Genomic DNA, 144,179 nt, shown 5'->3' with positions numbered 1-144,179 from the left:
GGGTGAGCTCCGATTTTCCCTCCGGCCCAGGATCTACTTGTTCACACCTGCTCCCTGATGCCCCGCATTGACAAAGCCAGCATCCGTGCAGAAGTGCGTCCTCTGGTCACTTGCAGAGGGAAGCTGGGGGAGCAGCTAGATTCCTGTGGGAGGAAGAGGAAGGCCAGGAACTCTTGCTGGTCCTTGCAGAGCTGCCTGAGCCCAGAATCTCCCAGGGGCCCCCTGGAGCCAGCTGTAGGTACCTGCTTCCGCCCTTTCCTGAAGGAAGTTCATGCCCGGGTGAACTTCAGGGCTGGGAAATCTCTTCAAATTGAGTGGCAACTGTTGTGCGTATCTGCCTTTTCAGCTCGGAGAGAGGCCTGGAGAGCTTTCTGCTGATTTTCCTAGAAATCTTTAACCCTCCCCGGAAGATGAACAATCTCATTTCAAGCCTGCCCCAATGATGTGGTGTGCCTTTGGGGAGGAGGGTGGAGGTGGTGAGTTGGAGTGAGGCACAAGGGCAGCCTCTGTCCCTGGCAGGCTCTAGCTCATGCTTACGTGGGTGTCAGCTTTGTGAGAATTTGAGCTGTCTCTTTAGGTCCTGCATATTTGTCCTCTAAGTGCACGAGAAAAATTTTGGAGTGTGGTAAAACGGACGTGGCAAAATGTTAACGATTTGTGAAATCTACACGAAGGGATATAGATGTTCATTATACTGCTCTTACCTGTGAGTAGGCTTGAAATTTTTCCCCATTAAAAGTTGGGTAGAATCACAAAGAAACAAACACATACTACACTGAAACTAAAACCGAAAAGCTTTCCCAAAGAAACAGGCAGGAGTCAGACCACCTTCTATACCCTTGTGTGTGTCTGTCTGTCTCGTTTCAGGGTTCTTTCACAAAACTTCCATCCTTCCCTTTCAGGAGATCATTAAGTCTGCCCCCTTCCCCAATCATCACCACCTGCAATCCCCCAAAAGTCTTCCCAACCCTGCCTGGGCTTGGAGCTTCAATATTTTCTAAGGCGGAAAACGCCAATCTTAGACTCGGATCTCAGCCCAAGCCTCAGCTCTGCCACTTTCTAAGTGTATTCGTTATCAATTGCTGTGTAAACAAATTATCCCCAAATGTAGTGGCTTAAATAAGAAGGAATTGTCTCACTGTTTGTAGGAGTGGCATGGCTGATTGCACCTGCCTGAGGGGTCCCAAGCCAGCACCACCCCACGGACCCCTTCCCGCATTCCTGACCCATAGAAGTTGGGAGAGACAATAACGTGGTTGTTTCAAGCTGCTTGATGTTGGGGTAATTTGTTCTGCAGCAGTAGTAACTGGGGCACTAACCCAGGACACCTTAAAACAGGAAGGAGCGTATCCTAGGACACAGCATATGTTGTGAGAGGGCTCAGCCAGGTCTCAGAAGAGAAAGGAAGCAGAAGTGGACAGCCTCACAGCCTCATGCAAGCCCCACACTACCTCACCTCTATGTGTCTCTGTCCATCTTTCTTCTCCTCTCCTGCAGCTCTGCTTCCCCTGCCTCTCAGTGCCCAGCATGGAGAAAGGAGGCTGCCTCCCGCTCCCGTTTTCACGTCCTTCCTTTAAGAGGCTGAGCCAGAATCTCTTGGTCTTGGTCCCAGATTCCCTGGGAAAGAGACTCTTGTCAGCCAGCGCTAGTCTGGTGTCCAGACTGGGATTCTGAAGTTGCACGAGATGTGCTCGCCCCTGCCCCAGGGTACGCTGGTATCTGGCCACCCCCCTCCCCTCCCACCAGGCTGGGCATCTGGTCCAAGGCTGGAGGTAGGGGCACCGGGTGAGTTCAGGGTCCCCAGAAGCAGCTCCTGTGACCAGGATTCAAGGATGTGTGGTTGGGTTGGTTGCACGATCCCAGGAAGCACCCATAAGGGGTGGGGAAGTGGGAGGAGAAGGAGGCAACCCTGGGGTTATTGATGAAGAGGTTACTGCCGGGGACCTCTGGGGATCACTGTACAACATCCCCTCAGCGTTCCCCTCCTCGGGGACAGGGCAGTTGTTGTGGACCAAATCTTGTCCCCTGCCCCTGAAATTCATAGGTTGAAGTCCTTAACCCCCATGTGACTGTGTTTGGAGATGGGGCCTCTTTAAAGGTTCTTCTTTCCCCCTTTGTAATGAATAACTAACTAGTGGGGAGATACTTTGAGACTATGCAAATATCATGTTCCTTATCTTACATTTACTTTGTGAATGAATTAATTTATATAAATCAGTATTTATATGTCAGTATGGACACGTGGCTTCCTATTTATTCATTGCATTATAATGTTATTGTGTATCGTGGGTTGAGTTGTGTCCCTCTCAAAATTCAAAATCTATTGAAGTCCTAACTCCCTAGGGCCTCAGAATGTGACGTTATTTGGAAATAGTGTCATCGCAGATGTAATTATTTAAGATGAGGTCATACTGAAGTAGGGTGGGTCCCTACTCCAAAAGGATTGGTGTCCTTATAAAGAGGGGAGATTTAGTCACAGATTCATGGGGAGACTGCCATGTGAAAATGAAAGTGGAGATCGGGGTGATGCTTCTACAAGCCAAGGAAAGCAAAGTTTGCTTGCAAACCATCAGAAGCTGAGAGAGAGGCAGGGGGACAGACGATGCACCCTCACAGACCTCGGAAGGAACCAACCCTGCCGACACCTTGATCTTGGACTCCAGGACTGTGAGACAATCAATTTCTGTTGTTTGAGCCACTCTGTGGCACTTGGTTACCTCAGCCATAGAAAACAAACACGTTTTCATTTTTTATTTTGATGCCCAAATTATCCCTTTTTTGGCCATCAGATGTCAGGTGGCTTCTGCATCCTGTCAACATGGCCCCATCCTTCCTTGTGCATGTCTTTACTTTCTGGCACAACAAGATGTGCCAGGCTCACCTTGAACTTTTGCTGCCCTGTCCTCAGAATGAGCCCTATCTTCAAAGAGCCCTGGTTCCTGTTAGTGGTTTATGGTACTTAGAAGCCAAAATCTGCGTGCTCGGTACCATTTAGTGCACACACACATTTATGTCTACCTGTATCTCTGACTACCTGGGGAAAACCTCAAGTACACACTGATGCCTTCAATTCCAACCCACTGCCACAGTGCCATGCTAGCTTTCTCCCTTCCTGTTTTTGGGCCTCCCCCCTCTGACACTGAGATACCCAGCTACTGTTGTGAATTCATTTGCTTACTTGATGGACCCTCTTAGTGTTATGTGTAACCTTCTCCCATGCCCGCTCCCTGCCCCCATGTGTAGACGTCTGCTTCACACTGGGCAGGCTCTGACTCCCTGCTCTGGGCCAGACAGCTCGCCCTCAACCCCTGCCTACTGGATGCCCCACCTAATGGTTTTTGCCCCAGAGTCTTCAGGAGGGGCAGGGAATCACCATGGTGGAATCACCATGTCTCCCAAGTGGAGGTATCAGGATTCCAGGGGCACAAGCCGACCTCATATCTGTTTCTTTCCTTCCCCGTCCGTGTAGATTGCTATGAGGGCCAATTCTCCCATGCCCTTTGGACACAACATCAGGCAGGACGCATATGTATCAGATCCTCTTCAGTTATAAGAGATCCTGAAGCCGCTTTTTGTCCCAAGAGCTGTCTCGGTTCAGTAATAAAAGTGTGCAGCACCATTTCATCATGAGAACTCAGAACGTTACAGAGATTCTTGCTTCCTCCAGTGAAGGCGGCTTCAGGCTGGGAAGCTGAGGGCAGAACAAAGAGGGTGGGAAATTCTGCTCTATTTTCTCTGCTTCGGATTCTGACCCCCTCCCTCCTCACCCTCTCCCTCTTTTGGGCTGAGCCGTGGAGGCTCCTGGAAAGCTCTCCATGGGTGGGCCCAGGTGGGGCAGACCCTGGCACTGCTGTTCTCCCCTCAGCGGTGGCTTTTGTGGGTTGGAGCTGAACCCTGGCATCCAGCACCGGAATCCGTGTGACTTCCTCTGCATGATAATCACAATGATGAGCCGTGTGCCAGGTACTCTTCCGAGCGCTTTACAAGTGTGTCTCAGGCTGGGTTCTCTGGAAAGCAGACACCGAGACTGAGTTAGTGGTGCAAGAGGTTTGCTAGAAAGGCACACCTGTGACAGGAGGGGAGATGGGGACACAGACCATGTGCCGACCTGACAAAGTCCCAGCCACCCAGTGGGGAGCTCTGGAGCCATGATGGCCCCTTGGAGAGGTCCTGCACGGGGCAGAAATGTCTAGGCTCCAGTGGCCCCACCAAGTTCAATCACTGAGGGGGCCATTCCTCAAATAGCATAAATGCAGTTCAAAGCTGAGATGGAGCCTCCACACGAAGACTTGGGCATGAATGTCCAGAGCACTATCTGTATGTTCATCATTATTCATAACAGCCCCAGCTGGAAATAATCCAAATGTCCATCACGAGAAGAACAGAGGAACAAATTGTGGACCATCCATACAGTGGAAGACCACTTGGCAATAAAACAGAATGAGCTCTTTTTTTTTTAATTTTATTTTATTGAAGTATAGTTGATTTACAATGTTGTGTTAATTTCTGCTGTACAGCAAAGTGATTCAGTTATATATATATATATATATATATACACATTCTTTTTCATATTCTTTTCCGTTATGGTTTATTATAGGATATTGAATATAGTTCCCTGTGCTATACAGTAGGACCTTGTTGTTTATCCATCCTATGTATAATAGTTTGCATCCGCTAACCCCAAACTCCCAATTCTTCCCTCCCCCACCCTGCTCCCCCTTGGAAACCACATGTCTGTTCTCTATGTCTGTGAGTCTGTTTCTGTTTCATAAATAAGTTCATTTGTGTCATATTTTACATTCCACATATAAGTGATATCATATGGTATTTATCTTTGTCTGGCTTACTTCACTTGATAATCTCTAGATCCAGCCATGTTGCTGCAAATGGCATTATTTCATTCTTTTTTATGGCTGAGTAATATTCCATTGTATATATGTACCACATCTTCTTTATCCATTCATCTGTCAATGGACATTTAGTTTGCTTCCACATCTTGGCTATTGTGAATAGTGCTGCTATGAACATACGGCTGCATGTATCTTTTCGAATTATAGTTTTGTCTGGATATATGCCCAGGAGTGGGATTGCTGGATCATATGGCAACTGTATTTTTAGTGTTTTGAGGAACTTCCGTACTGTTTTCCATAGTGGCTGCACCAATTTACATAAAACGGAATGACCTCTTGATCCACACAACTTGGATACGTCTCAGATGCGTGATGCTGAGCAAAAGAGGTTGGACACGAAAAACCACATGACATCTGATTCCATTTCCACGAACTGTCTAGAAAAGAGGCCTCAGAATGTCCGAGACTGGCACCAGCAGGCTTCAGGGAGCAGTGGTGTCTGGGACTTAAAACCCGGGTGTCATGCGCCCCCTGGTGGCTGACTTTCAGAGACAAAGTCGGGGTCGGCTGCAGCCATTTTCTCCCCTTGGTGGAGAGAGCTTGTCAGTGAGAGGATTTTTTTTTTTTTAATTATTTATTTTTTGTTGGCTGCGTTGGGTCTTCATTGCTGCACGCGGGCTTTCTCTAGTTGAGGCGAGCGGGGGCTAGTCTTCGTTGCGGTGCGCGGGCTTCTCATTGCGGTGGCTTCTCTTGTTGCGGAGCACGGGCTCTAGGTGCACGGGCTTCAGTAGTTGTGGCTCGCAGGCTCAGTAGTTGTGGCTTGTGGGCTCTAGAGCGCAGGCTCAGTAGTTGTGGCACACGGGCTTAGTTGCTTCGCGGCATGTGGGGTCTTCCCGGACCAAGGCTCAAACCCATGTCCCCTGCATTGGCAGGCGGATTCTTAACCACTGCGCCACCAGGGAAGTCCCCGAGAGGATAATTAATATTAAGAATAATAATGCACATTATATGTAACGTATATAATTATATGTTATAGTCACACATAATATATACACATATATGATAACAAACCCAAAGCCACGCTGTGGGCCAGGCAGTGTTCCCACAGGAAGGAAAGTTAATATTTTCCCTCTTGTGTGTGAGAACAAGATGAGGACACTGAGGGTCAGAGGGGTCACGCAACTGGAGATCACACAGCTTGTGGGGCATGAAGTGGGATTTGAACCTGGTCCGTCTGAGTTCAGGGAAATGGAGAGAAGCTGCTCTGAGGGTGCGGGGGCCCTGGATGCTCAGGTCCATGAGACCCAGCCCCATCCTGTCTTTGATTTGGAGGCAGCCTTTGATCTCTTGATAAAAAACCTCTTCACACTTGAATGATTTCACATTGGGATTTCCTGCCCTTTGAGGCCAGCAGTGTGTTGGCAGTGCATGGGCCTCCTCAGGGGCCCCAAACCCTGACTTGCTTTGAGTGCCCTTCTCGGGGGTGGTTTGCTTCATTGAATATGGTGTCCATCTAGTGGGGCAGTTTCCTGCTGAGCCTCTTGGGAGTGGTTTGCCTTCCTCTTGTGTGGCCTCCTTTGTCCACTGCCCGTTGATACCTAGTTCATGTCTCATGACCAAGGGGATGAGGTGGGGGTGACCCACAACACAAAAGCTCACAGCTTTCTTTGGGGGTCCCTTCCCTCAGAAGGCTCAAGGAGCCTCGGCAGGCACTAAGAGCTGGAGGGCTGTGCCTTTAGCAACCCCAGCTGGATGTGACCATTCTCTTCCACAGCCTCAGGATTGTCACTGAACCAAATTTGGGTCTGCTCACCAGCTTGCCGTAAAGCCAATCTCCTGACACTGGGTTGTGGTGAAGGAAAGTGCAGTGTTTATTGCAGGGCACCAAGCAAGGAGTATGGGCATCTAATGCTCAAAAGACCCAAACTCTCCAGTGGCTTTCAGGGAAAGGTCTGTAAAGACAGGGTGAGGGAGAGTGTTGCGGGGTGCGTGATCAGCTTGTGGACATTCTTCTGCTTGGTCGGTGGTGAGGTAATTGGGAGTCAACATCATCAGCCTTCTGGTTCCAACTAGTTTGGAATCTCTGTGCTTGTGGTCAGCATACAGTTAGCTTCTTCAAGGATATGGCTCAGGATATTATCTATAGTCGTTGAGGAGGAACTAACGGTCCTTGACTTTGTTTGATGGCTAAGCTATTGTTGTTTTGTCTTGTTTGACTGTTTTCCTTTGTTTCTGCATTTTTCTCACTTCTCTGATTAAATTGCTCTTTGAAACTTGGGGAAGGCCTAGGAGGCTAAAGCTTTTCGCTAAACAAGAGGCAGGCAGAGGACTTGGGGGGGGGTTGTCTGTCCCAGGAAGGCCCCATGGGGTCCTGCTTGGTGAAAACCCCCCTTTCTCTGATACTCCTCAATCTTGATGGGGAGCAGGTTCAGGACAAGAAAGGGAATAAAGTTGTGGATAGACAGGTTAACTATAAACTGGGCAGAGGGACTTGGTTTCAGGATCAATTCACACGGCTTGCATGAATTCTTTTTTTTTTTTTTAAAGGTCAAGTTGTTTTTGTTTTTTTGTTTTTTTTAAATTTATTTATTTATGGCTGTGTTGGGTCTTCGTTTCTGTGCGAGGGCTTTCTCTAGTTGTGGCAAGCAGGGACCACTCTTTTTTTTTTTTTTAATTTTATTTATTTATGTATTTTTTGGCTGTGTTGGGTCTTCATTGCTGCATGCGGGCTTTCTCCAGTTGCTGCGAGCGTGCGGGCTTCTCATTGCGGTGGCTTCTCTTGTTGCGGAGCACAGGCTCTAGGTGCGCGGGCTGCAGTAGTTGTGGCTCGTGGGCTCTAGAGCGCAGGCTCAGTAGTTGTGGCGCACGGGCTTAGTTGCTCCGTGGCATGTGGGATCTTCCCGGACTAGGGCTTGAACCCGTGTCCCCTGCATTGGCAGGCGGACTCTTAACCACTGCGGGGGGCCACTCTTCATTGCGGTGCGTGGGCCTCTCTTGTTGCGGAACACAGGCTCCAGACACGCAGGCTCAGTAATTGTGGCTCACGGGCCCAGTTGCTCTGCGGCGTGTGGGATCTTCCCGGACCAGGGCTCGAACCCGTGTCCCCTGCATTGGCAGGCAGATTCTCAACCACTGCGCCACCAGGGAAGCCCTTGCATGAATTCTTATCCCATTTAGCTGGGTATAATATTAAAAACGATGGGGGTTTAACATGTGTTTATCACTTAATTAAATGTAAAATTTAAGATGTAAGATATACCTAATATATCTCCATACAGCTTTCAGTAGTGTAAATTGAACACTCAAATAACACAGGCTAATGATATGAATTTAAAAAGCAAGGGAAGGCTTAGCTCATAAGGAAAATGACATTGCAAATGTGAGCTATTCTTTTAAAATTCTTTTACAATACTATTTTTAAAGAGGATTTAAAGTTGATTTATATGTATCTTTGATGGGAAGCATTCTCTAACAATTCAGCTAATTCTTAGGGTGAAATGTGATCTAACCACCCACAATCTTATACACATGTATATGCTGTAATGTTTTACTCTGAGACTCATGGAATCATATTTTACATAATTTTAAATATGCTGCCATCCTTTGAGTAAAAATGCAAACTACAAACTTTGATATAGGAAATTTTGAAGATCATAGTGTATTTAACAAGGTATAGTTTGAATATAATTTCAAGGTTTTCCTTTATATACTTATGCTCATAAAAGCTACTTATCTCAAAATGTGGTATATTATTAAAAATACAACATTAAAAAAAAACAACAACAGTTGCAGCAGGTGCTCTCAGAGCCTTGCCCACATCCCTCATATGTTCCGTGGCACTCTAGTGGACTTCCAGTGTGCATCTTGGTACCTGTGAGCTATTTTCTGGAACCACAGAAGGCCACTCTGCCGGCATGGGCCAGACCGGGAGTGCCAGGAAATTAACACCCTGGGGGAGCAGCCCTCAGGTGACAACTGAGGGAAACAGGAGCAAAAGCAGTGCCCTCGCCCCTCAGGTGTGCACTCTGTCCCACTTCCCAGACTCTCCCTGTTGGCTTGATCTCTGGTTACCCGAAGTGGCAGCTGACTTAGTGGCCACCCTTTATTATTTAATTTCCCTTCCCTGTATCACCTCCCACCACTGTTCACTGCACTTCCCAGACTAACTAGGAAGTTTCAGGGTCATCTTCTGGGAGGTTCTAAACTAAGACAATAGCTAATACTTTTGAGCCCTTTTTGGTGCCAGGTCTGGTTCCAAGCACTTATGATTTCATTTAATCTTCACCACAACCTCAGAGGTGGGTACTGTTGTTACCCCCATTTTAAGGATGAGGAAACTGAGGCACAGAGAGGAGACATCTATCCAACTGTGGTCGGCTGAGTAATGGTCCCCTGAAGATGTCCACGTCTTAGTCTCTTGAACCTGTGAATATGTTACTTCACATGGCAAAAGGGACTTTGCAGATGTAATTAGGCTAATGATCTTGAGATGGAGAGATCATCCTGGCTTATGTAGATGGACCCAGTATAATCACAAGAGTCCTTATAAGAGGGAAGCAGAGGATCTGAGTCAGAGAAGGAGGCATGATGGTGGAAGCAGAGGTCGGAGTGATGCCGGGAAGGAGCCATGAGCTAATCCAAGGAGTGCAGATGGCCTCTAGAATAGGGGAAAGGCAAGGAAATGGATTCCGCCCTAGCACCCAAAGGAATGCAGCACTGCCAAGCCATCGTAAATTTCTGACTTCCAGAATGGTGAAATAATACACTGATGTTTTCTTAAGCCACTATGCTTGTGGAAGCTTGTTATAGCAGCCACAGGAAGCTAATATACCAAGAGAACTAGATGGAAGCTCCATGGCCTTTTATGACCTCACCAGGAAAGTCATGCAGCATCACTTCTGTCTTACACTATTGGTTGAAACAGTCCCAAGCTGGCCTAGATTCCAGGGGAGGGGTTGTGGTCCCCACCTCTTCATGGGAGGAGTGACAAAGAATTTGCAGCCATTTTAATATCTTAACAACCTCATGATAAATGTATATCGGGACTTCCCTGGTGGCGCAGTGGTTAAGAATCCGCCTGCCAATGCAGGGGACACTGGTCCGAGCCCTGGTCCGGGAAGATCCCACATGCCGTGAAGCAACTAAGCCCGTGCGCCACAACTACTGAGCCTACGCTCTAGAGCCTGCGAGCCACAACTACTGAAGCCCGCGTGCCTAGAGCCCGTGCTCTGCAACAAAGAGAAGCCACCGCAGTGAGAAACCCGCGCACCGCAACGAAGAGTAGCCCCCGCTCACCGCAACTAGAGAAAGACCTGATGCAGCCAAAAAAAAAAAAAAAAGTATATAGTAACCTCTATTTATCAGATGAGGAAATGGAGGCTCAGAGAGGTCTACTAATTTGCCCAAGATCACTCAGCTGGAAAGCAGTGAGTCAGAATTCAAACCCAGAGCCCATACTTGGAAGCATTTCCAATTTGCTTTCTAAATCAATGTGTTCAGAGCCCTTTGCTTCCGGAAGCCAGGATGTTGACACCTCTCACTTCCTTTTTTTAAAATTTATTTTATTGAAGTGTAGTTGATTTACAATGTTGTATTAATTTCTGCTGTAGAGCAAAGTGATTCAGTTATACACACACATATATATATTCTTTTTCATGTTCTTTTCCATTATGGTTTGTCACAGGGTATTGAATATAGTTCCTTGTGCTGTACAGTAGGACCTTGTTGTTTATCCATTCTATGTATAATAGTTTGCATCTGATAACCCCAAACTCCCAATCTGTTCCTCTCCTCTCTTGCTTCCTTTATTCCTTCCCTCCTACGTGGATCTGGCCAGGTGCTGATCACACATGGTTCTGATGTCAGTTCAGACAGATGAACCTCAATTCCACGTGTATTTTAGGAAAACTAACACTTAAGACTTAAGAGAGCTAACGGCATATAATAAAGAGAAGATGAATCACTATTCCAGACAGCAAAATAACTGGAGCAGACAGAACAAGAAGTGAAAATAAGCTTGATATCCTCTGGTAGATGAAAGAGTATTGGAAGTGGGAAGCCAGAGGAGCACATTATAAAGACGACCCAACCAGAGGCATTCGTTGTGAAAAGTATAACAGCTGAAATGAAAAGCTCAGTACGTGGGCATCATAGAATGCAGGCAGCTAAAGATGAATAAGTGAGCTGAAATGTCAGGTCAGAGAACCTTCCATGAGGACTTCTGTGGTCTGGAAGCAGCAGTGAGGAGCAAAAGGGCCACCCACCTGCCTCTAATCTCGTTGGCAAAGAGCTGTGGGAGAGAAGAAAATAACCACCCCTAGAGAAGGCTACGGGGAAGAGATGTTCCCTGGGGGAGAGCAGGTTTCCCTTGGAGCAAAGAGAAGGCAGAAGAGGTTGCCTTCTGTGATCTGGTTGGTACAGAACCTGACTTTCTGGGAGCTCAGTGGAAAGGTTTCAGGAGTTGTGGTGAGAGGTGGGAAAGTTGGGGATGGAAAGTAGAACTTGCTGAGTCATAAGGGGATTAAAGTGTAGAAGATGAAGGGTGATCTAGGCTTCTGGAACCCCTTGTGGTGACTACCAGAAATTGGGATGAAGGTCAGAGTTAGTTCTGGTGGATGCAAAGTTGTGGAGAGAGGCGGCTGCCAAGGCTGTGGGTGCTGGAGACAGGGAGGGGCGAGAGTCTGTAGCTTAAGGCCTGACAGTTGGGTTTTCTCTTTCTTGTAATGCAAGTGCCTGATTTCAGCTTTGACTGCTGAGGCATCCACTTCAAAGTTGGCTATCTGGACTAAAAATGTTACCAGCCACATAACTATCGGGTTGGCCAGAATGTTTTGGCCAACCCAATAGATAAAGAGCCAGACTACTTCCACACCCTACCACTCTCACCCCACCTCCTGCCCCAGGCTCCTTTGTCTTAGAGATCTTGGTTGGTTTCCATAACTGACCATTCGGGCCACTTGTTTTTTCTCTTCCCATGCTTTAAATTCCCACTCTTATGCTCTAAGTTCACCAATAAAGAGTGAACCCACGAAACCTTAGGCCTCCACCCTTGGCCCCAATGAAAACAGAACCCCAGGCCTGTGCTGGTTCCCTCTCTCTCTCTCTCTCTCTCTCTCTCTCTCTCTCTCTCTCTCTCTCTCTACCCATGACCTCACTGTGTGACCCCAGGTGTGCTGTGTAATTTCCAGGACCTGTAATAAAAATTTTCCCCCTAAGTTTCCTGAAGGACATTGCTGAAGGGTGTCTTGCAATCATAATAAGAAGCACAAGGGCCAGTCCGGCCACAGCATTGTTTGTCGATAGGCAAGACCAGCACACAACAGAGTCTGAGGTGTTTAGGACACACCTGTCTGGCCATCCCCGAGGCCTCCAGTTTGCTGGGGTCACCTTGCCCTCTAAGTTTTAACTGTAACTACAATACATTCACCAGTTGACTCAGTTTCTGGGCATTTATTCCACAGATACTCTTGCACAGGTATGAGCTTGGGAACCACTCAAATGTCCCTACACAGGGGCCTGGCTGTATAAGCTATGATATAGTCTTATAGTGGAAAACTATGCAGCATTAAAAAGTTAGGGAAACCATGCACGATGTAAAAAAAAATTGGTGTAGAGTAAGGGGAAAAGAGTAAGCTCCAGGACTGTGCTTATTAAACGTAGAACCTCGACGTGACTTCTGAGCCCTCTCGGCTCAGTCGAGTGTAATCATGTGTCTCCCAATGGTTCCCTCCCTCGTTCCTACCCTGAGCCCACAAGATGGGGGGGCCTGGGCAACCTCCTGCCTTTCATACTCACCTTTGGGGTGATCAAAACCATCCCTCCACCAGACTCATCTCCCCCAAACTGGACCCCACTATTATTTTGTGACAAAGGCAACCCGGTTCGGGGCCCCCTACGATCTTCAACTGGAAGCCCACCTTGGAGCCAGTTCCCCCAAACTTTCCAGTTGTCAATAAGCTGCTCAAAACCCAGAATAAATCCAACCCTGCTTGGACTCACTAGAGTGGACTCTGTTGTCTGCAACCGAGAACTCTGCCTGCTGCAGTAATCAAGGGGGTCGGCATTCAAGAGCACAGCCCCGGGGCACCCTCAGCACAGGCATCCACAGCTTATGTCCCAGGGCTGGAACCAGCGTGCTACCTGTGTCTCTGCTCCCCATGTGAAGAATTAATTGTCCTGCTTAAAAAAAGTTTTTTTTTCTTTTGGCCACACCTCGCGGCTTGTGGGATCTCAGTTCCCCAACCAGGGACTGAACCTGGGCCACGGCAGTGAAAGTGCCAAATCCTAACCACTAGACCACCAGGGAACCCCCTTGTCCTGCTTCTTTATGTCACTAGCTCTCAATTCAAAGTCCAAGGAGGGCAGGTCAGGTTGCCTGACTCCTGGTCATGTGTCTGTTTCCTATCTCAAGGGAGGCTGGGAAAACAAACATCTGAACTTTGAGGCTTCAGTTGGGAAGGATGCGCTCAGCCTATTCCCAAGACCCACATGGTCGGCATTTTTTCAAACACAGGAAGGGGTGCCAGACAGCTAAAAATTCCAACAGATATACACCATATCGCTTATTAGTTTGGTGTAGATCTTTCTAGAGCTCTCAAAAAATGTTTACATAATCCTGTGGTGGTTGTTTTTTTTGTTATTTGTAGGTTTCTTTCCAATTAATAGTATTTTGGGGGGGATCTTTCCATATCAGTAGACTTACCTCATTATTTGTAATGACTTTCTAATATCTCATAGTAGAAATTTACTAGCATTTATTTAATCACTCTGTTATCAATCAACATTCAGCTTGTTTCTAATCTTTTGCAATTAAGAACAAAGCCTCAGTGAACAACCTGGTACCTATACCTTTGTCCACATGTGTGATTATTTCTGTAGGATAGACTCTCAGAAGTGGAATTTCTGGATGAAAAGGGTACACGTATTATGCATTTTAATAGACACTGACATCCCAAAGATTTTATCAATTTACTTTCTCTAACAGTGTTTGGAAGGGTCTCTTTTCCCAGTCCTGGATATAATTAATAGTTCACATTTTATTGCCCATCTTTGTGTGAACATTCATTCCTCAATATTGTTTTAAATTGCATTTCTTTCACTAGTGAAGCTGCATCTCTTTTCCGAAGCGCGTTGGTCTTTTGAAGATGATAGGCTTTGTGAATTGCCTAGCTGCATATTTTACCCATTTAAAAAATTGTGCTGTTTTTCTTTTTCCTATTGCTATTTAGGAGCTTTTTGTATATCAGGGATTTTAAGCATTTGCCTTTTCTAAGTGTTACCCTTGTCAACATTCACGTCCTGGGACACTAATGGGGCAGGGCCCGTGAATGGCCACCAGGGGTCGGAGCTTCCCTCAGCCAGGTATGAAAGACTGCCTTTTGGCATTGGGAGGGATATTCAAGGGATTTCCTTGCAGAAGGGCTTGCTCTGACTCCTTATATCCTTTGCTTCTTACCTTTGAGAGATTTCTGGTTAACTAAGGGGATATCAAGGGGGACAGCCACTGGCATTTTCTCTGGGCCTCGGCAGTGCCACCCCCATGTCTAGGGGCAGTATAGAATGGTAGTTAAGAATATGGGCTTTGGGTGGTCGGGGGAGGGAAGGATTGGGAGTTTGGGGTTAGCAGATGCAAGCTATTATATATAGGATGGATAAACAACAAGGTCCTACTGTATAGCACAGGGAACTATATTCAATATCCTGTGATAAACCATAATGAAAAAGTATGAAAAAGAATATATGTTCTTTTATATATATGTATATATATATTATATATATATAACTGAATCACTTTGCTGTACAGCAGAAATTAAACACAACATTGTAAATCAACTATAATAAAATTAAAAAAAAAAAGAATGTGGGCTTTGGCATCAGACAGATGTGGATCCTACTCCCAACTCTTCCCCTTTTGAGCTTCATGTGACTGGAAAGTGACCTGGCCTCTGAGCTTCCATTCCTGTCTGTGTGCCATGGGAATGAAAACCCTCACTTAATTTGGATTAAATAAACTGCTGGGTGGCAGGATCTCACACATTCAGTCATGAAATATGTATTGAGCACCTATTATATGCCAGGCACTGTCCTAACTTTGGGTGGATGACAAAACAGACAGAAATTCTGGCCTCATGGAGCTGATTTAGGGGGAGGCAGATAATCCACAAAAAAACACAAGGCAGAGAGAGGGTGTCACACAGTGATGAGTGCTTCGGAGTGAAATCAACCAGAGAGGCGGGACACAGAGAGAGCTGGGGTGTGCAGAGAGTGGTCAGGGTGTAACGGGACGAGACTTGTACCAAACCCAAGTTCGGCAGCTCCCTGCTTGAAAGGCCAATACTCAAGAGACAAGTGTTGGTGGAAAAGGAAAAGTTGCTTTATTCAGGAGGCTAGCAACCTGGGAAAATGATGGACTAATGTCCTAAGACCATCTCCAAGTTGCCGGTTAGGAGACAAAGGTTTTTTGGGTTTTTTTTTCTTTTTTTGGCTTCATTGGGTCTTCGTTGCTGCGCGCGGGCTTTCTCTAGTTGTAGCGAGAGGGGGCTACTCTTCTTTGTGGTGTGCAGTCTTCTCATTGTGGAGGCTTCTCTTGTTGCGGAGCATGGGCTCTAGGCATGTGGGCTTCAGTAGTTGAGGCTCGCGGGCTCTAGAGCGCAGGCTCAGTAGTTGTGGTGCACGGGCTTAGTTGCTCCGCGGCATGTGGGATCTTCCCCAACCAGGGCTCGAACCCGTGTCCCCTGCATTGGCAGGCTTATTCTTAACCACTGTGCCACCAGGGAAGTCCCAGAGACATTGGTTTTAAAGGCCGAGTTAGGGAGGGCGTGGCAGGGTTTATGATCAGCTTGTGTACAATTCTTGGATTGTTTGGCATCAAGATACAGTTTTGAGCATCACCTATCTCGTTTCAACCAGTCTGGGGTCTACGTGCTTGCAGCCGGCAGTTTTCATCTGGTGGGGTCTGCTTCCTGTAACAACAACATAGGAATGTGTGTCAGGCCTTTATCTGTAGCTTTCAGGGAACTGGGAGCTTGGTGACTCCGCTATGTGGCTGATTTAGAGTCATATTGTTACCGGTTTCCCCGCCCAACTGCGATTCTTTGTTTCTACATCCTCACATTTTCTAACTCTTGAGCCAGCCTTTTGAGACCGAGGGGAGGCCTGGAAGACTAAAGCATTTCTACAGGCAAGAGGATGCAGGGGTGGGGGTCTGTCCTGGGAAGGCCCCATAGGGTCCTGCTTGGCTACAAGGGAAGGTCTCTCTGAAGAGGTGACATCTGAACAAGACCCTGAATGAGGTGAGGGAGGAAGCCTGTGGCTATCTAGGGAAGAGTGTTTGGGGCAGAAAGAAAAACAAGTGCAAAGGCCCTGAGGCAGGACTGTGCTCTGTGTGTTTACAAAACAGTGGAGAGACAGAGTGGCTGGAGTGGCGGGAGTGATGGGGAGAAGCAGGATGTGAGAACAGTGATGGGTCCACATCTCGTGCGGCCTTGTGGGCCACTCTAGGGACTTTAGCGTTTTTGCTGGGTGAGATGGGAGGAAGCTTTTGACCAGGGAAGGGACAATACCAACTTAGGTGCTCATAGGATCTCTCCCGCTGGCTGTCGTGTGGGAACAGATGGTGGAAGGTGAGGGCAAGAGCAGGGAGCCCAGTGGGCAGGCAACCGCAGTGGTCCAGGCAGGAGATGTTGATAGTGCTGGTGGAGCTGGTAAGAAGTAGTCAGGTTCTGGAGAGATGTGAAAGCTGAACCACAGACTTTGCTGTTGCATTGGCAAAGCTGGTTTCCCAGTATATATGAGTTTCCTTTTCTTTTTGACCAGCCCACCTAAGGCTCCTGAAGAAGGTTTTCATCTTCCCATTTCCACATGGGACCTCAGACTGGCCCGGACACGTGGGAACCCAGCCAGGGCCAGACTTCAGAGTCCCTGGGCCATCCAGGGAAGTTGCTTGCTCTCTCTGGGCCTCTGTTTCCCCAGTTTTACAGCAGGACAGGGAACTTCCAGCAGGCCCTGCCTACGTTTGCCCACCAGGAGAGCAACCAGGGCGAGCAAAGGGCATGAGTTCCGGGCCGGGGACCTGGTCAAAGATGAGGAGATAATGGGACGTTGAACAGTAGTAAACTGAGGAGGGCTCTGCCAGCCTCTCCCTGGGCTGGCTGCCAGAGCACTTGCACACGGCCCTTGTCGGGGGCATGGAAGTCCAAGCCATCTCCCCTCAGAGCTGAGGTTCTGGGCTGGATCCACCACCTGGCTGCCTCTAGAGGCCCTGGCGATTTCACGGGATGTTCTCTGCAGACCAAGGTCCCTTCAGGAGGAAGCACTCCGGGGGACTTTGAGGGCCCATGGCTCAGCATCTGGATGTTCCCCATGGCCGGGGCGAGCCCTGGGTGGGGAGCCTGCTCATAGGTGACGAGTGACTGAGGGCTGCGGTGGGGGAGGGTGTTTCTCAGGGGTCTGGCCAGCCTTCAAGGCCTGGCTGGTCCCGCTTTTGACTCCCCATAGCCCATGTACTTGACATATATTCATCGTGCTAGATCCAGGGATGGAGTTTCTCTCTGTTCAGTGATCATGTCTAAAAGGGAGGCTGTGGGGCAGGGTGGCTTTGTGTGGGACCAGCCAAGTTAATGTCTTGCTTTAGCTCTGTCACCTCTGTGACCTGAGGTAAGTCACTCAACCTCTCTGATCCGCTCAATTTCCTTATTTGGGAAATGGGCAATGATTGGACCCCCCCCTTAGGGCTGCTGTGAAGACCAAATGAACACTGTTTTGAGTGCCTGGAAGGTAGTAGGCAGGGGGCTTTAGGCCGTGATTAATGAGAATGATGAAAAGATAAAAGGCAGGGACTAGGATTACAGTCCGGTAAGTGATGATACTCTCCGATCGGGCTTCCCTGGTGGCGCAGTGGTTGAGAGTCTGCCTGCCAATGCAGGGGACACGGGTTCGAGCCCTGGTCTGGGAGGATCCCACATGCCGCGGAGCAACTGGGCCCGTGAGCCACAACTGCTGAGCCTGCGCGTCTGGAGCCTGTGCTCCGCAACAAGAGAGGCCGCGATAGTGAGAGGCCCGCGCACCGCGATGAGGAGTGGCCCCCGCTTGCCGCAACTGGAGAAAGCCCTCGCACAGAAACGAAGACCCAACACAGCCATAAATAAATAAATAAATAAATAAATAAACAAATAAACCCAAAAGTTTAAAACAAACAAAAAAATACTCTCTGATCCTCACCAGGTACTGAAGATGGGCCAGACACTACTGCTCCAGGTGCGTTCATAAGCAGCTCATCTGGCCCTCACAGTCCCTCCATGAGGGAGCACTGTTACTATTAGCCCCATTTTCCAGATGAAGAGACTGAGGCCCAGAAGCAGCACAGCACAGTTGCTGACGTCATGGATTCAGACCCAGCTCTGCAAGATACACTGTGTGAGCTTCAACAAGCCATTTAAGCTTTCAGGGCCTCGGTCTCCTCACCTGGAAAATGGGTAGTAATAATCCCTGCCTCATAAGGTTGCTGTGAGATTCAGTGGGTTGCTACTTGTAAAGTATACAGAAAATCCCTGGTACACAGCACATCCTTAATAAATGTTTGAAAGAAAACTGCCAGAGGTGTGGGTAACTTGCCCAGAGTCATACAGCCATGTGAAGTGGGTGCTAGAATCAGAGACTGGCTCTAGCATCTTCCCTGTTCATCACTTGTAGTTGCTTTTCAAGCCCTAAGGGAGGTACTTGGAGACCATGAGGAGGCACCCAGCATGCTCCCAGGAGGTCAGGAAACTGGTGGAGGTGATGTCTAAATTCATCCTTGAAGGATGAGCAGGAGTTCACCAGGCAAGGGGAGGATAGTATCTCCCCAGTCCAACCCTCATCGCCCTCAAGAACAGAAAAAAAAAAAAAAAGAAAAGAGAAAGAAAGAAGCCCAGTGGAAGGAAAAAAGAAAAAGCACACACATTCCCATGATGTGGGTTTAATCTGGCTGGTATATGAAGCTCAAGTGAGTGATCAGCAAAAGATGAAGAGATGGAGCTAGGGAGGGGGACAAGAGATATGTCATGAAGAGCTGCATGTATAAGTCTATTTTGCATGTCACAGATTATTTTCTTAGGCTGAATTCCTGAAAGTAGAATAGTTGGGTCACATTTTAATCCTTGATACATGACGTAAAATTGCCCTTCAAAATAACTATGTCAATGTAGCCTGCCACAAAGTGTGTATGAGAGTGCCCGTTTCTGAACATCTTTGCCCACACTGGGTATTATTGCTTTAAGAAGTTTTGGTGATTTTATGCCATTAAAAGTTTCCAAGGGGAGAATATTTCCATTGAAGTCCTGGGGACAGTGGTGTTTGAGGATGAGGGACCTGGAGGGATTTGTAGGATGGATGCCAGGTGGGAAGGATGGAAGGTAGGAGGGAGGGAGATCAGTTCATGGGTTTGACACCTGGACAGAGGTTCAAGTACATGACACCAAGTGGCTTTTAGTTTTGAGATGCTTCTGATGGGGGGGAAATCCCAGTTGGAAAACAAGACCTCCTGAGGAGGTCCCCATCCTTTTCCCCTTCAGTGACAGGGAAATCACTACCTTGCTTACTGAACAGCCTGTTACGTTATCTGGTTCCTCTGACACTTTTCTGTTACTATCTGTATTAGTTTCCTAGGGCTGTCATAACAAATTACTACAAACTTGGTGGCTTAAAACAACAGAATTTTATCTCTCACAATTCTGGAGGGCAGAAGTTGAAATCAAGGTATTGGCAGGGCTGCACTCCCTCTAAAGGTTCCAGGGGAGGAGACTTCCTTGCCTCTTCCAACTTTTGGTAACTCCAGGTGTTCCTTGGCCTGTGGCTGCATCACTCTTATCTCTGTCTCCATCTTCACATGGCCTCCTCCTTTGTGTGTCTATGTCTTCTCCTCTTTTGTCTCTTATAAGGACACTTGTCACTGGATTTAGGGCCCACCCAGATAATCCAGGATGATCTCCTCTTGAGAGCTTTAATTTAATTACATCTGCAAAGACCCTTTTCCAAATAAGATCACATCCATAGTTTACGGGTGGACAGATCTTTTGGGGGACCATCATTCAAACCACCGCACCATCATTCTTATCATTGGAAATCATCTTCTAAACACAATTGCATTCCTCACTATTCACTGGCCATGCAGGCTTCTTTTATTTCCTCAGACAGTCTATGCTCCTTCCCTCCTCTGGGTCTTTGCACGTACTGTTCCCTCTGCCTGGATATCCTTTCCCCCATCTCACAATTTTTTTTTTTTTCTCAATCCGGATGACTCCTTCTTCAGATCTCAGTCTAAACTTTACACCTTCATGTTGCCATTGCACCCTGGACCTCTTCATTAATACTGCGGTATGTAAATTTACATTTATTTGGATGGATGGATGGATTGTTAATGTCCATTTTTTCCATTGGACCAGCCACAGGCTCCACGAGGGTAGGGTTTTGATTTTACAGTTCATTATCTTATCCCATTGCCCAGCTGTGGTCCTGGCACATGGTAGGTGCTCATCAAATGTTTGTGGAATGACTGTTGATTGAATAACAGTTGAAAGCTCCCATTTATTTAACTGCTGTGCTTCTGACTCTGTCCTGGGCATTTTACATGTCTATCCTCATGAACCCTCAAGGCAGTGTTGCTTCTATTTTAAGAAAACAGAGGCTCAGAGGCTCAGTGAAGCCACCTGTCCAAAGTCATTGTCACAGATTGGGTTTTTCAGAAGCAGACTCTGAAATGGAGTTGGGGGAGGTGTTATGAGTCGAATAGTGTCCTTCCCCCCAAAAAAGATATGTTGAAGTTCTAGCCCCTAGAACCTCAGAATATGACTTTATTTGGAAATAAAATTGTTGCAGATGTAATTAATTAAGATGAGGTCATACTGCACAGACGTAGAGAACAGAGGTATGGATACCAAAGGGAAAGGGGTGGGGTGGGAGGAATTGGGAGACCCTGATTGACACATACATATTATTGATACTATGTATAAAATAGACAACTGATGGGAACATACTGTATAGCACAGGGAACTCTACCTAATGCACTGTGGTAACCTAAATGGGAGGGAAGTCCAGAAGGGACGGGATATCCGTATGTATATGGCTGATTCATTTTGTTGTGCAGTGGAGGCTAACACAACATTGTAAAGCAACCATACTCCAGTAAAAATTAATTAAAAAACGATGAGGTCATACTGGAATAGAGTGGGCCCCTTGCTCCAACATGCTTGGTGTCCTTATAAGAAGACAGCCATATGAAGACAGAGGATTGGAATGACACTCCGACAAGGCAAGGAACGCCAGAGATTGCCAGCAGAGCACGAGAAGCTGGAAGAGGCAAGAAACAATTCCCCTACAGGTTTCTGAGCGAGCACGGCTCTGCCCATACCTTGATTTTGGACTTCTGGCCCCCAGAACTGTGAGACAATAAATTTCTGTTGTTTTAAGCCACCCGGTTTGTGGTACTATGCCCTAGTTAACTGACACAAGTGCAGGATGTTTATTAGAAATCAATACCTGTGGAAGGGAGGAGGGGGAGGCAAGACTGGGCAGAGAGAGAGAAATTGATCAGTGATGCAGGCCTGACAAAACTTCAGCTGACTTAGCCGGGAGCTCAGGAGAGAGTCTTGCCCCCTCAGGGTTGTTCCGTATCAGGGTGAAATGGCCAAGCCTTGCTCAGTCTCCAGATATAGGCCACCCTGGGAAGGACATGACCTTGGAGGAGATGACAGCTGGAGGCCATCTGCTGATTCATGGGGCAAGTCCCTCCTGGAAGTGGTCCTGTCCAGCCCGTTTCTGTGTCCGTCACAGTCACACAGCTAGAAGCACAGGTTCGGGGACTGAAAGCCGGGACTGTTCCCGGGATCCTGCTCTCTCCTTCCTGGTGTTTCTGATGTCTTTCTCTCCCCACACCCTCAGCCTCTCTCCTGGGCTTCTGTGTGATGCCAGAGGCTGCCCAACTGACCATCACACTTGTCCCATCTCAACCGCTGGAAGGGGACAGTGTCACTCTGGCTGTTCAGGGCTTGGCCAAAGACAGGCTCCTGTGCTTCAACTGGTTTCGGGGAGGGGGCACAGAGATGGCCCAGCAGATCTTAACTTTCTGTGTGATCTCCGGGGGCCTGACCCTCGGCCCTGCCTACGCAGGCCGGGAGACGGTAGTCCACATGGATCTTCCCACATCACTGCACTCAGCCTTAAGGATAGGGGCCCCTACACCCTACAGAAGTTTGTGGTGGATGTGAGCCACCCCACGTGGAATGTCTACTTGCCTGTGTTTGGTGAGTGCAAACACCCCCTCCCCAACAACCAGAGGGTTCTTCCCAGCCTCTGATCTGACCCTGTCCCTTCCCCACGCAAAACTCTTCCATGGCTCCCCAGTGCCCTAAGGACAATATGTGTATTTCCTGGGGATATTTGGCTGCTGTGACAAGGGTTCAAACAAACAGGGTCTTAAAAAATACGTTTCCCTCTCTCTCTCCCCCTAGTCCAGATACAATAATTTTGGAGTGGATATAACTGCATTATATTGTCAGAGGCCTAGCTCCTTCTAAATCCTCCACCACCCTTGGAGAGTAGCCCTTGTCTGCGTGGACCAAGATGGCTGATATGGACATAGGGATGTCCCCATTCCAACATGGGAAAGGGAAAGAAGGAAGGGAAGGGTGTGTCCCCTTCCTTTAAGAACCTGAGTCGACGATTATACCCATCACTTCTGCTCACACCTCATTGGCCAGAATTTAGTCACATGGCCACACATAGCTGCAAGGGAGGCTGGGAAATGTAGTCCTTATGCTGGCGGCCATGTGCCTGGCTAAAAATTGGGGTACTATTATTACAGAAGAAGAAGGATATTAGAGGACACCTAGCCATCTCTCAGAGTGGGGATGGAAAATAGAAACCTCTCCTTGATTAAGAAATAAAGTAGGCTGAAAGTGATGGCTCTCTTTTGTCCTAGCCTTGATTTTTATATACAAAAACAACAAAAGCACAGAATCTTGTATACAGGAGAAGGAGAAGCTGCTTCCCTGGACCTAGAAATGCTATGTTTGTGTAGATGGGGTCAGGAAAGCCCGCACTCTGAGCTCATAAGGACGGATTCCATAGACCTTGGGTCAGCTGATCCCAATAGCAGCAACCCCAGTGTCCTGCCTTCCTCTTAGATGATTCCTTCTTTTCCCCATAAAGAGATGCAAACTCTTTTTACCCACTTATTATTTATTTTAAAATTGTGATAATAGTACAAATAACATAAAAGTCATCATCTTAACCATTTTTAAGGGTACAGTTCAGTGACATAAGTACAGCATTAACATCCCTCCATCTCCAGGACTCATTTCATCTTGCAAAAGTTGAAACTCTGTACCCATGAAACACTAACTCCCTAACCTCTCCCTCCTCCAGCTCCTGGAAACCACCCTTCTACTTTCTGTTTCTATGATTTTTGGCTACTTTAGGTACCTCAAATAAATGGAATCATACAGTATTTGTCCATTTGTGACTGGTTTACTTCACTTAGCATGATGTCTTCAAGGTTCATCCAAGTTGTAACATGTGACAGAATTTCCTTTCCCTTTAAGGCCATATTCCATTGTACAGTCGTCCCTCAGTATTCATGGGGATTGGTTCCAGGACCCACGGCATATACCAGAATCTGAGGATGTTCAAGTCCTTTACATAAAATGGTGTAGTACAGTTGGCCCTCTGTATCCATGGATACAGAACCTGTGGATACGAAGGGCTAACTATACATATAAACCACGTTTTGTTTGTCAATTCATCCATCAATGGACAGGGGGTTGCTTCCACCTTTTGGCTATTGTGAATAATGCAGCTATGAACATTCTTGCCCACTTCAAAAACCAACTTAGACCATCGTTAGGCATTCCTCCTGTGACCTTGAACTTGGAAGCTCAAAATCACTTGGAGTCACTAGACAGATCTGGAGGGTGGCAGGAAATAGTTCACAGAATTTATACTGGCTATTCAAGGACTGTATATGGCATCACCAATATATTTCTTCTCCTCTTCAGGTCCTTTAGTCTTCCAGCCATTTAGATAAACTCTTTAAAGTATTTCACTCTGTTTTTTTCCCAACAGAGGTTGGTTTTTAGAGGAGAGAAGTGATTGGTGGAATGTGGTTCCTTCCGTGGTGAAGTCCCAGGTCATCTGTCTGCCATACCAGCACCACCATCCTGTTCAGTCTCATCTTTCCGCATTCTCTGTGCCCAGGCCCTAGCTCTCTAACCTCCTGTCAGACCTGCTTCCTTGTTCTTTCTCACATCTAGGACTTAGCTCTGCCTTCTGCTGTCATCCTTTCTTCCCTCCCCCCGATCACTCTGGAGCTTTTCATGTAACTATCATCGTCTCCCCGAAGTCCTTTCTGACCCTCTAACTGGGTCAGGTGTCCCCTCTGGTTTATCGAAATCCCCTGGAATTCCACATCCCAGCTCCTCCCACTCGGGCCCATCACTGTGTGGGGCTGAGTCTGTCTCCCTCACTGGACCATGAGTCCCATGAGGGCACAGACTGGAATGCCTTGATCCCTGCTGTACAGAAAACACTAGTTAAATGAAGTAACAAATGGATGAATGGATGGATGGATGGAAGGATCAATTAATGGTGGTTCCCTGATCCAGCAGATTACACTAAATCTCCTTGTTCTATGCTCCCAGTGAATCTTTCCCCTAGATAATTTTTTTTAAAAATAGCTCATATTTGAGTGCTTACTACGCCCTTCAGAACTGGGAAGCCCCAGGAGGGCAGGGCTAGGACTGACTTGATCACTACTGTGACCCCAACACTGCCCAGCACAGAATGTGGCTCAGAACAGATGCCCAGTAAGTGTTTGTTAGGTGAAAGATTAAATGAATAATCAACATTATACATTGACTAATACTTTGCATAACATTTGGTATTTTCTAGCATCACTGCCTCTGCCTAGATTTGGCAAAAAGGCCACACATATGTGTCTGAAACGACTTAGTCTCCTGGGGTCATCTATACAATATCTCCTTCCCCTCCCCCATCCCTAGTCCAAGGGCAGGGACCAAGCGTACAACGCTAGGCAGTTACTATCTGCAGGTTCCCAGGCCAAGGGTGTCACGTACATTAGTTCATGTCATCTTCACAACAGCCCCATGAGGCTGGCGCCTAATTTTGGAGGAGACTGAGGCTCAGAGGGGGAAGGTCAGTGTGGTCGCGTTCACCGAGATGGGCAGTGGTTTTGCTGGGGTTCAAGTCTCCTTCTCTCTCCATCCCCCCTTCACAGAGAAGCTGGCCCCACCCACCATCACAGCCTCCACGTTGGCGCCCCTGGAGCTGCGGGACTCTGTGACCCTGAGCTGCCAGTCCCCAAGCAATGATGCCACCTTCCAGTGGTACACTGGCAAGGAGCCTGTGGTGGGCAGCGGGCAGCTGGAGCTGTCCCTGGACCAGCAGAGACTGACTATCCACCAGGTGACCCGGAATGATTCAGGACCTTACCAGTGTGAGGTCAAGAACCCTGCCATCACTAGGCTCAGTGAGCCCCTGCTCCTCAGCGTCACCTGTGAGTGCCCATCCCACACCCCTTGCCTCCTTTAGGGTCACCTCCCTGACACCTACCTTGCCTGGCAGGTTGGGCTGCGGGGGGCGGGACCCAGGGGCACATGGAAGGGTTATAAAGGCAGGATGAGCTGCAGGTGCCCATGTCTTAACTTTTTAAAAAATAATTAATTAATTAATTTATTTATTAAAGAAATTTTTTTGGCTGCGTTGGGTCGTCGTTGCTGCGTGCGGGCTTACTCTAGTTGCGGTGAGCGGGGGCTATTCTTCGTTGTGGTTCACGGGCTTCTCATTTGCGGTGTCTTCTCTTGTTGCAGAGCACGGGCTCTAGGTGTGCAGACTTCAGGAGTTGCAGCACGCGGGCTCAGTGGTTGCAGCACTTGGGCCCTCTAGCACATGGGCTTCAGTACTTGCGGCACATGGGCTCAGTAATTGTGGCTCTAGATCGCAGGCTCTGTAGTTGTGGTGCATGCGCTTCATTGCTCCGCGGCATGTGGGATCTTCCCGGACTAGGGATCAAACCCGTGTCCCTTGCATTGGCAGGCGGATTCTTAACAACTGCGCCACCAGGGAAGTCCTGCCCATGTCTTTCTAAAGCATAAATTGGACTCTGTTCCTCTCCTCCTCACATCTCTTCCATGACTCCCTAGTGCCCCCCAGGAGGAAGTCCAGCCCACTTAGCCTGGGCTACAAGGCCACAAGTCTCTGTTGACCCTCAAAACCTCGTTTCTCAGTACTCCTTACACACCACCGTCTGGCTGAGCCCCAGCCCCACACGCTGTGCCCATTTTTTGGTGCCTCCCTTCCCACCACTGCTCTCGTCCTTTGCCTGAATAACTCCTCCTCATCTTTCAGGTTTCAGCTCAGGTGTCCTTTCCTCCAGGAAGCCTTCCCTGAATCCCCAGGCTGGGTCAGCCACCCTCTCTGGGCTCCTCCATCCTTGCTCAGCTCACTCTAGATCATTGCTGTCAGGAACAGGTGTGTCTCCCCAACTGGATCGAGCCCTGTGAGGGCAGGGCTAGGCCTGTCTCAGCCTCTGGTGTGTCCCCAAACCCAGGACAGTGCCTGGCACAAAGCAAGAGATCAAAAAACACTTATTGAAAAGATGGATAATGCTCCCTCTCAGTGAGACGTGTGTCTGCCTCTCTCATGGGTAGAGGCGGTGCTGGAAACAGCTCTGTGGCCTCAGCAGAACTCATCCAGATCCTCGTACACAAAAAGCCCTGGTTAACGTTGGTTCATTTGTCCACTCAACATATAATTGCTGAGCATCGAACGTGTGCCTGACACTGACACAGACATAGCCCCTTCCCTCAAAGAGTATACAGACCAGTGCTGAGCCCACTGACTCAGAGAGCGAGGTGAGCTGCCCAGGGTCACACAGCAAGTGGGAGCCCAGGGAAGGGACCAGGTTGAGAGGAAAAGGCCGGAGCAGGCAGAGACCCCAGGTTCCCAGCTATGACTCTCTCTGGGCATTTATTTTGGCTGCTACAGATGGTCCGGACATGTCCCCAGTAACCGCCACTGACCTCAGCTTCATAGTCGGGTTCGACCTCACCCTCTCCTGCTCCACCATGTGCAACCCTCCAGCCCAGTACTCGTGGACGATCACTGGGAACCCAGGGCCCTCTGGCCAGCAGCTCTTCCCGTCCACCTGGGCACAGTTGGAGTCTACACCTGGGAGGCCACCAACCCTGCCTCAGGCAGCCGCAGTGCCACAGACACACTGATTATCATCCCTGGTGAGTGGGTGAGTCTGGAGGGGACTCTGGTTGACCAAATGGAGCTTGAGGAGCCCTGAGAGACCACCCATGCCAATCGCCGCCCTTCCACAGAGAAGGAAGAAATTTGGTGGGAGGGTATTCAGGAATTCTCACAGTCACAGAGGAGGTCATTGGTTGAGACCACAGAGCTTTCTCCTAAGCCCTTGAGTTTCTGAACTTCATCACTGTAGTCTTAGGAAAATGCCCTGAATCTCTGGGAATCTCTGGCCCTTGAGTTTCTGTCCCTTTAAGGTTTTAGCTGCAGCCCAGAGGTGGTTAAAATCACCTCCCGATCAATGCCTTATTAATTTATTCATTCACATATTTATTAAGCAACTAATATGTTCCAAATACTGTTCTCAGCACCAGGGATAGAGTGATAAGCAAAGAGAGGTGTGGTCCCTGACCTTCTGCAGCTTAAGGTCTAAAAGGAGAGATAGGCGATTAAAAGGTTGTCACACAAATAAATACATAATTGAAAAATGTGTTAAGTGCTCTGAAGGAACAGAAGATATAATGAGAGGCTATAATGGGGGTTCAGATTTACATAGAGTCATTGGGGAGGTGTATCAGTTAGCCATTGCTGCATAACAAACAGTCACAAGAATCTAGGGGGGCCTATCTATGATAACAAACAATTATCACATGTCTGCAGGTCACTTGGGACTGCTCTGCTGTTCTCAGCTGGGCTCACTCACACATATGCAGCTTGGTTGGGAGGTCTGCTTCTCCAGACTGGGTCTGGCTGGGCTTGGCTCCTCACTGTGGGTTGGACTCAGGTCTGCTCCGCCTGTGTTCATTCTGAGGCTTAGGTTAAAGCAATGGCACCTTTCCAAGAGGGAGCTCTTCTTCACGATTATGGCAGAGGTGCAAGGGGGCACACCCAAGGACACAAGCACATTTCAAACACCCACTTGCATCATGTCTGCCAACATCCTACAGTCAAAGGCAAGGGACAGGGACTTCCCTGGTGGTCCAGTGGTTAAGACTTCACCTTCCAGTGCAGGGGGTGCAGGTTCGATCCCTGGTCGGGGAGCTAAGATCCCACATGCCTCGTGGCCAAAAAACTAAAACATAAAAAAACAGAAACAATATTGTAACAAATTCAATAAAGATACTAAAAAGGGTCCACATCAAGAAAATCTTAAAAAAAAAAAAAAGGCAAGGAACATATTCTGCCTTTTGTGGAAAGGACTGCAAAGTTACTTGGTAAAGAGTGTGAATACTGGGAAGAGTGTAGGGAGGAGTGAGGTAAAGAATTGCGAGGGAGGGGCAAGATGGCGGAAGAGTAAGACGCGGAGATCACCTTCCTCCCCACAGATACATGAGAAATACATCTACACGTGGAACTGCTCCTACAGAACACCCACTGAACGCTGGCAGAAGACGTCAGACCTCCCAAAAGGCAAGAAAATCCCCACGTACTTGGGTAGGGCAAAAGAAAAAAGAAATAACAGAGACAAAAGAATAGGGACGGGACCTGCACCAGTGGGAGGGAGCTGTGAAGGAGGAAAGGTTTCCACACACTAGGAAGCCCCTTCGTGGGCAGAGACTGCGGGTAGCAGAGGGGGGAAGCTTCGGAGCCACGGAGGAGAGCGCACCCACATTGGTGCGGAGGGCAAAGCGGAGATTCCCGCACAGAGGAGCGGTGCCGACCAGCACTCACCAGCCCGAGAGGCTTGTCTGCTCAGCCGCCGGGGCGGGCGGGGCCTGGGAGCTGGGGCTCGGGCTTCGGTGCTAGCCGGGAGGGAGTCCGGGAAAAAGACTGCAGCTGCCAAAGAGGCAAGAGAATTTTTCTTGCCGCTTTGTTTCGCGGCGCGCAAGGAGAGGGGATTCAGAGCGCCGCCTAAACGAGCTCCAGAGACGGGCGCGAGCCGCGGCTATCAGCGCGGATCCCACAGCAACAGGGACGCAGAGGGAAAAACGGAGAGATTCCCGCACAGAGGCTCGGCGCCGAGCAGCACTCACCAGCCCGAGAGGCTTGTCTGCTCACCCGCCGGGGCGGGCGGGGGCTGGGAGCTGAGGCGCGGGCTTCGGTCGGATCCCAGGGAGAGGACTGGGGTTGGCTGCGTGAACACAGCCTGAAGGGTCTAGCGCACCACAACTAGCCGGGAGGGTGCACGAGAAAAAGTCTGCAGCTGCCGAAGAGGCAGGAGACTTTTTCTTGCCTCTTTGTTTCGCGGCGTGCAAGGAGAGGGGATTCAGAGCGCCACTTAAACGAACTCCAGAGACGGGCGCGAGCCGCGGCTATCAGCGCGGACCCCAGAGACGGGCATGAGACGCTAAGGCTGCTGCTGCCGCCACCAAACAGCCTGTGGGCGAGCACAGGTCATTCTCCACACCGCCCCTCCCGGGAGCCTGTGCAGCCCGCCACGGCCAGGCTCCCGTAATCCGGGGACAACTTCCCCGGGAGAGCGCACGGCGCGCCTCAGGCTGCTGCAACGTCACGCCGGCTTCTGCCGCCGCAGGCTCGCCCCGCCTCCTCCGTATCGCTCCCTCCCCCCCGGCCTGACTGAGCCAGAGCCCCCGAATCAGCTGCTCCTTTAATCCCGTTCTGTCTGGGCGGGGAACAGACGCCCTCAGGCGACCTACATGCAGAGGCGGGTCCAAATCCAAAGCTGAACCCCGGGAGCTGTACGAACAAAGAAGAGAAAGGGAAATCTCTCCCAGCAGCCTCAGAAGCAGCGGATTAAAGCTCCACAAACAACTTGATGTGCCTGCATCTGTTGAATACCTGAATAGACAACGAATCATCCCAAATTTAGGAGATGGACTTTGGGAGCAGGATATATTAACTTTTCCCCTTTTCCTTTTTTTTGTGAGTGTAGATGTGTATGCTTCTGGGTGAGATTTTGTCTGTATAGCTTTGCTCTCACCGTTAGTCCTAGGGTTAGGTCCGTCCGTTTTTTTTTTTTTTTTTTTTTTTTGGCTTAAAAAAAAATTTTTTTTCCCTAATAAATGTTTTCTTAATAATTTTTTCCTTATTTTCTATTTTTAAAAAAATTTTTAATAAGTTTTTTCATATTTTTTATTTTAAAAAATTAAAAAAATTTTTTTCTTAATAAATTTTTTCTAAATAATTTTTTTCTTATTTTTAGTATAAAAAATTAATAAATCTATTTTTAAAAATTAAAAAAATTTTTTTTTCTTAATAAATTTACTCTTAATAATTTTTTTTCTTATTTTTTATTATAATTGCTTTATTTTATTTTATTTTATCCTCTTTTTTTCTTTCTTTCCATTTTTTCTCCCTTTTATTCTGAGCCGTGTGGATGAAAGGCTCTTGGTGCTCCAGCCAGGCATCAGGGCTGTGCCTCTGAGGTGGGAGAGCCAACTTCAGGACACTGGTCCACAAGAGACCTCCCAGCTCCACGTAATACCAAACGGCGAAAATCTCTCAGAGATCTCCATCTCAACATCAAGACCCAGCTTCACTCAACGACCAGCAAGCTACAGTGCTGGACACCCTATGCCAAACAACTAGCAAGAGAGGAACACAGCCCCATCCATTAACAGAGAGGCTGCCTAAAATCATAATAAGGCCACAGACACCCCAAAACACACCACCAGACGTGGACGAACCCACCAGAAAGACAACATCCAGCCTCATCCACCAGAACACAGGCACTAGTTCCCTCCACCAGGAAACCTACACAACCCACTGAACCAACCTTAGCCACTGGGGACAGATACCAAAAACAACAGGAACTACGAACCTGCAGCCTGTGAAAAGGAGACCCCAAACACAGTAAGATAAGCAAAATGAGAAGACAGAAAAACACACAGCAGATGAAGGAGCAGGGTCAAAACACACCAGACCTAACAAATGAAGAGGAAATAGGTAGTCTACCTGAAAAAGAATTCAGAATAATGATAGTAAGGATGATCCAAAGTCTTGGAAATAGAATAGACAAAATGCAAGAAACATTTAACAAGGACGTAGAAGAACTAAAGAGGAACCAAGAAACGATGACAAGCACAATAAATGAAATTAAAAATACTCTAGATGGGATCAATAGCAGAATAACTGAGGCAGAAGAACGGATAAGTGACCTGGAAGATAAAATGGTGGAAATAACTACTGCAGACCAGAATAAAGAAAAAAGAATGAAAAGAACTGAGGACAGTCTCAGAGACCTCTGGGACAACATTAAACGCACCAACATTCGAATTATAGGGGTCCCAGAAGAAGAAGAGAAAAAGAAAGGGACTGAGAAAATATTTGAAGAGATTATAGTTGAAAACTTCCCTAATATGGGAAAGGAAATAGTTAATCAAGTCCTGGAAGCACAGAGAGTCCCATACAGGATAAATCCAAGGAGAAACACACCAAGACACATATTAATCAAACTATCAAAAATTAAATATAAAGAAAACATATTAAAAGCAGCAAGGGAAAAACAACAGATAACACACAAGGGCATCCCCATAAGGTTAACAGCTGATCTTTCAGCAGAAACGCTGCAAGCCAGAAGGGAGTGGCAGGATATACTTAAAGTGATGAAGGAGAAAAACCTACAACCAAGATTACTCTACCCAGCAAGGATCTCATTCAGATTTGATGGAGAAATTAAAACCTTTACAGACAAGCAAAAGCTGAGAGAGTTCAGCACCACCAAACCAGCTTTACAACAAATGCTAAAGGAACTTCTCTAGGCAAGAAACACAAGAGAAGGAAAACACCTACAATAACAAACCCAAAACATTTAAGAAAATGGGAATAGGAACATACATATCGATAATTACCTTAAATGTAAATGGATTAAATGCTCCCACCAAAAGACACAGACTGGCTGAATGGATACAAAAACAAGACCCATATATATGCTGTCTACAAGAGACCCACTTCAGACCTAGAGACACATACAGACTGAAAGTGAGGGGATGGAAAAAGATATTCCATGCAAATGGAAATCAAAAGAAAGCTGGAGTAGCAATTCTCATATCAGACAAAATAGACTTTAAAATAAAGACAATTACAAGAGACAAAGACGGACACTATATAATGATCAAGGGATCGATCCAAGAGGAAGGTATAACAATTGTAAATATTTATGCACCCAACATAGGAGCACCTCAATACATAAGGCAAATACTAACAGCCATAAAAGGGGAAATCAACAGTAACACAATCATAGTAGGGGACTTTAACACCCCACTTTCACCAATGGACAGATCATCCAAAATGAAAATAAATAAGGAAACACAAGCTTTAAATGATACATTAAACAAGATGGACTTAATTGATATTTATAGGACATTCCACCGAAAAACAACAGAATACACATTTTTCTCAAGTGCTCATGGAACATTCTCCAGGATAGATCATATCTTGGGTCACAAATCAAGCCTTGGTAAATTTAAAAAAATTGAAATCGTATCAAGTATCTTTTCCGACCACAACGCTATGAGACTAGATATCAATTACAGGAAAAGATCTGTAAAAAATACAAACACATGGAGGCTACACAATACACTACTTAATAAAGAAGTGATCACTGAAGAAATCAAAGGGGAAATCAAAAAATACCTAGAAACAAATGACAATGGAGACACGACGATCCAAAACCTATGGGATGCAGCAAAAGCAGTTCTAAGAGGGAAGTTTATAGCAATACAAGCCTACATCAAGAAACAGGAAACATCTCGAATAAACAACCTAACCTTGCACCTAAAGCAATTAGAGAAAGAAGAACAAAAAAACCCCAAAGCTAGCAGAAGGAAAGAAATCATAAAGATCAGATCAGAAATAAATGAAAAAGAAATGAAGGAAACAATAGCAAAAATCAATGAAACTAAAAGCTGGTTCTTTGAGAAGATAAACAAAATTGATAAACCATTAGCCAGACTCATCAAGAGAAAAAAGGAGAAGACTCAAATTAATAGAATTAGAAATGAAAAAGGAGAAGTAACCACTGACACTGCAGAAATACAAACGATCATAAGAGATTACTACAAGCAACTCTATGCTAATAAAATGGACAACCTGGAAGAAATGGACAGATTCTTAGAAATGCACAACCTGCCGAGACTGAACCAGGAAGAAATAGAAAATATGAACAGACCAATCACAAGCACTGAAATTGAAACTGTGATTAAAAATCTTCCAACACACAAAAGCCCAGGACCAGATGGCTTCACAGGTGAATTCTATCAAACATTTAGAGAAGAGCTAACACCTATCCTTCTCAAACTCTTCCAAAATATTGCAGAGGGAGGAACACTCCCCAACTCATTCTACGAGGCCACCATCACCCTGATACCAAAACCAGGCAAAGATGTCACAAAGAAAGAAAACTACAGGCCAATATCACTGATGAACATAGATGCAAAAATCCTCAACAAAATACTAGCAAACAGAATCCAACAGCACATTAAAAGGATCATACACCATGATCAAGTGGGGTTTATTCCAGGAATGCAAGGATTCTTCAATATACGCAAATCAATCAACGTGATACATCATATTAACAAATTGAAGGAGAAAAACCATATGATCATCTCAATAGATGCAGAGAAAGCTTTCGACAAAATTCAACACCCATTTATGATAAAAGTCCTGCAGAAAGTAGGCATAGAGGGAACTTTCCTCAACATAATAAAGGCCGTATATGACAAACCCACAGCCAACATTGTCCTCAATGGTGAAAAACTGAAACCATTTCCACTAAGATCAGGAACAAGACAAGGTTGCCCACTCTCACCACTATTATTCAACATAGTTTTGGAAGTGTTAGCCACAGCAATCAGAGACGAAAAAGAAATAAAAGGAATCCAAATCGGAAAAGAAGAAGTAAAGCTGTCACTGTTTGCAGATGACATGATACTATACATAGAGAATCCAAAAGATGCTACCAGAAAACTACTAGAGCTAATCAATGAATTTGGTAAAGTAGCAGGATACAAAATTAATGCACAGAAATCTCTTGCATTCCTGTATACTAATGATGAAAAATCTGAAAGTGAAATTAAGAAAACACTCCCGTTTACCATTGCAACAAAAAGAATAAAATACCTAGGAATAAACCTACCTAAGGAGACAAAAGACCTGTATGCAGAAAATTATAGGACACTGATGAAAGAAATTAAAGATGATACAAACAGATGGAGAGATATACCATGTTCTTGGATTGGAAGAATCAACATTGTGAAAATGACTCTGCTACCCAAAGCAATCTACAGATTCAATGCAATCCCTATCAAACTACCACTGGCATTTTTCACAGAACTAGAACAAAAAATTTCACAATTTGTATGGAAACACAAAAGACCCCGAATAGCCAAAGCAATCTTGAGAACGAAAAATGGAGCTGGAGGAATCAGGCTCCCTGACTTCAGACTATATTACAAAGCTACAGTAATCAAGACAGTTTGGTACTGGCACAAAAACAGAAATATAGATCAATGGAACAGGATAGAAAGCCCAGAGATAAGCCCACGCACATATGGTCACCTTATCTTTGACAAAGGAGGCAAGCATATACAGTGGAGAAAAGACAGCCTCTTCAATAAGTGGTGCTGGGAAAATTGGACAGGTACATGTAAAAGTATGAAATTAGAACACTCCCTAACACCATACACAAAAATAAACTCAAAATGGATTAAAGACCTAAGTGTAAGGCCAGACACTATCAAACTCTTAGAGGAAAACATAGGCAGAACACTGTATGACATAAGTCACAGCAAGATCCTTTTTGACCCAGGTCCTAGAGAAATGGAAATAAAAACACAAATAAACAAATGGGACCTAATGAAACTTAAAAGCTTTTGCACAGCAAAGGAAACCATAAACAAGACCAAAAGACAACCCTCAGAATGGGAGAAAATATTTGCAAATGAAGCAACGGACAAAGGATTAATCTCCAAGATTTACAAGCAGCTCATGCAGCTCAATAACAAAAAAACAAACAACCCAATCCAAAAATGGGCAGAAGACCTAAATAGACATTTCTCCAAAGAAGAGATACAGATTGCCAACAGACACATGAAAGAATGCTCAACATCATTAATCATTAGAGAAATGCAAATCAAAACTACAATGAGGTATCATCTCACACCGGTCAGAATGGCCATCATCAAAAAATCTAGAAACAATAAATGCTGGAGAGGGTGTGGAGAAAAGGGAACACTCTTGCACTGTTGGTGGGAATGTAAATTGATACAGCCACTATGGAGAACAGTATGGAGGTTCCTTAAAAAACTAAAAATAGAACTACCATATGACCCAGCAATCCCACTACTGGGCATATACCCTGAGAAAACCATAATTCAGAAAGAGTCATGTACCAAAATATTCATTGCAGCTCTGTTTACAATAGCCAGGACATGGAAGCAACCTAGGTGTCCATCATCGGATGAATGGATAAAGAAGATGTGGCACATATATACAATGGAATATTACTCAGCCATAAAAAGAAATGAAATGGAGGTGTTTGTAATGAGGTGGATGGAGTTAGAGTCTGTCATACAGAGTGAAGTAAGTCAGAAAGAGAAAAACAAATACAGTATGCTAACACATATATATGGAATCTAAGGGAAAAAAAAAAAAGAGGTCATGAAGAACCTAGTGGCAAGATGGGAATAAAGACACAGACCTACTAGAGAATGGACTTGAGGATATGGGGAGGGGGAGGGGTGAGATGTGACAGGGTGAGAGAGTGTCATGGACATATATACACTACCAAATGTAAAATAGATAACTAGTGGGAAGCAGCCGCATAGCACAGGGAGATCAGCTTGGTGCTTTGTGACCACCTAGAGGGGTGGGATAGGGAGGGTGGGAGGGAGGGAGATGCAAGAGGGAAGAGATATGGCAACATATGTATATGTGTAACTGATTCACTTTGTTGTAAAGCAGAAGCTAGCACACCATTGTAAAGCAATTATACTTCAATAAAGATGTTTAAAAAAAAAAAAAAAAAAGAATTGCAGCCAATGATTTAGTCTACCACAGGAGGCTTCTCACAAGTGGTGGCATTTAAATGGAGACCTGAAGGATGAGCAGGAGGTGAGTTATTGAAGAGTAAATGGGAGTGGGAGAGGGACTGGCATGTGCAAAGGCCCTGTGGCAAGAAGAACTTTGGTGTGTGGAAGGAACAGAAAGAATACTAGCCTGGGGCATATTAAACAAGGAGAAGAGTAGTAGGGGGTGGGGCTGGAACAGTTAGCAAGGAATGATCATTTAGAGCCTTTGTCCTGAGGAACCAGGAGCCAAGGATGGCCCTTAATCAGGAGAGAAACACAATCCAATCTTTTTTTAAAAAAAAAAATTTAAATATTTATTTATTTGGCTGTTCTGGGTCTTAGTTGTGGCACACGGGATCTTCGTCACTGTGTACGGGATCTTCATTGCAGCATGCAGGGTCTTTTTTTTTTTAATTAATTAATTAATTTTATTTTTGGCTGTGTTGGATCTTCATTGCTGTGCACGGGCTTTCTCTAGTTGCGGCGAGCGGGGGCTACTCTGCCTTGCGGTGCGCGGGCTTCTCATTGCGGTGCCTTCTCTTGTTGCAGGAGCACGGGCTCTAGGCACATGGGCTTCAGTAGTTGTGGCTCGCAGGCTCTAGAGCACAGGCTTAGTAGTTGTGGCGCATGGGCTTAGCTGCTCTGCAGCATGTGGGATCTTCCTGGACCAGGGCTCGAACCTGTGTTCCCTGCATTGGCAGACGGATTCTTAACCGCTGCGCCACGAGGGAAGTCCCAGGGTCTTTTTTTTTTTTTAATTGCGGCATGGAGGCTCTTAGTTGCAGATTCATGGGGCATCTAGTTCCCTGACCAGGGATCAAACCCGGGCCCTGTGCATTGGAAGCACCAGGAAAGTCCCCAATCTTTATCTTAGGAAAAGATCTTTTTGCTGCCACATGGGCAGCAGATTGGACAAAGGCAGGAGATTAGAAGGACAGTTAGGAAACTGTAAATGTATCATAGTATTTGTGTATATATTATCTCTTTTAATCTTTATGAGGGGCAGTGCAATTATCATTTGACTGGAAGGACACTGAGGCATGGTTTCACGGTAACTCATCAGCTAGTGAACCCAGTCTGATGCCAGATCCTGTATACATAGCCAGCTAGAGTAACGCTGTCCAACAGAAATATAATGCAAGACACTTATAGGATTTAAAATTTTCTAGCAGCCACAATAAAAGAGTAAAGCATAACAAGTGAAATCAATTTTAATAATTTTGTTAACCCAGTATATTCAAAATATTTCAACATGCAATCAATAGAAAATTTGTTGATAGCTTACATTCTTTTTTTTTTTTTTCCATTTTGGAAATCCATTGTTTATTTTATACTCATAGCACATCTTAATTTGGAGCAGCCTCCTTTCAGGTCCTCAATAACCACATGTGGCTGGCAGCCATCGTACTGGACAGTGCAGATCTAGACTAGATTATACTAACTAGACTGCATAAGAGGGTGTGTGAATTTCCAGGCCCTGGGAGGAGATGGTTTCAGGAAAGGGGGTGAGATGCACAGAGGTCGAAGGGGAGGAGGTTAAGGATTGCAGAGGTCATCAAATTAACTGTGAAGACGATCCCCCTTATCTCACTGCCGTTCCCTCTTTGCTCTGTGTCCCTGAACAGAATACATGCCTCAGCCCAGCATCCTGGCTGACAGTGTCGCCCCCGTGGAGAACACGGGCTCTGTCACCCTGATGTGTGTCCCCCCAAAGAGAGTCATAGCTATCAGGTGGTTCAGAAACAGTGATGTCTTTTCCAGTGGGGGCCGAGGGGAGCTGTCCCCAGACCACAGGCTCCTCAGCCTCCGGAACATTACACGGAATGACACCGGGCTCTACCAGTGTGAGGCCAGTAATTCTGCCGCTTCCAGCCTCAGCAACCCCCTCCCTGTAAATGTGAATTGTGAGTCTCTTTTGCCTTATGCCTTGGGGGCACCCTGGGGAGGGAATGGAGCAAGTTCAAATAATAATAATAGTTACCAATATTTGTTGAGCACATACCATGTGCCAGGCACTGTTCATGTTGGAACTATTTTAATCCTCACCCACAAACTGTGAAGCAGATACTATGATTATTCCCATTTCACAGATGAGGAAATCAAGGCTTAGAGAGGTTAAATCAGTTTCCCGGAGTTCATATGTGGTAGTCAGATTTGAACACAGCATCTGGCTCCAGAGCCCCGCACTTAGCTGTCTTGCTAAATTGTCTCCTCCTTGCTTCCTGAACCATGAGACTTAGAGGCCATCTCATCAAATGTCCCTTTATTATGACTGGAAAACCTGAGGTACAGAGAGAGGGAGAGGTTACCCAGGATAGGTAGGAATTGTTTGGTTAAGAGGAACAGAAACCACACGAAGCTGAAAGAAACAGGAGAATGTACAAGAAGGTCACAGAGGTGCCGTGTGGAATCCAAGGAATTCTGGACTTCTCTTTTTTCTGTGGGGCTTTCATTCTCAGGGGTTGAATGACAGCCCCAGCAGGTCCACACCCACAACCCACCCCCTTAGCCAGCACAGGAGAAAGAAAGTGCCTCAGTCCTTTGCAGTTCCAGCTAAAGTCCCAAGGCTGACTCTCATTGGCCCATTTTGGGTCATGTTCCCACCCTGAACCAATCACTGTGGAGGGAGATACTGTGCTCTCATTGGACAGTCAGGGGTCATGTGTCTGCCCACAGCCTGTGAGGGGCAAGCAGGAGGACCCACCCCAGTGGAACCAGAACAGGCAGACTGAGGCTGGAGGAGGGATAGTTCCCTAAAGGACTTCACTACTGGGCTGAGGAGTTTGGATGCTGGTCAGGCAAAATCTGCATATGGCCCTCAGCTGGGTCCACCCTGGGGCAGGAGTGGGGTTCAGTCTCTCTTTTTAGATAAGGGTCATGGGCTGGGGCAGCACCGCCCCTACCCCTATGGGGTTGCTCTCAGCTCAATACTGGGATTCCTAGCGCAGTGCTCACCCTGTGCCACTACCTTCCTTTCCTCTCGCCACTGGCATGGGGATCGGTGGGTGTTTTGGTTGACAATCAGGCTTCATGCTCTCTGTATTCAAGCTTCTTCTCTTAAGAGGAATTAAATATTAATGTTAATAAATCAGATTAATTAGTCACTTATTGGCACATATCTAGTACTGACCACAGGCCAAGCAGACACATATCCCAGTGAGTCCACACAATCCAGTGAGGTGGCCACTCTCTTCCCTGATTTTCACAAATGAGGAAACTGAGGCTCAGCACTAATACATGAGATTGCTAGGATCGGACTTCTGCCAGTCAGACTCCAAAACCTGGACTCTTAATCCTCGTGCTATAGCACCTCCTCTCACGGGTGTGTAAGGAATATAACTTAGAAGGAACAGCGGTCCCTCCACCTTCTTCCTTCTCTCTCCTTCCCTTCCTCTCTGTAACATGGTTGGGGGTGGGTGGGTCATGGTCCCATTTGTGGCAGAAGTGTGATAGAAGTTGGGCAGAACTGTGACTCAGTGGGCCTGGGCTAGAAGTAGAGAAAGTATAGAGCATTCTCCTTCCTTTGAAATGTCTGTTCTGTCTTCCCCAGATTGTCCTAATGTCCCGGTGATAAACCCCATGGACTCTACCTTTGTGGTTGGCTCCAACCTCACCCTCTCCTGCTTTGCCAACTCCAACCCACCTGCTGAGTATGCATGGAGGGTGGATGGGAGTCCAGGGGCAGCAGGGCAGCTTCCCTCCATCCTGGATATCACGCTGAACGGCTCAGGGCTGTACAGCTGCCAGGCTGTCCATGCAGACACAGGCCTTCAGAGTATGGCTCAGCTGGCGGTCCACATCAAAGGTGAGGGGCCTCCTCTTCTTATCCATCCATCCACCGACCCACCCACCCACCTATTCCTCCATCAACACACATACCAGCCTATCTACCCACCCATTCACTTGCTTATCCATCCACATACCCACCCCTCATCCATCCATCCACCCATCCTTCCAACTACCCACATACTCATCCAGCCACCCATTCACATAAACATTCATCCACCGACCTATCCATCCACCCAGATAGTCAGCTCAGTATGGGCAGGGAGGGTCAGAGACTTCCAGGCAGAGGAAACAGTGAGTGCAAAGGCCCTGTGATGGGATGGAGCAAGGAGAGTTTGAAGGCCTGGGTTTGGTTCACCTGGGTTCTCTGAGAAATAGAAGAGCCCTTATCATAAGACTTCGAGGTCTCACGATGAAACTGCTTCCATAGAACAGGTGCCTTCCCTCCCCGTGTCCACTTCCTTGGGGCTTAAAGATCAGTTTAGGGGCACACACAGCATCAGGCATCTTCTGGTCTTGGCTTGGCCTGGGGGTGAAGGAAGGTGGGGTGGGCATGGTTCTTGCCCTCAGGGGATATACAGTCTACAGTCTAGTTGGAAGCCAGGATGGAAACCTAGAAAGGAAACTCAGCAAATTACACCTGCGTGCATTCACTTATTCAACAGATTGCATGTGTCTTGAGTATAAGACTCAAATTCCACACGCCCCCCTTTTCACTTTGTTATTAGCATACCCACAGCCACCATTAAATCAGTGGTGCAATGGATGATGGACAACATCTTCAACTGAGAAAATACAGCATTTATGAAGCACCTACCGTGTGCCTAGAATGGGGTTAGGCCACAGGGAGACAGGAACGTCGTGTGAGCATGGTTCCCCCAGAACCCAGGATGAGTTTAAGTGATAGATGAAATGTCCTCAGGTGGTACCTGGAAATGGCGTGAGGTATCATGACATGGAAAGACAGTCCCTCTTAATTTAGTTCAGTCTTTCTGATTACATTGAGAGAAAGTCTTGATTTGAGCTAGTTATCTTTAACTCTCTCCTTAGCACTTGCTAATTTCTTGGCCTAACAAGGAGAGAACAAGACCCTATTGCTGCATCTTGCTAGAACTGAGTGGCATCGCTTTGTTTATATGGAACTTCTTTTTGAAGTTAATTTTTTTCTACTTAAATTTATTTAAATAGAATTGTGAGTCGATATAAAGAAACATATTAAGACAATAATGTAAGCGGGGAAAATATAGTGAAGGGAGAAAGTGAATGATGTTAGTAAAGTACTGTGTCGGGGAAAGAAGAGTGGGTGGGGGCAGGACTCTTGCGTCTTGGGCCTTGGGGGAATCCAGTATTCTCCTCTCGGAGCCCCAACCTCTCCATTTGCGAAAACAGACACTGGAATCAAGGAGCTCCCTCTTCGGTTCTTATGACTGGGAGGGCTGTAGATTAAAGGTGCTCAGCTGAGAGGGCAGTTGAAATCCAGGGTGGGTGGGTGGTTCACGGTGGCGTCGGGCCTCTGTATTGGTTCCGCATGGCTGCCGTAACGATTCCACTCTTGGTGGCTTACAACGACACACAAATGTATTCTCCTATGCTTCTGGAGGTCAGAAGTCCAAAATCAGTCTCATGGGGCCAAAGTCAAGGTGAGGCCGGGGCTGTGCTCCTTGGTAGGCTCTAGGGGAGAATCCATTTCCTTATCTTTTCCAGCTTCTAGAACTGCATCCCTTGCATTCCGTGGCTCATGGCCCCTTCCTTCATCTTTAAAGCCAGCATCACAGCATCTTCTCTCTTTGACTCGGCTTCTGTCTGCTTCTGTCTACTTCTTTCTGCTTCTGTCACATGGCCTTCTTTATTCTGTGTCAAATCTCCCTCTGCCTCCCTCTTATAAGGAAACTTGTAACTGTATTTAAGGACCCACCTGGATAATCCAGGCTAATATCCCTATTTCGAGATCTTTAACTTCATCATATCTGCAAGGTCTCTTTTTTACCATGTAAGGGAACAGTCACAGATTCCAGGTATTAGGAACTGGAGATCTTTGGGCACCTACCACAGCTTCCCCCACTCTGTTTCTCTTCTGCTCCATAGATGCCACATCTGAGAATGACCAGGGCCCAGCATTCTATGGACCACCCATCCCTGGAGGGGGCATCGCTGACATCGTGCTTGGAATGGTGGTTGGTATTGCTCTGACGGCCACTGTGGCCTATTTCCTGGGCTTCATGAGGGACCAGGTAGCCATGATTCTCTTTTCCCTAAAGGAGGGTTGGGTACCTGTCTATGAAGGGAGCTTGAGGTAAACAGGAGTCCTGGATAGGATGAGGATAGAGAGAGATGAACCAGATTCCTGAGTTTTCTTTCTGCTTTGATGGAAATTAATGGTGGACAAGTTGGCAGAACCCAGATTGTAGAGGCCTTGAATGCCAAGCTGAAGGCCTCAGACTTTACCCTGTTGGACCTGGGGAACCAAAGAGTGCTCCTTGCACGTGAGACACCCCTCCACTCCTCTGGGCCTGGTGGGATGGCTGGCTAGGAGAGGGTGCAAGGGTAGTGAGTGGGGAGCAAGAGATGAGCACTCCTTTCTAGGTATGGAAGCTAATGGTGCAAAGGGAGGCATGGGACTCTTTGCAGAGACCTTGAACTCCAAGCTGAGAACTTGACTTCTCCCGTGGGGCGTTAGTGAGTGCCATCTTCAGGCAAATGTTCAGCATCCCTCCCTTGAGGTAGGCCTGGGGCATGGAGATGGTAAGGTGTTGAGTGAGGAACGAGAGAATGGAGTTCCCTGTGCATGTGTGTGCATGCGCCCGTGGGAGTGTGTGTGTGTGTGTGTGTGTGTGTGTGTGTGTGTGTGTGTGGTGGGGAGTGCGGAGGGAGAGGGGTGGTGATGCGCACTCATGGTGGGAAGGCTGGCAGGGGTTGTATCGTGGAGGCCTCCAACACTAGACCAAAGGATTTCATTCCTTGTCCTGGGGAGGCAGTGAACAACTACGCCCCTTATACTGCACCCCCCCCTTCCCCACCCCCAGCCCTGGGGCAGAACCTAAATCCTCTCTCCTTTGTCTTCCCCTCCAAATCAGGGCAGCTGTGTTTTCTCACCTGTAAGTCAGGTCATTATTGCTGACAGGGGGTCACCAGATACGTTGGAACCAGGGCTGGGGGCGGTGGGAGTGAGTATGGGGGGTGAGGGGGAGGGAGGAGCTTGGAAGCTGTTAAAATACCTCTGTAGATAAACCATGTGCACCTTCTTGGCCTCTGGGGGGGGACGGTGATTCTGTAGGACAACCTGGCAAGACTTGGGCAAATCAAGCATGTGCAGCTGCCTAGGACCCAGCAATTGTCCTCCTGGATACAATACCCCAAAGGATTGTTCTCACAGCCCAAAGGAACGTAGAAAAAGGTGTGCATTGTGGATGTCCACGGCTGGGGGAGTTGGCAGGCAAAATGGTAGATTCACACTGGAGAGTGTTTGCCGCAATTAGAAGCACTGTTTGTTCATGTAGCCACACAGATGGATCCTAAAAACACGACGGTGACTGGAAAAAGTAGTGTATATTCATTAGAGTACGTAAAACTAGCTGCCGTTGAGGTATCTTCTTTGTGTTGATTGAACAGTTCTGTATCCTGACTGTGGTGGTGAATACATGAATCTCTACATGTGATAAAATTTCATAGTACATACACACACACACACACATACACAAGTGCATGTCAAAGCTGGCAAAATATGAATTAGGCCTGTAGTTTAGTTAATAGATTGTACCAATGTCAATTTCTTGGTTTTGATAACACCTAAGGTTAGGAAGAGCTGCGTGAAGGGTACATGGGAACACTATTTTTACTATTTCTTGTGAGTTTTTAATTATTTTAAATTAAAATTTTTCTAGTTTGAAATTTTAAATTAAAAACTATTTTTAAATTTTGAGCATATAAAATAATGGAATCACCTATTGTAACAGGCCCCCAAATCTCAGTGGCTTAACAAAATAATAGTTCAATTTGGGTGGGTGGGGCACTCTGCTCCACGAGTCATTTTGGTGCCGCAGGCTTTGTCCATCTTGGGGCCTCATTCCCCTCTAGAGCCTTCTCCCGTCAACCAGTGGATGGAGGTGGAGGATGGGAGGATTTTATGGGTCAGGCCTGAAAGCAACTCCCATCACTTCTATCACATCAGATTCCATTGGGCAAAACTTGGTCACATGGCCACACCTAACTGCAAGGGAGGCTGGGAAGTGTAGTCCAGCTGTGAGTCCAGGAGGAAAATGGGAACACAGTACTGGTGGTCATTGACCATCTCTGCCACAGTAAGAAACAGGATGAGAATTTTGACATAATACCATAGTCACAAATTTTAAATATATGAACCCCAAAGAGCAATACCCATTTTTAAAGAACACAAACAAACAAGAATATACACTTTAAATCCAGTAGAATGGTTGGCTATAGGGGAAGAGAAAATGGATTTGGGAAAAGAGATAAACCGAAATAAATATATAAATATGATGATGACAATGTGCCATAAACAGAAGACTGAGTAAACTGGGCCTCTTTTCCTGAGATCCAAATTTTTATTTTTTTATTTTTGTATGTTCTATAATGTACTTAGTACATTAACATTGTCATACTTTTTTTTTTTTTGGCTGCGTTGGGTCTTTGTTGCTGCACGCGGGCTTTCTCTAGTTGCAGCAAGTGGGGGCTACTCTTCGTTGTGGTGTGCAGGCTTCTCATTGCAGTGGCTTCTCTTGTTGTGGAGCACGGGCTCTAGGTGCGCGGGCTTCAGTAGTTGCAGCACGTGGGCTCAGTAGTTGCGGCTCGCGGGCTCTAGAGCGCAGGCTCAGTAGTTGTGGTGCGTGGGCTTTGTTGCTCTGTGGTATGTGGGATCTTCCAGGACCAGGGCTCGAACCCGTGTCCCCTGCATTGGCAGGTGGATTCTTAACCACTGTGCCACCAGGGAAGTCCAAGACCCAACTTTTTAAAAAGCCACAGGTTCTTAAATCCTCCATGCTCCCAACTCCTACTCTCAGCCCTTGCGGCTTTCAAAGGGTGAGAGTAGATGGAAATTCTCAAAGATCAAGACCCTGCCTTCATCCCTAAGTCCTACAGAATCAGATCCAGCACCCAGCACAGGCTTAATAAATGCAGGCTGACCCAGAACCTTCCCCCAGGAGTGTGTGACTATCATCATATGTGTGATCTCTCACAGGAGGACTGGGAACCCTGTGCTGGTGGGCAGTGGCTCCCTGACCTGATCCTCTCATCCCTGGCACCCCCAGCTTCACTTATTTTAGTTATTGGAACTTTCCACCACAGGGCCTTTGCTTATACTCTTCTCTCCATCTGTAACACTCATTATGTAAAGGAAGGATTTGGTTCAGCTGCATAAAACAGACACTCAAAGTAGCATTGGTTTTATTAATATAGCAGTGTAGTTTTCTCTCATGTGAAATAAATTATGGTAGTTTGATTGCAACAATGGCCCCAATTCTCCATTCCCTATATCCATGCCCCTTGTAATGTGACTTTACAACTTCTCCCATCAACAGGTGGAGTCTATCTTCCTGCCCCCTTGAATCTTGGCTGGTCTCATGAGTTGCTTTGACCAAAAGAATGAAGTAGAAATAACAAAGTGGCAGCTCTGAGCCCAGGCCTCAAGAGGACTTGTGCACTGCCTCTGTCTCTGTCTTGAAGCCACTAAGCTTTGGGGATGTTTGTTACACAGCAATAGCTAACTGATAAACATATCCCAGTCTGATCTTGTGGCTTCATGGTCACCAGAGATCCAAGCTCCTTCTATGTTCCTGCTCTGTTGTACCACACATAACTTCCTTCTGTAAGTTTCCTCATTGTTCAGAATGACTGCTGGAGCTCCATCTGTTACACTCCTGTCACTCTCTTTGCCTAAATAATTCTGACCCACCTTTTTGATCCCAGATCAAACATCAGTTCCTCAGGAGAACATCTCTGATGCCTAGACCATGCACTGTCATTGGATCATATACCTTTCCTTCATACCCCTTACCCCTGGCCCCAGAGTGGCTTGCATTCCACACCTGGCTATGCCACTTACTACTTGCATAACTTGGGCAAATGACTTTCCTTTTCCAAGCCTCAGTTTTGCCATCTGTACAATGGGGACATTGAGAATTAAATGAAATAATACATGGTGTACATATCTGGCAATAGTAAGTGCTGACCAACTGGCAGGGAGAATGTTCTTTGCCAGCTTGAGAGGTAGAATAGTGCAGTAGGGAGGAGAGCCAGCCTGGGAGGGTTCAAATCCTGGCTCTGCCTCTTAACTTTGGGCCAGTGGTTCTCTGTGCCTCAATTTCTCCATCTGTCAAATGGAGATGGTGATAATAGTATCTCCTTCCTAGGACTGTGATAAAGATGAAATGTGTTCACCATGTCGCAGGACAGCATCTGGCCTTTGGTAAGCATTTCCTAAATATTATCGTTATGAACTTCAACAGACCCATGAGGCTAATTAGCTGCTGAGGAAACAGGTGATGCTACTCAAGGTTACAGTCAGTTTGTTAAGGATCTCGCCATCGGGGACCGACTGGATTGTGGAGGAGAAGAGAAGGCCCCTGCAGACGATGAACACAACATCACTGATCACTATGGCAACAGTTATCTCAGAGCCCTGGCCTGTCCCCACCGGCCTGTACTTGGCTTCCAGGCAGGAGGCCAACACGTGTGCATAACCTGGCATTCCCGAGAGGCTATCAGACAGACTCTGATCAAAGGGCCACCCAGGGCACTCACCTGCCTAACAGGTGTCAACCATGCTTGGACGGAGTGACTGGGGTGAAACAAGGCCTCACCTCACTGAGTCTTGGTTTCCTTTCCTGTAAAATGGGTATAAATCCCCCAACTCTACAGGGCTTCCTTAAGGATGAGATGTGATTGATCTCATAGGACCCTTGGCAAACAACAAGAACAGTGTTGCTGATATCAAGAGATGCCCCCTTCTGATTTGTGTCTATTCTGTTTGGGATCAGACACATTACTTCTTCTAGGAGTCTCCCAGATCCCTCAAGGCTGAGTTAGGGGCCCTACCATAAGTATCCCACAGACTCATATCTGTGGTAGTGAGCCATTGTCACCTTGTCATTACATCCTTGACTTTGTCCTGCCAGATTACAAGCTCCCCAGGCGTGTGCTGGGTTCGCTCACTGTGGACCCCCTAACATAGTAAGAACCCAATATTTGTTGAATGAAAATTATGTTTTAGGCTCTCTGGGGATTAAACTGATATGGACCAATGAATATTTTTTAAAAAAACCACAAAAAACCATGGGGTTCCCAATTAACAAATGGGCAAAAGATCTGAACAGCTACTTCACTAAAGATGATATACAGATGGCAAATAAGCACATGAAAAGATTGTCAATCATTAGTCATTAGGGAAATGCAAATTAAAGCCACAATGGATGCCCACTAGCGCCTATTAGAATGTCACTGGCTAAAATTAAAAGGACCAACCATACCAAGTGTTGGCAAGGTTATGGAACAACTGGAAATCTTTTTCACTGCTGGTAGGAATGTAAAATGTTACAACCACTTTGAAAAAGAGTTTTGCAGCCTCTTTACCCTCCTAGGTATCTACCCAGGAGAGATGAAATCACGTTTCCATACAAAAGACATATAAAGCATGTTCATAGCAGCTTTATGGATTAACAGCCAAAACCCGGAAATAAATCAAATATCCATCAGCAGATGCATGGTTAAAAAAACTGTGCTTATAGCCATACAGTTGAAAACTTCTAAGCAATGAAAAGGGATGATTTACTGATACATGCAATAACATGTGTGAATCTCAAAATAACTATGCTGAGTAAAAGAAGCCAGATAAAAGAGTACATACTGTGTGATTCCATTCAGCTAAAACCCTAAAAGAGCAAACGGATCTATAGGGACAGAAAGCAGGTCAGTTGTTGGCTGGGGTGGGGCTGTGGGGAAGGGCAGGAAGGAGGGATTACCATGGAGCATGAGGACATGCTTTGGGGTGATGGGTATGTTTACCATCTTGATTGTGATGATGGTTTCACTGGTATTTAGATACATCACAACCTATCAACATAGACACTTGACGTGCAATTTGTTATATGTCAATTGTACTTCAGTAAAGCAATTTAAAAAACAAACCAACAAAAACGGGTCCGCATTTTTCACCTATTAAACTGTTAACATTGCTTGTTGTTTTTAAAGATCATACCCAGGGTAGTTGAGTATGACGTCATTTCAAACACTGAGTTGTAAACTTGATAGAAGGCAACTTGGCTGTGTGTATCAAAACGCCTTGAAATTTACATTCATTGTGACCCGTTCATTCTACTTCCGGGAATATTTTCCAATCATAGACATGTACAAAGATAGAGCTACAGGGGTGGACATCATAGCCTTATTTCTTTTTTCTAAATTGAGATATAATTGGCGTATAACATTGTATTCGTTTTCGGTATACAACATAAAGATTTGATATACGTATATATTGCAGAGTGAATTTGCAGTAAGTTTAGCTAACATCCATCACCTCAAGAGTTACAATATTTTTCTTTTTTTTAATTTAAAAAATTATTTTTATTTTTATTTTTTAACATCTTTATTGGAATATAATTGCTTTACAATGGTGTTAGCTTCTGCTTTATAACAAAGTGAATCAGATATACATATACATATGTCCCCATATCTCTTCCCTCTTGCGTCTCCCTCCCTCCCTTCCCTCCCTATCCCACCCCTCTAGGTGGTCACAAAGCACCGAGCTGATCTCCTTGTGCTATGCGGCTGCTTCCCACTAACATATATACAATGGAATATTACTCAGCCATAAAAAGAAATGAAATTGAGTTATTTGTAGTGAGGTGGATGGACCTAGAGTCTGTCATACAGAGTAAGACAGAAGAGAAAAACAAATACCATATGCTAACACATATATATGAAATCTAAAAAAAAAAAAGATGGTCATGAAGAACCTAGGGGCAAGACAGGAATAAAGACGCGGACCTACTAGAGAATGGACTTGAGGATACGGGGAGGGGGAAGGGTAAGCTAGGACAGAGTGAGAGAGTGGCATGGACATATATACACTACAATATTTTTCTTGTGATATGAACTTTGAAGATCTAGTCTCTTAGCAACTTCCAAATATAAAATACAGTATTGTCAACTATAGTATATCTTTATTTCTTAATATAAAAATAATCAGAGCTAACAAAAACATCCAATAGTCTAACATTAAAGTGTTGGTTATATAAATTATTTTGCATCTATATAATAACATACTCTGAAGCCATAAAATGAAGTTATTGAACAATGCTTAATGACATAGATAAAGGTACCATGTCAAGTTTTTTTTCTTTTATTTATTATCATGTCTGTTTTATTACTCATCTTTAATCACACTTGTGAACATCTTTTATTTATTTATTTATTTATTTTAACATCTTTATTGGAGTATAATTGCTTTACAACGGTGTGTTAGTTTCTGCTTTATAACAAAGTGAATCAGCTATACATATACATATATCCCCATATCTCCTCCCTCTTGCTTCTCCCTCCCACCCTCCCTATCCCACCCCTCTAGGTGGTCACAAAGCACTGAGCTGATCTCCCTGTGCTATGCTTCCGACTAGCAATCTATTTTACATTTGGTGGTATATATAAATCCATGCCACTCTCTCACTTCATCCCAGCTTACCCTTCCCCCTCCCCGTGTCCTCAAATCCATTTTCTATGTCTGCATCTTTATTCCTGTCTTGCCCCTAGGTTCTTCATGACCATTTTTTTTTTAGATTCCATATATATGTATTAGCATACGGTATTTGTTTTTCTGTTTTTGACTTACTTCACTCTGTATGACAGTCTCTAGGTCCATCCACCTCACTACAAATAACTCAATTTCATTTCTTTTTATGGCTGAGTAATATGCCGTTGTATATATGTGCCACATCTTCTTTATCCATTCATCTATCGATGGACACTTAGGTTGCTTCCATGTCCTGGCTATTGTAAATAGAGCTGCAGTGAACATTGTGGTACGTGACTCTTTTTGAATTATGGTTTTCTCAGGGTATGTGCCCAGTAGTGGGATTGCTGGGTCATATGGTAGTTTTATTTTTAGTTTTTTAAGGAACCTCCATACTGTCCTCCATAGTGGCTGTATCAATTTACATTCCCACCAACAGTGCAAGAGAGTTCCCTTTTCTCCACACCCTCTCCAGCATTTATGGTTTGTAGATTTTTTGATGATGGCCATTCTGACTGGTGTGAGGTGATACCTCACTGTTTTGATTTGCATTTCTCTAATGATTAGTGATGTTGAGCATTCTTTCATGTGTTTGTTGGCAATCTGTATATCTTCCTTGGAGAAATGTCTATTTAGGTCTTCTGCCCATTTTTGGATTGGGTTGTTTGTTTTTTTGATATGTGAACATATTTTAACGTAAATAAATGTTCCGCTCTAATTTTACTCCTCAGATTTGCAAAATATTCCATTGAATGGGTTTACCACAGTATATTTTCACAAATACCCTATTTAGGTAGTTTCCATACATTTTTCTTGCTGTAAACAATACTTTTATGATTAGCCCAGAAGTAACTATTTTCATATATCTTGAATGATTGTTTTAAGATAACTGTAAGAGGCATTGTGAGTTCAAGGAGCGTGCACATTTTCCTGTCTTTGGACACACCTTGCCTAATTGCTCTCCAGAAAGCTTGCCCCAACGTACACTCTCCTTATTCTTGCCAGTACTGGATGCTATCATTTAAAAATTCTAGATCAGTGGTTTTCAAACTTATTTTTTCCTTTGTTTTCTCCCCTACTGATCAGGTAATAATATTTGCCAACCCTCTCTGCAGCTTCACCTTGCTTCCCAAGCAGCCTGCATACTTGGAAAACCCAGGGTCAAGGTGATTTGAAAGTAAGTTTTTTTGTTTGTTTGTGTGTTTGTTTTTAATTTATTTTGGCTGTGCCGGGTCTTAGCTGCGGCACATGGGATCTTTAGTTGCAGCATGTGGGCTTCTTAGTTGCGGCATGCATGCGGGATCTAGTTCCCTGACCAGGGATCAAATTTGTGACCCCTGCATTGGGAGCGGGGAGCCTTATCCACTGGACCACCGGGGAAGTCCCAGTTTGAAAGCAAGTTGCTTCCCTTGTCATCTCTAGGCCTTTGAACCTGGAAACTGCTGCCAGGCAGAATCTGAGGCGAAGAGGCCCCCTTTACCTTTGTCTTGTTATCACTTGTTCTGGTAAGCTCCTGTGCACGGCCTTCAAGGCTGTCCAATGTCAGCACCTCCATACCAGGCTGCAGGCACCTAAGAAAAATTAACCCTGAGACCAGGCTTGTGCCAACAGCGCTACAACGCCATGCGGGGCCAACACGACATGCCAGCCACACCAGTGGTACCTCTGGGACACAGAGGACCTCTGGGACAACGGAGGCTACCCCGCCTGCCCTGGGGGCACAAGGCCACATGCCTTGTCAGCAAATGCAGTGCCAAGCTGCTCTTTCTGACCTCGGCAGTGCTGGACCTAGGTAGCTGGGATGTCGCAGAGCCTAGAGGAATCTGCAGAATTGATGAGACCCCAGCCTGTTGCGAGTGGACCCTGCCTTGCCCTTTCCAGGTTCCCAAACCCCCAAGGCCCTGGGGTACTTCTAACTCTTACTGGGAAATCTGGGGTGAACAGGGCTGGAACTCGGGGAGCAGGACTGATGAGCTGTCTTTGGGGATGAGGGAAAACCAAGGACCCTGCAGGGGAGAGGGGCTTCTCAGACACTCTGGCTTTTCTTCTAGGCCTGGACTCTTTGACCGAGGAGACAGAAGGACATCATGAGGCCATTAGACCATTGAGGCATCAGGAAAACATGGCTGGCCCCTGGGAGGGTCCCTGCAGAGGTGGTGGGCTTTGGAAATGGCTCTGTCTCACAGGTAACAGCTACAAGAGCATAATTTCTGATTCTCTTCCCCAAGCTCCTAAGTCCCCCTGCATCTTCACGCCTCGGGTACGGCACCTCCATCCTTTCAGGTGCTCGTGCCCCAAACCTCAGCGCCATCTCTGACTTCAGTCTCACGCTCACACCCCACATCCTATCTGCCAGCAAATCCTATCGGCTTCAGATTCCCAATCTCACCATTTCTCAGTTTTATTGTTGCAACCACTTTGGTCCAAATCACTGATGTCTCTTGCCTGGATTGTTGCAGATACTTCCTAACTGGTTTCCCCTGCTTCTGCCTTGCCTGGAGTTGCCACGTATAGCTGCACGAGTTGTGCACTGCACAAGTGCTGGCAGCACTGTTTGCGTTAACTGTAATGTGAATGGCAGTTCACTCTGTGGAGCTGAGTAACGTAGCAACTCTACCCTCAGACTCCAAAATCAATTCACTCTGCAGCCAGAAGGATCATTTCAGAACAGAAGGCACATCATGTTACCCCTTAGCTCAAAAGTCTCCAGTGGTTTCCTAACTCTCTTGGAACACAATTCTTAAAATGGTCTACAAGTGCCTAAATGAATTGTTCCCAACCAGAGCTAATACTGCCCCACTGGTGGGTATTTGGCAATGTGTGGGGATGTTCTTTGGTGGTCTCAGTGCCTTGGAGGGAGGGACAGAGGTGCTGAACTACTCGCAATGCACAGGACAGTCCTACATGATGAATGACTGTCTTGCCAAAAATGCCAATAGCATCCTCTGACCTTATCTACTTCCCTCTCTCTCTTTCACTCAGTTCCAGGCCCACTGATCTTTCTGCTGTGCTCTCAAAACAGCAATCTTACTCTGCCTTGGGGCCCTGGCGCATGCTTTCCCCTCTCTAAATGTCGAACTCCTATGAGTGAGAATCTAAGAGGGGCTGATTCTAGTGTTGAACGTGGCTAAGAGTCTCCCTCCTCTCTCAGCCTTCTTTCTGAGCTCCTGCTGCAAGCAGGTGTCTGCCCAGTTGACCATCACCTCCATCCCTCCCCGGGCCATGGAAGGGAACAATATCACCCTATCTGTCCAGGGGCGCCCTTTGAATCTCATCTCCTACAACTGGTTCTGAGGAGCAACCACTTCCCAGGATACCCGGATCCTTAATTTTAAATTCACCAACCATGGCCACACTCCAGGGCCAGCCCACACCAGCCGGGAGACGGGCAGTGCTGGTGGTTCCCTGACCATCACTGATGTGCGAGTGTCAGATGACGGAATCTACACCCTGCAGCTCATCTCTGTGGATGGGACCAGTGGCCATTATGCTATGCTACTTGTCTCTAGTAAGGGCATTCCTGGCGGTGGGGGTGGGGGTAGGGGTGGGGATGCTCTCTGGTGGCACAACTGGCAATTGTAAGCATTTATTAAGCACTTTCTGTGTACCTGATGCTATTCTGTACCCTCTGGAAGTAGGAGGTCATGGACCCCTCACTACAACTTTTAGACTAGATTATGAACAGGGAAATTGAGGTTCGAGGATGCTTAACAACATGGCCAGTGACACCTGTGGAGCTGGGATTTGCACCCAGTCTCTGCTTAACCCTAAAGCCCGTGTTTTTGACTACTGCCTCAAAGTATTACTACACATAAGTAATATAATATTACACCCTCTCCTTTATTAAAGTAACACACTCTTAACATGTTCTTTTTCTGAGGAATTATTTTGTATCATTCCCTGCACTAATACTTAATTTTACATAATTATCACATAAAATCCTTTATATACAATATATAAAGAGTTCCCACAAGTAAACAAAAGGGAAAATGCTTCAATAGAAAAAGGAAGTGCAAGATTTGGTTAATTGGTCTGTAGAGGAAGAAATATAAATGGTCAATAATGCTATGAAACGATGCTCAATTTCACTAATAATAAAGGAAATACAAAATAAAGCAAGATACAATTCCTCACCCACAAGGCTGTTAAAATTTTTTTCCAGCTTTATTGAGGTATAATTGACATATATGACAATATGACATAGGCACTGTGAGATGATTACCACAATCAAGTTAATTAACACATCCATAACACGACACATTAACACATAGATGCCTTGTGTGTGTGTGTGTGTGTGTGTGTGTGGTGAAACATTTAAGATCTATTCTCTCAGCAAATTTCAAATATACAATACAGTATTATTAACTATATTCCCTATGCTGCAAATTCAATCCCCAGAACTTATTCATCCTAAAACTGAAAGTTTGTACCCTTTGACCAGCATCTCCCTATTTCCCCCACTTCCTCAGCCCTTGACAACCACCATGCTATTCCCTGGTTCTATGAGTTTGTCTATTTTAAATTCCACATATAAGTGAGATCATACAGTATTTGTCTTTCTGTGTCTGGCTTATTCCACTTGACATAATGTCCCCCAGGTTCATCCATGTTGTCACAAATGTCAGGATTTCCTTCTCTTTTATGGCCGAATATCCCAGTGTGTATATGTGTGTGTGTATATATATATATATATATATATACACACACACCACATTTTCTTTATCCATCCATCCCTTTCCATGCCTTGGCTATTGTGAATAATGCTACAGTGAACATGGGCACAGATAACTCTTCAAGATTGTGATTTCATTTTCTTTGGATAGATACCCAGAAGTGGGATTGCTGGATCATATAGTGGTTCTATTTTAAATTTTGGGGGGAAACTCCATACTATTTTCTATAATGCTTGAACCAATTCATATTCTCACCAACAGTGTGCAAGGGTTCCCTTTTATCCACACTCTCCCTGACACTTTTTATCTCTTTTCTTTTTGATAATAAGGGCTGTTAAAAAACTTTAAGGTGTGGAAATAGACTCATAGACATAGAGGCCAAGGGGTGGGGGGAGGGAGAAGGATGGACTGGGAGTTTGGGGTTTGTAGATGCAAAATATTACATTTATAATGTATAAACAACAAGGTCCTAATGTGTAGCACAGGGAACTATACTCAAGATCCTGTGATAAACCATAATGGAAAAAAATATTAAAAAAGAATGTATATATATGTATAACTGAGTCACTTTGCTGTACAGCAGAGATTGGCACACCATTGTAAATCAACTATACTTCAAATAAAATTTTAAAAAATTTTTAAGTGTGATACCAATCAATGTTGTCAGGGGCATGGGAAGCGAGCACACCCAGGCATGGTTGATGAGGGTGTAGGGGAACTTATAAAAACTGCAAAAATTAAAAAGAATACAAAGAGTGTCCCTATATCCTTCACCTAGACTCACCTATTATTAATACTTACCCCATTTACTCTATCATTTGTGCTGTCTGTCTCTCTGTCTCTGTCTCTCCCCTTCCCCAGACTCCATCTAAAAGTAAGTTACAAACATCATGACCCTTCACCCCTAAATACTTCAGTGTGTATTCCCTAAGAACAGGGATATTCTCTTATGTAAGCACACTTATGGACTTCATAACTTTACAGGGATGCAATACTTTTATCTAATAGTCCATCCATATTCCAACTTTGTCCATCGACACAATAAAGTCCTTTTTAGTGTACTTTACCCATCCAGTACAGGAGTACAGGACCCAGTCTACAGTCAGGTACTGCATTTTGTGTCCCCTCTCTTTAGCCTCCGTTAATCTGGAACTTTTCCACAGCCTCTCTGTTTTTTAAAATTGAAGTATAGGTGATTTACAATGTTGTGTTAATTTCTGCTGTACAGCAAGGTGATTCAAAGTGTGTATATATATATTCTTTTTCATATTCTTTTCCGTTATGGTTTATCACAGGATATTGCATACAGTTTCCTGTGCTATACAGTAGGACGTTGTTGTTTATCCATTGTATATATAATAGTTTGCATCTGCTAACCCTAAACTCCCAATCCATTCCTCCCCCACCCCCCTCTCCCTTGGCAACCACAGTCTGTTCTCTATGTCTGTGAGTCTGTTTCTTTTTCGTACATAAGTTCATTTGTGTCATATTTTAGCTTCTATGCATAAGTGATATCATATGGTATTTATCTTTCTCTTTCTGACTTACTTCATTTAGTATGATAATCTCTAGTTCCATCCATATTGCTGCAAATGGCATTATTTGTTCTTTTTTTATGGCTGAGTAATATTCCATTGTATATATGTACTACCTCTTCTTTATCCATTCATCTGTTGATGGACTTTTAGGTTGTTTCCATGTCTTGGTTATTGTGAATAGTGCTGCTTTGAACATAGGGGTGCGTGTATCTTTTTGAATTATAGTTTTGTCTGGATATATGCCCAGGAGTGGGATTGTTGGATCATACGGTAATTCTATTTTTAGTTTTTTGAGGAACCTCCATACTGTTTTCCATAGTGGCTGCACCAACTTACATTTCCACACATCATTATCGGAAGAGTGACAGTGCCCTGGTTCCTCGGGGAGAGAACAACTAGAAGCTAGAGGGTTCCCTTTTCTCCACACCTCTCCAGCATTTATTATTTGTACACTTTTTAATGATGGTCATTCTGACTGGTGTGAGGTGGTACCTCATTGTAGTTTTGATTAGCATTTCTCTAATGATTAGCAATGTTGAGCATCTTTTCATGTGCCTGTTGGCCATCTGTATATCTTCTTTGGAGAAATTTCTATTTAGGTCTTCTGCCCCACAGCCTCTCTTCATCTTTAATTGACATTTTTGGAGAACATACCTCCCCCTTTACAAAATAGAAAATTTCTCATTTTGTGTGTGTCCAGTGTTTCCTCGTGATTAGATTGCAGCGGAGCATTCTTGATCTTGAATACTGCATGAGTGATGCTGTGCTCTTCTCAGGGCATGTCCATCTGTCCATCATTGTTGATGTAATTTTGATCACCCAGTCAAGGTTTTGCCCACTTACACCACTGTATGAGTACTGTTTTCTTTTTCCTCCCTTGCCACAAAAAAGCATTCTGTGGAAAGACACTTTAAGACCATATCCTATCCCTAATCAAAATTCCCTCCGGGATTTATCATCCACTGATGATTCTCGCTTTGGAGGTGTTTACTAAAAGGGTTGCAAAGATGGTTTTCTAAGTCCAGCACTCTCTCCACATTGACCAGTCAGCACTTGGAATTCTTCTGTAAGCAAGAGCCCTCTCCCCCTCTTTCCTATCTATCATCTATCATCTCTCTCTCTCTCTTTCTCTCTCTCTCCGTATCTTACATCTACCTACCTTCCTACCTACTTATCTATCTGTGTGTCTACCTACCTGTGTATCATCAATCTAAATCTATCTGTCCATCTATCTCATCTATCTAATCTATCTATCTATCTATGTATCTATCTGTCTCCATCTTATCTATCTATCATCTATGTATCTATCCATCCTGTCTATCTATCTATCTATCTATCTATCTATCTATCTATCTATCTATCTATCTATCTACCTATCTATCCATCCCATCTATCTATCTATCCATCTATCTATGTATCTATGTATCTGTGTATCTGTGTATCTGTGTATCTATCTACCTACCTATCTATCTATCTATCTATCTATCTATCTATCTATCTATCTGTGTATCTGTGTATCTATCTATCTACCTATCTATCCATCCTATCTATCTATCTATCTATGTATCTATCTATCTATGTATCTATCTATGTATCTATCTACCTATCTATCCATCCTATTTATCTATCTATGTATCTATCTATGTATCTATCCATTCTATCTACCTATCTATCCATCTATCTTTATCCATCCATCCATCTAATCTCTCTCTCTCTCTATTACTATCATCTCTATCTATCATCAGTATGGACTCATGAATTTCTATTTTTTAATAGTTTATAACTCATCACTGTATTTAATATTTTGGTGCTTAAAATATTCTAGATTTGGCCAGTAGGAGCCTCTTTAATATTTCTTGTGTCATGCCCCCCCACCCTCCACCAGTTTTAGCCCCTCTTTCGTTTCTGGCATAAGATATTTCAGGCTCATGTCCATATCCTGCTTCAGTCCTGGATCAGCCATTTTGTGGGGAGGAGCCCTGGTTCCTTTTAGTGGAGAATGGCATCAGGGTGTACTCATTACTACTGGGATGTCTTTCTTTCTAGGACATTTCGGAGAACAGAGCTAGGAAATATATGCATGTACACACACATACATACACATATACACACCTATATGCATACATTATATACAAGTGCACTTATGCATACATATACACAAAATTATGCATATTTTCAAAATCATGAGTTTACAATAATACCTCAAATTCCAGGTTCCTTCTTACCTTCCCCCATTCCATATTTGTATGTTTCTTCTTCCACAGTGAGAACGCTGGCTCCCAACAATATTAATACATTTTCTTATTTGCTCAATATAATAATTTTCTCATAATACATTTAAAATATTTTTGAATTGCTTCACCTATACCACTACAAAAAAGTCCTACTAAAAAGAGTTTTGAATTTATTTGCAGTTCTCCTGCCAAAAAGTGTGTGTATATAGTCAAATAATATATTCACAAATTACTTGGGTGGTCTCTCTCCCCACTTCCTCCCTTTCTTTCTCCTCAGTATGATTTTGATATTTATTTGAAATACAACTAAGTTTATTTGTTTTAGTTTGCTTTTCAGTTTTATTTCTCCCTTTTCCAATTCTTATTGATTTAATGTCTTGAATATGTAGAATAGTAACATGATTCCAGAAGTCAACACTACACATAAAGATGTACCCAGAGAACTGTCCCTCCCTCCCAAACCTTTTCCACCTTTATGGGTAACCAACTTCATTGTCTTCTGGTTTATCTTTCCTATTTTTTTTTTTGTAAAAATAAGCAGATATGTGTATGTTTCTTATTGTCTCATTTTTCTTAAACAGCAGATAGTATACTATAAATGTTCTTTGTATTTTGCTTTTTTTCACTTTACAGAATTTCTGGGAAATCACCCCATGTCAGTTCATAGAGCTCTTCCTCATTTGTTTTTAATAGCTGTATAGTACTCCCTTGTGTAGAGGTACCATAATTTATTCAACTGCTGTCCTATGCTTGGGCATTTAGGTAGTTTCCAACATTTTGCAATGATAAACAATGTTGTAACAAATAACCTTCTGCACATGTGTTTTCACACTGTTGGAACTGTTTCTTCAGGCTAACCTCCTAGGAGTAGGATTGCTGGTTTGAAAAGTTAATGCAAAATAACAAGCATTGGTGAGGATGTGGAGAAAAGGAGCCCTTGTGCACCGTTGGTGGGAATGTGAATTGGTGTAGCTGCTATGGAAAATAATATGGAGGTGCCTAAAAAAATTAAAAATAGAACTACCATATGATCCAGTAATTCCACTTCTGGGTATTTATCCAAAGAAAACAAAAACACTAACTCAAAAAGATATATGCACCCCCATGTTCATTGCAGCATTATTTACAATAGCCGAGATACGGAAACAACCTGTGTCCATCGATGGATCAATGAATAAAGAAAATGTGATATATATGGAATATTATTCAGCCATAAAAAAGAAGGAAATCTTGCCATTTGTGACTATGTGAATAGACCTTGAGGGCATTATGCTAAGTGAAATAAATCAGACAGAGAAAGACAAATACCATATGATCTCATTTATATGTAGAATCTGTTGTGGTCCGAGCGTGGGTTGGAAAAGAATTTCCAAACACGAAGTATTTTAGAAAAGAGTGAGTTTATTGGGAACAAAGCGCAGAGTTAGTGAGCGACGCTGCATATACAGCGGGCCGACTTCCTGATAGACCAGGGAGAGCTGACCCCCTTTGTGGGCTAGTAGCCAACTTTTACAGCCTCAAGACAAAGACAATTCCTGCTGGCAGGATGGCATTAGGTGATTGGTCAGGATGCTACAAGGTTGCTACATGGTGAATATTTTACCTACTATGGAGTCGGGGGCTGTCCCGTTTAGATTAGGAGAGCCCATGGCAACAGTTGCTATGGGGGCTTGGTTAATTCCGGAGTTTTTGTCCTGTGTCCTTGATGTAGGGTGTCCTTGAGGTAGGGCTCCACAGAATCTAAAAAAAGTTTTTTCAAGCTGAGCTACAGATATAGAGAACAGATTGGTGGTTGCCAGACGTGAGGGGTGGGGTGGGCGAAATGGATGAAGGGGGTCAAAAGGTACAAACTTCCAACCGAAAATAAATAAGTCATGGGGATGTAATGTACAGCATGATGACTATAGTTAATAATACTGCATTGCATATTTGAGAGTTGCTAAGAAAGTAGATCTTAAAAGTTCTCATCACCAGAAAAAAAGAGTTTTGGAACTATTGTGGTGATCATTTCACAATATATGCAAATATCGATCCTTATGGTATTGAGTTCTTCCATATTCTTGCTGATTTTTCTGTCTAGGTGTCCTGTCAGTTGTTGGGAGTGGTGCTGAAATATCAAATTATAATTGTGGCTTTATCTACTTCTCATTTCAATTCTATCAACTTTTTCTTCACATATTTTGCAGCTCTGCTGTTTAGTGTGTACACAGTTACAGTTGCTATGTCTTCTTGGTGGGTTAACTCTTTTATTATTTGGTAATGTCCCTCTCTGTCCCTGGTAATTTTCTTAACTCTGAAGTCAACTTTATTTGATATTAATATAGCCAATCTTCCTTTCTTTTTTTCCCCCTTGTGATGAGAGCTCTTAGGATTTACTCTCTTTACTACTTTCATGTGTAACATACAACAATGTTAATTGTATTTATCACGTTGTACATTACATCCCTAGCACTTACTTATTTTACCATCGGAAGTTTGTTTTCTTTTGAATAACGTTTGCATGTTATATCTTTTCCCATCTTTTTATTTTCAAAAGGATTATATTTGATTATATTTGCAATGAGTTTCTTATAGATATTATAGAAGTGGCTCGTTTTAAAAATACAGTCCTCGTTGGAAATGGACTCTTTTTAGTTTTCCCTTTTACAAACAATGCTGCCCAGGATATCTTTATAGCTAATTCTTTGCACACATTTTCATTTCAAAAGTGGAACCACTAGGTCAAAAGGTACATATGTTTCAAAGTTTTTGATCTGTATTGCCAGAGAGAGGTTTTTACTCATTTATAATCTAGGTATTAAGAGTCTCCACCTCCGAAGCAGGTCCTCAGGGTGACCCACAACACCTGAAATTAGATGCAAATACATGTGCGCGTGTTTTCTGGGGAGAGGATTGGGATCCCCAGACATTTAAGAACCACTGCAGTGGAGTGGGTGAGTCCTTGTCATGTGTCTATGAGTGTGTGTGTGCTTCCATTAGAGGCTGGCACCAGGCATGTTTATCTTGGGACCAGCAAAGCCAGCAGTGGGGTGTTTCCAAGGCCCCAGGGTATTTTCTGCTCCTGATAATTCCTGGAGCTTCAGGTCCCCTCCTGACTTGTCACCCTCTGTTTCTCTTTTCTCCTCCCCAGAGAAGCTGCAGCAGCCCTGGATGGCAGCCCAGAACCTGGCCCCCGTGGAGCATGTGGACTCCTTGAATTTGACGTGCGTTTCCCCAAACAACGATGTGACAGTCTGGTGGTTTCAAAACCTTGAGGTGATTCGGGAAGGAGATGGACCAGCAGTCTCCAGGGATGGCAGGGCCCTCACCATCCCCACAGTCACACGACATAACTCTGGCACCCAGCACTGCGAGGCCAGGAACCACCTGGGATCCAGGCTCAGTGAAACCCTCATGGTTGACGTGGCCTGTGAGTCTGGGTTTCCCTGCCCCATAACAGACCCACCTCTGACCCACACAGTACCTCCCCCTCAACCGTCCACTGGTTCATCCACTGTTAATAGCTTAGAGCAGGGGCTCTACAGACTGCCTGGGTTCAAATCCTGGCTCTGCTATTTCTCAGCTGGGTGACTTTGGGCAAGTTACTTCACCTCTCTGTGTGCCTCAGTTTCCTCATCTGCAAAGTGGGAATCACAATAGTATCTATCTCTTTGGGTCATTGTGAGGATTAAATGAGTTAGTTCATATTAAGAACTTAGAACAGTGCCTGGCACCTAAGTGCTCATGAGGTGCTTATTATTAACATTTTACAAGTTCATTCATCATTTATGTATTTAACAGGTGTTTATCGAGCCTTTACCATGTACCCATTTAGGGACTTTCAGACTAGCCCTATCTCAAGTCCAAAGTCAGGTGGAGGTCACAGGACTCCAATCTCCCAGAAATTCCAGACCCCAAACCATAAATATTTGCAGAACTGAAAGAATTTTCAGAGAGCCTTCATTTTACAAACAAGGAAACCAAGGATAAGAAAGGGGAGTGAATAACAAAAAAAAAAAAAAAAAAGGGGGAGGATCTTGCCCGAGATCTCATAGTGTCAGGAGTAAAGATGGGAACTTGAATCCAGTTCCCTCTCTCTCTCTCTTTCCTCTCCCCTCCCCTTCTCTTGAAAACTATATTATGAGCTCCTACTGTGTGCCACGTATGCTGAATGTTATTTGAGTCCAAGCGGTGAACAGGCAAGCATCCCTGTCCTCATGGAGCTGACATTCTACAAGGGGCAATGAGGGACACAAGACACAACAGTGATGAGACTACTGCAATAGTTTGTTCGTTCATTCATTCATTCGTTCATTCACTGGGCAAACCTTTATGTTGTATTACTGCGTGCCCTCCTCAACGTGCGGGGCTTCCAGCTCTGAGCTAAATGTCCCAATTAGGACACTTTTCTCTTGGTGCAGATGGCCCTGCCACCCCCACCATGACCTCTCCAGACTCAGATTTTGTGACCAGTTCTAACCCCACCCTGATCTGCCTGGCCATCTCCCAGGCCCCTGCACAATACACTTGGAGCATCAGTGGGGTCCCCAGGGCTGAGGGCCAGACCCTTTTCATTTCCAGTCTCTCCAGGGCACACTCGGGCATCTGTACCTGCAAGGCTTCAGACTCTAAGTCCAGCTTGCACAGCAGTGTGGACACCAGCATCACTGTCGCAGGTATTGCTATGGTCTGAATGTCCATCCCACACCTCAAAAAGCAATTCCTATGTTGAAATCCTAACCCACAAGGTGATGGTATTAGGAGGTGGGACCTTTGGGAGGTGATTAGGTCGTGAGGATGGACCCTCATGAGTGGGATTAGTGCATTTATAAAAGAAGCTCCAGAGAGCTCCCTAGTCCCTTCCACCATGTGAGGACCCAGTGAGAACCAGGGAGAAGGTCTTCACTAGAACCTGACCATGTTGGCATCTGATCTTGGACTTCCAGCCTCTGGAACTGTGAGATATAAATTTCTGTTGTTTATAAGCCACCCAGTGTGTGTTTTGTTATAACAGCACAAATGGACTAAGGTATGAAGCCAGGGTTGAAGGTTATTAGTTAAAGGTGAAATCTCCAAAATTAAAAAAAGAAAAATAAATCAAGTGAGAAGTCATTCCTTGCCCCAGGACTTTGTTAATAGAGTTTTGTTTGTTTGTTTGTTTTGTTTTTGTTTTTAGGATTCTTTTCTTGGCTGTTCCACTTATCGATATATTCAGCAAGATTTCTCTAACCCATGTTATACAAAATACTTTTTTTTTTTTGGTTTTTATAAATTTATTTATTTATTATTTATTTTTGGCTGCATTGGGTCTTTGTTGCTGCGTGCGGCTTTCTCTAGTTGCGGCGAGCAGGGGCTACTCTTCATTGCGGCGCGCAGGCTTCTCATTGCAGAGGCTTCTCTAGTTGCGGAGCTCGGGCTGTAGGCGTGCGGGCTTCAGTAGTTGTGGCATGTGGGCTCAGTAGTTGTGGCTCGCAGGCTCTAGAGCTCAGGCTCGGTAGTTGTGGCGCGCAGGCTTAGTTGCTCCGTGGCATGTGGGATCTTCCCGGACCAGGGCTCGAACCCATGTCCCCTGCATTGGCAGGCGGATTCTTAACTGCTGCGCCACCAGGGAAGCCCCAAAATACGTTTTTACATTCTTAATCCAACAAAGCGACTTGTAATTGGTAGGGGCTGCTTTTTAAAAATATCATATGCCACCTTTTCATATTTTGAGTAAATTGCACATTAATTGTAGAAAAGGTAAAGTAGGCAGTGGAGCTTCCCAGAGACAACTACATAGCTCCTATAATCCCCCTATTGTCATATCTACACTCAAATATATGTAGTTTTAAACAAAAATAGTATCATACTCTACTTACCATTTTAATTTGTTTTTAAACTTTAATCTTCTAATCTTCAATATCCATCTATGTTAATTAATATAGAGCCACATTACATCCTACATTTGAACTCTTTCTTTTTATTTTCTTTTATTTTTGCCCGCACTGTGCAGCTTGTGGGATCTTAGTTCCCCAACCAGGGATTGAACCCGGGTACTCAGCAGTGAAAACTTGGAGTCCTAACCACTGGACCACCAGGAAATTCTCTGGACTGTTTCTTTATTGAACACATACTGTATATTCAGTGCAAAAAAAAGTAGACAATGGGGATACTTTTTTAAAGGAAATGAAAATGGAGGAAAGCCCTACTATTCCAGAGGTGACCACTGCTGGTACTTTGGTATATCATCTGACAGATTCTTTCCCTGGTCCTATTCCTATAAATTAATAAAGACACGTGCATTTTCTGCTACAAAAGGAGAGTGTACTATGCATACTGTTTTGCAACCAGCTTTTTTAGTTTAACAAAATTTCACGAATGCTGCTTTAGAACAATACATAATGATGTGCCGTGCAGCTTTTATATACTATGTGTATTTTCTTAAGGGTAGGGGGCAACCAGCTCAGCCAGCATCCAGCGATAGACCAGACAGGCCACCCTTGTGGGATTTGTCTGGTCTTTCTTTTCCCATTTGTGTGACAAAATCATCTAACTCCAGAGTCTGAAAGGGCCATTCCAGCCCTAAGATTCAAGGCTGCTCTGCTTGACCTCCAATTTCATGTTTATTCAGTGTTTTTAAATTTCCAGAAATGTTTCATCTCTGAGAGAGCACACTCTGATCTCTTAAAAATATATTTATGGGCTTCCCTGGTGGCGCAGTGGTTGAGAATCTGCCTGCCAATGCAGGGGACACGGGTTCGAGCCCTGGTCCGGGAAGATCCCACATGCCGCGGAGCAACTAGGCCCGTGAGCCACAACTACTGAGCCTGCGCGTCTGGAGCCTGTGTTCCGCAGCAAGAGAGGCCGCGACAGTGAGAGGCCCGCGCACTGCGATGAAGAGTGGCCCCCGCTTGCCGCAACTAGAGAAAGCCCTCGCACAGAAACGAAGACCCAACACAGCCAAAAATAAATAAATAAATAAATAAAATAAATTAAAAAAATATATATATATATATTTATATAAAATCAAGAAGGCATCACATCAGGTTATCTGTCCTCCACCTTCTTTTTGGGATGAGGTTGACCATCGTACCACACGAGAAGACCAGAATTTACCAGGAGCAGATTTATCTTATTTCCAGATTTTAAAAAAACGTTGGTATCAGAGTCATTTGGGGATGAATAATTTTTTTTCTCACTTGTTGCACTTTCACCTTCTGAGATCCTTCATTTATTTGTATGTCGTGGTTGTGACTTAAGAGTGTCAAAGGATGTCATTTCAGAACGCATCTCAGCATCCCTGTGGTTCAGAGAAGACACAGAGGATGCATCTCAGCTGTGTGGAAAGTCACCCTGGGCGTGATGTCGATCACGGAGGAAGGAAAGGGGCCTCAGTTTCTTCATTAACGAAAAGGCGATTTTAATAGCCCTGATCTCATAGGGTTGTTACGAGGGTCAAACAAGGTCACACATATAAAGTATTTAGTACAAAGTATGTACTCGATATATGAAAGGTCTTATTATTGCTTGCTCAGTTTTATTACCTGTAAAATGGTGTTAAAACCCCTCCCTCCTGAAGTATAGGTGTGAGGATTAAATCAGATTATATCTGTAAAGCACTTAGCACTGAGCCTGGGGTATATTTGGTATTCCAGAAGTGTTTATTTATTAAGTAAGTATATAGAAGGGATGATCAATGGATGGCTTGGTGGGTGAATGAATAAATGAATGAATGAATAGGTGTGTTACTGTACTAGGTCATATGGACCCCCACTTGGGCTCTAACCAGGCTGAGACCCCCGCCTCAGCGGGGAAGATTCTTTTTCCATTTGGGTTTGCACAGCCAACAAAGGAAACCAAAGCTGAGATTGAAGCAGCACAAGCTTCATCCAACAGCCAGAGACTGGAGAAGCCAGAACTTAGTTCACAAATCAACTTCTTAACCTTAACGGTGAGAGGGATTTGCCTTTTTTTTTTTTTTAATGAATTTTATTTTAGTTTAGTTTTTTAACATCTTAATTGGAGTATAATTGCTTTACAATGTTGTGTTAGTTTCTGTTGTATAACAAAGTGAATCAGCTATATGTATACATATGTCCCCATATCCCCTCCCTCTTGGGAGGGTGGGAGGGATTTTCTTTTAAGGGGTAGGGACAAGGCGGGGAGGAGTGAGACGAATGATGGGGAGGCATAGGCAGTAGTTTTCTGGGAAAGAGGCAGGGCTTTCCTGGAACGGGGGTGTTACCCCTTTACTGTCCCTTTTTGATCTCTGCCTTCTGGTCATGGCTGTTGGGGTAGGTGTGTCATTTAGTTTGCTAATGTAGTAAAATCAGCATAGAATGAGGCTCCGGTCTGTTGGAGGTCAGACTCCTCACCATCTTACTTTCATCCGGTTCTGTGTTTTTGTTTTTTTTTAATTTTTATTAGAGTATAGTTGCTTTACAATGCTGTGTTAGTTTCTGCCGTACAGCAAAGTGAATCAGTTATACGTATACACATATCCACTCATTTTTAGATTTCCTTCCCATTTAGGTCACCCCAGAGCATTGAGTAGAGTTCCCTGTGCTATAAGTAGGTTCTCATGAGTTATCTGTTTTATACATAATAGTGTATATATGTCAATCCCAATCTCCCACTTCATCCCAACCCCTCCCCCCTTGGTCACCATAAGTTTGTTCTCTACATCTGTGACTTTATTTCTGCTTTGCAAATAATAACATCGCTTAGATGAATTTATTTGGTTCTATCTGGTTTTTGGTTTTCTCTTCCTATAGCTTCCTTTCTTTGTGTCCAGACCCAGTGACTTAAAGATATTACGTTAGTTCCTGTTCAAGGGAGGGGTAGGTGGGTTTTGAGCAAGGGTCTGGTGGCAACTCTGGCAACAGATGGATAGGCGCATGTATGGACGGCTGAGCAGGTAGATAGATGGTGATGCTGGGCAGGCTGAATTAAATGTCCAGGCTTTTGTTCTACTCTTCCAGAAGAATTTGGCTGAGGAGCACAAAGGAAAAACACCTAGAGGTTGAGGCATAGAGAGAAACAAAGAAGCAGTTAATTAAGAAGCGAAAGCACGCACTTAGGGAAGAATGCCGGCGTCCTCGCCCGTGGGGAGCACCCGAGGGGTTTTCTGACCCCCCTTTTTATTTCATTTTAGTTCCTTGAATGGGTGGAGGTGTTTTCAGTTAGGGGTGGGGTATTCATTGTTGGGAGGATGGGGTGGGATATTGATTGCACCTGGTTACATCAGCTTCCACTATTGCGGGTCTGGCTCCCGAAGCCACCGCACGTAGCTCTAAGAGCCATTTCCCCTTAAATTTTTCCTTACTAGTCAAGCGCCGCACGTGGAAGGTTGTAGAGTGGTCATTTGCAGCCTGTGCATTTTTATTGCACGTGCTCGGCCATGCTCTGCAGGTTTTTGTGGTCAGGGTTCCCTATTCAGGTGTCACAAAGTTTAATCAAAGTCTAATTTATGTTCTTGTTGCTGATGCCGTCCCCTCCATGCTTCATGATCTCATTCAGTGCAAAACAAGGAGGTGCTTTTGGTTTTTTGTCTAATGCCTATACATAAGGAGACTCTCCTTGGGCCCAGCCTGTTGCCAAAACCTGGCCCTGTTCACTGGTGCCGAATAGAAATGCGGAGACATGAGTTTTGGGTGAAGTAGAAAAGAGTAGCTGTATTGCTTTGCCAGGCAAAGGGGGCCACAGTGGGCTAATGCCCTCAAAACTGTGTGTCCCACCCTGGAGGAGGTAGTGTTGCAGCAAAAATAGAAATGAAGTTTCCCCTCCCCTGAGAACAAGGAAAATAAAGGGAACAGTGAACAGACTAGAGAAGAAACATAACCGGGCCTGAAAGAGTTAATCACTCCTAGTTTGTTGTTGTTTTTTTAAACTGTTACTAATCTGTAGTGTCTGCAACTAGATTAGTACTTCACAAAGCTAACCTATTACTCTTTAACACTATGTGAATTACATCCTGCACTCCCTTGTAGCAAATTACCTCTTGTAGCATTTGCATTTCAGAAAAAAGGTCGCAGACCTATAACACAGAGACAAACGGACCCAATTACCGGGCTGCCTGATGCCAGCTGTGACTGTTTTGAAATAATGCAAGAAGAAGAATGTAAGACCTTCACTACTTTGATCCTTATCATACACTCCTGACTTCGAGCCCTGCGTATAAAATCTTCTCCGATCCCCAGAGTGGGGGGGGGGGGCACAGTTTTTGAGGCGCTAGCCTGCTGTGTCTTCCCTTCTGCCTGGCACAAAAATAAAGCCATCTCTTTCTTCCTCCAAAATCTCTGTCTCCGTATTTCTGTTTGGCATCAGTGCACAGAGAAGCCGGGATTTCGGCAACAGTAGTGAGGAGTTTTCTAGTGTTCAAGGAGCAGGGCATGATCAGCTCGTGGACAATTCTCCGATGGGTTGGCATCAAGGAGAAGTTTCAAGCATCATCAACCTTCTGGTTTCAGCCAGTCTGGGGTCTACGTGCTTGCGGCCGGCAGTTTTCAGCTGGTGGGGTCTGCTTCCTGTAACAACAACTTAGGAATGTGTCAGGCCTTTATCTCTATCTTTCAGGGAACTGGGAGTTTGGTGATTCTGCAGTGTGGCTGGTTTAGAGTCTAATTTGTTACCAGTTCCCCAGCCAACAGCTATTCTTTGTTTCTGCATCTTCACATTTCTCAATCATTAACTTTTTTTTTTTTTAGCTGCGTTGGGTCTTCGTTGATGGGGCTTTCTCTAGTTGCGGCGAGCGGGGGCTACTCTTCGTTGTGGTGTGCGGGCTTCTCACTGCGGTGGCTTCTCTTGTTGCCGAGCACGGGCTCTAGGCGCGTGGGCTTCAGTAGTTGAGGTGCATGGGCTCAGTAGTTGCGGCACGCGGGCTCTATAGCGCAGGCTTCGTAGTTGTTGCACATGGGCTTAGTTGCTCCACGGCATGTGGGATCTTCCCGGACCAGGGATGGAACCCGTGTCCCCTGCATTGGCAGGCGGATTCTTAACCCCTGCGCCACTAGGGAAGTCCCCCTAATCATTAACTCTTGAGTCAGCCTTTTACTTCAAAGGACAAGGACAAGGGGGCTTGTACATCGTTCCAAGTTGTATCTTTCTTGCCTCAGTGGGACGGTGGATTTGTGGGTAGGATGGAAAGGAGGGAGGGAGGGAGGGAGGGAGGAAGGAAGGAAGGAAGGAAAGGAAGGAGGAAGGAGGAAGGAAGGGTGAACCACTGGGTGGATAGATGTATGAATGGCTGAGCTGGTGGGTAAATAGATGAACTTATGGACAGGTGATTGGGTGGACAGATTAGCCTATGATCTGTCAGGACTCAACATTTCTACCTCTTCCTAATTTTCCTGCAGAGACACTTCCCCAGCCCAGTGTCACAGCCAATAACTTAGCCCCAGTGGAGCATGTGGAATCCATCAGCCTGCACTGCTTCCCCCCAGGGAGCACTGTGGCCCTCCAGTGGTAAGTCAGTGGCCAGAATCTCTTCCCTGGAGGCTGCAGGGAGCTGTCCTCAGACCATAGGACACGGACTCTGCAGAACATCACGAGGAACAGCATGGGACTCTGCCAGTGTGAGAGCTGGAACTGAGCCACCAGCGATATTCTCGTCAAAGTCATTTGTGAGTCGAGGGCCTTGCTAAAGGATGGGTGGGGGTACCACAGAGGTGTGGCTGAGCAGTGAAGCAGGGGCTGAAGTCCAGCTGGTTCTGGTGGCCAAGTTGGTGGTGTCTGCCCTAAGGCAGGGGACTTTTATTATTTGCATAAAGGCCTCATATTGGTTGGGGGTCCTATTTAAGTCTCTCCAGGCCAGAGGTACCCCGTCCCATTATGAGACATGTTACCGACTTCCCAGCAGCGGATCCAGCTGGGCATTTAGAAAAGCTTGCAAACCCCATGTGCAGGACGTGAAACCCTAGCTGCATCAGCAATATACAAACTCCACTGGGTGGGAGATTAGCTCACGGATCTCTTTTCAGCACCCAAGTAGGTCCTCAGTAAATATGCGTTAAATGTATGAATTAATGAGCGTGTGGCCTTGGGGAAGTGGTTTTTGTACTCCGAGCCTCAGTTTCCCTATTGTTAAAATGGGAATGATAAAACCTACACTATAGGATTTGGTGGAGAGTCAAATGAATGAAAGCATTTACAGTACCTGAAAATGTATCTGGCACATTGTAGGAACATGGTAAATGACAGCTGTTGTCATTGCTAATTAATGCATGATGTTTGATTGACTCTTAATTATTCAATAAATTGAAAATATTTAGAGGCTGACTGTGCACCAAAGCACTGTGTTAGGTCTGGAGTGTGCAACAGGAAACAAAGCAGATCCCTGGTCCTGTCCTCCTGGGGTTTCTAGTCCAGTGGAGGAGACAGACCTGTCCCAAGACAGTGGCAGCCCAGAGTGGGCAGGGCCGATATGCGGGAATCTAGGAGGCTGGAGGAAACCCAGCAGGGGTGCTTGACCAAGCCTGGGGGTCAAGGAAGGCTTCCTGGAAAAGAAGACCTGAAAGATGAATCTGGAAGAACCAGGTGACAAGGTTAGGGATAATAATGTTCTAGGTGGAGAGAGCAGCTTGTGCAAAGGTCCAGAGGCACAAAGTAGCAAGAGAGATCATGGAAACGCAGAAAAATAGGAGTAGAAGTGACTAGAGTGAAAGATGAGTCTGGAGACTCAGGGTTGTATCGTGCAAGGTCTTGAAGTCCTTGCCAATGATTTGTTCTTTACCCCTAAAGGCACCGGAGAGCTTTGGAAGGGTTTTAAATAGAGGAGTGACATGGTCAGATTTGCATTTTAATATTTGTATTTAAATATTCTCCAGCCTGTCATGTTGAAGATGGATTGGGGGAAATGAAAAGGCCATTCCGGAGGCTCAGTAACAATCAGGAGGATAGATGATAAAGAATGAACCAGGGTGAGGACCACAGGGAGGGGATGGAGGTGATGCATCCTGAGGCACAAGGGAGGGAGGACTGATGAGACTTCTCCATCTCTGGCCTTAGTGATGGGATAGAGAGCAGTGCCACCTTCTGAGATGGGAAGCCAGAAGGAGAAGCAGCTTTTGAGGGCAGACACTGTTTTAAAATATAGTATGTTCATTTGGAAATTTGAGGTTCAGTAAGGCCAACAGATCTGGAGACAATTGCCATTGAAAAGATAGTGTGTTACAGTTCACAAAAGGAGGGGGTGCACTACACCACGAGGGCTACATGGGGAAGCACCAGGGTCAGCCAGGAGGCAGAGGAAACCGTGAGCAAGATTCTTTACTGCGGTTTCTGTAGGAAGAAATGGGGGAGACAGAGTAAGCAGGTTTAGGATTGGCTAGTTTGAGTAATCTCAATGGGTTCTGGGGGCATAGAGGCTGTCCCTCGTTGTCTGGGACCTGCCCCAGGGTGGTTAGGGCAGATAGATAGTAGCCTGGAGTGTGACAGATGATAAAGGAGGTGATTCAGGTGTGGGCTCTGGTTTGGTTGGTTTGCATTTGCAAAACTTGCTCGTGAGTAAGTTATTTAATATCTCTAGGAATTGGCTAGCCCTGGGAGGGGCAGTCCTCCCAGGATTCAAGTCCTCCCCCACCCCCCAAAAGCTCCAAGATGTCAAAGCATCAGAATATAACAAATAAAAGACATGGTTCATACAGACACCAAGTTCAGCGTTGGACCTGGTGAGCTTGGGGTGCTACGGAGACATCCAGCATCCAGCAGATAGATGAGTGTGAAGCTTAGAAAGAGGAGTTGACTGGAGAACTCAGTTTGGGACTCAACACACTGGAGGTGGTGATTTAAGCCTTAGGAGTGCATGAGATTGTCTTGAGCGGGGGTGTATAAAATGAGAAGGGTAGAAAGCTAAGGAGTGTGAGTCCCGGGGTCCACCAGACTCAGGGCTCCAGCGGAGGAAGAGGAGCCCACAGAGGGATTGACGGGGTGGTCAGGGGCAGGGAGTGGAGAGTAGTATCTGAGCAGCCAAGGGGGGTGGGCTTGAGAGTTATTTAACCAACATGTGTTGAGCACCTACTGTGTGGCAGGCACTGTGCTAGGTGCTGGGGACACAGCAGTGACCACAACAGACAGAAGTCCATGCTCCATGGCACTGACATGCTAGTGGGAGGAGGAAGACAGTAAACAAATAAGCAAATAAAAATACAGTGTCGGGTGGTGATTGGTGCAAGGACGAACCAAAGTGAGAGAAGAGAGAGTGGCAGAGAGTGGTCAGAAAAGTCTTTTGAAGAGAAGACCTGGAGGAAATGAGGGAGCATGCCATGTGGATATTTTGGGGGAGAGGAGATTGCAAATTCCAAGGCCTGGAGGTGGGCGTGTGCTTGGGGCCGTTTGAGGAGCAGCAAGGGGGTCAAGGGTGAATGAAGTAGAGTGAAGGGGGAGAGTGAAAGAGACGAGGTCTGCCTTCCTGCAAAAGAGGTAACAGGGGCAGATAGCACAGGGCCTGTGGGCCGTTGGTGAAGGCTTTGGCTTTTACTGTGTGTGAGATGGGAGACAACGAAGGGCTTTGTGCAGAGGAGGGATGACATGTGACATAGGTCCGGGTAGGGACTGAACAGGGTCCCTCTGGCTGCTTGGGGGAGAATAGAGTGCAGAAAAGCAAGAGGAAAGCAGGCAGAAGAGGGATGGTCAAGTCTCAAATGCTGTTGTCCACTGGGTGGGGATGAAAAAGTGTCCTGGGGGTCAATGGCCCCACAGGCTCTGATGAGACAGACCTTCCTCTTCCCGGTGGCCTGACCCTCTCAATTCTCTGCAGATGGCCCAGACCCTCCCATGGTCAACCCTCCAGACCCAGAGGACAGGGTTGGCCAGCCCTCACCCTGTCCTGCTTTGCTGACTCAAAGCCCCCTGCCCAGTACCGTTGGGAGGTCGATGGGAAGCCAGGCCCTGCCACTCAGCACCTGGTCATCCCTGAGGTCTCCCTGGGCCAGGAGGGTAGGTATACCTGTGAAGCCTCCAACAGCATCACTCACCCTTGCAGCTCAGCCAATGGAAAGATCCGGATCTCAGGTGGGTGTGGAGATGTCATGGTGACAATGGCTCAGGCTCCCTTGCCCTTATACAGGTGGTGTCGGGGTTTGTGTCAGCCATACAGTATCTCAATAAAGCTGTATAACCCCTCCCCCAAAACTCAGTGGCTCAAGACAGTAAACATTGATTATGACTCACAAATCTTTGGGTGATTCTCCTGGACTTGACTGGATCACTCATGCATCTGTGGTCAGCCGTGGGTTGGGTAGGTGGCTCTGCTGATCTTGGCTGGGCTCTTTCACATGTTTGAGGGCTAGCTGGTGTAGGATGGCCTAGGCTCTTGGTATCTCATCCTCCAGCAGGCTAGCCTGGGCTTATTCTCATGCATAGGCAGGGGTTGGAGAGAGAAAGAGAGAGAGACAGACGGACAGACAGACAGAGAGACGGGGCAGGGGGCGGGTATGGAGGGAGGGAGGGAGAAGGGGAGGGAGGGAGGAGGAGGTGGAGGAGAAGGAGAAGGAGAAGAAAAAGGAGGGGCAGGGAGAAGAAGGAGGGGAGGGAGGGAAGAGGGAAAAGAAGGAGGAGGAGGAGGAGGAGAATAATACTAATCTAAGGTGAAAGCAGAAGCCTCCAGTTTTAAGGTCTATGCTCAGAATTTGCATAACTTCCCTTCTTCCCATTCTATTGGTCAAAGTAAATCACATGACCAGCTCATTCAAGAGGTAGGAGGAGGTGGAAAGTCACATTGCAAAGGGCATGTATTCAGGGAAGAGCCTAATGGGGACACCTTTGCAACATTGCAAAGGGCATGTATTCAGGGAAGAGCCTAATGGGGACACCTTTGCAAGCAACCCACCAGAGGGCCGTCATGGGAACAATGACTGCACGGTGGTTTGGTCTTACAGGATGCATTGGGGAAGCAGAGGAGCTGGGATTGCACCCCAGCCTGCCTCAAGGAAGCTGCTGCTTCCTGCACCAACCGTCATTAGCTCCAGGTCATTCAAAGATAATGGCTGTTTGCTCATTGCTAAGACATCTCACAGGCATCCATGAGACCAACGTGGTACAAACCGGTCTTCTCCCCAACCTATTCCTTCTCTGTTCTTGACGTATCTACTGTTCTAACATCCCGCAGATTCATCCTGGCCCTGGTCATCCATACGAGAATCACAAAAGCACAAAGGTCCCAGGCTCCCTCCTAAATGCCTTGTACATATGAGCTCATTTACTCCTCCTCACCACTCCGTCAGGGGGGTACCATCGTTACCTCCACTTTACAGAAGGAGAAAGCTGACTTCACAGAGGTGAAGTGACCTGCCAAGGCCACCGAGACTGTGAATGGTGAGGCTGGGATTGGAATTCTGGCTCTAGACTCATCTTTCATGCTCTTGGGAAGCCATGCTCATCACTCCTTCCCACAGTGGCCACCTTAGTCCAAGCTACACAGGTCACATGTGTCACCTGGACACCTACAATAGCCTCTTCCTCACTGGTCTCCCTTTTCCATGGTGCCATCGTCCCGCCCTGCCCAACATCAACTCTGCAGCCAGAGTGAGCTCTTATTATTTTATTTTATTTTATTTTCTAGGTAATAATTGATTTTTATTTAACTTTAATTCTCTCTCAAGTTCTTTTTTTAAATTAATTTTTATTGGAGTGTAGTTGCTTTACAGTGTTGCGCTAGTTTCTGCTATACAGCAAAGTGAATCACCTATACAGAGTGAGCTTTTGAAAGTGCAAGTCGGTGGCCTTGCTCTCCTGCTTAGAGCCCTTACATGTGTTCCCATTGCTCTTAGGACACATTCAGAACACTCAGGTGACCACCAGAGCCTGATGTGATCTGGTTCTGCAGGCCTTGGCAGCCTGTGACTCCACTCAGGCCTCTGCTCTCGAACTCCTCTGGTTGGAGCCCGCTGTGTTCTCCTCTTGCCTCATCATGTCACTTCTCATCTCTATTGCTCCCCTGCTAATAGATCCGGTCCAGGCTCATGGCTTTAAACACCACCCATAGGCCGGTGAGTCCTCCATGTATATATCCAGCCTGTTCCTCTCGGTGAACTCCTGGCTCATATCTCCAGTTGTCTGCTGATGCCTCCACTTGGAAGTCTGATAGGAATCTCCAATTCAGCGCAGCCCAATCTGCACCCCTCACACTCCTCAAAACCCACTCTACCCACTTCTTCTCCATCTCATCGGATGGAAACTCCATCCTTGCAGATGTTCAGGTCATATATGGACTCCAACTTCTCTCCCTCCCCATGTCCAATCCCACTGGCTCTGCCCTGAAAATATATCCAGAACCATTTCTCACCTCCTCCATGGCCTCCACCCTGGTCAAGCCACCACCATCTGCTGCGTGGCCCATGGCAGTCACCTCCTCATTGTTCCCCCAGTTTCCACTCTCGCCTCCTATAGTTTGCCCTTCACACCTCTAAACTCAACTCTTGTGACTCTCCTGTCACTTGCTCTCAGCCACACCAGCCACTTTGTGGTTCCTCAGACACGCCTGACATACTCTTGCCTCAGGATTTCTCTTCCCCTAGGTGACATCAGCATGGTTCCCTCCCTGTGTTCCGGTCTTTGCTCAGATGTTCTTTTTTAGTGACGTCTACCTTCACTAACCTATTTCAGATTCTAAACCAGCCCACTCTCCTACTCCTCCTTGTCTCTTCTGCTCTGTGGTTCCTTTCCCTGACCCCTGCTCTTATCTCCTTCTAACACAGTAGATGGTTTACTTAATTATCATACTGATTTTTTTCTTAGTATTTTACTTTTAAAAAAAAATTTATATTGGCGTATAGTTGATTTACAATGTTGTGTTAGTTTCTGCTGTACAGCAAAGTGAATCAGCCATACATATACATATATCCACTCTTTTTTAGATTCTTTTCCCGTATAGGTCATTACAGAGTATTGAGTAGAGCTCCCTGTGCTATACAGGAAACTCTATACAGTAGATCCTTATTATTTATCTATTTTATATATAGTAGTATGTATATGTCGATCCCAATCTCCCATTTATCCCTCTTCCCCTCCCCCCTGGTAACCATACGATTGGTTTTTACATCTTTAACTCTACTTCTGTTTTGTAACTCAGTTCATTTGTACCATTTTTTAAGATTCCACATATAAGCGGTATCATACGATATTTGTCCTCTTTCTGACTTCCCTCAGTCAGACTGATTTTTTTAATCATCAGTCTCCCTGTTAGATGGTCAGATCCATGAGGGCAAAGACCATGTTTGTCTTGTTGCCTGCTGTGTCCTCAGTGACTAGAACAGTTTGCTGAATGAATGAATGAATGCCAGTCACTCTGCCCAGGAGACTCACCCTTTGACCAACCGATCTTGGATTTGACCTTTGGATCTCAGCTTAAATGTCATTACCTCCGGGAAGCATTCCCTGATTACCCCAGGTTAGATCTCTCCTCCTGTAAGAGCCTCACAGAGCATCCCATTCTGCTCATTTATCACAGTGGCATGAGTTTAATGATACTTGTTTGCCCCATTGTGTGTTTTCTGTCTCATTTCCCTCCTAAAGTGTAAGCTCCAGGATGGCAGGGATTTCTGTCTGCTCTGTTCCCTGCTATATCTCCAGTACCTAAAAAAGTACCTTGCACACAGTAGGTGCTTAATAAATGTCTGTTGATTGGGGAATAGATAAATATGATCCCCAGAAGCTGAATAATGGAGGGGTTCAGAGTATGGGTTCCGGCATCAGTATGTTTCAAGTTATAACTCTACCACACGTGCGATCTTGCTTAGGTAGTTTAACCTCTATGTGCCTCAGTTTCTCCCTCTGAAAAATGGGGATATTAACAAAGCCTATCTTACAGAGTTATGTTGAGCAATAAATGAGATCATATAGTTTACTGGTCATTATCACTATTAGCCATGACTATTATAACTGTTATCTGGTCCTTCTCTGGGCCTCAGTTTTCCAGTCTGTAAAATGGGGGTGGGGGGGAAAAAGGGCACACAAAGGGCATGCCCAGCTCAGAGGACCTGAAACTCGCCCTTGTACCTGCTCTCTCTCAATCTCTCTCCCTCTCTCTCTTTCTCTCTGTCTCTCTCTCTATGTGTGTCTCTCTGTCTGTCTTTCTCTCTCTCTCTCTGTTTCTCTCTCCTGCAGGGGCTCCAGAGAATGACCTGCAGCCAGCCTTGCTCAGGACTGCCATTCCTGGTGGGGGCATCGCGGGGATCACATTGGGTGTCCTGATCGGCGTGGCACTCACAGGGATGGCCGGCTACTTCGTCGGGGTCTTGAGGTCCCAGGTATCAGCTCTGGGCTCTTCAGTGGTCACAGAGCTGGGACTGAGTGTCTGGGGAGTTCAGAGGGGGCTGCAGTTCTGGGGGCTGCAGTTCTGGGAGCTGTGTGGGCAGGGAGCTGGGATATCGACTGGGGCTGGTCTGCAGGGGAGGAATGTGCCCCAGGACCTGGAGACCAGGACTGGGGCTGGGGGTGGGGCACTTCTCACTTGTCCCAAGTTTAGTGTAGTGATTAGATCTTGGGCTCCCCAGTTAGCAGAAGTGAGCTCAAATCCTCTGACATCGCCTTCTAGCAGTGGTGATCTTGGAAAAGTGACCCAACTCCTCCTGCCTCAGTTTCCTCATCTGTGAAATGGGGATAAATGTATCCATAGGATTGTCTTGACAGTTCACTAGCAACACTGGGGCTTAGCCAGTGTCTGCATTTGGTAAATGGTCACGAAATCTATTATTTTTAATAACATTGTTAAAGTAAACATGTCAAATTATAACTAACACTTATATAGTGCCCACTAACTTCTAGCTATTATAATATTATATTACATCATTGTTAATCATAAATATTGCTAAATTACAAAGAGCTAACTGCACCAGTCATAGTTCTGGGTTTACTCATGAAAGCCTTCCAACAGCTTTAGGAAGAAGCTGTGCATATTATTCTTTCCAGTTGAAATGGAAGCTCACAGAATCAGAGACTTGCCCAGGGTCACCCAGGATCTGCACTTGACCTCATATGCCAAGCTGCCGCACATGCAGAGAGACCTGGGTTCACGTCCCTGCTCCACCATTTCTGGGCTTTTGTCACCTTGGATGAATTCTTGTATATCCCCTGGGTCCTTTTATACTGCATCCTTCCTTTTCTCATTTATACTGCTCCTGCTTTTCCTACACAGTGGGCACAAAAAGTCAGTTGTACATAACTGAATTTCCCGGGTGCTCCAAGAAGACTCATTTGTATGACCCTGGAGAAAAACTTCACTGTCCCCTCTGGGCCTCAGTTTCTTCATATAGAATAAATGAGAGCTAGACAGGAATCTCTTTTTAAACAGAGTAATCATTTTGAGTAGGCTTCTTCTCAAAGTAAGTTTTACAAGTTTTATTATTCTCTAGGACAAAGGGCACAAGCCCCATAAACTCTAGGCTTCTAAATGATCAGGGTTTTCATCACAAGGTAAGCAATTCCAATAAACATTTCCAATGGTGACTGGACAGGGTACCAGTTAGGATGCATTCCACTGCAAACAAAAGATAACCTGGCTCACAGTGGCAAAACCCATAACTGTTACTTTACAAGGTGTCCCAGGCCTCAGTGAAATCCTTCCATTCATCCCTCCATCCTCAGTTTGTTGAGTATCCTCCCCAGCTTGCTACCTCATGGTCTCAATATGGCTGCCTCAACTGTAGATATCCTGCCCTCACACCACATCATTGTGGTAGGCAGAAGAGACGCCCATGCCCCAGTCTGTGAATATGTTATGAACCTGTTACATAGTAAAAGGGACTTTGCTGATGTAATTGAGGTTACAGACTTCAAGGTAGGGAGAAGAGTAGCCTGGATTACCCAGGTGGGCCCAGTTGAATGACACGAGCCCTTCAAAGCAGAGAATTTTCTCTAGCTGGAAACAGTGGAGAGGTGCGGCAGAAAGGGAAGTGGAGAGATTCCAAGCGTGGGAGAGATTTGTTGCGTGTTGCTGGCTCTGAGACGCAGGGTTCATGTGCAAGGACAGGGGAAAAGCCTCAGGGGCTAAGAGTGGCCCACAGCTGATAACTGGCGAAATGGGGACCTTGGTTTCCAAACTCCAAGGAATTGGATTCTGCCAACAACCTGAGTGAGCCTGGGAGCAGATTCTTCCCACAGCCTCTACAAAAGAGACCAGCCGGCGACGGCTTGATTTCAGCTGAGAAACCAGCTGTGCCAACCTGGACTTCTGACCTTCAAAACTGTGAGATCATGAATTTGTGTTGTTTCCAGCCACTAAGTTTGTAATCATTTGTTACCTCAGCAGTAAGAAACTCATATGGTTATTTAAATGCAGGAAGCAGGGGATGGCTCCTTGGGACCCTGCCTCCATTTTTTCAGAAGTTAATTAATTCCCAGGAACCTCTAGATGTCTGTGTGTCTCACCCTTTCACCTCCTTCAAGTTGTTCTGGATACTGTATCGAGACTCAGACCACCCGATTTAGTCCTGCATCCATGCCCACCCCAGCACTTTGACTCCCTTGCCCTGATCCCCATCACTTCCTAACATCATAGGTAATTCAGTTATTTATTATGTATCTTGCTTATTGTTTGTCTCCCTCCATCCCTCCCCCATCCTTGCATAAAATGTAATTTCTTTAAAAGCTGAGGTCTATATTTCATTGCTAAAAGCAGTACATGTTATCATCTAATTAGGACAAACTTAAAATTGGGCAAATGATGCATATTATATGAAATCAGTTTTGTAAGGCCTGCTTTTGTAATCAAAACTGAGAGATTGCAGAACGCTGTACCGGTAAATATCCCTCCCCTTTCTAATACCCTGTATTAACCTGTTTTCATGGAGTGGCTATTCAGAATTGGCAGGTTCCCACATTCTATTCAATTTAACCTATATTGGCTTGTTTTTTTTCCTAGTGAAGGATCGGTTTTAAAACATTGTGATACTGAAACAGGGAACTTGATACAGTATTTGTATCTATTTTTATGATTTTTTTTATTGGGGTATAGTTGCTTTACAATGTTGTTAGTTTCTGCTATACAAGGAAGTGATCAGATATATGTATACATATATCACCTCCCTCTTGGACCTCCCTCCTAACCTCCCCTGCCATCCCACCCATCTAGGTCATCACAGAGCACCGAGCTGAGCTCCCAATAAGCACCTAAAATAGTGCCTGGCACTAGTAGAGACAAATAAATCTTTGCTGAGTGAATGGTGGGGGGGCAGCCCTAGGGCGGCAATATGGGTTGGAAGGTCAGCAGAAGTCACACATGGGAAGACACAGCCGTGAGCCAGCCTGCCGGGCTGAGACTGTTAGGTGAGGGTGTGGAGGCGGGAAAGACCTGGGTTTATTTTCACCTGTTAGAAAGAAAGTGGAAGTTGTGCTATGGGAAGGAAACAGAAAGTCCTTTCTTGTAGGGGCAGGAAAAGACAGAACCTGCCATGGGGAGGGGTGTGGGTAGGTGGGGATTTAGGAAGAGAAAACCTTGTTCCTTATGAAGGGGCAGATTTGGGAAGCCCACTCCAATGGCAGCTGTGTCCTCTTGGGTGGGGCGGAGGGGAGGAGGAGAGGGGGCCCCAGGGCGTGTGGGACAGAGCAGAGGTAGTCAGGAGAGAAGCCTGGCTGAGGAGTGGGTGGGTGATTAGAAGACTCAGATTTTTCGGGAAGAACAGGATGGACGGTGGAGACCTTGAATGCTGACTTGTCTACACCAGGTGCCCTCAGCCCAGGAGCCATGGAGTTTGGGAGTGTGCTGGGGTAATGTGGTCACAGGCGTTGATGGATCTGGGTGTACAGAGGAGATGAGACTGGAGGTCTCCAGAAGCCACATTGGGACCTTGGAAGGTGGCGCTCACGGAGGTTAAGAGCCAGGTAGACCAGAATCCCTGACCTGAATCAGGCAAGTCATCACAACTCTGTAAGCTTCAGTGTTCTTAAATGAGATGGAATAATATTATCGCTTACCCTACTCTACTTTTCATTTTTCCACAGTATGTATCATCTTCTAATATCCCACATAATTTACGTACTTGTTATGTTTATTGTTTATTGTCTCTTTACCCACTAGAGCAGTATTTTCTGTCTGTTTTGTCCCCTGCGTTCTCCCCAGAGCCTAGAGCAGGTGCCGTTGGTGTTCAGAAAGTGTGTGCTGAATGACTGAGTGTATACCTTCCTCACAGGGGCTGCTGTGAGTATTACAACACGCAACAGTCAGAACACCTAGAGGGGATTCGCATGTACTGAGCGCTTACTCTGTGCCAGGCGCTGTTCCCGGTACTTTCCCAGCGTTAACTCCTTTGATCCTCACAAGCTTCTTGTGAGGGGAGATTGTTGTTTATGTCCAGTCTGCAGATGAGAACATTGACACACACGGGGTGACATAACTTTCTAAACAAACCACAGCTGGGGCATGGAGAACTCAGGCCACAGCTTTCGAAGAGGCAAAACCATTACCATCTCCATCTTATAGCTGAGGAAAGTGGCCACCAGAGAGGGGAATTGAGGTGCCCAAGGCCACACGGTTTGCAAGTGGAGGAGCCAGGATTCCAAACCCTCCAGTTTGCTCAGCCTCGTGCTTCGTTGGAGCAGATACGTGGTGACTGCCTGTGACATGAACGAGATCCAAACAGGGGCAGCAATTCAAGGCAGCTGGGCAAGCCGAGATCTCTTTTCCTCCATGCCAAGCTGCCCCTCATGCCCTGTGTAATCACTGTAGAGTTTTCTCAGCCTTATCTTGAACCACCTACCCTCTCACTTCCTTTCTTCTGGAGCCACTTGAATTTCCTTCTGTGCCTTCAACTCAGCACCTTCTCATATGCCGCTCCCTCTGCCTACCAGAGTTACCCCCTGGCTCATCCCTGCATCCTCCAGGTCTCAGCTCTGATGCCCCCTCCTCCGGAAAGCCATCTCTGATCCTCAGGCTGGGGCAGGCACCCACTCTGGTTTCCCCCACCCCAGCCCTGCCCACTCTTGAGTCATCGCTGACTGGGGACAGGTCTGTCTCCCCTGCTGGACCTTGAGTTTGTGAGGGCAGGGCTGGGGATTTCTTGGTCACTGCTGTGTCCCAACACTACTAGGCACAGGAATCAGCCCAGAGGAAGAGTTCGGGGAATATGTGTTATATGAATGAATGAATGAACGAATGAAGGTAAAGAAAACATGGATTAAAGGTAGTTCCCTGACCTGGTTGATTACGTTCAATCTTGGTTTTTTTAATGCTCCCAACAGCTTGTCTTGCCCAAAGGGATTTTTTTTTTTTTCTAAAAAAGAAGAATTAACGGTCATATACTGAGCCTTTTTTATGTCCTCCAGGTCTCAGCTCAGATGTCTCCTCCTCCAGGAAGCCTTCCCTGCCCCCTCCCCACAGGCTGAGTCAGGCACCCCTTGGGGCTCTCCCCACCCAGCTTGCTCTGTGCCATCCTGCCCTTCTGACTCCAGAGCCTTTGTTTATGACCAGGATTCCATTTCACAAGCATCACTTCAGCTCATTTAATATTTCCAGGCTGCTCGTAGTGAGCTTGGCACTGTTTTGTTAAGCTCTTGACAGCCCGGAGCCACCGTTATTGATTTTATTGTTAGAGCTGTTGACAACGATAATCTTAGTTCCTGGTCCCTTTAACATTCTTGAATTGTCCCACCCTGGCACCACCTCCCCCTGGCTGCTCCCTCATCCTGGCAAAAACAGTGAGGAGGGGGGCTGAGGGTGGCAAGGGGCATCATTCTCAAGGGGATCCAGGGCCAGAGGGCGGGGCTTTCTTTCTCCTTCCCCACCTTGGGGGAAACCCCAGGCTTCCCGGGGCTTCTGTTCTCTCCGTGCTGGGAGGAGGAAAGTGAGCCCTTGGGTGGAGGGCGGAGGCGGAGCCCAAGTCTGTCCGGGGAGCCACTGTCATCCAAGTGCCTGTGAGTTTGAGTTTGCAGCAGGGCAGAGGGGAAGAGAGGGGAGCTGGAGGGGCCGCAGCTGGAGTGAGGACGGCGTCTGTGTGCACAAGCCGGGGAGACAGTCAGCTTGGTGCCCTGCAGTGAGCCCATGGGGTCCGCTGACCTACGGGGCCACCGCTGGGCAGAACTCCTGCTCTCAGGTGAGTGCACTGCTCCCTTCAGGTGGGGCGCGGGGGGGGGCGGGTGTGTGTGTACATGTGCACGAAAGAGACACAGAGAGAGACACAGAAATAAACACAAATACAAAAGACATTGACAAAGGGAGACAGAGGCAGAGACAATGACGTACGTACAGAGAGATGGAATCAGAACCACAGAACCAGAGAGAATCAGAAAGACAGAAATAGAGTGAAAATAACACTAGAAACTGCACCAGAGGGAAAAACAGAGAGAGGCAGAGAGGAGAGAGGGAGACAAAGGATAAAGAGCAAGAAAACTCTTCAAAGACACACAGAGAGAAATAGATTCAGGAAGAGTCAAGGCGGGGAGAGACAGAGACAGAGACCCAGAAATGGAGCATAACAGAGAGACAGGAGTGAGACCGGCAGAGAGAGGCCGTGCCAGCCCTGAGAGGCCAGGGCACGCATCAGGACAAGGGATGGATGTGACATTTATGCTTAAAGGGCATCTAAGGCAAAAGGGAGAAACTAGAATATTTCGATTAAAAAACAGAGACAGATTCACAGATGTAGAAAACAAATTTATGGTTACCAAAGGGGAAAGCAGGGGGAGAGGGATAAATTAGGAGCTTGGGATTAACAGATGCACACTACTATGTATAAAAGAGAAAAACAACAAGGTCCTACTGTATAGCACAGGGAACTATATTCAATATCTTGGAATAACCTATAATGGAAAAGAATCTGAAAAAATATATTATACATATATATGTATATGCGCGTGTATATATATATTATACATATATATGTATATGCGTGTGTATATATATTATACATATATATGTATACGCGTGTATATATATATTATACGTATATATGTATACGCGTGTGTATATATATTATACGTATATATGTATACGCGTGTGTATGTATATTATACGTATATATGTATACGCGTGTGTATATATATATTATACGTATATATGTGTATGCGTGTGTTTATATATTATACTATATATGTGTATGCGTGTGTATATATATTATACGTATATATGTGTATGCGTGTGTATATATATTTTACGTATATATGTATATACGTGTGTATATATATTATACATATATATGTGTATGCGTGTGTATATATATAATACATATGTATGTATATGCGTGTGTATATATATATTATACATAAATATGTATATGCATGTGTGTGTATGAATCACTTTGCTGTACACCAGACAGTAGCACAACATTGTAAATCAACTATCCTTCAACTTTTATAAAAGCGTCTTGGAGGCAAAGACGTGATTTTGCAATGTGTGGTGTGCAGAGGTGAGGGCTCAGCCCGGCTTTGCTGTGTGGCCCTGAGACCGGCTCTCCCCTCCGGTCGGAGCTTCCTGGCTGAGCCCGGCAGGCTGCAGGGGCTTTGCAGTCCTCCTGGGGACAGGGGTCTGACATTTATCAGCCCCATCATCTGTGGGTTTTTCTTTGAAATTTGCCTCCTCCTGGAGAGACAGAAGGCAGGGCCCTCTGGGGAGGGGGCAGGGGGAAAGGGTCCAGGTGGAGGATTTGCAGAGAGAGAAGTTTCCTCTTTCAGATGATGAGGCCCACTGTTGATACTTTCACTCACATTCTTTCATTTATCCTATGACAGTTATGAGGCGGGAACTGTTATTACCCTTGTTTTACAAATGGGGAAACTGAGACTCAGAGGACATCACTTGCCCAAATAAACAGCAAAGGTGGGATTCAAAACCCACGGAGTCAGGCTCTGAGCCTATGGGCTTTACCTCTAATAGCAATGAAGATAGAGAAATACAAGCACAGGAAATAATAATGATGATAATAGTGATAATAACAATAGTATAATACTATGGGACTTCCCTGGTGGTCCAGTGGTTAAGACTCTGCACCTCCACTGCAGGGGACTTGGGTTTGATCCCTGGTTGGGAAACTAAGATCCTGCATGCCGTACAGTACAGCCAAAAAACAAACAAACAATAGTACTAATAATAGTGACTGACACTTACTATGAACTGTCATATCTGATATCAGACCTCACAATAACCTGATAAACTAAGTTCTACTATTCTCCCCATTTTGCAGTTGAAGAAAGTGAGGCTCACAAAGAGAAAGCCCCTTGCCCATGATAATAGAGAAAGTAAGCAGCAGAGTCCATATTTGCTCCCAAATATACTAAGAGCCCATGCCCTTAACCTGACTGAGCAGGGGATGGGGCAGTGCTTGGGCTATACTGGGGTCATTTGAGGGGTAGAGAAGGGCATAGCTGCCAGCCTCTGTTAATTGGGTTTATGGTTAGGGCAAGGGGGGAATGTCAAGGTCAGCTGCACATGGGCATGGCTGCTGGGGTTGAGGCTCCCCATCTATGCCCACAGTCTTTAAGTTTCCACAGAACTGTGTGCAAAATGGCCAAATGGAAAACTGGAAACTCCTACTACCTTGTTCCCTTTTCTTCCCCTGTGCAAGGGAAATCTCTGCCTGAGGGCAAGTATGAGGAAGTACGAAAGGTTAATTTCTCCCATCAAAGATAATAAAAGAAGTTCCCCTTTATCAGGGGTTGGCTCTGTGCCCATCCCTGGTCCAGAGGAATTGCACGGTGTTGAGAGCGCAGTCTTTAAGGGCTGGCAGGCCAAGTTCCAGTTAGCTTTTGACACTTACTATCTGGTCTTGGAAAGTGACTTCACCGATCTGAGCATTTGTTTACCTCCCTGTGGAAGGGAGAGGCTGACCATGCATCTCCCACGGGCGTGAGCATTGTTGGAGAGAGCACAGTAACCCTCAGGAGACCCAGTTAAAAGCTTGACAGTGTTCATTACCACCCACAACAATCCTAGGAGGCAGATGATATTATTCCTATTTTACAGCTGGGGAAATTGAGGCTCAGAGAAGATAAAAACATGCCTCAAGTCACACGGCCAATAAGTAATGGGTAGAAGTCAAGCCTCTAGGGGTGGAGGGCCCCATCCATGACCTCAGACCTCCCTCCACTTAGGAAGACCATAACTGGGCACCCCCAACATACCTCTTCCTCCCTGAATGCCTCCTCTTTCCCCTCCAGCCTCACTTTTGACCGTGTGGAGCCTGCCAGCTGCAGCCCAGCTCACCCCTGATGCCAACCTGCTTAAAGTCACCCGAAGTGAGAAGGATGTTGTTCCGTCTATATTTGGTGCCCCTTGGTCACCCTAGACTCATGGTAGATTCAGGGAACAGAAAACAAGGCTGTCATTCTGATCTCCGTCTCCACACCTCAAGCGCCCATCAGGGTTCCATGCCCAAAGTCCCAACATGACAAACCTGATTGGCTCACTCAGGGTTGGGCAACAACTGGTCCGATCATTTGTGTCGAAGCTGGGGCGGGGGGGCTTGGTAAAGATGTGGGCTGTGGCTATCATGGCTGTGGGTGGGGAAGGTTGGCTAAGAAGTGGGTAGGGGGACCTGTCTGTCATCCATGTTACAAGCTTGACTTCTTTGCATGACCCATTGTCATATCCCATACCCTCCATTTTATTTGTACCATCCCATTTAATGGGCCTTGGAGAGGGGAAGTGAGTGGCCCAAGATCACACCTAGAATGGGAAGTAGATCCAGCATTTGAGCCCAGTCATGGAGCTCCAGGGTGTCTGCATGCAATTCCAATCCACCCCTGTTTCTCTGGGTCCCTCTGTGACTATATCTTGCTTGGTCTTCCTTTATCTGTGTCTCTGCCTCTTGTTTCCCTCTCTCTGTTTCTCCCTCTGTAGAATCGCTGGCCAAGCCCACCATTTCAATCAGCCAGGGCACAGCCATAGAGCACAAGGAAAATGTGACCTTCTACTGTGGCACCAAAGATGTCAACATTACCATCTACTGGGTCTCCAACAATCAACCCCTGGTGTTCCATGAGCGCATGCAGCTGTCCACAGATGGCAAGACCCTCACCATCTTCCCTGTCCAGCGGGAAGACACCGGGACTTACCAACGTGAAGTTTGGGGTGTCCTCCAAGTCATGAGCAGCGACCCCACCTTCCTGGTTGTGAACTGTGAGTCCCTTTCCATTCTCCCAGCCCCTCCCCAGCACCCGCTTCCTTGGTGATCTCATTCAGTCTCGCAGCTTTATTGTTTATTTATTTATTTAAATAATTTATGGCTGCGTTGGGTCTTTGTTGATGCGCACGGGCTTTCTCTAGTTGCGGCGAGTGGGGGCTACTCTTCGTTGCGGTGCGCGGGCTTCTCATTGCGGTGGCTTCTCCTGTTGCAGAGCATGGGCTCTAGGCGTGCGGGCTTTAGCAGTTGCAGCGTGCGGGCTCAGTAGTTGTGGCACACGGGCTTACCTGCTCCGCAGCGTATGGGATCTTCCCGGACCAGGGCTGGAATCCGTGTCTCCCTCATTGGCAGGCGGATTCCCAACCACTGTGCCACCAGGGGAGTCCCCAGTCTCATAGCTTTAAATACCATCCGAATGCGGACTTGTCCACGCTTTAACTCCAGACGTATAACTGTTTGATGTCTCTACTTGGATTCTCCTGGGAATGTCCAGCTTGACATACCTAAAACTGAGCTCCTTAACTTTCGGATGCTTGATCCAAAATATTGCCTAGGTAGTGGTGAGGAAAGAGCATTTGCTGGCATGCTTTAGATATTTCTTCCAATCCCGCTTTATCCAGGGATGAAGCTGACATGTCATCACTGTAAGACTCTTGCATCTCCTTTGTAATGTTTCCAGAGCTTGAGTGGGGAGAAGAGAAAAATTAATGTTTATTGACTGTCTAGGTCCCCCTAAGAGAGCTGTCACTGACGCTATTATTACTGCTACAATTGTTCTCGTCCTCCCAGATGGTCCTGACCCCGTCAGAATCAAGGTGGAGTCCGGTGTACCCAACGGGGAGGCAGTTGAGGTGATAGAGGGCAGCAACGTGACCTTCTCGGTGGAAACTCAGTCTCGCCCACCCGCTGCCTATTTATGGTTTTTCCCCAATGACTCCAAGCCCATCACGAGCTCATTTCTCACCGCAAGCATATTTACCATCTGTGCCGTGTCCAGGGAACACGAGGGCACGTACAGCTGCTTGGTATCCAACAGTGCCACCCAGCTGTCCCACCTGGCTACTCTTAAATTCCACATCCTTGGTGAGTCTCTTCTCCCTATATTTCTCTCCTTTGTTTCTCTGAGAATCAGAGCTACACCAATATCCTAGAGTTTGAGGAGGACCCAGTGGAGTGGGGACTTCCCATGTGGCTGGTGGCAGATCGTGGCTCTGGCCACAGGCAAGGACCTGGGTCCTGGCTTGACACATCCTCTCCAAGGCCTTGTAGGCTCTCTGTGGGGCGTCTGTCACTTGATTCTCTGGAAGTGGGGGAGGCGATTCTCTGTACATACAAACACTAACACAACACTCACAGACCCCATACACACATAGGGACACACACACAAATAACAATCACACATACAGGGGACTTCGCTGGCGGTCCGGTGGTTAATACTCCACGCTTCCACTGCAGGGGGCACAGGTTCGATCCCCGGTCAGGGAACAAAGGTCCCGCATGCTGCACAGTGCGGCCAAAAAAAAAACCAATCACACATGCATAGCACACTCACACATGTGCACCACAGACACAACTCACACACAACACATACACACAACATACAAAAGCACAGAATACACACACTCATACAAGATACATATAACACGTACCCAACAGATACACACAATACATGAAACACACAGTACATGACACATCACAGACACACAACACATACACATACCATACACACAAACCCACAACACGTACATACCATGCACTCACACATATGCACAGCACATACACAATACTCACACACAAAACACGGACACACATATCTCACATATGGAGCAAACAATACCACAGACACACAACATATTCTCCCGTAAAACACATACACACAAAATATAATATGCACACAATACACACACACACACACACATCATAGACACTCAACATCCTCATGTACAACACAGAAAACACCCCACATACCATACATTCAACACCGTCAACTCATGCACAATGACACAGAACACACACACAATGCATAACTGTACTACACACACAATTTAGTGATACACAAAGCATATACTCACACAGTACAATACATACACATACCACATATACCACCACAGACACATAACATATACTCACGCACAGAAAATATATACACACACAATACACACTCACTTGCACACAAAGTACCTATATATACCCCACCATACCTCAGTCACAAAACATATACACACAACGCACACATATAAATAGACACAAAGCACACACTCACACACAAAACACATCCACATACCACACACTCTCCATACACACAAAACCCATAACACATTCACATAATTGTCACACAACACACACTCATACACAAAAGACTTAGATGTACCACCCACACAATACAGTCATATGCAGAACACGTGTACACACACACACTACCCACAACATACACACACAGCCCTGGAAAATTCTGTGGGCCCCATATGGGTGGGAGACTGACAGAGGGACCCTGGACCCCATCCTGTTCCTCTCTGTCTTTCCAGAAAGGCTGACCAAGCCTTGCGTCATGCCCCCGAACCAGACTCTCGTAGAGAACGCCAGCCTGGTGGGCCTGACCTGCCAGACCACCCATGAGAGAGCTGCAGCCCGGTGGTTCCTGCGGGGCCAGCCCCTTCTGCCCAGCGAGCACCTGGTGCTGTCAGCTGACAACAGGACCCTGGTCATCCATGGCCTTCAGCGCAATGACACAGGGCCCTATGAGTGTGAGGTCTGGAACTGGAGCAGCCGGGTGCGGAGTGACCCCCTCAAGCTGAACATCAGCTGTGAGTCGCCCCGAGCCTGGACCTTCTCCTCCTCCCTTCTCCCTCCCCTGCTTCAGTTCTTCCTTCCAGCCACTCATTCCATAATTATTGAATACCTGCTCTGTGCCAGGAATGTCTGGGCACCGGACAAGACAACCCTCATGGAGCTTACGTTCTAGTGGGGGAGACAGACCATAAACAGCTAAGCAAGGGAGATTCCTGGTGTGTCAGATGGCACTAGAGGCGGCACGAAAGACAGGCAAGGCTGGGACACTGGGGAGGTGTTGCAGTCCTAGCTGGGGTGGTCAGGGGAGGCTTCCCAGAGGAGGGGGTGTTTCTGCAGGAGGAGGCCGGGAGTGAGCCGTGCAGCTAGCCAGGGGAAGTGAGTTCCAGGGGAGGGAGCAACACGTGAGATGGGGCTGTGCTTGGCATGTCAGAGGAATTCAAGGAGGCCCAGGTGACCAGAGAGGTCAATTATGGGAACAGAAGAAGCTGGGAGAGTGGGGTAGACCACACAGGGTCCTATGGGCCATGGTGAGGACACTGGGAGCCACAGAAGGCTCTGAGCAGAGGAGAGAGAGGATTAGACTTGGGTTTGCACAGGGTCTCTCTGGCCCCTGTCTAAGGGCTGGAAGCAGGGGAGAGGGACGAGGTGATAGAAAGAGTAGAAAGAGTTGTGTTTGTCTGGGTCCATGGAGACAGATCTCAAGATGAGATTATACGTGCAAGGATTTTATTAAGGGAATGCTCCTGTGCAGAAAAAGGAGGGCGGGAACCTCAAAAGGCTGGGAGGGCCATCAGACTGAGATCTAAGTGTGACTCCCAGGGAGGAAGAAAGGGAGAGAGGGTTGGATGGGAGTGTGTGGACTGCCATGTAGTCTAAGGAACATCGTCAAGACTCTCGGGGAGCCCATGTCTCCCAGGAAGGGGTCTGCCTTAGTTTCCCCAACACACTCAGGTACTGGCAGGGTGCAGCCCAGGAAAGGCCTGGGGGTACAGCAGCTGGGCTCTTGGTCAATCACACTCTTACCATTGGAGGTCTGTGAGGCACCCTCTCGTGGTGGCCACAGTCATCCATCAAGAGATGATGGGGCTGAGCCAGTGGCAACTGTGGGTGATGAGAAGTGGTCAGCCATGAATATATTTTAAATATCAAACTCACAGGATTTGCTGCTCATTGACCTGAAGCAAGAGAGGAAGGGAGGAGTCAAGAATGACTCCAAGGGTTTTTTTGCCTGAGCTATTCAAAGGATGAAGAAGCCATGAACTGAGCTCGGGAAGACTCGGGGAGAAGAGGTCTCTGCAGGGAGAGAAAGTAGGGGTCCACTTTACATGTGCACATTAAACAGCAGGGGGATAGAGAGACATGGCTTAAATACATTGCTTTTCCTTCCTTTTTTTTGGGGGGGGGCCGTGTCAGGTCTTAGTTGCAGCATGTGGGATCTTTCCTTGCGGCTCGCGGGCCTCTCTCTAGTTGTATTGTGTGGGTTTTCTCTCTCTAGTTGTGGTGCGTGGCGCGCGGGCTCCGGGGCGCGTGGGCTGTGAAGTTGCAGCATGCGGGCTCTCTAGTTGAGGCACGTGAGCTCGGTAGTTGTGGCGTGTGGGCCCAGCTGCCCCGTGGCATGTGGGATCCTAGTTCCCCGATCAGGGATGGAACCGGCATTGCAAGGCGGATTCTTTACCACGGGACCACCAGGGAAGTCCCCTCCCTTCCTTTCTTGCTCTCTCCTCTTTCCTTCCAACTCTGGTCATGAAACCAAAAATGTCTATCTTGTTCTCTCTGTATGCTGAGCAACAAGTAAGGCACTTGATGATAGCCGTGACTTTCAGAGCTCACAGCCTACTCAGGATTGGGAGATCAATAATCAGGCAAAGAAAATACAGTGTGATAGGTCCTGCCATGGGACCAGAGATTTGGGGAACCCAAAGGGAGCCCCCACCCAGTCTGGGGGATGTGGGAAGGCTCACCATGAGAGGTGGTGTCTACCGCGAGACCCGAAGGACACGTAAGTTAGCTAGGTAGAGCAGACTCAGGAGAATAGCATTCCAGAGAAGGAAGAGAGTATGCGATGACTCGGAGGCAATGGAATATCCAAGTAGGATCTTTTTTTTTGAAACATCTTTCTTGGAGTATAATTGCTTTACAATGGTGAGTTAGTTTCTGCTTTATAACAAAGTGGATCAGCTATACATATACATATATCCCCATATCTCTTCCCTCTTGCGTCTCCCTCCCTCCCACCCTCCCTATCCAAGTAGGATCTTATTCCAGGATTGAAAGTGGGAGGTGTGGAGAGGTGAGTGGTGGGACTGGAGGGGTCTACAGGGACCTTGTGAATGAGTTCATCAGCCATGGGCTTTGTCCCAAGGACCCTAGGGAACCGTGGAAGGTTCTGAGCAGGGGAGGGATAGTGTCAAGTTTGTACTTAGGAAGACACCTCTAGCTGCTGTGTGCAGGATTTGAGACCAGGACGGGGAGACCAGGATGGGGGCAAATGAGGGATCCTGATGGCCATGGGGTTAGGATGGAGAGAAATGAACAGATTCAAAGGATATTTAGGGACAAGGGCAAGATTTCCCTCATCTCCTGGAATGTCCCAACTAGAACCTCTTTGCATCCTTCTTTTTAGTAGTTCACATTAATTTCAATGAGACAAGACTCAAACTCTTGGTTTGCATGAGAAATCCAACAGCCATTTCCTTTGTTTCCTTCATGTCTGTGGGAGGAGAGCCAAGTACCATTGGTCCCCTTCTGGCTTAACAAAGAAAATCCACAAGCATCTCTACCTTTGTGAATACATGGAGATGTAAATTTAGATACTGTCACTGGGCTGTTTGTTATTAAGAGATTCCATCAGAATTGTAAACATTTTGGAAGTTAGGGGCTACATTCACAGGACACAGCAACAATTTCTGAAGCCTGGATGTCTTATAAGACTCCTTTGTTAGAATTCACTTTTGCAATGGCAGAGGTTTTTGTTTTTGATTTTAATTTTGTTTTGTTTTGAATTTTTCCCCCCTCCATGTTGTGGACTACAATCTGTTTGCTCGGCAGCTAAGGAGGAAAGGGGAACATTTTCTCTTTCTTCTCTTGCTGAGATTCCTTTCAACAGCAGTTGCAGAGCCCTTGTTTTCCAGGCTACAGCCTGGAATTCCCTTAGTTAGAATTGAGAAGGAAAAAAAAAAAAAAGGCAGAACTTCCAATGTGGAATTGAATGGGATGAAATAGGACATCTCGCCAGTGGAGGATGGGTGCATAACATTTGGATCCGCACACAGATGGCCCCGATCGAGTGGACATCACCAGGGGGTCGGCGTCCGAGGTGGTCAGCACCATCAAGGCGGAGCTCAACTCCAGCCTGACCCTGCGGTGTTGGGCTGAATCCCAGCCGGATGCTGAGTTTCACTGGACCCTTGAACCCTCCACGAGTGTCTGCACAGGGGAACAGCTGGTCATCGAGGCCCTGACTTGGGAACACCAAGGGATTTACAGCTGCACAGCTTTTAACTCTCTCACCCAACTGGCCCACTCTGCCTCAGTCCTGGTCAGAGTGATAGGTGAGTCTTTCAGGTACACCTTCTCCTTGGGTCCAGGTGACTTTTCCTGATGCTGGCCTCAGCAATCTGATCTTCCCTTACCATGGGCTGGGGTGTGCCAATGACTGTCCTGCAAGGGCAGGTTCCTAATCCGGAGCTGTTGGATCCCAACTGCTAACACTCAGGCTCTAGAACCTCTACTTCCTACCTGTGTGCCCTGGCAAACTCTCCAGGCTGCTCTGAGCCTCAGTTTTCCTATCTGTAAATGGGGCTTATGATGCCTACCTTTCAGAATTGTTTAGAAGCACAGTGAGTCGGGGAGGTCACCAATGAGAGAAGGAGTGAGCTGATAGGTGGGGTCAGGAATTATATTAATAACAACCTGGGTGTGACTGGCAGAGAGCCCCTGTATTTCTGCCTTGAGTTCTTGAGAGGGCAACATAGTGTCGCTGTTTGCCAGTCGTTGTTCACATCCTGGCTCCAATGCTGTGTGACCTTGGGCATGCTACTTAACCTCTCTGGGCCTCTGATTCCCTGTCTGTAAAACAAACATAATGGTTGTGTTTACATCAAAGCGTTGTTGAAGATTAATTAACATTTGTAAAGTTCTTATGGCAGTGCCTGGCATATTGTGTTTGCTAAATAAAACTATTCTTTATCGCGCCTGTGTCACACCCTGAAGCAAGCCTTTCCATATATATTATCAGCAAACATTTCTTGGGTACTCTTTGCCAGTCAGCTATGAGGCAGGCCTGTTGGTATTTCGACCGTTCAGGAGAGATTGAGACTTAGAGACTAAAGCCCCATCACTAGGGTTTAAAAAACTGGCTGGCCATCTCAAGAGCGGTGTTATTATTGTTGTTTGGCTGCAGGATCTTAGTTCCCCGACCAGGGATCAACCCCGGGGCCCTCTGCAGTGGAAGCGAGGAGTCCTAACCACTGGACCGCCCGGGAATTCCCACAAGAGCAGTGTTCTTAGTTGTCTGCAAAGTAGAGGACCCCATACAGCTTTCCAAATTACCTCATTCAGTCTTCAGAACAGCGCTCTGGTCTTGTTAAGACCATTTGATGGATGAGAAACAAAGGCTCAAAGGAGGAAGCAGTGAGTTTGTTTGATGCTCACAGGGATGTTGTAGGGTTTGAATTAGATCATGTATGAAGGGCTCTTGGAGCTTAGAGCTTGGTAGATGGCAGCTTCTATCATCATCATCATCATCATCATCATCATCATCATCATCATCATCATCATTGCCTTTTATAAAGCACCTCCTAAGTGTCGGGCACTGTGCTGGTCCTTTTACATGTGATCTCATTTAATCTTCTCAAAAGCCTGTAGGGTTACAGATTACTATGCTTGTTTAACATTTAAAGAAATGGATACTCAGAGAATACAACCAAGAACTCCTCAGGCATCTAGGAAGCCCCCTCTTGCCCCTCCAAAGCAGAATCTTTTCCTCATACCCCTGACCCTCGTGTGGCTGCCTTCTTAATTCCTGTGGCTGGACTTCACCCCTTTGAGAAAGGTTCTGGGCAAAAGTGGGATGGGTAAACAGTAGGCCAATGTTCATGATAACAACTGCCATTTATTAATCAATCACTGGGTGCCAGGCATGAACATTTGTGATCTCATTTCATCTTTGCAACATCCTTATGCAGTAGGTACCATTTCCCCCACTTTGCAGATGAGGAAATGAGACTCAGGAAGAGTAGTTACTTTTGTCTGTGTCCACAGGGCCCCAGAGAGTCAAAGGTGACTCACTCGGGGGAAAGCCAGGTTTCTGGTTGCCAAAGCCCTTTTCTGTCTCTGAAGGCCATATTTGATCCATCATCCTAATTGGTAACATCGTCACACCAACATTGACTGATCACTGTAGGTCTAAATACTTCACCTACATTGAACATACTGAACATTGCATATACTGAACACGAATACGTATATGTTTAATCTTTTCAGCAACCATATAGAGTAGGCTTCATATTATCTCTCTTTACAGAAGAGCTAACGGACACACGGAGTGGTTAAGTAGCATGGCATGGCCAAGGTCACACAGCTGAGATGTGAACTTAGGCTGTTTGACTCCAGAAATGATTCTATTACTACCACAAACTTCAGCTTCCCAATGGCTGGAAAACAAGTGCTCATCAAATTATCAAGTGGAGATAAAGCCACAAACTTGGGAATGGGGCTGGGGACAGAGATGAGGGTGTGTCAGGCCCAGGTCCTGATTCTCTCTCCTTGCCCAGGTTCCGGGTCATCCCTCTCTGAAGGGGCCATCGCTGGCATTATCATCGGGATCCTGGCCGTCACTGCTCTGGCCACAGGGCTGGGCTGTTTCCTCTACATCAGAAATGCCAAAGGGTAAACCTGGGAACGGGAAAGGGGGTGTGGCCCACAGGGGACCTGACTGGCAGGAGTGTTGCTGACCTTGGTGCTGAGCGGTATCCATGGCACGTGGGGAATTGAGAGGGTTTGGCACATTGCCCAAAATGTACATGGGGATATAGGCGGAGCCTGTGCAGATGGGCAAGGTCTAGAGGCACAGAAGAACGAGGGTCTTGGGTTTTCAGGCCCTCAAGGAGAACAACAGAGGAACCCATCTATGAGGCCACAACACCCACCTCTGAAGAGGGTCACCTTGCAGAGCCCGGTCGCAGTAAGTGACTCCATAGCTGATGCCCAGGGCAGCAGTGAGGTCTGGAGAAGAGGCTGGTGCAGAGAGCCCAGGCCTCTGCCCCCAGCTTACCCCCAAGTCACTCTGACATCATGGGCAAGCCCTGTACTCTCAGAGTCTCCGGGTCCCCATCTGGAAAATGGATGAGATTGGAGGTAAGAGCTCTGAGGAGTTCTGCCCGTTCCAACAGCCATAACACAAATAGGGCAACGTGCTGCCATTCTTTTCTTCCCCACTCTCAGAACACTTTGTTAATTGAGTGCTATAAACAGAGAGAATCAATCACAACACTCCTCCCTGCTAAACTCAAAACCAGTCTCAAAGTCCATGTCAACACAATGCCTCTGTCACCCTCTACTAATGGATGGGAATTGACCAAAGGCAAAATGAAACATCTTTGTCATGTCTGGCCTACGATTCTGGTATGATGGGCTCATGAAGTGGACGTCCCCTGGAGACTCTCCAATTCAGCTCAGTTTTACAGAGAAGAAAACCAAGGCCAGGGAGGATATACGATAAACCCAGGCTAAAGAGGACCCTGGTACAACTGGGGCTAAGTCTTAGACTTCTGTCCTCATCTGTGTCATCAGACAGCCTTAACTAACCCAGAACTTGATTTCCAGGACATTCCCGGGTTAAGATCACTGGAGATGTGATGGGGGGTCCTGGGGAGAAAGGAAGGAAGGTTTCTGCCACATCCTTCCTGGGGATAGAAGTGACCTGGGCAAATTGCCCCTTCCTTCCTATCTCTTCCTAACTCCAGCCCTGGGCTGGCATTCACTTTCTCTAGACTGGTGCATGCCTATGTATGCCAATGTACCCGACACTCAAGGACAGATCCGAGTCATAAAGGTGGGTAATGCTCCAGAGGGACCCTCTCTGTTCCCCCAACTGTCGGGCCCTTTCCCAGCCCAGCAGGGCTGTTACAGTTCTACCTCTTGGGGTTGGGTGGGGTTCAGGCATATGCCCTTGAGGATGCCCAGTGGCAGCTTGGGTCTCTCTGCCTCTCCTCCTCTGCTTTCTCTGGGGATCTCAAGACCTTCCATGGCTTTTTCATCTCCTCTCCTTGTCTTCTTTCTCTTCAACATGACAATGCCTAACCTGGACCCCCTCTGGGAATCAGAAGGGATGTAACTGCCTCTGAGGCCTAAGCTATTTCCAAGAACTTCCAGGGGTGGCCTTTATCCCAAGCCCCACGACCTCTTCACTACTTTCTTTTCCCCCAGATGCGGACACTAGACCCTCCAGAGCAGTTCTATGAGGTAGGTTGGCCCAGCTTGATTTTATTAAAGAAGCTGCAAGCGAATACAATCTGAGAATGTTATATTTGACAAGTCTGAGAAGTCATCTTGTCTAGATCCTTCATTGAGCGTTGCAGGGCCAGGAATGAGGCGAAAGTGGCTCAGAGCCTCACAGGGAGCTGGGTCAGATTCTAGGACTCTGGCTCCTATACTGTGCTGCTTCCATTTCCAGTGCTTGGAATTGGATTGCAAATGAAGTGGCACTGGCCTAACAAGTGATGGGGTGCAAAGGAAGTTTTGGAGTAGAGATTGCAGAGGTAGCCAGGTGAGAAGGAAGAGTTCTGGGCCAGGGGTAGGGCCCTGGGTCCTAAACCTGTTTCTCCTTCTGATCCTTTGTAAGAACCGGGTCAAATCTCTTTGTCTCTGGATCTCTGAAGGGTGAAAGTTGGCACTCTCCAGTTGCCGTGATTCTAAGGCAAACTGTGCCTGTGGTCCCTAACTGATCTCTTTGTTCACTTCAAGAAGGAATCACCTTCCACAATCCATGGGGACTATTCTCGTGGCCCCAGGAAGCCATCGCCCAAACTTGCATTGCATCCCTTGGTCCCAACTCTACCAAAAGAAAACACAGAGTCAAAATATGAGGTACTTTTATGCCACACTGAGTCTTTGGACAGATGGAGAGCTGCCACTAATCTGCTTTTTCCTCCTTGCTAAAGAATCTGTAGGATAAACTATCAAGAGATTTCCTTTCAAAAATCTTTTCAATCCCATTCCACCCATTTCCATCCTATCACTTTCTGGTTCATTTCATTCCATTCCCTTCCAATCCACTCCATTTTACTCCATCCCACATTTCCATCATATTTATTTTCACTCCATCCATTTCCTTTCTATCCATTTAACTTCATTTCCTTCTCACTTAATTCCAGCTATTTCCTCTCCATTCCAGTTAGTTTTATTTTTCCATTCCATTCCACTCCACTCCACTCCTCCCCACTCCATGTCTTTCCATAAAATTCCTCTTATTTCCTTTTCATTTCTTTTATTCCTCTTATTTCTTTCCATTCCATTCCTTGTCATCACTTCCCACCCACACCACTCAATGCCATTCCTTTGCATTCCACCCCGCTCCACTCTGCTTTATCTCATTGTGTTCTGTTCATCTCATTCTTCTTTCATTCCTTTCCATTCTTTCCCACTCCTCCATATTACATTTTATTCATTTCTATTTTTTCCTTTTAATCCCACCCCATTCATTTCTTCCACATTCCATTACTGTCTATTTTATTCCTATCACTTTCCATTTCCATACCATCACTTTATTTCATTTCCATTCTCTTCCTTCCCATCCCATTTCATTCCTGTTCTTTCCAGCCACATATTTAATCCACTCCATTCATTCTATTTCCTACTATTCCACTCCTTTCTAGTCAGTACCCTACTTATATGCATTTCCATTTGATTGGCTTTTGTTTCATCCCACCACGTTCCATTTCTTCTCATTCTGTATATTTCTTTTCCATTCACTTCATTTTCTTTCCATTTCCTTCTTTCTTTTCTCTTCATTTCCCCTTCCTCATCCCTTCCCTTTCCATTCAATTCTGTTTCATTGTTTTCTATTTCCTTTCATTGCACTCTCTTCCCTTCTATTTCTACTTTTTAGAAAAAATTATCTTACTGAAGTATAGTTGATTTACAATGTTGTGTTAGTTTCTGGTGTACAGCAAAGTGATTCAGTTATACATATATATAATAGTTTGCATCTGCTAATCCCAAACTCCCAATCCACGCCCCCCACCCTTCTATTTCTTGTTCATTCCTCTTTAATCCATCTCACTCTGTTGTATCACATTCCATTCTGCTCTATTACCTGTCAGATGAACCATTCTCAAAAGATGTGAATGTCTATATATCTTAGGGGTTTTTTTAATAAGAAAGACAAACCCCTTGAAAGTAGTTCGGATTAATTAAAGTGTGGATTAATTGAGAGAACAGTGGGGAATCTCAGATAACTCAATGTCAGAAATTACTTGGGGGCCTCATGGGGACTGGAATCAGGAAGTTTCTCTCTCTTATGTTTGCTCATTTTTGCTGATCAATGAATTTGTTCCATTCTCTTTGGTCCAGATTTAATTCCTATGCAAGCTTCCTGGTCACTACTCCTCTATAATTTCAGATTATATATGACAACATCCTCTACTACTATTTAAAGGTTTCTAGGTTCATATTCTTCAGAGGAGAAGCACACTTACTCCAGCCATTGTATGGATTGTGCTGACATTTGTCAGCTCTCCAGTTAGCTGTGAACTGGTACAAACATAGCCTTCTAGGTCCCTCTCTTCATCAGGGTCTGGGGAAAGGAGTCGCATTTGTTTCCTTTTATCAGTAGAACAAAAGCTCTTTCTGGAAATCTCACCCAGTGCACTTCCTCTTGTATCTCCTTGGGTCAGAATGCTGTCACATGGTATTTCTTCTTGGCAAGGAAGGCTGAGAAAATGAGATGTTATCCTTCCCAGTCTCTTCAATAGAAGCAGGCAAGGGAGAAGATATGGGGAAGAGTGTCAGGTCAGCCCCCTCAGTGTCTGCTACATTCTGAAGGGATGAGAAGGAGCAAACAATGCAAAGCGTCTGGAGTAGAACATTCTGAGTTGAGGGGCATCAAGTGAAAAGGCCCTGAAGAGAATGTCTTTGTCATCTGTTGCTGTATAACAGATTACCACAGACTTAGTGGCTTAAAATAACACGCATTTATTATCTCACAGTTTCCTGGGTCAGGAGTCTAGGCACTGCTTAGATGGGTCTTCTGCAAGGCTGCAATAAAGGTGTTGGCCAAGCCTCAGGTCTCATCTGAGGCTTGACTGGGGAAGGATCCACATCCAAGCTCATATGGTTATTGGAAGCATTCAGTTCCTTGCAGGCTGTCATAAAGAGGGCCTCAGTTTCTTACTGGCTGTCAGCTGGAGGCTGCACTTTGCCATGTAGCCCTCTCCATAAGCAGCTCGCAACATTGCATCTTGCTTCTTCAAAGCCACAACAGATGTCATGCTCTTATAGAACAGAATCACATACATGTAAGCATGTACATCCTGTCACCTTTGCCATATTCCAATGGTTAGATGCAAGTCACAGGTCTTGCCTTCAAGGAGAAGATTACATAAGGGCATGAATACCAGAAGGTGAGTATAATGGGGGTCACCTTAGAGTCTGTCCTCCACGGTGGGGAAGCATGGGCCATTCCAGGAATGGAGAGGTGCCAGCGTGACTGAAATACAATGAGAAAGGAGGAAGACCTTCAGAATTTTCAAGGATGGGGAAGGAGAATGCCAGAAAGTTTGGGTTTCTACAGCAAGTAGCCCAGGAAAGCCCACCTAGAAATGGAACTTACCTTTTCTCTTTGTGTAATAGGTGCTTGTGAATCCAGAACACAACATGTACTGCCAAATCAACCCCTTCATCTAACAGAAGCAGAGATCTTTTCTCCAGAAATCCTAGAGAAGCCATGCTTAATCACACATTCAACGACATTTATTGCGTACATATTATATTCCAGCCATTCTCTTTGTAAACCTTGTGACATTCTATTTCAATGTGTTTTTCAGGCTCTGGACCCTAGCTCCCACCAAATCTTAAGCTTTTGGCTCATGTTTCTTTAAAAGCAGTAGAAACAAGGCAAAAGCAGCCTAGAATTAGAGGGCCAAGTTCTGATACCCAGAAGCAGGGGATGCCATAGTATTCACTGCATCCCAAACATGGGCAAAGACTATTGATGGACACAGCAACCAAGGGAGAAGTGTGAGTCTGAGTCAGCCAGAGTAGAGCATGGGATGTATGCACGGGTCAGACAAGCAGTGTCTTTTCAAATCGTGGTAGAGGATAAGGAACAAGGAGCTATTAAGAGATGACAAGAGAAAGCATAGAATGAAGCATGGGAATGAGGCACCTGGGGAGGCGTAGACGTGAGATGCTTAGAATCCTGAGGGACTCAAGGATGGAGATGTGAGAATGAGATTTGCTAAAGGTAAAGAGGAGTCAAGGATGACCCCCAGGTTTCTGGCCAGAGCAACTGGATGGCTGGCAGACCACTTTCTGAAGCAACAATGGGGGAGGAGCAAATTTGGGATAGAGAGGGGAAATCAAGAATTTGATTTGACATGTCAAGGATCAGTTGGAGAATCAAGCAGGTAAATGTTCATAAAAGTCTAGATAGAGCAGGGCTTGTAACTGGGATTTGAAGTTATGGGGCTAGATGAGATCTTGTGTCGGGGGTCCCCAGGACCACCCTCAGGCTCAATGATTTGCTGAAAGGATTCAGAGGACCTAGAAGTTGCATACTCGTTGTTATGGCTTATTACAGCAAAAGGACAGGGGGTAAAATCAGCAAAGGGAAAAGGTGCAAATGAAGTGGAGTCTGGAGGAAACCATGCATAAGCTTCCAAGGGTCCTTTCTCTGTGGAGTCACATGGGGATTCCCACGATACGTGACAACACATGTGAAGTGTTGCCAACCAGGAAGGCTCACCCTGAATTTAAATGTCCACGGTTTTTACACGGGGTCAGTCACTGAAGCTCCTGACCCCCAGAAGGAAAGCAGGTGTGTTTACTATAGATCACATTGTATAACTATCTGGACAAACTGGTACAGGCATGCAAATACACTTCTACCAGATAGAACATTATAAAAGCTCAGTTCCCAGAAGCTGACCAAGAACTAGTCCTTTGAAATAGGCCTTTTTGGGGGGATGTGCAGGGTTTGAGCAACTCAGGCCTGCTGAGTCAACCCTTCGCCCTACTGATCCCAAAGAGACTAGATAACACAGAGAAGAGTAGGGGCTGACAAACTAAGCACTGGTCCCTCCAACATTTATAGTTTGAGGTAGAGGATCAAGCAAAGGAAAAGGACTGTCCTTTTTTTTTTTTCCCTGCCAAGAACTTCTTCCCAGCTTTCCTCCCGAATATCCTAAGGACAGGTCACACTCTCCCTGTCCCTTATCTTTATCTTTAAAGCAAATGAATTTACAACCCCCTTGCTCTTCAGTAGATGTTGAGTCCTCACCCAACTCCTTGCCAATAGAACCTCAGTATGAAACTTGGGTCTCAGCCAATCCCCAAACAACTGAGAGAGAAATCTCTGTGTTAGTTGGGCATCTTTGTAGAAGGAGTTCCTGTTCCACAGTAGTGGCTGTTCCAAAGTCCCTATAATATTCAGTTTAGGTCAGGGATTTGGGTGCTCCTGGAAGTAAACATTACCATTTGTTCATTTTGAAAGAAAAAAAAAATGACCAAACAAAAGACAAAGTCAGTTTTAAGTTATATATTACTAATGCTTTAATGTCTGAATATCTTGAAGTAAACACACACATACAAACAAGTGAACAGGAAAGAAGGAAGATGAGCTAACACTCAAAGCACCCCATTGTGATTTTGTCCTATTTGTACTGAATCTGTAGATCATTCTGCAAAATTTGACACCTTTACAACACAACCATTGTAATGTGGCATTTGTACATCTTTTATCTCTCTCAGTAGGGTCCTGAAGCTTTCTTCTAATGTTTCTATACACCTTACTAAGTTTATAAGACTTTTTTTTGCTTCTGTTATGAATAAATGTGAACCTTTCTCTGTCTTGTTTGCAAACTTAGCATTGCTTGTGTAGAGGAAAGATATTGATGTGTAGGCAAGGGGCAAAATAATGTAAAAGTTAAGAGCATGGACTCCAGAGTCAGACTTCCTGAACTCAAATACCAGCTCTGCCCTTACAATACAATCTAAGGTAAGGTACTTAATATTATTGGGCTTCAGTTTCATCTTCTGTAAAAGGGAATATCTGGTTTAAAATACTGTTAAGGAAGAGATGAAAGTATTATCTGTAGATGACTGTATCACTAAAGAAGCCAGGAGAATCCAATGGAATACTATAAGAATTCATAACATTTCAGTAGGTTAACCAGATACAAAATAAATATTAAAAAAAAAAAAAATCAACCACAATAACCAATTATAAGAAACTTTGGGGGTAGAGATTACATTTCAAACAGCAATAATTTTTTGTTGTTAAAAGTCAGATTCACGTGAGGAAAACTACAGGAGTTCTTTGACAGCATTAAAAGAAAAAGCTTAAAAATACCCTATTTTCATATAGCAGGGCTCCAGTTTTTAGCCTCTTCCCTGATGGGGTGGAAATAACCATCATAATTTCCTCACAGGGTGATTGTGCTGGTTAATGCGATTGATAAGATGTTAAAGTATTTAACAGGGGGCCAGGAAGCTTTATTCAAAACAAAATATTTGTTGAGCAGCTATTATGTGCCAGATACCTTAGGTGCTGGGGATACAGCAGTGATCAAAATAGATATAAATTCTTTCCCTTACGGAGCGCACGGTCTCGTGGTGAAGGCAGATAGACAATAGACCAAAAACAAAACAAAACCAAAAACAACAACAAAAAAGCACCTAAAATATATTCTACGTTAGTGAAAAGTTCTTTAGGGGAAAAAAATAACGGTGGGGGGAGGAGGGAGTACGTGGGGAGTGAAGAGTGGGTTTGTAAGTTTACAATGGTTGGTGGGGGAAATGCCTCAAGAGAAGGTGACATTCGCCTAACGACCAGACGGTGGGGGAATCCTCAGAGGAAGAGCCTGCCAGGCACCATGAACAGCACAGGCTAAGGTCCTGAAGTGGGAGCCTGCTGGAGTTGTTGGAGAAAGTGTGAAGGCCAGCGTGACTGGAACTGAGCCAGGAAAACGCTCAGGAGATGACGGCAAAGAGAAAAGAGGAGCGGTGGGGAACAGATCCTTAAGTCCTTATAGGTAGGGGGGAAAAAACCCTCAAAAAAAAAAAAGGATTCTTACTATTTTACTATTATTGACTACAAAAACATTTCAGACTCTTGAAGGGCTTGACAGGAGCTCCCTGGACTGTATAACGGGTTTGTAGCAACTATCTTTGCCCACGAGGACCAAAGGAGATGCTGAGCGCAAAGCGCCTGACAAAGGCAGCAGGCGCCCAGGAGGGGTCCCCGCCGTTCCCCTCCGGATCCCGTTTTCACTGTCACTCCTGGACGTCAAGCCGAGCCCAGGGCCGGCCTTTCCCAAGCCAGCCACTCCCCACGCATTGGTGTCTTGGCCTCGGCCTCCGATCTGGCTTCTCGTCTCGGCGCCCCGCAAAAACTCGGACACGCACACTCTCAGCCCCCAGCGGGGACCCCCAACCCTAGCGCTCTCTTCCTGTGTTGCCGCGTCCGGGTGTCCACCTTCCCTGAGGAGCTGGAACCCCGCCCAATCACCGCCCGCGCCGCCCAGCCTTCTGGGAATTGTAGTCCAGGCTCGCCGAGCCCAAACGTACTTCCGGGTTCGGCCAGAAGCGCAGCCATTGTCCCGCGCGCGGACGTTTTTTGTCTCCGCGCACCTCGGTCCTTTGGAGGTTAAGCCGAGTGGCCTTGCGGATGCCGACTAGGGGAGGGGACAGAAGTAGCTTAACCCGAGTCTGTCGTGTGCAGAATCGGGGCACAGAGTTGCTTAACCGAGCTCGTCTTGCCGCAGAGCCGTGCTGGGCACTAAGGCTGGGACAGGCCCTGCCTGGCCCTCGACCCGGTGGACGCCCAGGTTGGTGAGGGGCGGGGCAGCTCCGGGTGTCCCGTGCGCGCATGCGCAGGGTCTAGGCGGTCCGCTGGGACGGCGTGTGTGGGTGGGCGATCTGGGACCTGCGTGGGCGGTGCTTCAGCCTCGGGTCACAGCAGTTGATGGTGATACTAGGGCAGCTGCAGATCACGGGACTGTGCTTTGCGCACGTGCGCGGGTACCTGGTCGGGTGTTGCTCTTAGGATGCTCTGGGGATGCCCAGGTTGGTGGAAGACAGGCTATATGCACGGGTGTGAGGGAAGATCCTGAGCACCCCGCCTCCCCCTCATCCAAGGCTGGAGGAGCTGAGAACGACTGGGTTGATGAAGTGCCCAGTTGCAGATTCTGGTTCTCGGAGGAGAGGGGCTCTGCCATTATTCCTGTACTCTTGAGCAGGTGTTTGAGCAGGAAACACGAGATGGGAGGTGAGATTCTGGGTAGTTGACTCTAGGACCCTGGAGCAGACACCACTCTTTTTGCAGACCTGGGGGCGCCCTGGGTAGTGGACAGACTAAGTGGGAGTTGCAGTTTCTTGTTTTAGGAGAGGCAGCGCTACTTCAGCGACCGCCCCCCCACAACCCTCCCCCCTCCCACTCTCCCCCCCCCCCCCCGCCGTGAGACTGGCTGATGGACTGCAGACTCCTAGGTTGACAGAGAGACCAGAACCTAGAGGCAGGTTCTAAGCAGAGGGCTTCCTACACATGTTGGAGATGTCTGAATGGGAAGCAGGAACTTGGACCAGTGATCCTGGGACCCACGTAGGATAGTGCAGAGTCCTAGGACATTCAAGTTTCGTGAAGACACTGGGTGGCAGGTACAGAATCGGAGCCCAGGAATGACAAGCTGCAACAGCTGCCATCAGATTGACAGCTGTTTGGGCAGGAAGCAGGATGCTGCCAGCATGATTATGAAGTAGGTGTTCCCAGGACCTTTGCTCGGGCTGCCTAGCTTGCAGGTGTGAGAATGCTCCAGGTGGTAGAGGAACAGAGTCTGGGCTGCACATTTGGACTTGGAAGGGGCTGTATGCTAGGTGGCACCCAGGGGTTGACGTTTGGGTTGGAGGAAGCAAAAGGACCCAGTTCCCATGGGAGCTGCTCTGTCGTGAGCTTGAGAACCCCCAGGCTGGTGAGTGCCCAGGTCCTAGGCCTGATTCTGGAGTTCTCTGCTCCAGTTACTGTTTGGGTGTTCTGAAGTTATGGTGGTGAGCAGGCAGTGAAGCTGGGGACCTGAGAACCCTCACAGGGGCTGGTGGGTACTTGAGGTATCCCAGGGAGGTTGCGGAACAGCTTGGGAAATGCAGCTTCTCGTCTCAGGAGCGGGAACTTGCACAGTGCCCCAGGCTGGCCGAGGGCTCAGGTCCTGGATGCAGATTCTGGGTGTGAGCCTGCTCTGCATGCGTAGGTGTGCCAGCAGGAGGGAACCTCGATGGGTGGCCCCTGTGCGGTGGCTGCTGGAGTAGAGGCCTGAGGGCCCCAGTTTGGAGCTTTGGGTTCTGAACTTGGGAGGGCCAAGGCCGCGCTCTGCATATGCACTGGCATTTGGGCAGAATGGGCGCATGGGCAGTCCTAGGACCCTGGTACTGCCTGAGGATGTCCAGGTGGGTGGAGGGAGCAGCTGCAGATTTTGGGCTGCAGAGGGGTAGGGCTGTGCCAGGTGCCCTCTGTGCACATGCGCAGGTACTTGGGTGAGAAAGGAGGAGCTGGAGGTGGGTATTAGAGGGCGCTGGGGTCTTTGTGCCCCTGGCGCCCCGCTCACAGCCTGATGATGCCCAGGTTGGTGGAGAGACAGGATCTCCCTGAGCTGCAGGTGCCCAGGAAGATGTTTGAGAGGAATCTGGGCAGTTGCGACTCAAGTAGGGGCCTGGGGAGGTTGGTGTGGGAAGCAGTTTGCAGATTCAGGGTACAGCTACGTTGTGAACTCACCCTATACTGTTTGAGTGAGAATCCAGTGGGGCTGAGGAGTGGGTAAGAGGGAGAGATGGGGCAGGGATGGCGTGCGGAGGGGGGGATTTGCCAGGGGCTGTTCTAGTCTCCGACCCAGGAACATCGAGTTGGTACAAAGACAACTGAGGTCCACATTATGGGCCTAGGAGGGGCTGGCAGGTGCTGGTGTTTGTCGGGCAGCCCCCGGTCCCATGCCGGCTTTGTTTCCAACTCAGGCCTGAGGACACCCAAGTTGGTGGAGGGGCCAGGTCAGAATTACAGATTCGGGGCCCAGGAAGATTTGGGGTGGGGGAGAATCTGGACTGGCGCTCTTCTGGTAGGAGCCCACCCACCCTAGAATGGTTGAGGGACCAGGTCCTGGGTGCAGCTGAGCTCTGTGCTTTACACTTGGCTGTTTGAGCAGGAAGTGAGAGGCAATCCACCCAACAGGTGCTGGAGGGTCAGGCTTGTCAGTGGATCCTGGGAGGGGTGGGGCTACGTCATGAACTTCATGCAATTAGTCACGCACGGAGTTTGAGCCATCAAGCCCAGAGCCCTGCTGTTTGCCTTAGGAAGAGGTGCTGATTTGGGGCTGCAGATTCAAGTTGGGGGTAGCGGGTGCACACCAGGGGGTCCTTGATGTGCTGGGTGTTTGTAGGGGTCCCAGGATCCAGTGGGATAGAGAGGGACTGATTCGTGCTGAAGGTTTTGGTGATGGACGGAAGGCCGCACTTGGCCATGTGGTGGGCTTCCAGGTAGGTGGTCCAGAGGCCCCAGACAGTGGAGGAGCTACAGGCTAGAGCTGCAGAGCCTTGGCCTGGGAGAGGGACTGAGGGACTCTAGGTGCAAGCACAGCTATTCAGGCAGGAATCTATCTGGGCAGGAGCCTCTAGAAGCACAGTTGCCATGGGTACTGCATCCCAGAAGCAGAGACTAATCCAGGGAGAAGGGGAGCCACAGTGGACCTGCATGAGGATGCTGTACTCAGGGCTTCTCCCCTTGCAGCTCAGGACCTCAGGCCCCTGCCTGTGCCTGGAGGAGAGCATGGAAGAGTGGGATGAGAAGCCCCCGGGACCCCTGAAGGCCAGCGCGCAGGTGAGTGGAGCTTCCCTTCCCTTGGGAGACCCAGAGCTTGTCCCCACTCATGCCCCACAGCCTGATCCCCTGGGTTCGGGACACTCTCCAGCTCTCTTTGCAGTGTTTTGGGGGCTTCTGGTCCCTCCCGATCAGCAGGCTTCTAACACTTACACACTATATGTTTTATGGGGCTCCCTGCATTTCGTTACCCTCTTAACCCAAATAACTCTTTCTGGAAGGAATTTGGCATCCTGTATCCAAAGCCCTTAGGGTACTGTTTACCCCTTGGCCAGCGACTCACAGCTTTGCTTGAGAATAAGCAGTTGGAAAGAATGTTTGAGAACGTGCAATGCAAGAGGAGAGTTAATTGAGTTCTAGTAAGACCATGAAATGGAATTCACTGTAGCCATTGATAGGATAAAAAGATATTTATGATCTACGTTAAGTAAATAGCATTTTGAAATGATTAAAAAAAGGACGTAGTTTGCGTGTGCATAGAAAATACGTTATATCAGTTAACAAAGATTATCTGTAAGTTACGTTCCCAGTGACTTTATGTTTTTATTTACTTATCTATACTTCTGTACAATGTATTTTAAGGTTAGGAAATTAATGATTTAAAGCATTTTCTTTGAGAACATTTCATTTCTTAAAGATGTTAAATTAGAATTTCACCTTTCCCTTCCTGGACAGTTCAATCCTGAAGCTGTTAGGTGGGGGAGAGCTAGGTAGGCGTCTGCAGTTGAGGGAGGGCTGCCTGATGTGGGGCGGCACAGCCTGATCAGGGTGACGAGGGCTTCCACGTGTGAGGGCCTCAGTGACCCAGTGAGGTGACGTAAGTGTCCACACGGAGGAGGAGTTCTGGTTTGGGGTGACAGGGTCAGAGCAGGTGAGAAGAGCACCCAGAGGGGGGATGCCCTGGTGTGGGCAGCCCAAGTGCAGCAACGGTGTCCACGCAAGGGGTGGTCCAGCTTAGGGTGTCCGAGCCAGAGCCGGGTGAGGCGGGCACCCGTGTTGGAGGTGGGGTGCATCCTGGTGTGGCGTATCACAGCCTGAGCAGGTTGAGGACATCCACACGTGAGGGTGACTCGACGTGGAGTTTCAGCTCAGGCAGGACGTTGAGGGCATCCACACGGAGTCCAAGGCCAAGTGACTCGAGAGTGAGTCCCTGAGAAGAGGCCACCTGGCCTGCAGAGTCAGAGCCCAGGCAGGGTGGCGAGGGCCCCTTGGCAGAGGCCAGCCCCGTGTGGGGCGGCAGAGCCCAGGTGGGCCGAGGAGAACCGTGTAGGAGAGGCAGTGGCTGTGGAAATGGGAGATGAGTTACTTACAGGAGTGTCAGTCAGATAAACAAATCAAATAAGGGTCATGGTGAAACCGCTAGGTGGCGTTTCACGGGGGCTTTTTGGAGCTCCAGTTCTTTATGTCTCGGCGCAGAAAGAATTCAGCGAGAGGCCAAGTAAGAGGTGAGGAGTGATTTATTAGAACAGGACGCTTGTGAGGCTTACAGGTGGGCAGGCAAGAGGGTGCCGTGCTCCCCAAATTTAGTAGGCTACAGTTTTATAATCAAAGGAAAAATGGGGAGGGGGAAAAGACCACCTTCTTCCTCATTCTTGAGTAGACCTCACGCTTCCATCATCAGTTCTTCCTCCATGTTGGGCAGGGGAGTTTTCTTGTCCCTACATGGTCAAGCTGGGACTGTCATGGCACAGTGGAAATGAGCAAACAGGCAGTAACGTATGCTAAAAAAACGGTAAATCATCTCAGGTTTTAGTATAATGCCACCTTTTCCTCATATTTTTGTTTTCAGTGCACACAGAGGAGCATGTGCTAGGCATCATTAACTCACTGAGCTCACTGGGCAGGATGTGGGTCTCATGCCACCATTGTGTTATTGTTTGGGGGCGTGTCTCATGCTTCTGTCGCATGGCTTTGTTGCTGAGCAAGCCCGCTTGGTTTTGTGGCTAAGCAAACATGCTTTCTTGAGTGATCATTAACTTACAGGAGTCTCCCATACTTCTTTCTTTACTTACAGTCCCCTAGTGGCATTAGCTATTTAATTACCTACTTTGTCCCTTTACTCTGTTCCTATTAATCAATGGGAGGCAGGGTTCTCGCCGTCAGCTGTGGAAAGAGAGGACTTTGGAATGAACTTGGTGGTGATCAGTGGAATTGGAGGTATTGGTGTGGCTTATGGTTTTCAGTATATGTAGATGTAGAAATACATACAGATGTTGTGTGCCTCTGTGTGTGTGTGTGTGTGTGTGTGTGTGTGTGTGTACACACAGATATACACGTATATTTTCCCTGTCTCTGTCCACTGTGAGGGCCTGAGAGCAGTGACATTCTGATACCAGTGTGCACCCCTGGTGTCCAGATCTCAACTTGTAAATATGCCACAGGTTTTATGAGTTTACTGTTGATGGATATTTAGTGTTCAGTTTTTTGCTGTTATAGACAGCACTGCTATAAAATGTTTTTGATTATATAAATGATTCCTTGTACACGTACACAAGAGTTTCAGAGAGAGCATTTAGGCAAATATAAATTTACATACATTTGCATTCACATCTTTATCAAAAGTACAGGTAAAATGAGTTTTGATGTGACCATTGGTATTGTACTTTAAGCTAGTAACTTCAAGTGTTTTCCGGGAATCTTAATGGTCCTTTCACCATCTTCTTCTATGCTATACAACTGAATTAGCAATCTACTCATTATGATTTTTACTTTCATCAAATACTTATTGATGGAGTAACCAATGTAAGGCCCTGTGTGAGGTGCTGGGGAGAAAGATGACTTAGTTCTCACAGACAGAAAGGCTACATAGATAGAAAAAGCAAAAATATTTTCCTTCTTGTATTAGTTATCTCTGGCTGCATCTCTCAAACTCAGCAGCTTAAAGCAGCCAACATTTTTTATCTCACACAGTATCTGAGGGTCAGGAATCTGGGAGCAGCTTATCGGGATGTTTCTGGCACTTGGGCTCCCTGATGAGGCTGCAGGAAGTTGTTGGCTGGGGCTGCTGCCTTTGGAAGGCTTGCCTGGGTAGGGGGTCCACTTGCAAGCTCACTCATGTGGCTGTTGGCGAAAGGCCTCAGTCCCACAGCACGTAGACCTCTCCGCAGGGCTGCTCACAACACAGCAGCTGGTTTCTCCCAGAGCAAATGATCTGAGAGAGATTAGAGAGAGAGAGAGGAAGGGAGGGAGGGGGAGCGGGAGCTTGCACGCTTAATTGCACACAACCAAGATGGAAGCCACCGTGTCTTTTATCATTTGATCTCAGAATGACACACCATCATTTCCTCTGTAGTCTGTTGGTCGCGCAGACCCACCCTGGTATCAGGTGGGCAAGGACTACATAAGGGTGTGAATACCAGGAGGCGCGGGGGTCCCTGGGGGCCACCTTGGAGGCTGGCTTCCACACTCCTCAACTCTGAATGGCCTCTAGCTCATTTTAATCATTATCAGAAGATGCACGGGTGCTTTGGGCCTGGAGATGGTAAGCAGAGCCCTGGCAGGGAGAGACAACCAGGGGGCCCAAGTCTTGGCTTTGAATGAGGGACACTCAAGAAGAGACTGTATTGGGACATCACCTGAGAGGTTTCGGTGACTTACATACCTGGAAGTAACTCGGCCTTGAGGCGACTCTAAACCCTGCCTGCCTTCAGGGGCTGAGACCAAAACGTCCTGCCAAGGTGGTGGTGGAACCTCGCCTGTTCCCTGTCAGTTTCAGCATCAGAGCCGGGCAGGTTGTTGATGAGTTGGTGACCCCGCACTGGAGGGTCTGTTCTGTCCATTTGAGGAAAGTTGAGAATTTTTCATAGATAATGGTGTGGGATGGGAGAGAGAATTTTCTTGTGCATGAGAACTAGTGAGACCCTCCGGTCAGGAGGATCTCTGAGAAAATCAGGCAGGGGAACCTTCAGCTTTTGGTTTGAGTAGGGGTTGCTTTTACTCCCTCTCAAATTAGTAATTAAGAAACTCTGTGCCCTCCAAATGGACCCTGTACATCACTTCCCTTGAGCTGAAATGTGAACTCTGCCCTGCATCTCCTGTGGGCGATAAGAGAAATTAACACACCAAGGAGGGAAATTCTCCTCCTGCCATGCCTATTAGAGTTAATATCCTGGACCTCCTCACAGATGGAGGAGTTTCCCAAATACAAAGCTTGGAGAATTGAGTTCAGTAATCATTCTGTGATTTGACTGGAAGCTTTGTTTTTTTCCCCCAAGAAGCACCGCCCGCCCCCTGAGTTAGGTATGTTTGGTCAACTCTGTTTACAGGAGAGAGAGTAGCAAATAGTCCTAGGACTGATTTGAGCAAGGGTTCACTGTGAAGGGGACAGGCCACTCCATGAGGGCTCTGCTTGTCTCTCTTCCTCGGCCCTGGGTCACACATGGTTCCACTCATGTTGCAGAGAGAACAGTTATTTTTTGCCTGTAACTCTTCTCCACGTGGAAGTCAACATGCTAATTCCTATTCCAGTTCTGTAAAGTACACAAAGAAAAAGGAAACCATTCCTTCATTACATGGAGAGGTGATTGTTGAACAAAAGGGATACTTTTAAAAATGCTCCAGAAGGACATTACGCTAAGTGAAATAAGCCAGACACAGAAAGGCGAATACTGCATGATCTCACTTACGTGCGGAACCTAGAAGAGTCCAACTCGCAAAAGCAGAGAGTACAATGGTGGTTGCCAGGCAGTGGGGGAAATGGGAAGATGTTGGTTAGATGTTGCAAAGGGTCAGTTATGTGGGATGAGTAAGTCCTGGGGAATCTAATGTACAGCATGGTGACTAAAGTTAACAATATTGTATTGTGTCCTTGAAATTTGCTGAGAGTTGATCTTAAGTGTTCTGACCATATGAAAAAAATCGTAACTATGTACAATTTTTATTTGTCAAGTATACCTCAGTAAAGTTGTAGAATAAAATAAATTGTAAATAGTGAAAAAGAATAAAAATAAAAATGCTCCAGAGCACACAGAAGTGGGGGTAAAGGCTTTTCATTCCAGTTATATATCCAAAACCGTGCACTTATCTCTAGCCTTGTCACATTCAGACAACTCACACTGTGCTCCTGGTCAGTACTGAGGAGAATACAAAGGTGAAAAATATACAGTTCTTTACAGTTTAGGATTCGTGACCCAGGTATATAGACATGGAAGTAATTCGAGGAGAATGATTTTACTGGTACAGTTAGGGTCCAATAAAAACAGCTAAGAAACTAAGGGAAGAAGAGACAAGACTTTGTGCTATCTGGGAACGCTTCATAGAAGAGGTGGCATTTGCTCCGGAGCTTGAATGATCAGACTTTGAGCGATGGGGCCATGGAAAGGGGAGGAGTTCACATCAGGCAATCAGTGTTTGGACCATCTCTGGTGAACTCTGTGGACTTCAATGAGTTTATGAAACTTTATTACCATTTATTTCTGTGTGGGTAAAATGGGCATGTCACTCCCTTCTTCAAAAGAGTTTAGATAATTGTGTGAGATAGTCTGTGTTGAAGTACTCTGTGTGTTGTTAAACACACTAGCAAATGATAGGTATTATCTGAAGGAAACCGCAGGAGCTAAGATGTAAATACAGGAGACATTCCTAAAATGGTTGGTAATCCGAAGTGGATAGAAGGAGTGGGTGGGTGTAGGGGTGTGTGTGTGTGTGTGTGTGTGTGTGTGTATGTGTTCACATACTTTTGTGACAAGACGGTTGTTATGTTTTGTTTCTTTGGCCGCGCTGTGCGGCACGCAGGATCCTAGTTCCCCGACCAGGGATCGAACCCAGGCCTCCTGCATTGGGAGCATTGGAGTCTTAACCACTGGACTGCCAGCGAAGTCCCGACAACATGGTTTTTGAGCATTTAGTTTGAGAGAGTAAGTTGGGGGTAGGTTCTGGAGGCTGATGCTTTGAATTTTCTGAGAAGAAAGGGCACCCAACAGAGGTTTCTTCTAACCAGAGGAGGGACTTGAACTCAGCAAAGACTTGGTGCCTTTGGGGACCAAAAGACAATGTGAAGGCTCAGGTAGCACATTCAAAACAAGCACAATAGTGGTTGTTTTACTGTCAACACACGTTTATGAAGTGCCTACTATGTGTCAGTACAGTCGGTCCTCCATATTCTAGGGTTCTGCAGATTCAACCAACCCGGGATCAAAAAAAATTTATTTTTAATTCCAAAAAGTTCCAAAAAACAAAACTTGAATTTGCTGCTTGCCTGGCAACTCTTTCCATCACATTTGCATGGCACTTACATAGCACTGACATTGAATGGGGTATTATAAGTAATCTAGAGATGATTTAAAGTAGACGGGAGGTTGTATGTTGGTTATATGCAAGTACTGTGCCATTTTTATACAAGGGACTTGAGCATCAGTGGATTTTGGTATCAGTGGGGGTCCTGGAACCACCCCCACCCCCCCCGAGGACACTGAGTGATGACTGTACTGATTGAAGCACAATGAAGCCATGGTAAACAGGAGAGAGGAGAGCTCAGCTCTTATGGAACCCACTCTAGTGGAAGTTGGATTTTTTAAAAAAGGTATAAATATACGTGTGATGCAAAGAAATGAAAGCAAAGTGGCGGAATTGACTGCTGGGCTGGTGGCAGGGAAGGACATTTGGTGCAGAGATGACCGTGAGCAGAAGTGATCTCCCTTTTGTTTTCCTTGTGAAAACTTTTAAATCAAAAGATGTTGAAAACAGTTTTGATCAAAGAGAAGGTGCGTCCATATTCCCCAAGTAAAATTGTCTTAGCAGTTGTGGCAGATAAGGAGCATTTTGGGGTTTTGTCTTTACTAGTACCTCCTGAGTTAGAAACATGAAGTTTTTCAGTTCTTGGCATTGTTTCTTAACTGGTCTTAAATGTTAAAAACAAACAAAAATCGTGAAAGATTATGTAATAATTTAAAATACAGTCCAGTGTTTCTAGGTTTTCTTTTCTTGAGAAACTTCTCATTTCCCAGGTAGTTTTAGATTATAGGATGAGTTAACTTCTGGCCTTTAAGTTGTTAGAATTCAATGTCTGCCACTTTTGTAGCAAGAAAAGACACCTTTGGTGTTGTCACACATTAAGAATGTGATTTCTCTTAGTAGCCAAGTTTCCATGATATCTGAGTCCGTTAGCAGTTTGGGGTCAAAACTTGGGGCTCCTTGGGGCCATCTGTAGTTTTGTTGTTGTTATTTTAGCCTTGTGAGTTAGAGTTGTATGTTTTTGTTCCTTGGCCTTTGGAGCTATTTTGTAATGCCCAGGCAGCCATGTTAAGGCAGTTTAACCATCCTGGCATTTGTACTCAACAGTAATGCAGGCAATTGGCGGTTAAGCTTTCACATTGGGCCACCTTTACATTGCGACAACTCCAGTTCATTAAATACTCAGCGTTACCCTCAGTGCCTGCCCAGGAATTATAGAGAGGTGTTTTTAGGCTTGGAGAAATCCTTTTCTGACTTTAAGCTAGCCACTTTTCATGACCCTTCCCAATGCAATGGTGAAATTTTATCTAGGTTGATAAGGGAGGGAAGTTGGCACACCTGTGAAAAGTACAGTAGTTTATCTCCTTTTAGTTTATGATTGAGACTGAATGATAACTGAGTTATAATCAAGAATCAACAGTAAAATCATCCCTCGGTATCCGAGAGGGATTGGTTCCGGGAGTCCCCATGTATACCAACATCCTCGGATGCTCCAGTCCCGTAGTTGGCCCTCCACATCTGTGGTTACACATTCATGGATTCAACCAACCAAGGGTTGGGTGGTACTGTTCGTACTTATTGAAAGAAATTCACATATAAGTGGACCTGGGCAGTTCAAACCCATGTTGTTCACGGGTCAACTGTACTTATTTCTCAGTGTTTGAAGATTTAAGAAGGAACAAAGTACACAGGCATACGCTGGGGATACTGCGGGTTCGGTTCCAGACCACCGCAGTAAAGTGAATATCGAAATAAAGCGAGTCATGTGAATTTTTTGGTTTCTCAGTGCATATAAAAGTTATGTTTACACTATACTGTTGTCTCTTAAGTGTGCCAGAGCATTATGTCTAAAAAATGTACATACCTTAATTTAAAAATACCTACTGCTAAAAAACTGCTAACCATCATCTGAGCCTTCAACAAGTCATACTCTTGTTGCTGCTGGAGAGTCCTGCCTCACTGCTGGTGGCTGCTGACTGATCAGGGTGGTGGGCGCTGAAGGTTCAGGGAGCTGTGGCAATTTTTTAAAATAAGACAACGATGAAGTTTGCCTCATCCATTGACTCTTTCTCTCTCGAACAATATTTCCGTAGCATAGAGTGCTGTTTCGTAGCATTCACCCACAGTAGAACTTCCTTCACAACTGGAGTCAATCCTGTCAAACCCCGCTGCTGCTTTATCAGCTACGTTTATGTCATATTCTAAATCCTTTGTTGTCATTTCAGCACTCTTCTCAGCATCTTCACCAGGAATAGATTCCAGCTCCGGAAGCCACTGCCTCTGCTCGTCCATAAGAAACAACTCATTCATTAAAGTTTTTCCATGCGATTGCAGCAATGCAGTCACGTCTTCCGGCTCCACTTCTAATTCTAGTTCTCTTGCTGTTTTCACTTCATCTGCGGTTACTTCTTCCACTGAAATCTTGAACCCCTCAAAGTCATCCATGAGGGTTAGAATCAGCTTCATCCAAACTCCTGTTAATGTTGGTATTTTGACCTCTTCCCATGAATCACGAATGTTCTTAATGGCATCTTGAATGGTGAATCCTTCCCAGGAGGTTTTCAATTGACTTTCTCCAGATCCACCAGAGGAATCCCTGTCTGTGGCAGCTATAACCTTATGAAATGCATTTCTCAAATAATAAGACTTGACAGTTGAAATGTTTCCTTGCTTCATGGGCTGCAGAATGGATGTGGTGCTAGCAGGCATCAAAACGTTAATCTCATTGTACCTCTCCATCAGAGCTCTCAGGTGAGCAGTAATATTTTGAAAAGAACCTTTTCTTCTGAGCAATAGGTCTCAACAGCGGGCTTAAAATATTTGGTAAACCATGTTGTAAACAGATGTGCGGTCATCCAAGCTTTATTTTTCCATTTATAGAGCACAAGTAGAGTAGATTTAACATAATTCTTAAGGGCCCTACGATTTTCAGAATGGTAAATGAGCATTGGCTTTAACTTAGTCACCAGCTGCATTAGCCCCTAACCAGAGAGTCAGCCTGTCCTTTGAAGCTTTGAAGCCAGGCGTTGACTTCTCCTCTCTAGCTATGAAAGTCCTCGATGGCATCTTCTTCCAACCTAAGGCTGTTTTGTCTACATTGAAAATTTCTTGTTTAGTGTATCCTCCTTCATTCATTACTTAGCTTGATCTTCTGGATAATTTGCTGCATCTTCTCCATCAGCACTTGCTGCTTCACTTTGCACTTTTATGTTACGGAGGCGGCTTCTTTCCTTAAACCTCAGGAACCAACCTCTGCTAGCTTCAAACTTCTTTTCTGCAGCTTCCTCACCTCTCTCAGCCTTCATAGAATTGAAGGGTTAGGACCTTGCTCTGGATTAGGCTTTGGCTTCAGGGAATGTTGTGGTTTGATCTTCTGTCCAGTTCACTCACACTTTCTCCATATCAGCAATAAAACTTTTTCTTGTCATTCGTGTGTTCACTGGAGTAGCACTTTTCATTTCCTTCAAGAACTTTTCCTTTGCATTCACACCTTGGCTGACTGTTTGGCACAAGAGGCCTAGCTTTCAGCCTCTCTCAGCTTTCGACATGCCTTCCTCACTAAGCTTAATTCTTTCTAGCTTTTGATTTAAAGTGAGAGACGTATGACTTTTCCTTTCACTTGACCACTTAGAGGCCATTGTAGGGTTATTAACTGGACTAATAAAATATTGTTGTGTCTCAGGGAATAAGGAGTCCTGGGGAGAGGGAGAGAGATGGAGGAAGGGCCGGTCAGTGGAGCAGTCAGAATATACACAACATTTATGGGTTAAATTTGCCCTCTTATTTGAACACAGTTTGTGACACCTCAAAACAATTACAATAGTAACATCAAAGATCACTGATCACAGATCACCATGACAAATATAATAATAATGCAAAAGTTTGAAATATTTTGAGAATTAGCAAACTGTGACGCATAGACATGAAGTGGGCAAATGCTATTGGGAACATGGCACCAATAGACTTGCTTGATGTAGGGTTGCCACAAACCTTCGATTTGTAAAATGCATATCTGTGAAGCACAGTAAAGTGCAATAAAATGAGATATGCCAGGGGAATTCCCTGGTAGTCCAGTGGTTAGGACTGTACCTTCACTGCTGAGGGCGTGGGTTCAATCCCTGGTTGGGGAACTAAGATCCTGCAAGCCGTGGCGAGGCCAAAAAAAATAGGTATGCCTGTCCTTGAACAGAGTGTCATTTGACAGGATGAGTCACTGTACTCGGTAGTAAAAACTTCAGGAAGCCACAAAGGAATTATCTTGTTTCAGAGTGATTTTTTTCAAGAGGGAAACATTTTTTGCTGTTTGGTAAATATTGAATTAAGGAAAAGAAATGTCATTAAAAAATGGATACCATGTTGAAACACAGACTGTGAACCTGCACCTCAATTCTGCTTTTCCAAAATATAACTGCTTTGAATGCTTTTGAGACTGTCCTTCTGGACTTTTCTGGGCATGTTTATAATTTATAAAAATTTATTCATGGTCTATATACAGTTCTTAATTTTTTCTCTCCACAATATATTATAGACATCTTTCTGTCCTTTATATGCATCAATCCATGCAAATCTATCTTTTCTTCTCTTGGCTGCTAAATAATATTCAGTTATCTGGATGAAGCATAATTTATTTAACCAGGCACTTACTGATGGACACTTAATCCCCCCTCCCATTTTTGCTATGATAATGTAACTCTTTAATGAGATTTCTTGTACATACATCTAAGTGTTCTTTCTTTCCTTCTTTCTCTCTTTCTTTCTTTTCTTTCTCTCTTTCCTTCCTTCCTTCCTTCCTTCTGCATGGCTTGCAGGATCTTAGTTCCCCGACCCGGGATTGAATCTGGGCCAGGGCAGTGAAAGCGCTGAGTGCTAACCACTGGACCACCAGGGAAGTCCCTAAGGGAATACTATCAAGAAGACTTACTGGATATTACATTTTTAAAATATTGCCATTAAAAAAACAAAAATAACAGCAAAGAGTATATGTAAAAAACAGATGAAATCTGGATAAAGTCGGTACCTGAGTTAAAAATGTTGAACTGATATCAGTTTCCTGGTTTTGACAATGCACTGTGGTTATGTGTGATAGTATCATTGGGAGAAACTGGGTGAAGGGTACACAGGAACTCTCTCTGTTCTGTTTTTGTAAATTCTTGTGAGTTTTAAACTATTTCAAAATAAAATGTTATTTTAAGAAATATATTGCCAATCCAGGGAGGTTGTATCAACTTAAACTTCCACTAGGAGTATATGAAGCTCTTGACCCGTGGGCCACCAGGGCAGGAGTCATTAGCAGCAGGCCGAAGAAACAGTCCATGTGGTTGGCATATTGGTTACATACAGGGGTTTGAGCAAATAAATAAATATAAATAGGATAATGGGACCCAGAGAAGGAAGGTACAAATATAGAAAGTGGGAAGGCTAGAATAAAATGTGTTGTTGAATTGTAATTGGAATTATTGGTGTGAATTTAATGGTCTCTAATGTATAGAGGTGTCATAGAAATAGAGATGTGATTTTATCTGATTGAAAGAGATGAGCATCTTTTTGTATATTCACTGGCCATTTTATTTCTTCATAGTTGAGTTGCATGTGCATTTTCCTTTGTCTATTTTTCTTTCTTTCTGATTTGGAGGAAATCTTAACAACATAGATTCTTATTGGTGGTGCCTTTATCGGTGGAACTTTTTGCCAAACATTTTATGAAGTTAATTTGTTGATCTTTGTCTTTATCATTCTTTGGTCTTGCTGTATTACGTGTTATTTCCTTACAATTCCGTGATTCAGGAATTCAGGCAGGGCCCAGCTGGACAGTTCTTTTCTTCTGCATCGTGTCTGGGGTCACTCAGCTCCGTTCAGCTGGTAGCTGGGCTGGTCTGGAAGATGCACAAAGACATCATGCTGGGTCTGATGCCTCTTGCTCCTCCAGATGTCCCCTCTCTCTCTCCACCTGCCCAGCTTGAGCTTACCAGTGGGAAGGAGCAGAAGTTTGGTAGGTGGGATGTGTTAAAACAGATGGTCTGTCAAATCCTAGCCAACTCACAGTGGGAGTTTTGAGCCATGACTTAGCTCCCTGATTATTTTCCTTTTTCTCATCTGCTTTGCCTTCTCAGGACTGTCTCCTTTCTCAGGAGATTATCATCAAGGTCGAGAGAGATGATGCTGGGTCACTGGCCGTTGCATCCCAGGTGAGTTGGACAGGGCCTCTGTCTTCACCTTGAGAAATGTACATGGCTGGTGGGTGGCAGAAGCCACATTGAAGTGAGCTGGGAAGTGAGTAGAAAATGGGGAAATAGAGATTAGAGTGGGCAACTTTTTACAAAAAGTTGGTTATCTATGAAAGATTGAAGAGAGTGATAACTGCAAGGAAATCGAGGTTAAGCGTTGTTGTCTTTTATCCCCTAAAGGTTTGAAAGGATTTGGCTCGGTTTAAATGGTTCCAAGAAAGAGTAAGTGGAGGAAAAGAAGTTAACGGTCAGGAGAGAGAGGAGATAAAACTATAAAGCGGAACTCACAGATACAGAGAACAAACTAGTGGTTACCAGTGTAGGGGGGTGCAGTAGAGGGGTGGGGGAGTGAGAGGTACAAAGTATTGGGAGTAAGATAGGCTCAAGGATATATTCTACAACGCGGGGAATAGAGCCAATATGTTGTAATAACTGTAAATGGAAAGTAACCTTCCAAAATTGTATAAAAATTAAAAATAATAATTTAAAAAAGAAGACAAAAGCGATAAAGCAGAGTCCTTGATTAGTGCCAGGGGAATTAATGCAGAGCATATGTGAATGCATTGATTCTATTAGAGGAAGAAGGGCTCATATAAGAAAAATGAGGTTGAGGGAATTATCTGAAGGCTTGTGTTTTTCTCTGTGAACAGTCAGGTGAAATTATCTGTTGAGCATGTGGGTGGGACGTGGAATGGAGAGATGTTTGACTAGAGTAGAGAAGGCTTAAAATAGTAATTTGGATTATGAGAGACAGGCTGCTCCAGGAGGTATAATAGGGTTGCTGGTCAGTCCAAAAGGCTCATTCTGAGATAGTGACTGTTTTTTAAATTTATTTATTTATCTATTTATTGGCCGTGCCACACAGCTTGTGGGATCTTAGTTCCCCAACCAAGGATTGAACCCGGAGCCTCGGCAGTGAAAGCACAGAGGGATTCCCGATAGTGACTGTTAATAATACTCTATCCAGCTGCTTTTGTGGTTTTCTTTCCCTGTGGCGTTCCGTAACCTACTTTCCATGGAGAGCAGATTTAACATTCAGGTTTGTTTAGTTTTTGTAGCCAGGTATATTCAGTGGAAGCCCCATAGTTCAGGGTAATATTTGAAAGAGAATTTTTGAATATATCAAATAAAAAGATTAAGGTGAGTGATCCATAGGCTCTCACCTGAATAATGAAGATGGGAAAGATAAAAGAGGATGCTAAACAGAAAGGAAAAGACTACAAACTGGAGGATAGTGATAGTAGATATTTTAGTAAAGGCCCCAAACCAGCAGAGAATGAGAGGAGTAAAGGGAGTGATTAAGCAAGTAAAGTGGAGAATTCTGATGTTGTGATGAAAGAGTGAGCACTTCTGGGTGTGCGACTTGAGAGGTGGAGTACTTTATGGTGATTTCAAGATCTGAGAGTTGGGCTGGCCATATGAGTTGATGACTGAGAACATAGTCTGTGATGTTAGGGAAACTTGAGGTTGCATCCCAGTCACTAACCTTAGGCCTACGTGTTAATTTCTCTGACCTTCTAGCTCTTCATCTGAAAAATGGTGCCGCTAATGGTATTTTCTCACGGGGCCTCGTGAGAATTGAGTGAGCGATAATTTATGCAACATGCTTATTAGCACACTGCCTGACACCACACAGTAAGTGCTTCATTAAAGTCAGTTATTTTTATATTATTACCAGAGGACTCTACACGTGGATGCTATAGACTGCGCAAGACGAGACAGTACAAGTTCTTGAATTGGAGGATAAATCCTAGGTATTACAAATCTTCAGTGGTTGGGGGCGTGGGTGGTGTTCAAGAAGTTGGTACAACAAAGCTCCAAGAAGTGAGGTAAATGGCATGAGTTTCAGGGTAACTGGGAGGACACACACCCTCCTCCCCCTCTGTTGCTGAGACCCCTGGGATGGGAGAGCACGACCACCCTGAGCCTGTGAGGACTGCAGAGGAGGGAGTCCTTAGGGGGGAAGTGTAGGTTTCTATTAACACAGGTATGTAGAGAGAATATTTGGTGAAGATGTAGGATTTCTTTCTTTTTTTTTTTTTTTTTTGCTGTGTTGGGTCTTCGTTGCTGCATGTGGGCTCTCTGTAGTTGCGGTGTGTGGGCTTCTCATTGAGGTGGCTTCTATTGTTGTGGAGCATGGGCTCTAGGCGCGCGGGCTTCAGTAGTTCCAGCGCGTGGGCCCTAGAGCATATGGGCTTCAGTAGTTGTGGCGCATAGGCTCAGTAGTTGTGGCTCATGAGCTCTAGAGAGCAGGCTCAGTAGTTGTGGCACACGGGGTTAGTTGCTCCACGGCATGTGGGATCTTCCCGGACCAGGGCTCGAACCCGTGTCCCCTGCATTGGCAGGCAGATTCTTAACCACTGCACCACCAGGGGAATTCCGGATTTCATTATTATAGGAGAAGAGTTCCCAAGGGCACAGTTGAAGGGTTTGGGAAGAAATTTTGAGGACTGGGGAGTAGGGGACAGGTGAGAGGAAGAATAGAATAAGAGGGGATAGAAGTCCAGAAACAGCCAGTACCCATACACTGAAGGACCTTTTCAAATGGGTATGTGATGGGCCTTGTGAGATTCAGGTGAGAGGAGAGGATTTCCATCAGAATTTGAACCAGGATTATTTTGATATATTACAGAGTCTACTGATATACTATTGATTCACTTACTGAAATAATTTACCAAATATGTAATTAGTCTATACTATACACCAACACTGTACTAAGCTCTGGAGTTACTGCTCTCATGGATTACAGCCTAGTGACAAAGATGACCATTATGCAAATGATAAGAAAGCGTGGTGAGTCTTATGATAGAAATTACTGGAACTTTGAGAACATATAGCCTGGGGTGCAGTGGGGAGTGCTAATCTAGTCTAGTATTATTTATTTAACATTTGAAGAAGTTTGATATTAAAGGGACCTACATTAAACAGTGAAGGGGAGTGTTTATTAAAAGGAAGCATGATTGGAGGTTGAAAAACAGTACCTGTAGATCCATGTTCAGCACAGGGGGCAGTTTGCAAGTGGTATTTCTTTTCCTTTTTTTTTTTTTTTTTAAGTATTAGATCAATGTTTTATTAAGATCTTAAAAAAAATATGACCTGAAAGAATAACATATATTTGTAGGTTCTTCTGGCTGAACTTTCTATTTCTTTAAACTGCTGCTTAAAAATATTTACATAATTGTTATTACCTATAAGCAACATTGTGGTTCTGATTATTTTCTTTGACTCAGTTCATCCTTGTAAGATCTTCAATCCTGAAGAAATGGCACAAAATGAGTAATGAGAAATAACAAATGATATTTCTGAATTCCATTTTGGGGTAACTGTGCAAACCTTTGAGATTTTAGTGAAATTTATGGGCCACAACTTAGAAAAAGGTACAGCAGCATTTTGCATGGAGTTTCATGGGATTCAGGGACTTCGTGTCCTATGCATGAACCACAGCTTAAGAACACCCCATCTATTTAAAAAGCCTTGGCAAGTGGCATTCGACTTCTGTGGTTTTTGCTGCCTTTGGGTAAGGACAGATCACCTCCAGCACTTTTTTGGAACAAAATTCCTGCCCAAAAGTCTTAAAAGGAGGTTTTTTCCTGCTTAGAGGAGGCAGTCCAAGAGACCCCCTTTACATGGCAGTAATGACAGGCCCTATGGTGCAGCTCATAGTGTGGACAAAATAGAAATGTTTTCTGAAGACTTAAGAGTTCAGGATAAAGGTCTCATTGGCTGTCACTTATTTTTTGAGGCTTCTCAAACCAAATCATCCTGATAATAATTCCCAGCCTTTGTTTTTTTGGGTAAACTCTGGTAATGGCTTTTCATATATCATTACAATTAATTCACTCAACAGCACAATGAATTGGGTATCATTAAGCCTAATAACTAGAAATGGAATAAACTCACCATTAATAGACAGATGATCAGATTAGATATATATTTTTTTAAAAATTCAGACATAGGCTCTTAATAGATGAGAAAACCCACGTCTCTTTTCCATATCCAGTGCTCTTAACCTGTACATACTGCCTTTCATTAAGGCCCACATTTCATTTTCTGTCTCAGGCATCAGTAAAGCCTGTGTGCCAAATCTGGCCCATCACCTGTTTTTTGAAAATAAAGTTTTATTGTAATACAGCCACATCCATTTGTTCATATATTTTCTGTTGGCTGCTTTCTCGCTATAGCAGGAGAGCTGAGTAGTTGTAATAGAGACCGTATGGCTTGCCAAGCCTAAAATATTTGCTCTCTGACCTTTGAGAGAAAAAGTTTGCTGACCCTGTTCTGTTAGTTTCTCGGGAATTTGGAGGGAATTCCTAAGTAGGAATTCTATATTCACCAATGCAAAAATCAGAATAAGCATTTTCTTTAAGGTCAACAAGACAGAAAACAGTTTATGTCATTTCCTATCTGGTGTTCCTCTTTGGGGTTATATAAACAGGTCCAGCATCCAAAACCCAAAGGGGCTCACCTTGAAGGTACCTGTATCCCTTGACTAGAATCCTTTGAACGTTGATCATATCAAGACAATTTCCAGGCCATCAGGTTTTCTTTCTTCCACCTGTCAAACTTTTCCTCTGTGAACATTGGAAGGAAGTGATACCCAACTGAGCAGGAATGTGTGTCCTGTTTTAGGAAGGAGTGAACTTCCAAAGAGTGACTGTGGACTTCACTCAGGAGGAAGAAGGCACTTTGAACCCTGCCTGGAGGACCCTGGACAGAGATGTGATCCTGGAGAACCACAGGCACCTAGTCTCTTGGGGTAAGAGTACAGTCCCCTTTAATGAAGTCTATATATTGAAATGATTTCACAAGAGCTAGGGAATTCAGAGGCCAGAATGATTTTGACCACACATAGATTGCATTTGTGCCTTTTATTCCCCAGTGAAGATTTAGTTTTAATTTGTAGGGTAGCAAAGGTACAGATTCTTGGGTTTGAGCTCATGCAGTCTTCTTGACTCCTAAAGGCCAAGGACTGGGACCAAATTCTGAAGTGATTTTCTTTTGTCCCCAGCCCAAATACCCAAAGTCCTATATCTTTCCCTATCAGCTGTTCAAACCAGATGCAGTCTCCTAGTTGGAACAAGGGGATAAGTATAAAAAGAGTTTCTCAACACGCATATCCAGGTGAGAAACAGACATTTAGCAGTCATTACAGGTATAGAAGATTTGTTTGAAAAATTCCCATAGGGCATGCTGCATATTTCTCCATCTCCCACACCTGGTGGACTATATACATCACCACTTTTTCCAAGTGTACTTTCTATTGCCTGGCCTAATAGCCACCAAGGCTTCTGTTTATGAGCTAATCTTCATCCTCTCTCACTTGGAACTAAAGGAGTTCATGGGGCCATATTAGCCCCTAAGGCATTTAGGGAACCTGGGATTACAGTGCCCCCATTATTTTTTCCTGGTTCACAAAGTAGTTTGACCTTGTCTTACTAACACAGACTGTGCTAGCAAGTTTCATGCCTCCAGAAATTCCTAGAAATGTAGACACTAATTTCTATTCCAGTGAACATATATCTAGCACTAAAGAAGGTAGCAAGGACTCTCTATTTTTTTGCTAAGGATTGCAAAATTGTTTTGCAATTCTGTAGATTCTGCATAGGGGATCTTATTTTGGAATATGGAGATATTTGACATCTAAAGTCTTTTTATTCAGCAACACTAAGATTGAAATAGTTTTATATTAATGCCTTGTTACGCTATTGGACTATGGTAGTTCTCTGCTTACTGCTTCATCCCATCCTTTTGCTTTCTCAATTCATGTTATAGATCCATAGCTGAAAACAAATCCACATATAATTGCATACTTTCTTATCAGCTTTTATTCCCCTATTCCAGCTCTAACATTTTTTTGGCTAGGGTGTTTTATTTTGCTTCCTTCCAGACTCGGCAACTGCACTTGGAAGAAGAGAATCAACATCAAAGCAGAGCATTTTTGGTGATGAAGCATCCCACAGAGTGAAGATAGAAAGGTTGACAAGAGATGATCCTTGGTTATCTTCATGTGAAGAAGTTCAGGATTGTAAGGAGCTGTTGGAGAAGCAACAGGAAAAACAAGAGAGACTTTTGAAGGAAGTGACATTCACTCACAGAAGAGCTGTTAGTCATGAGAGAGCCTGCAAAAGTGATGACCTTGAGGAGAAGCGTGGTCTGAATTCCAGTCTTCTTTCACCACAGGTGATACCCATAAGAAACCATTTTCATAAACATGCTTCACATGTTAAAAAATTGCATTATAATTCTATGGTAAACACTCATCAGATGATTAATGATAGTGAGAAACTCTGTGAAAATAAAGAATGTGGAAACCTCCCCCAAAGCATTCATTTTATTCAGTTTACAAAAACTCAAACAGAAGATAAATCCTATGGATTTAGTGACAGTATTCAACATTTTAGCCGTGATAAACCCCTAAATCTACATGAGAAAATACACGCACAAGGAAGATCCTTTGATTTTAAGGAATGTGGGCAAGTTCTGAACCACAGTATATCCCATAATGAACAACAGAGAATCTCTGTTGAAGAGAGTCAGTATAAATGTAATAAAACCTCCCAGAGTTCATCCCTTGCTCAAAACATGAGAAATCACTCTGAAGAGAAACCCTTTGAATGTAATCAGTGTGGGAAATCCTTCAGCTGGAGCTCTCATCTTGTTGCACATCAGAGAACTCACACAGGGGAGAAACCTTATGAATGTAACGAATGTGGGAAATCATTCAGCCGCAGCTCTCACCTCGTTTCCCATCAGAGAACTCACACTGGAGAGAAACCTTATAGATGTAATCAGTGTGGGAAATCCTTTAGCCAGAGCTATGTCCTTGTCGTGCATCAGAGAACTCATACTGGAGAGAAGCCTTATGAATGCAGTCAGTGTGGAAAGTCATTCAGGCAGAGCTACAAACTTATTGCACATCAAAGAACTCATACTGGAGAGAAGCCCTACGAATGTAATCAATGTGGGAAATCATTTATCCAGAGCTATAAGCTTATTGCCCATCAAAGAATTCATACTGGAGAAAAGCCCTATGAATGCAATCAATGTGGGAAGTCCTTTAGTCAAAGTTACAAACTTGTCGCACATCAGAGGAGTCACACAGGAGAAAAACCCTTTGAATGTAATCAGTGTGGAAAATCTTTCAGCTGGAGTTCTCAACTTGTTGCACACCAAAGAACTCATACTGGAGAGAAACCCTACGAGTGTAATGAGTGTGGGAAATCTTTCAACCGCAGTTCTCACCTTGTTATGCATCAGAGAACTCATACTGGAGAAAAACCCTATGAATGTAATCAATGTGGGAAGTCCTTCAGCCAGAGTTATGTTCTTGTTGTACATCAGAGAACTCATACTGGAGAAAAGCCCTATGAGTGCAGTCAGTGTGGGAAATCTTTCAGGCAGAGTTCATGCCTTACTCAACATCAGAGAACTCATACTGGAGAGAAACCCTATGAATGTAATCAATGTGGAAAAACATTCAGCTTGAGTGCTCGACTTATTGTACATCAAAGAACTCATACTGGAGAGAAACCCTTTACATGTAATCAGTGTGGGAAAGCTTTCATTAATAGTTCTAAACTTATTAGGCATCAGGCAACTCATACTGAAGAGAAACCCTATGAATGTAACTAGTTTGGAAATCTTTCAGCCAGAGTATATCCCTCCCACCCTCCCTCCTTCTCTCCCTTCCTCCCTCCTTCCCTTCCTCCCTCCCTTCAGCCCCTCACTTCCTCCTTCCCTCCTTCCATTCCTCCAGGATTACATGTATTGGAAAGAACTACCATGAAAACAATGTGCGTGGAAAAAGCTTTCAGTTAGCTCTCTGTTATTGTGTATCTGGAAATTTGTTCTGGGGAAGAAATAGAGAAAAACTGTGAATCACATATTTTACTTAGCAATTCCATGTTAAAAAATCAAACTTGGCCCTAATAACACATTCCCACAAAAGTAATAACTATTGGCACTTTTCCTTGCAGAAAGCACTTCGACCTGAGTTTGAGAGAATTATCATTAAATGGGCAATATGCTGTGGAGTGATTGCCAGTGAGGTGGACCTCTTTTCCAATAAAGAATAAATGAGAATGCTAATACCGGTGGGCTTGTTGTTGAGAAGGTTGGGAAATTGCTGTAGTTATTAGAACTTAGACTGGAAAACGGCATTTCAGTGTATCATTTTCCAACATGATTTCCCTAGCAGCTACTTAGTAATCAGTTTCATACAGCACTTTCTCTTATATGTGAAGATTTTGTAAAAATTAGGGAAATGGCTATGAGATGAACTGAAAAATGCAGGGCAAGAGTATAGAACATTCATTTCTAGAACCATCATGATAAGATATTTGTGTTTGGATCAGGATCTAAAGGGGTTCTAGGCATATCTGTTTTAATTTTAGGTTTATGCCTGTTTTTTTTTTAATGTATGCTTTTTTATAATACTAATAAATGATATGAGTAATAGTCAAAAAAATACAAACATTTACATCTCTTTGACCATTTAGGAAAGACTGGACAGTCAGACAGCAAAGATCCCTCAGGGTTCTGAGAGTTCCACTTGGATTAGCATGAACAGGTTACTCCTTAGGACTTAGATTCCCAGGAATGTTCCTCATTGAGAATAAAATATTTCCCTGGGAATGTGGAACTGGAAATTTAAGCCAGAGGGACTGAGACTGCATGGGCAGTATGGAGGGCAAATGGGCTTTTTTTTTTTTAACCCATATATCAAAAGCAGTATAAAGGAGCTCTATTTTTAAGGTGTTTTTTTTTTTCTCCCGTCAGGTAGTAGTGTCTTTTTATTCTCTGGGATATGTTCCCTAATGTGAGAATCCTCTGAGTGGGAAGGTACTGCCCTGGCTAAGTGCTTGCCACCTAAATTAAGCTCACAAGAATGCTTTTAGTGAGGTAATATTTGTAGCTTCTCATTGGTTTTTTAGATTTGGTTCACAAGTCTTTCTGGCCTTTGCCCCTATATCATGAATTCTAATCCTATGGATTGTCATGGACCTGAAACCTCTGATCCTAGAGAGTTACTGAAAAATAGGCTGAGAGTTGAACTGAGAGACCAGAGAATAGAGGTAAATTCCCTGGAGAAAGAAAAAAAAAAAAACAGCTAAAGTGATATCTAATAGGGGTTACCCTTAGTAAATTCTGTCCCCAGGATATGACCCTAAGTGGATTCATCTTTATGAGGGTTAAGCCAGAGAGTGCAGCACACCTCGCAGTGACTGAAGTTCTGGGGGAACAGTTGTTGACGGCTGGAAAACTGGCTGCCCACCCCAGGAGAATCTTCAGTCAGTCCATGAATGCACAGAGGAAGAGAAGGGGTTCTCCATGCACTGCCTTTGGGGGAGGACATAAAATTGTGAAAATGCTAATTTGGTAGTGAGACATGGTTAGGCGGCTTTTCCCCAAAATTATAGATAAAACCAATATCAGTGCTAGGTACAAGTGGATGATTTTCACTGGGCATGTTGAATCTTACTTTGAAGACAGGAGACAGGATTGTACAAATGAGTTTAAAGCCAACTGGGCTAAGAAGGAGGCCTGTGAAGATTTCAGGTTTGGGAAGGGGTTTATCTCGAAGTAATCTTTTTAGTGTTAAAAGTATTTCATTGGAAATGAAATTGATAAAACTGCAAAGAATTTTGAAGTGAGTGTGTGATTGTGTGTTCTTGGCCAGGTTGAATATGAGTCATCTGTGTGCACTAAGTCATAAGTATTACATCAGTTCCTAGGTGGTGCATTATGGTTGCCAAGTGTTTTGAAGTAAGGTAGATCCAGTAAATAAACAAAAATGTTAATTTCATTATTTGCTTAGTAATTTCTCTCTGTAGGAAAAGTATTCTTTTAAAAAATGGTCAACCAATAATGAAGAGAAGTTAAAGTGACAGTGTGCTAAAAATACATATTTAAACCTCTGAACCTAAAATTTAGGTTTAAAAGGGGGAATCAGTAAGTTGATTTTAATGACATATGTATGACACATATATAATCACATATGTCCCCTGCATAAAAATTTTTGTGTAAAATTCACAAGTAAAATTGTACTTTGCCATAGCAAAATGTATAGAGATTTGACAGGCCAAATTTCTTTCACCATACTCCAGTAAAATTAGAAATAAGTGAAAGGTGACCAAAGCGTTTTAAAATACATGGATGTTAAGGAATACTCTCTCTCCTAGAACCAATTTTTTAAAACATTTTTATAGTTTTATCCAGATATAATTGACATAAGTTTAACATGTACAGCATAATGACTTGACTTACAAATATTGTGAAATGGGGACTTCCCTGGCCGTCCAGTGGTTAGGACTCCACGCTGTCACTGCCGGGGCCGTGGGTTCAAGCCCTGGTTGGGGATTAAGATCCCACAAGCACAGCCAAAAAATATATATATATTGTGAAATGATTACCACAATGAGTTAACATCCATCATCTCATATAGATACTAAAAGAAGAAAAAGAAAAAAGTGGGGTTTTTTTTCCCTTGTGGAGAGAACTCTTAGGATTTGCTCTCTTAGCAGCTTTCAAATGTACCATTCAGCAGCATTAACTGTAGTCATCATGTTTCCTCCCACACTCCTGCTTAGTCTTCAGTACTTTTGTACTTTGTCCACCTTATTTTGTGGTTTGATGTTTCAGCTTACTCCTAGGCCTGACAAAGATAAACGTGCTTTTAATGTTTTTGTTTGTTTCTGTTGTTTTTATAAATTTATTTATTTATTTATTTATTTTTGGCTGTGTTGGGTCTTCGTTGCTGCACGTGGGCTTTCTCTAGTTGCAGCGAGCCGGAGCTACTCTTCGTTGCAGTGCGCGGGCTTCTCATTGCGGTGGCTTCTCTTGTGGAGCATAGGCTCTAGGCACGTGGGCTTCAGTAGTTGTGGCATGTGGGCTCCAGTAGCTGTGGCTCACAGGCTCTAGAGCGCAGGCTCAGTAGTTTTGGCACACGGGCTTAGTTGCTCTGCGGCATGTGGGATCTTCCCAGACCAGGGCTTGAACCTGTGTCCCCTGCATTGGCAGGTGGATTCTCCACCACTGTGCCACCTGGGAAGCCCATGTTTTGGGGGTTTTTTTTGTCCAAAGAGATTTCAGCTTGGAGCAGGGAGGGAATCCAGACTTTTTGATGGTGTTTTCAGATATGCCTTTTATATTTCTAAATTTCTTTTGGATTTTGTACTTAATCAATACCCTTTATTTCATATGTCTCATTTAATGTACTTGATAAGACCAGGTAATCTTACCTACGCCTTTAGAACTTTATCTTGAAAAATCAGTATTCTTCCTGTTTGCTGAAAGAGGTTGCACATGGACTCAGTTTCCCTTTAGAAGACTTGATGAGTCATGTCAGTAAATTGCATATTGCTCTTTACAAATTATAGCAGCTTGGGTTCTTAATTGGAAAGCACATGAGCCAATTCTAACCAGTTGATTCAGAAGATATTAGGTGGCTTCAAGAACTGGCAAGAAAGACAATGTTCAGGGCTTCACAAAAACAATTGCTGAATCATGCTGCAGAGCCATGAGAGTTCCTCAGTGTTCCCAAAGTTCCTTGAGATATAGTAAAGAACTAACTATATCTTCTGATTCGAAGTCTGGGCAAGTGCCTGGTTCTGGTGGATTGTAGGCTGTGCCTGCACCTGAGTTGTGGGGAAGGTTAAGATGCCAGGGCCACCAGTGCCTAGTGTTTCCTGGAGCGTCCATAGTTGTAGATGGGCTCTGCCTTCCACTCATACTAATTCTTTGGGCAGTTTGTCATTCATAGAATTGTTACTCATTTGCTAAGCAACAGCAAAGGTAAAAACAAAAGATTTCCAGTATAGCCCGCCCTTGCCTAGCCCATATGTCAACATTTTCTTCACTCTCTACATTTTCACTTAACTTTAATATGTATATGCAGCTTCCTACTTAACCTATCACAGCTCTCTTACAACCAAAAACGTGTACTCTCTTCCTCACCCAGGGCTTCATATCTTTGCTTCCACTTCCAAGTCTGGGATCTCTGAGTGGTGTCCATTCCTTTTCTAGTGAAAAACTCCTCATGTAAAAAGATGGTTCAGACGCTGGGCATTTAAAAAGGATGGGGGGATTATAAACCAGGTCAGATTACCAAGCAAATATTCAGTAACTGGTTGTGAGTAGATATGCAAAAGCTTTCTAAACCTGCTTTTGTAAAACCACAAACAAGTTGGTGACATGGGCAGTTTTTACTGCTTAGGATAATTTAATCCTTATTTGGTTTTGTTTGGGGGTCTAACTAAATCAGTGTCTGTTTTGTTATGCTTTGCAGTAAAAATAGTATTGTTACATTTAAAAATATCACTTTTGGCATTTGCCAAGTGGATCTTCATGTTGGAACGGTAAAGTTGGACCTTCTATCTTATGGCCAATGTGGTACTGATTTGTAATCCACTGAGGATGACATTTCAGTGGAAATAGGTTGATAAATAGGATTGATAAACCTTTCTGTAGTAGTTATATCACCTTTCTGGACTCTTTAACATCTTTTGTGTTCTATTGAGGTCATGACAGTCTTCATGGTCACCTCCTCTCTTCTTCAGGGAGGACTCCTGGAATTTAACTGTTGGATCAAGTTCTTGAAACACAGATATTCCTTTTGAATATTGTTCCTCTTTCCTGACCAGGCTCTACTAGTTACTCTCTGACAGTGTTTGCTTAGATCTGGACTGTTGATACCTATGCCTGTGGTTCACTGCACAACAGATCCAGCAGGTTGGTGATTCTTCTGACCAGAAGCTCTTCTTCTTGTTCTATATTTGGTTTGTCCACATGTTTCTCCACCATTGCTCGCTTTCTGAAGGGACTAGGACCACACTACCCCTGCCAGATATTTTGTGGAATGCTGGAACTTTCTATGGGTGTAAGTTCCTGATTTTTCTGTACTCTTGAAAAAACTTCATGGACATGCCATTAACTTTAATTGATAATTTATTTTTAAGAAGTAATACGTAGCTGTGATCATAAGTGGAATGTGCTGAAATTTTAGTAGTGGGGATTAGGTTATAAAAGGACCAAACCTATGGAAAAGCCAGAAGAGGGTTTTCTGATGAAATCTCAAAACTGTTTATCTGTAGTTTCTGGTATTACTGTTCTCTACTAATTATATGGGGTTCCATCACTGAAACTCTCTGCTTTAGTATTTATGTTGCATTGGGTAGAGGGAGTTGGAGTCTCTTTTTGTAATCTGGTGCTTTAATTAGATATAGCTGATAGAATTGATCATCTAGACCTGTATACAATACAGCCAGTTCCAAGATGTGTCCCCAGAAAACTGGATGCCCAGTCACCACAGGCTACACCCATCCCCAGGTGGTGTAGCCTCTACCTTGTATGAGTATCCAATCATGGTTCCTATGTTCACATGGGAAGATGGGATGACTACTGTGTTTGGAGTATTGTTCTCTGTTACTGCTGGATAAAGTCCAGATGCATTTTTTTATACAAGGAAAACTGAAGTTTCTAGCTTTAAATGAAACTATAAAATTGTGGGGGGTTGTGTTTTTGAAACATTCAAATTGGTCAGAAAACACTGAATGAGAAAAAAAATGTTTAAGTAAAAGATGGAGACTAGGTTAAAACAAGAGTTAAGTTGGAAACAGCAGCATTAGTTCACACCCTTAAAAGCTGAGCAGCCTCTTGTGTTGCACATCATCCTGGGGATCCATTAGTGATGCAGCAGCAATTTGAAACCAGGGCTCTTTGGTGAGTAGCTTATGTTAAGGCAGAAAGATAGAAATGGGCTTGTACTAGCTTGTGGATAATAGGTTAAAAAACACTTTGAGAGACATTTGGGTGGTGTTACATATGCCACAGGGGCCACTAACCTGTGTGGAATTCCTGCCAGCCAAGCAGGAACACTTGGAGCATTGAGAAACCATTAGTCATGGACAGCTGGACCAAGGTAGGTCAATACAGAGCCATGGGTCCTTCGTGAGATGCAGTATCAAGTGTGCTGAAGAAAGGCATTCTTAGTCTGTTCAGACTGCTATAACAAAAATACTTTAGACTGGCTGTATCAGCGTCTGAGGACTCACTTCCTGCTCATTAGCTGCACATCTTCTTGTTCTGTCCTCACAAGGACTCTGAGGCCTCTTTTATAAGGGCACTAATCCCATTTGTGAGGTACCCTCATGACCTAATCACCTCCCAAAGTTCCTCACCCCGTAATATCACATTGGGGGTTAGGATTTCAACATATGAATTTGGTGAGGGGACACAAGCATTCAGTCCACAACAGGCACAAACTCAACTTCTAATAGCCTTCAAATAAAGGTGCATTATATTGGTCAGTCCCAATTGCCCTGCAGGCAAGTGTTGGTCATTATTAATTTTATAACATGAAAAATAGGCTTATATGGAGGTCCATACAGAAAAAGGCACCTTCACTAGGATGAAGATCTGGAAACTACACATTTTAATCTCACAATGAAAGGGGCATCTAAAATTCCAGCTTAGGCCCCTCACTGACTGACACTGGAGGTTCATCTCTTCATTACTTCCCTCTGGTGGATAGGCCACGGGCTCTATAAGGACACATATAGATGCCATTAATAACGGAGCCCAGCGATGACGTAGAGGGGTGGGATAGGGAGGATGGGAGGGAGGCTCAAGAGGGAGGGGATATGGGAACATGTGTATGCATATGGCTGATTCGCTTTGTTGTGCAACAGAAACTAACACAGTCTTGTGAAGCAACTATACTCCAATAAAGATCTGTTAAATAAATAAATAAATAAGGGAGCCCAGCCCCAGGTGTATTTGGTCATGTTTATCATTGAAGGGAGCAGATAAGGGGAAAAAAGTGATTGGGATTAATGATAACTCACCTTCCATGAGACCCTTGTTTGCTCTTTGTTAAAACTTAGGAAGAAAACAAGAAAAAATATGTAAATGAATATGGCCCATTTCATCAAATGGGAGTGGAGGTGGGGCAGGCAAAGTGTAGATTATTTATCCGGGAGACAAACCATAAAGGGGGGGAAATACAAATACCAACTCTAAAGCAACGCTAAATATATGGCTGAGGGAGGCTTAGGAACCAAATATCTAGGTAGAATTCTGGTCGATAGTTCTTTTTCTTGTGTGGTTTTCTTAATTCCCTTGCTTTTAACAGTTGCTTCTATTTTTCAAGGTTGGAGGGCCTCACATCACTCAGCCAGATGTGCTAGAACCTGATTGAAATATGGGCTTACTTCCTCTTGTGGAAAACAGTACTCCATCTACCAAACATCTGGGACAAATTAGACTATAATTGGTTTCCTACTGCCCCCCAATTTACACAAGTATAATTTAAATAATTAGATGATCTAATGATCTAGAACCATCGAATTCCTAACCTAATCACCCGAATGCAGTCAATCCACCACCTACCTATCTTCGATTTCCCCAGATAAGAACAAAATCTTAATTTATACAACATATATCTCAACTTAAAAAAAAAAAACACAACTTTTCCTTTACATAGGTGGTTCTTAAACTTTGCCATGCATCAGAATCAGAGGGAGTGCTTCTTATAACACAGATTTCTGGGTCCCGACCCGAGAGTTTCTGATTCAGTAGGTCTGGGGTGGAGTTTGGGGGTTTGCAATGATTCTGCTGGTCCAGGACCACAACCTGAGAACCACAGCGCTAGAACGGTTTTAAGTATTTAAATGGAATTAACTTATAATATATCTGGCTCACAAACGTTCTAAGTTCGTGCCTTAAATTGTGCCAAACTATTAACTTTAAATCAAATTAGGAGAGGAAGTTTGTGTTGGGCGGAGTCTGGCAGCCAGAGCTGAACGAGATGCGTGAGAAGGTGTGAAGCCCCGCCCCTTCCCCCGTCCCCGCCCTCCTCCCTGGTATTTGAGCCCACCCCGGCTTCTCTCCGCTCAGATCTTCCCAGGGGAGCGCAGCGTTCAGTCTGGGTTATCTGAGCCGCCTGCACTTGGTCCTTGCAGAGTCCTCCCTGTGTGGAACCCGATTCAGAAGACAGAGGACAGAACACTTGGTAAGTCTGTGTCTTTTGTTTGTTTATTACTGCATTTGTCTCGAGACCGTGGTCCACCCCCCCACCCAACCCACCCCCGTCCTGCCACACACACACACACAGCACACTACTCTCCATTTGTGGGGTCATAAAAAAAAAGGAGGAGGCTCTGGGAGCTGCAGGCTCCTCAATCATGTCTTCATCTAAAGAGAGTGAAGTCCTATCTGGCTTCTCCCCTGAAGGGTCCCCCAGCCCTGACTCGCCAAACTACATGCTACTCTCTAACCATCCCCAGATTTCTGCAGAAGTCAGCCCATCACCCACAGGAAACACCTACTAACTCACAGAACTCACCAGTTTCCTCCCCCATGTCCCTTATCTTTCCACCCACAGCCCTCAGAGAATCCCCTATGTCCCCCAGCTACTGTCACACACTTTGCCCGCAGAGGGACACTTCTAATGGCCGATTTTACCACATTGGCCATTGGCAGCCCTTGGCTGGGCAGTGTGACCCTCCTGCCTGATTCTACAGAGGGTCCCTTAATCCAGAGAGCAGATGGGAATGACAGAGTTAGGAGCACCTGATACCAAGTACCACCTCATCCGTCTCCCTGATCCCGTGGCCTTGAAGCCTAGAACCACAGTGATTGTTTGGGCCAAATAGTAGAGATACATAGTACATACAACTCCAAATGTCATTTGTTGGAGGATGCAGGTTACCATGTTAGGCTGACCAATGAAAAGTAAGGAGCAGAAGAAGCGGAGAATGAGAAATGAGCCGAAGGTAGCTGAGTACCCAGTTTTTGACCTTGACAGTGGAGGTTTCTTGATCTTTCACAAAGATCCCGAGAATCACTGCTGTGAGTACAGACAAGGAAAGAGCAGTGCAGGCCAGCACCATTCCTACAGTGTCTTCAAATGCCAGGAAGGTCACGATTTTGGGGAGACAGCGGTCTCAGCGTTTGTGTACTAATGACTTGAGCACTCCACACAGTGTTTCATATCTGAGAAAAGCAAACAGGATTTCACATTGAACAATTCATGCTTATTCCCATGACATAATCAGTATCACATTTTTTATCACTGAAAATACTGTCCACCTCTGACATGATTTTTGGATACAAAAATCATGTGTCAGGCTGGAGAACCCATGAGCATAATAAAGTAGTTGTTACAGAGACTATATCAAGGTTAATACTGTCCATTTCTCTATCGGAAGTAATGCTTTCACCCACAATCATCAGAAAGTTTTATTCCACATTTGGGGTGGCTTTTGCTGTTGTTTGGTTAGTGTGTTGGTTTAACAATATCATCAAGGTTCACTTTGATTTCCTCTCTCTGCTGTCCACAAGAAATGCTTCAATGTATGGTTTCTTCTCAGAGTTATGTGATGTGGTCTACAGCTTTTTTTTTTTTTTTTTTTTTTTTTTTTTTTTTTTTTTAATTTATTTATTTATGGCTGTGTTGGGTCTTCGTTTCTGTGCGAGGGCTTTCTCCAGTTGCGGCAAGCGGGGGCCACTCTTCATCGCGGTGCGCGGGCCTCTCACTGTCGCGGCCTCTCTTGTTGCGGAGCACAGGCTCCAGACGCGCAGGCTCAGTAATTGTGGCTCACGGGCCCAGTTGCTTCGCGGCATGTGGGATCTTCCCAGACCAGGGCTCGAACCCGTGTCCCCTGCATTGGCAGGCAGATTCTCAACCACTGCACCACCAAGGAAGCCCCGGTCTACAGCTTTATCATTACCATTTGAACTGAGAGAGAAAGGCATCCTGTAACTTTTCCAGAGGAGCAAGGAAGAAATTTTCTAAGAATCCTCTACCACCCATATCCTTCAATGTGAGTGGTGGATGTAGATATCATACAGTCAATGAACCAACCTTCAACCTCCGATTTTCCTGCACTCTGATGTTTCTGCGATGGGGCAGCAGGATTTAGGGAAGAGAACACAAGCTTTGAAGCCAAGAATTCCTGATTACAAATTCGTTTCAGCATTTCATTGGCATCTTACTGGCTATGTTACTTGGGTAAGTCATAGCAGATGGAATTAAGGTTGCTAATCTGCTGCTCTTAATGTAGGGAGATTACCCTGCATACTGGTGGCCCAACATAATCACAAGTATCCGTAAATGGGGAAGAGGTAGGCAGAAGTGTCAGGCCAGAGTGATCCATTGTTGGTTTTAAACATGGAGAGAGGGCTTCCCTGGTGGCACAGTGGTTAAGAATCCGCCTGCCAATGCAGGGGACATGGGTTCGAGCCCTGGTCCGGGAAGATCCCACATGCTGCGGAACAGCTGGGCCCGTGCGCCACAACTACTGAGCCTGTGCTCTGGAGCCCACGAGCCACAACTGCTGAGCCTGCAAGCCACAACTACTGAAGCCCGTGTGCCTGGAGCCCGTGCTCCACAACAAGAGAAGCCACCGCAGGGAGACACCTGCTCATTGCAGCAAAGAGTAGCCCCCGCCCGCCGCAACTAGAGAAAAGCCTGTGCGCAGCATCGAAGACCCAATGCAGCCAAAAATAAATAAATTAAATAAATAAATTTAAATAAATAAATAAATAAATAAATAAATAAAGATGGAGAGAGAGGGCCACATCCCCTAGGCATCAAAGTGAGGTTTCTGAGAATAGGGAGTTAGTATAGCTGATTGCTACGGTTGCCATGTGGACAGATCCTTATCTGTATTCAAATTCCAAGTGGGCTAAATGGGAAATGAAAGGGAAGAAAATATAACTTCGGGGGAAGCACCATATGGCAGATTATATTTTCCAACAAATCCTCTAAAATCCATACTTTTCTTACACTGTGACTTTAACATTCCTCCCACTGAGAGGTTGGGGGAGGGGGATTGATCTTCTTTGCCCTTGAATCTGAACAGGCTTTTGATGATGATGACAGCAACACTATATGTGACTTTAGATGCCAAATCATAAAAAGTGATACAGCTTTCCCCTCGTTCTCTTGGAGCACTCACACTTGGAACACAGCCTCCATGCTGTGAAGCAGCCTCGGAAACCACACGGAGAGGCCATGTGTAGGTATTGTAGTTGACAGCCCCAGCTGAGGTCCCAGCTGACCGTCTCCATCAACTACCAGTCATGTAATTTCATTCCCCAGCTGTCAAGTTACCACCCAGCCTGTGGGTCTTCCCAGCTGAGGCTCCAGACATCATGGAACAGAGAAAAGCCATCCTTGCTGTGCCCTTTCCAATTCATGACCCAGAGAACCCATGAGCATAATAAAGTAGTTGTTTTAAGACACTAAGTCTGTGGTCATTTGTTAGACTATAGTAGTAAAGGGGACCTGCCACATAATCACTATGATCGATCAGGTTCTTTTTCTAGGCACTCAAGTATATACAAGAAGGCAAGCACATGATCCAGCAATCCCACTCCTGGGCATATATCCAGATAAAACTCTAATTTGAAAAGATACATGCACCCCTATGTTCATAGCAGCACTATGTACAATAGCCAAGACATGGAAACAACCTAAATGTCCATCGACAGATGAATGGATAAAGAAGATGTGGTATATATATATATATATATATATATATATATATATATATATATATAATGGAATACTACTCAGCCATAAGAAAGAACGAAATAATGCCATTTGCAGCAACATGGATGGACCTAAAGATTATCATACTAAGTGAAGTAACCCAGAAAGAGAAAGACAAATAGCATATGATATCACTTATATGTGGAATAAAAAAGATGATACAAATGAACTTATTTACAAAACAGAAACAGAATCACAGACATAGAAAACAAACTTACGGTTACCAAAAGGGAAAGGGGGTGAGGAAGGGATAAATTAGGGGTTTGGGATTAGCAGATACAAACTACTATATATAAAATAGATAAACAACAAGGTCCTACTGTATAGCACAGGGAACTATATTCAATATTCTATAGTAAATCATAATGGAAAAGTATGAAAAAGAATATATATACACATATATATAATATATATATTAATATGTGTATATATATATATATATATATATATATATCTGAATCCTTTGCTGTACACCAGAAACTAACACAACTTTGTAAATACTTAAAAAAAAAAAGAAGGCAGCGAGAAGTTCTCTGTAAGGGATCTCAGCAAGGAGTTCGGATATTTGCTTTTAGCCACTCAGGACTTTTAAAAGGTGACCTTTTTTACTTAGAGCAAATGCAAAGACAGAGAAGAACAAATACTGTATGATCTCACTTACATGTGGAGTCTAAAAAGGTTGAACTCATAGAAACAGAGAGTAGATTGGTGGTTGTCAGGGGCTGGGAGGTGGGGGAAATGGGAAGATATTGGCCAAAGAGCACAAACATTCAGTTATAAGATGAATAAGTTCGGGGGATCTAATGGTCAGCATGGTGACTAAAGTTAACAATACTTTATTGTATACTTGAAATAAGCTAAGAGAGCAAATATTAATGTTCTCACCACAAAAAAGCAAGGTAACTATATGAGGTGATGGATGTGCTCACTAACCTTATATATCACAATGCAGACATATGCCAAATCATGACATTGTACACCTTAACTTTACACGATGTTGTCAATTATATCTCAGTAAAGCTGGTTAAATAAATAAACAAAAGGCAGCCCCAACCCAAAAAAAAAAAAATCAAGTCAAGAGCACTAAATAGGAAAAGATCAATGTTTACTGGAAAAAAGTACCAACCATAATGCTTATATAAATATAATCATGAATGGTTAGTGATAGAGAAGAATTGGGGGGTAACCACACCTCTTGCATTCAGTAGAAAAAGTAAAATACACATAGGAACTGACCCACATATTCAGTCATCTTCATACAGTAACATAATGGATAAAATGGTAGAGCTTCAGGAGATGATACCTTATATTGAAATACATATGGCTTGTTTACAGTTTGTAGACCAGAGCTTCCTAAAACAGCCAATTTCAAATTTTCCCTGACTGTCTAAAATTATGCTATTTCTTGTGCCCTAGCCTAGATTCGTGATTCAGTGGGTTAAGAGTAGGATGTTGGGCTGGGAATATATATTTATTATAATTTCTCTGGAAATTCAGCTAAGTAGATTGGATTGTGATCTACTGTCTATGACCAAAAAGCAACGAGGAAACAAAATATTAAATTGTAAAATACACATATATATGTATATATACATAGAACAACACAGAAATCATTCAGTTAAAATTTTTATGTCAAGACACTAAAACAAAAAATAATTAAAACCATCACTTGCAAGATTAAAATCTCTTACTATTTAATCTTGGTTTATAAGGGAATTTAAACTCACAATTAAAGGATGTTCATGTAGGGTAGAGGAAAGCAGCGATCTAAACAGGGAATATTAAATTTTATAGTTTGCCAAAATCTTTAGCAGTTTCCATAACCTTAAACGCTTGTTATCACAACAGCAAAATATAACCAATACATGAATCATAGAACTCAGATTGGGAAGTGGAATGAAAAATAATTGAGGATTAAGAAATCAGTAGGAATGGAGATAAGATGAAAGCAGGATAAACCTATAGGGGAAACAAAACAGAAAAAAAGAAAGAGCTTAAAACCCAAACAGCTGGAATAATCTCTAGAAGAAAACAGAGCATTCAGAACATACATTTGAGTATGAACCATAATTAGTATTTGACATGGTAACATTTCAAATCAGTTATGAAAACTGGGCAAAGGATATATAAATAGGCAATTCACCCACCACTGATATATTAACATCTATTCAACATCTCCATAATGAGACACTGTGTTTGGTTTATCAAATTGGGAAAATTTCAAGAAAATTATTATCCCTAGTTTTGATACACTAAGACTGGAAGCATAACTTCATTGGCGGACAAGGTTGTAACATCTAAAACTAAACAATCCTAAGCAACCACTTGAAATGATTCCATTATTTAGTAACATGGAAAGCTACCCATGATATATAAAGTGAGAGAAAAAATAGTTCCAAAATATTATGCCAATTTTGTGGGGAGAAAAAATAATTTTAATACATATTTACTCTCATAGAGGATCAAGAAGTAAATGGGCCAAGATATTAATGATGATTGTTTCTGGGTGCTAGGATTACAGACGACTTTAATTTCGTCCTTTTTTCTTACATTTTTCCTTTTTTTTTTCTTACTTTTCTCCCGTGTTTTCTTAACATTGACCATGCACTATTTTGGAATTTTATATATATATGTATATATATAAATATGTAATATAATACAATATGTATACATATATAATACATATGATTTTTATATGTAAGTTATATATTTAATATATATAAATATATAATAATTATATATATTATATATAGTTTACACCAAAGCATCAGTAATGCTTTGTATCCCCTGTAAGGGATTGTGGATTTGTTTGAGAATATTGTCAGACTTTCTACAATGTGAACGTGTTAGTAGTGAGTGGTAACTTTTTTTTAATAAATTTATTTATTTATTTATTTATGGCTGCGTTGGGTCTTCGTTGCTGCGGGCGGGCTTTCTCTAGTTGTGGTGAGCGGGGACTACTCTTCCTTGTGGTGCGTGGGCTTCTCATTGCTGTGGCTTCTCTTGTCGCAGAGCAGGGGCTCTAGGCGCGCGGGCTTCAGTAGTTGTGGCGCGCGGGCTCAGTAGTTGTGGCTCGCGGACTCTAGAGCGCAGGCTCAGTAGTTGTGGTGCACAGGCTTAGTTGCTCCACAGCCTGTGGGATCTTCTGAGATCTTCCCGGACCAGGGCTCGAACCCGTGTCCCCTGCATTGGCAGGCGGATCCTTAACCACTGTGCCACCAGGGAAGTCCCTTTTTTTTTTTTTTTTTTTTTTTTTTTTTTTTGAGGAAAGAGAAGTGTAGCGGCGCCCCAAAGCTGAGCGCTGCAACCTTGAGCGCCCCCCGCCCTCCGGCACGCGTCTGGCAAAGCTCCAGGTGCACGCTTCTTTCCATCACCATCTGGACTCAAACTAAGAAAGCGCGCCGCAGAGGGTTCTGGGAAGTGTAGTCCGGGCCCTCCGTAGTCGCCCACTTCCGCTTCCGGTCGGCGCACCACTGCTTTGGTTTCTTATGCCATGGTGAGTAAGAAAAGGGACGTGAGTGTTCTTGGAGGTCTTTGTTCCGGCCGCAGACACAGGGGCCAGATCGCAAGGATCTGAGGGGGAAAGAGCGGCGAATGGCGGAGGGTCGGAACCAGGGAATTTCAACGAGCTCGGCTTGGCGAAGAAAGGGTTTGAGGAGGCGGGTCGCCGAGCATCCCGGGGTGGGATGGGGGGCGGGGCCCGGGCTGGCAGCCCTTGGTACGCCTCAGGCTCGGAAGGAGCAGTTTGAGGCCGGCAGCTCCGACTCTGAGACGGGCATCTCGCGTTTGGGAGACTCCAATCCAGGCAGTCGCGGATTGATGGTATCTTGAATTCTTTCACGGTAGCCACCCACCCACTTCTGTACCAATTTCAGAGATTTCTGTCTGTGAAGGCATTTCTGTAAAGAGCTGCTGAAGTTGAATCTTCATGTTCTGTATGTGTTCCTTGGAGAATTTTAAAGCACTGTGCAAGTTGTGAAAGATTCTTTTGCTGATGTATTGTTGCTGCATCTGGTTTTTGTAGCGTCTGAGATACACACAGGTTGAATTCCACTCTAAATGTCACATAGCTGATATAGAGACCAAACTAGTGGTTACCAGTGGGGAGAGGGGCAAGATTGGGGTAGGGGATTAAGAGGTACAAACTGTTGTGTATAAAATAAGCTACAAGGATTTATTACACGACACAGGGAATATAGCCAACATTTTATAATAACTATAAATGGAGTATAACCTTCAAAAATTGTGAATCACTATATTGTACAC

General features: G+C 45.2%; 2 protein-coding genes and 1 pseudogene across 4 annotated transcripts; all 3 read left to right on the top strand.

The window, feature by feature from the left end:
* Positions 1-62,511: 62,511 nt before the first annotated feature.
* LOC133077705 (carcinoembryonic antigen-related cell adhesion molecule 5-like) lies at positions 62,512-77,638 on the top strand (annotated as a pseudogene).
* Positions 77,639-83,019: 5,381 nt separating this feature from the next.
* CEACAM20 (CEA cell adhesion molecule 20) lies at positions 83,020-104,782 on the top strand. Its single transcript, XM_061172477.1, is given in 11 exon segments — positions 83,020-83,071; positions 86,130-86,277; positions 86,816-87,090; positions 87,884-88,177; positions 89,620-89,898; positions 93,157-93,435; positions 95,659-95,773; positions 95,983-96,068; positions 96,850-96,938; positions 97,313-97,348; positions 104,264-104,782. Coding segments are annotated over 11 exon segments (2,172 nt in total).
* On the top strand, positions 104,689-128,480 carry ZNF180 (zinc finger protein 180). 3 transcript variants are annotated; one of them, XM_061174305.1, is made up of 5 exons: positions 104,689-104,931; positions 107,874-107,963; positions 120,263-120,319; positions 124,988-125,114; positions 126,246-128,480. In XM_061174305.1, exons 2-5 carry the CDS (start codon positions 107,913-107,915, stop codon positions 127,988-127,990), a joined length of 1,980 nt encoding a protein of 659 aa, XP_061030288.1. In that variant the 5' UTR covers positions 104,689-104,931; positions 107,874-107,912; the 3' UTR covers positions 127,991-128,480. The 3 variants fall into 3 exon arrangements, with proteins under 3 accessions (XP_061030288.1, XP_061030287.1, XP_061030289.1); XM_061174304.1 differs by having other exon boundaries at positions 120,245-120,319; XM_061174306.1 differs by lacking the exon at positions 120,263-120,319.
* The last annotated feature ends 15,699 nt before the right edge of the window (positions 128,481-144,179 follow it).

The sequence above is a fragment of the Eubalaena glacialis genome, chromosome 18, assembly GCF_028564815.1.
Source record: "Eubalaena glacialis isolate mEubGla1 chromosome 18, mEubGla1.1.hap2.+ XY, whole genome shotgun sequence".
Lineage (NCBI taxonomy): Eukaryota > Metazoa > Chordata > Mammalia > Artiodactyla > Balaenidae > Eubalaena > Eubalaena glacialis.
The sequence above is the reverse complement of the archived record's forward strand: the minus strand, read 5'-3'. Positions and strand labels throughout refer to the sequence as shown.

Coding starts and splice junctions, on each gene's coding strand:
- ZNF180 (XM_061174304.1), top strand. CDS start 107,913: ATGGAAGAGTGGGATGAGAAGCCCCCGGGACCCCTGAAGGCCAGCGCG. Junction 107,964..120,244: donor CCCTGAAGGCCAGCGCGCAG/GTGAGTGGAGCT, acceptor TTGCCTTCTCAG/GACTGTCTCCTTTCTCAGGA. Junction 125,115..126,245: donor CAGGCACCTAGTCTCTTGGG/GTAAGAGTACAG, acceptor GCTTCCTTCCAG/ACTCGGCAACTGCACTTGGA.